The sequence below is a fragment of the Clavelina lepadiformis genome, chromosome 7 (assembly GCF_947623445.1).
Source record: "Clavelina lepadiformis chromosome 7, kaClaLepa1.1, whole genome shotgun sequence".
Lineage (NCBI taxonomy): Eukaryota > Metazoa > Chordata > Ascidiacea > Aplousobranchia > Clavelinidae > Clavelina > Clavelina lepadiformis.
The window spans coordinates 14,187,106-14,295,484 of record NC_135246.1 but is presented as its reverse complement, the minus strand read 5'-3'; the positions used below and the strand labels follow the sequence as shown (position 1 = coordinate 14,295,484).

General features: G+C 35.5%; 15 protein-coding genes and 1 long non-coding RNA gene across 26 annotated transcripts; 9 read left to right on the top strand and 7 right to left on the bottom strand.

Annotated features, from left to right (window-relative positions):
- The first annotated feature begins 3,739 nt into the window (after window positions 1–3,739).
- Window positions 3,740–9,978, top strand: LOC143464548 (DBH-like monooxygenase protein 1 homolog). Its single transcript, XM_076962383.1, has 15 exons — window positions 3,740–3,921; window positions 4,186–4,296; window positions 4,892–5,044; window positions 5,186–5,279; window positions 5,363–5,544; window positions 5,685–5,762; window positions 5,890–5,994; window positions 6,295–6,394; window positions 6,607–6,776; window positions 6,849–6,943; window positions 7,128–7,284; window positions 7,440–7,582; window positions 8,657–8,762; window positions 9,093–9,191; window positions 9,569–9,978. The coding sequence occupies exons 1-15, from the start codon at window positions 3,757–3,759 to the stop codon at window positions 9,686–9,688; spliced, it is 1,878 nt and encodes a 625-aa protein (XP_076818498.1). The 5' UTR covers window positions 3,740–3,756; the 3' UTR covers window positions 9,689–9,978.
- Window positions 9,979–10,176: 198 nt separating this feature from the next.
- On the top strand, window positions 10,177–15,738 carry LOC143464547 (DBH-like monooxygenase protein 1 homolog). Its single transcript, XM_076962382.1, has 15 exons — window positions 10,177–10,541; window positions 11,376–11,486; window positions 11,663–11,815; window positions 11,964–12,057; window positions 12,132–12,313; window positions 12,476–12,553; window positions 12,749–12,856; window positions 12,964–13,063; window positions 13,153–13,322; window positions 13,575–13,669; window positions 13,804–13,960; window positions 14,101–14,243; window positions 14,437–14,542; window positions 14,776–14,874; window positions 15,030–15,738. Exons 1-15 carry the CDS (start codon window positions 10,377–10,379, stop codon window positions 15,147–15,149), a joined length of 1,881 nt encoding a protein of 626 aa, XP_076818497.1. The 5' UTR covers window positions 10,177–10,376; the 3' UTR covers window positions 15,150–15,738.
- A 185-nt stretch (window positions 15,739–15,923) lies between these two features.
- On the top strand, window positions 15,924–21,234 carry LOC143464546 (DBH-like monooxygenase protein 1 homolog). 2 transcript variants are annotated; one of them, XR_013118514.1, is made up of 15 exons: window positions 15,924–16,252; window positions 17,124–17,234; window positions 17,467–17,619; window positions 17,759–17,852; window positions 18,049–18,236; window positions 18,344–18,421; window positions 18,564–18,668; window positions 18,879–18,978; window positions 19,187–19,356; window positions 19,513–19,607; window positions 19,928–20,084; window positions 20,182–20,324; window positions 20,456–20,562; window positions 20,650–20,745; window positions 20,828–20,873. XR_013118514.1 is itself a non-coding variant. In XM_076962381.1 (15 exons), the coding sequence occupies exons 1-15, from the start codon at window positions 16,079–16,081 to the stop codon at window positions 20,957–20,959; spliced, it is 1,887 nt and encodes a 628-aa protein (XP_076818496.1). In that variant the 5' UTR covers window positions 15,927–16,078; the 3' UTR covers window positions 20,960–21,234. The 2 variants fall into 2 exon arrangements, 1 of the variants encoding a protein (XP_076818496.1); XM_076962381.1 differs by having other exon boundaries at window positions 15,927–16,252; window positions 20,472–20,562; window positions 20,828–21,234.
- LOC143464549 (leucine zipper transcription factor-like protein 1) lies at window positions 21,089–26,337 on the bottom strand. Of its 2 annotated transcripts, none has more exons than XM_076962385.1 (8): window positions 26,156–26,337; window positions 24,108–24,232; window positions 23,821–24,015; window positions 23,492–23,621; window positions 23,261–23,404; window positions 22,433–22,576; window positions 22,221–22,348; window positions 21,089–21,579 (listed from the first exon to the last, which is right to left on the bottom strand). In XM_076962385.1, exons 1-8 carry the CDS (start codon window positions 26,156–26,158, stop codon window positions 21,561–21,563), a joined length of 888 nt encoding a protein of 295 aa, XP_076818500.1. In that variant the 5' UTR covers window positions 26,159–26,337; the 3' UTR covers window positions 21,089–21,560. The 2 variants fall into 2 exon arrangements, with proteins under 2 accessions (XP_076818500.1, XP_076818499.1); XM_076962384.1 differs by lacking the exon at window positions 26,156–26,337 and adding an exon at window positions 25,906–26,095.
- A 2,520-nt stretch (window positions 26,338–28,857) lies between these two features.
- LOC143465599 (stAR-related lipid transfer protein 3-like) lies at window positions 28,858–33,853 on the top strand. The gene is made up of 12 exons (XM_076963983.1): window positions 28,858–29,174; window positions 29,557–29,680; window positions 29,779–29,859; window positions 30,069–30,206; window positions 30,405–30,534; window positions 30,643–30,783; window positions 30,879–31,069; window positions 31,277–31,378; window positions 31,594–31,653; window positions 31,774–31,961; window positions 32,173–32,266; window positions 32,416–33,853. The coding sequence occupies exons 1-12, from the start codon at window positions 28,975–28,977 to the stop codon at window positions 32,509–32,511; spliced, it is 1,545 nt and encodes a 514-aa protein (XP_076820098.1). The 5' UTR covers window positions 28,858–28,974; the 3' UTR covers window positions 32,512–33,853.
- A 3,687-nt stretch (window positions 33,854–37,540) lies between these two features.
- On the top strand, window positions 37,541–42,455 carry LOC143466254 (acyl-CoA-binding domain-containing protein 5-like). 2 transcript variants are annotated; one of them, XM_076964908.1, is made up of 11 exons: window positions 37,541–39,316; window positions 39,463–39,656; window positions 40,101–40,136; window positions 40,615–40,732; window positions 40,805–40,879; window positions 40,996–41,133; window positions 41,327–41,476; window positions 41,554–41,679; window positions 41,794–41,918; window positions 41,998–42,102; window positions 42,183–42,455. In XM_076964908.1, exons 1-11 carry the CDS (start codon window positions 39,253–39,255, stop codon window positions 42,348–42,350), a joined length of 1,299 nt encoding a protein of 432 aa, XP_076821023.1. In that variant the 5' UTR covers window positions 37,541–39,252; the 3' UTR covers window positions 42,351–42,455. The 2 variants fall into 2 exon arrangements, with proteins under 2 accessions (XP_076821023.1, XP_076821024.1); XM_076964909.1 differs by lacking the exon at window positions 40,101–40,136 and having other exon boundaries at window positions 37,546–39,316.
- On the bottom strand, window positions 42,099–44,216 carry LOC143466253 (tubulin delta chain-like). The gene is made up of 6 exons (XM_076964906.1): window positions 44,002–44,216; window positions 43,579–43,901; window positions 43,102–43,425; window positions 42,833–43,031; window positions 42,677–42,765; window positions 42,099–42,580 (listed from the first exon to the last, which is right to left on the bottom strand). The coding sequence occupies exons 1-6, from the start codon at window positions 44,197–44,199 to the stop codon at window positions 42,385–42,387; spliced, it is 1,329 nt and encodes a 442-aa protein (XP_076821021.1). The 5' UTR covers window positions 44,200–44,216; the 3' UTR covers window positions 42,099–42,384.
- Window positions 44,217–44,869: 653 nt separating this feature from the next.
- On the bottom strand, window positions 44,870–46,882 carry LOC143466256 (uncharacterized). Of its 2 annotated transcripts, none has more exons than XM_076964912.1 (5): window positions 46,031–46,882; window positions 45,739–45,823; window positions 45,511–45,598; window positions 45,190–45,280; window positions 44,870–45,072 (listed from the first exon to the last, which is right to left on the bottom strand). In XM_076964912.1, exons 1-5 carry the CDS (start codon window positions 46,137–46,139, stop codon window positions 44,870–44,872), a joined length of 576 nt encoding a protein of 191 aa, XP_076821027.1. In that variant the 5' UTR covers window positions 46,140–46,882. The 2 variants fall into 2 exon arrangements, with proteins under 2 accessions (XP_076821027.1, XP_076821028.1); XM_076964913.1 differs by having other exon boundaries at window positions 46,049–46,882.
- A 2,684-nt stretch (window positions 46,883–49,566) lies between these two features.
- Window positions 49,567–52,659, top strand: LOC143465857 (solute carrier family 25 member 44-like). Its single transcript, XM_076964366.1, has 6 exons — window positions 49,567–50,140; window positions 50,297–50,407; window positions 51,401–51,481; window positions 51,677–51,804; window positions 51,900–52,230; window positions 52,361–52,659. The coding sequence occupies exons 1-6, from the start codon at window positions 50,003–50,005 to the stop codon at window positions 52,601–52,603; spliced, it is 1,032 nt and encodes a 343-aa protein (XP_076820481.1). The 5' UTR covers window positions 49,567–50,002; the 3' UTR covers window positions 52,604–52,659.
- A 5,392-nt stretch (window positions 52,660–58,051) lies between these two features.
- LOC143465415 (neuropeptides B/W receptor type 1-like) lies at window positions 58,052–62,528 on the top strand. 5 transcript variants are annotated; one of them, XM_076963673.1, is made up of 11 exons: window positions 58,052–58,205; window positions 58,425–58,534; window positions 58,748–58,888; window positions 59,023–59,177; window positions 59,331–59,397; window positions 59,510–59,621; window positions 60,001–60,109; window positions 60,541–60,659; window positions 60,972–61,148; window positions 61,322–61,411; window positions 62,317–62,528. In XM_076963673.1, exons 1-11 carry the CDS (start codon window positions 58,074–58,076, stop codon window positions 62,389–62,391), a joined length of 1,287 nt encoding a protein of 428 aa, XP_076819788.1. In that variant the 5' UTR covers window positions 58,052–58,073; the 3' UTR covers window positions 62,392–62,528. The 5 variants fall into 5 exon arrangements, with proteins under 5 accessions (XP_076819788.1, XP_076819790.1, XP_076819787.1 ...); XM_076963675.1 differs by having other exon boundaries at window positions 59,023–59,195; window positions 60,001–60,094; window positions 61,032–61,148; XM_076963672.1 differs by having other exon boundaries at window positions 59,023–59,195; window positions 60,001–60,094.
- Window positions 62,529–64,331: 1,803 nt separating this feature from the next.
- LOC143465416 (large ribosomal subunit protein uL24-like) lies at window positions 64,332–66,789 on the bottom strand. 2 transcript variants are annotated; one of them, XM_076963676.1, is made up of 4 exons: window positions 66,714–66,789; window positions 66,266–66,433; window positions 65,019–65,159; window positions 64,332–64,479 (listed from the first exon to the last, which is right to left on the bottom strand). In XM_076963676.1, the coding sequence occupies exons 1-4, from the start codon at window positions 66,768–66,770 to the stop codon at window positions 64,354–64,356; spliced, it is 492 nt and encodes a 163-aa protein (XP_076819791.1). In that variant the 5' UTR covers window positions 66,771–66,789; the 3' UTR covers window positions 64,332–64,353. The 2 variants fall into 2 exon arrangements, with proteins under 2 accessions (XP_076819791.1, XP_076819792.1); XM_076963677.1 differs by having other exon boundaries at window positions 66,646–66,756.
- A 2,621-nt stretch (window positions 66,790–69,410) lies between these two features.
- On the top strand, window positions 69,411–75,354 carry LOC143466255 (clathrin light chain-like). Of its 2 annotated transcripts, none has more exons than XM_076964911.1 (5): window positions 69,411–69,582; window positions 69,830–69,922; window positions 70,058–70,273; window positions 73,584–73,695; window positions 73,966–74,020. In XM_076964911.1, the coding sequence occupies exons 1-5, from the start codon at window positions 69,468–69,470 to the stop codon at window positions 74,003–74,005; spliced, it is 576 nt and encodes a 191-aa protein (XP_076821026.1). In that variant the 5' UTR covers window positions 69,411–69,467; the 3' UTR covers window positions 74,006–74,020. The 2 variants fall into 2 exon arrangements, with proteins under 2 accessions (XP_076821026.1, XP_076821025.1); XM_076964910.1 differs by lacking the exon at window positions 73,966–74,020 and adding an exon at window positions 74,717–75,354 and having other exon boundaries at window positions 69,414–69,582.
- Window positions 75,355–75,453: 99 nt separating this feature from the next.
- Window positions 75,454–83,273, bottom strand: LOC143466252 (uncharacterized). The gene is made up of 12 exons (XM_076964905.1): window positions 83,003–83,273; window positions 82,637–82,865; window positions 82,417–82,563; window positions 81,909–82,313; window positions 81,652–81,741; window positions 81,333–81,476; window positions 81,119–81,245; window positions 77,992–78,051; window positions 77,637–77,796; window positions 77,208–77,412; window positions 76,914–77,096; window positions 75,454–76,795 (listed from the first exon to the last, which is right to left on the bottom strand). The coding sequence occupies exons 1-12, from the start codon at window positions 83,134–83,136 to the stop codon at window positions 76,505–76,507; spliced, it is 2,175 nt and encodes a 724-aa protein (XP_076821020.1). The 5' UTR covers window positions 83,137–83,273; the 3' UTR covers window positions 75,454–76,504.
- Window positions 83,274–84,795: 1,522 nt separating this feature from the next.
- LOC143466051 (uncharacterized) lies at window positions 84,796–86,247 on the bottom strand. Its single transcript, XM_076964639.1, has 2 exons — window positions 86,095–86,247; window positions 84,796–85,822 (listed from the first exon to the last, which is right to left on the bottom strand). Exon 2 carries the CDS (start codon window positions 85,367–85,369, stop codon window positions 84,878–84,880), a length of 492 nt encoding a protein of 163 aa, XP_076820754.1. The 5' UTR covers window positions 85,370–85,822; window positions 86,095–86,247; the 3' UTR covers window positions 84,796–84,877.
- A 2,958-nt stretch (window positions 86,248–89,205) lies between these two features.
- On the top strand, window positions 89,206–100,343 carry LOC143465032 (uncharacterized). The gene is made up of 11 exons (XM_076963151.1): window positions 89,206–90,274; window positions 91,075–91,146; window positions 91,241–91,464; window positions 91,599–91,763; window positions 91,950–92,162; window positions 92,940–93,011; window positions 96,022–96,077; window positions 96,233–96,424; window positions 96,501–96,584; window positions 96,663–96,849; window positions 100,102–100,343. The coding sequence occupies exons 3-11, from the start codon at window positions 91,269–91,271 to the stop codon at window positions 100,227–100,229; spliced, it is 1,293 nt and encodes a 430-aa protein (XP_076819266.1). The 5' UTR covers window positions 89,206–90,274; window positions 91,075–91,146; window positions 91,241–91,268; the 3' UTR covers window positions 100,230–100,343.
- An 82-nt stretch (window positions 100,344–100,425) lies between these two features.
- Window positions 100,426–108,022, bottom strand: LOC143465033 (uncharacterized). The gene is made up of 3 exons (XR_013118578.1): window positions 107,725–108,022; window positions 104,646–104,805; window positions 100,426–101,643 (listed from the first exon to the last, which is right to left on the bottom strand). It is a non-coding gene; the product is annotated as an uncharacterized LOC143465033 (long non-coding RNA).
- Window positions 108,023–108,379: the final 357 nt, after the last annotated feature.

Here is a 108,379-nt window from a genome sequence, read left to right as displayed (position 1 = left end):
GCAACATTAAGCAGTACCAGCCTATGCCAAACACAAATTCTAACTTTTTGCGAGAACCTGATACCTTGGCAACTACTTTTCCAGGATTTTTAACGGAAAGTATTAGAGACACGCAACATTTTGTCTTGAAGTGTTTATTCGCAAAACAAGTTAACAGCTAGAAACAGGGTACTTTAAAAGAAATTTTTCCGTTCGCTTTTGACTGAAGACTAAATAGCACTAATTTAAAGCATGGCAACTGCACCCTCAAGACTTATGAAGAATGTGCTTCCTGCTCCCGAGTGTTTGACATTTACCTCTGGAAAACGGAGCCCACACGTTCTGTGTTTTGTCTACCGGGCTGCAAAATGCACCTGGTGCATCATTTTGCACCAGTGCATTTCGTGTGATGCTTATGTTGAAGGCCAATTTGGCATACATTACAAATACAGCAGAAATGTTATGCCAACTGTGGTTTCAAAAAAAGGAGACACGATGCCCTTTTTCATCTTGTGTTAATTGTCATAATTAGCCAATATTCCTACGGAATTTTTGTGCAGATCTAATGATTATGATATTTTGTTATTGTTTTTTTACGCCGTGTGTTTACGAACAAATGCTGTACTATATTTTGGTCATGTACACGCAACCCATTTCTATTACTTCCAAGTAATATCAACCGTTCAAACAGATGATGCTCTCTCTCAACGATCAGTCAAGTTTATGCAGTAATATCGAATGCATCTCTGATATGTGCTCTGAAAGCAATATTCCTTTCGTTGTGAATCAATAATAATATAACTATATTTAAGAATACAGTCAGTTTGGTTATCAGACTGTGATGCTCAACTAGTCTATCAGTGGTTTACGAACATGCATATCAACAGAGTCAGCTAAATGAATTATCAAATAATCAATAATTAATTACAAATAAGAATCCTAGTTGGTACACTGGTGACCACGGCGTGATTTCAACATGCAACACGAGATTTTTTGACCAAGCAGTATTGCACACCAGGAGCAAAGCGATCTCTCAAAAAAGATGAGACACTAATTTTCTATTGCAAAAGGCCGTACCTTGCCTACCAAAAACGCCGCAAAGGCTTAAGCGACAAGTCGCAGTGCACACCGGCTGCTTCCTTGCATACCGGAATTTTGCTTCTGCACTCCCAAGATCTGGCGAAAACTGCCATACTCTGCAGTCCGGCACTGAAGACTAAATTTTTTGTTTATTTGTTACCATATAAATTGGCGTTCAAACAACCAGTTTTTCTCTAATTGTTTATTATAACTTGCGTGAAGATAAAAAAGTTTGGACTGCACGTTGAAGAATCTCGTGGGCGCAGGTCTTACATTTCCCACTAGGTATGGCTGTACTGTAATTTTATGCCTAACATAAAAGCATTGAACAGCAAAAAACTTATAAGCGCATCGGTCAAATAATTTCAAGGTGTAGGCCTATTCAACAACTAATTTGAAGTGCGTTAACAGATTTCTCCCATGTTCAGGCCTGAGATGCAAACCTAATGCGCAGCTCGACCAACCAGGTTTCAATCTTTAGTCGCCTTTGACTTGGCGTTTTATCAAAACGTGGCAGTTGGCATGTGTATTTCGTCAAACTTTTGCCTAAAGGAGTTTAAAAAAATCAGACATACGTAAAATATCCAGACGACCTCATAACTCTTCGTCAGAAAAATTCCATTTGGACATTTCCAATTTAAAAAGTTTTGTTTTGATATAGGCCTACCAAAAATTCTCCATGTATGTGTTATGTTATCCGCGTAATGTATCATCTATGTGTTCCGCAGCTCTTAAAAGTGTTACGCCAAGCAAATCATTTCTGTTGTTCACTATTACAGTTATTTTGTATACCAGCAACTGAAATACTGTAATACTACTGGGTCGTGTAACTGTTTATCTGTTATATTTTATCTAACTATTTAGTTATCAACTATTTCTCCAGGACTTTTGGGGGCTAGGACTTCTATCCTAATCACCCCTTAAATACGTCCTCGGTTTCTCGGTGTTCCGCGAAGAAAAACAATTAGACTTGGTGTTTCGAGGCTAAAAATGTTTGCTGAATCGTAACCAAATCATTAAACTTTAGTTCAAGTGAAGTCAAGTCATTTACATTACAAGACTCAAGTGATGTCGAGTCATTTTGAAATAGAGATTCGAGTCAAGTTAATCAATATTTAAAACAAAGCCATACTGACAGCAAAATATCATTTCTATCAAAAAATATATTTTAAATTTTTTTTTAAATTCGCGTCGTTTTGCTGAACAGTACGCGTTCGTAGGCAAATAATTTCTTTTTAGGTGACACTTCAAACTGTTTTTGAAATTCTCGTGCTTGTGCTTCCAGCCTAATAATCTTTTTCACGTCTTCAAAAACCACTTTCAAACACCTTGAAATGGAATGTAATCTTATATTTACAATCACGTATACGTATTACTTACAATATTTACTTATACGTACAAAAGCTGCCAAATCATAATGTAGCATTGTAGCCGACACATTTAAAACGCCGTTTACAGTTTGTAAGGCCGTATACAACCATTTTGAAACGCCATACACCCGCTTGACATATGTTTTCCTGAACAAGTTATAGCTGATAAGTCGTCGCAAGCTAGGAAATGCGTTAAACGAATAATAAAGTAAATGTAAAATGGATTAGGACCTAAAAATAGTTGGGTTTGTGAAGGGGGGCATGGTCTAATGCTCTCCAAGTACGCTACTGGAAAAGAAATACCTAAAATGAAATTTATTGTGTCGACCGCAAGGTTGTTACTATGTTTTAAGCCTAATCGCATGGTGACAGAAAAGATATAACTTACAACATATAGGTTATGTCTTTTTAGTTTCTGAGCTACTGAAAATCTTTGACGAATACGACATCTTTTAATTTTCAAATGTGGTAGGTCTACATGTAGGCTATATTCAGTGATGCATACTGTTACAACGACTGATTATGAAAACACGTAAAACTGTTAAACCATTTAATTCATGAATAAAACACGATTGCAAAGGTTAAAAAATGTAACCGGAATGAAAGTATAGGACGGGAAGATTAGGATAGAGAAATAATCACATCCTGTTAGGACTAACTTATTTATTATGTGCATGTCGTAGTGTCATTGCTTAGGCCTGTAAGTTTATTCAGAACATTAGTTAATTACTTATATCAATTAAACTTTTTTAATTTAAATTGCCATCAGTAGGCCAGCATAAAGCACACTAGTCTATAATTTGGCTTTATAGAGAATGTACAAATTTTCAGTCACATCTTTATGTAGCCTACTGCAGTCGTAAATTCAGTTTCTGTTTTTGTTTCAAATCAAATGTGGTCATTTTATCCCTTTGGGCAACGATTCTGAGTATTGCTTACGTTTCAACGAGAAGAAAATCGCCCAAAGCTCTGTATTTTGATTATGCAACAAAAAACATAAGCCGCGAGGCCAAACATTTCATAAACTCGATCGTCATGTCTACAAAGGAACAGAGTTATTTACGACAAGATTAGGGCAGAAAAAAACACCCTAACACTAATACTTTCATTTTACTGCAGCAATGTTAGCTACATAGCTTACGTGTAATGTTTTGTGAAGTTTGGTAACCAGTCAAGCTCAAATTTCTTTATGTTTAAGTCGTAGCTTGTACAAAGCAATGAATAAACAATATTAATTGCAATGGTAAAATCCATCAAAAATACTTTCCTTCTTTTGATGTTTGTTTGTTTGTTTGTTTGTTTGTAGGAGTAAAGTAAGAAGAATAGAATGAAGATATTACTTAAATTCTTAATAACTTTTAACTTGCAAATATTTGCTGTAAACGCGCAAGTAATAGAGCCCAGCGAGGAGTTTCCATATGACGAATATTTGGATCCGATACAACAATTTAGAATGTTCTGGAAAGTTGATGAACCTTTTATAACATTCGAGGTTAGTAAAGTCATTGTTCATCAGAGAGAAGACGTGAAAAGTATTTTCCGACATACTTTAAACAAGCTTTTACAATAAGTTTAAACAAGCTTTTTCGAGAGCAAACCGTATACCGGTAAACTACTACAGTATTGTACTTATAATAATATGGTTGCAACACGAAAGCATTTTTCATACCAAATGTTAATTGTTAACTTAGCATGTAGTGCATAGTATAGCTCAGCTGTGCATAAGCTTTACCTAAGGTTTTTCTTTTGTTTGTAGCTGCACGTTCAAACAACAGGTTGGGTTGGAATAGGGATTTCTCCGGACGGAAGAATGGCCAACTCGGACATCGTTGTGGGATGGGTGAAGGATGGAAGAGCACACTTGACGGTGATTATATAGGAGTATTATTAGGCCTATTTGAGAAAATATTCAAGAAGTGAAATTTCAAAATAAACTATAGTCACAACAGAGTTGTAAACGGGCCTTACATAAATATTGTTAACTAGAGCTCGAAAATTTCTTTGAAGCCCAAATTAAGTCCGAAAGTTAATTTTACTGAATGGTCAACGTCATAATTTGATGCCGTTCTCAGACTGTTATCTTTTTCTAAGTTTTACGATTTGCTCTCAGCGGGAGGTTTTTAGCACTCTTCACGCATGCGCATTCGTGTAAAAAGTGAAATTACGAAGCAAATGTGGCAGAGTGTTTGTATTAATTTAAGCCCGAATCTGGTCCGGTTTTTTTTAAAGTTAAACCCGCGCGAACCCGACCCAAAAAGCCCGACCGGACTCAGAGTCACAAAAATATGTGACTATAGAATCATACTGTGACAGCACTTAGGTATTTAAATGAATCTATAGCTTCCTCCGGAGTTATAGGTCTAAGCCCACTGCACGAGTTTTTAAAGCTTTAAACTGCACAAACTATGCAGCAGTTTTAAAAGTTTACGGTACAAGTAGTTAGATCACTGTTTACCATTTAGGATAGGTTCAGCCCACCTTACGGAGGTTATCCGCCAACGGACCGTGAAGAAAACGTCGAGCTACTGGCTGGCAGGGAATGCGATGGATTTACCATAATAAAGTTTCGACGACAGCTTGCTGCATGCGAGGACTACCACGACCGGCCAATAACGGTGAAATAATATACTCTGGCGACGACGAGTCATCCTCGATTCTTATTGAACATTTATTCCTTACCTATTTTATCATGGAATGACACGGAAAGTGCCAGGGCAAGGCACGTAGCCTACTCCATATTTTTACTTCTGTTTCAGGAAGCAACAGTCAGAATGTTGTATGCCTTTGGAGTTAACGATCCTCATCTTTCTGATTTATTCTTCACCGACAAACATCGATTTGAGAACAGAGGTTAGCCTTACTTGTTCTGATGAATCTGGTGTTCAGGCGACGATTTATATATAAAAACATGAAAATTCATACACTTGTAACAGGTTCCAAAAGTGTCCTTCTTTTGGCAAAACAACCAGTCCAACCCCGTGAAGTTCAGGAAGATCCATCACTGGAAACATTGGAGTTGCGAAATGATGGAATAGAGTTTCCTGTCGATCAAACATATTATAAATGTAGACTTTTTCAGTTGCCTTCGTTTCCTTCAAAGCGTCACATCATAAAGGTAAAGTCTGGCATTTAAAATGTTTAAAAAATCCGTCGGAAGTTTTGTTGGACGTTTATGTACATTCTAATTAGCAGGTATACTTTAATTAAGTTATTATAAATAGATTGTCGTGAAAATTAAAATATTTTTTTCTGTAGATGGAACCGTTGATTAATCCTGAAAATCTCTTCAATGTTCACCACATGATTCTTTATCTTTGCCCAGAAGTTTTGCGGGTAATTTTAATTTTGTAGACTTTTGTAGCCTTTCAAATGATTGTAGATCTCTTCTTACCCGACAAACTCCTTTCAACGTCTTGCTTTTGTCAAGAAAGGGTTTTTTAAGTATAAATATATTGTTAAGAATCCGGCAAACATTGGAAGAAGTTGTTCTTGTTACTCGGAAGATGCTTTTCCTGACATCTTCAACTGTATCACCCTCCTGTATGGATGGGCGGTGGGAAGTGGAGTAAGTACCAAAAAAGAATGATTAAGCGTTTACTCACTATTAAAAAAGCAAAAAAGTGCCGACGCCACGCTACGCCGCCGTCTGAATGAAAGATAAAAGGATTTTACCATGCTAGGCTGCTAAAGTTCAAAATCACTCGAGCATAGCAATAGCATGACGTATAGGTATTGGGCACGCCTTTCTTTGTCTTTTAAATGGTGATCAAAAAGCTCTACCAAAAAGACTCGAAATGCTTAAAGTAAGTTTTGCAATTAAACAAAATTTAGGCAGAATAAGCAAAAATGTCTCCATCCGTTTCAGCCCGTGTTTCTTCCCGACGACGTTGGGTTTCCGGTCGGGGTACCCGGAGAGTCGACTTTTGTTTTGTTAGAAACTCATTACGACAATCCTTCCCAGCAAGGTACTTTTATCATTTTAATACCTTGGAAGTTTCCTTTTCACCATACAAGGTTTCATACCTTGGAGGGAGAAAGTTTTAATTCTACCGTGACGGTGATAAAAATTGTAAACAATTCTTTGGGGTGAAATTTACCCCACTTCTGATTTATACGTTGACTGTTCATGAAGAACTAATACAGTTTTCTTGTAGTTAAGTAAATCTTATTGTTGCAGTAATTCTTGACACTTCCGGAGTAAAGTTTACTTACACAACAAAATTAAGAAAATACGACGCTGGAATATCACAAATTGGCAATGTTTTTGTCGGCTTGGAACTTGTGATTCCCCCAAATACGGATTCCTTTAAAATTTACGGACAGTGTCATTCTTCATGCATTGAATCGGTAATAAATTTACTTCATGTTGAACGTCAGGCATGAAATGGCTCAATATTCAATGGTACTTTTTGTATAAAGGTTATGAATGAGACTGGAGTAGACCAAATCAATATCACGGCTGTAATGTTACATTCTCATTTGGCTGGAAGAAAAATGAAGCTACGTCATATAAGGTTGGTGACTGGTAATTTAAAGTTGAATATATGGCCTTTAAGTATATACTGTTTATGCCTATATACTGTACTAAGTACAGTGTACTTATTATATCATCTTTACAGTAGTATTTGGCAGTTTGTACAATGGATGTGTTGTATTATTAACTTAAAGTCGCATTTAAAAAAATATTTCTATTACTAGAAATGGTACAGAATTACCTCCCATCACAAATGACCAATCTTACGATTTTAACTTCCAAGAAACAAGGGTTATTTCTCCTGAGCGAGTCGTAAGGAAAGGAGACGCACTTCAGCTTGTCTGTGATTATTCGAGTCGTGGTAGAGAGGGTTTAATCAAGGTGTTTTAGTTGCAAGCTATACTTGAATTTTTTGCTTTGAATCTTTAAAGACGTATACAACGAACACCAAGTTGACACGGTTGTTGTTACGTGCAGTTTTCCCCACCATCAACAGTTATTAACTAATTCCACTTTTATTTTGTCTTTATTTCCAGGGAGGTTATCGAACCACAGAAGAAATGTGTTTGGCCTTTGTTTTGTATTATCCTCGTATTTCTCTGGGAACCTGTGTGTCAGGGCCGGTGAGAGGTTCGAGTGTACGCTTCCTGGGAGGAATCTTAGGGTATACCAATGTTCAGTAAGTATACACTATATTGGCACCAGAGATGAGGTACTTTATTCGAATAAATGCAAGATTTACCGTTAGTAATCAGTTGATTATTCGATTTTTAGGGTAGCAAAGTGAAAAATAATCTATTTATTTCTAATAATTCTGCTGTTATCTCAAATTGTAATCGATTTTCAAGTCATATATAACGATTAACTTTCAACCCACCTAGAATTTAATCGTTAACTGCTTGGCAGTTTGGCGCGGTCAAAAATCAATAATGTTATTTTTCAACACTTTATAGACCGCAAACCAATCACGCATCTTTCATTGTAGCGACTAATGCCATTAACGCATCATAATAACGTAAATCTAGAACAACTTCCACCACATAATTGCGAAATATAACGGCAAAACTATTTAGACTGGTTCGGTTTACGGACGTTCATTTATATTCTACAAAATATTTAAGATTTCCTGCGCAGAGTTTTTTAGGTTTGAAATATGTAAAACCTGTCGCAGTCACTCAAAACTTAGTAATATATTTCATGTTATTTCAAAGCTAATGTAACAATTTTCTAAGTTGTTTTGGATTTTTAAATATCGCTTTACTAGTTTACTCTATTGATTGTTCGATTAACGTTCTTGAAGTAATCATCCAAGCTCTGAAAAGTGTATGAAACGTAATCGATCTAATCGTCCAAAACATGCAGTTTATTCTCTTTAATTGACCAAAATCTTAGAAGACTTAGAAAAATCGATTCTTTAATCGAATATTGCCTGGTTTTGGGCGTAATTGTCCGATTTATTTGTCACATTATTCAAAAAAAGCAATTACAAATCGGATAAAACCATTTATGTTAACGTTTACTCGATTACTTGGTATAGACGTAATGTCGTAATCAATCCGAACTTTGATTGGCACTTCTATGTACAGCTTTAGCAATGGTGGTTAATTCGGCTCAACATTAAGGCCCTGAAAATAGATGTTATTGCAAAAATATCATGCTTTAACAATGCAAATTACAATAGTTTTTATCTTGCATGCCCATCTAAATGTCAGTATAGTGTTTATAATTATATAGACTTAGTGTTTTAATGCAGGCCGACAAGTCCAATACGTAACGCGTTTGAAATTGGATTTGATAAATTTGTTATCACTGAACCTCAGGAAAAGGCAAACACAACTTTGGATGTGGCAATCAATAACGTAAGGTCATTTATTTAAATCTATTAATTTATGACGTCTTTTTGGTTTTCACGTCCAATTTTAGTAAATTTAACGTTTTATTGGTGTGCATATAGTAAAACACCGTTAAGTCACACTTGCTTAGCACAAAAGTTCCGATAAAAATACCCCGGTAAAATGCCAATTGTAATATCACTCGTAGGCTACCAATTTCGGATAACTCAAATTTCGATAACCAAAAAGGAGTTTTTGATTTCCTTCAGACTCGATTTAACAGGTTTCACTAAATTTCATTGTTTATAGTACTTTGTTCTATGTTGGTTAATAGCCATAATGAATATAATTATTCAGTATCCTTGGACCAAACAATTGGCAGACGGACTGAGCGCTGCACTGGAGAACAGTCCACAGCAACAGATTTGTGATAGCCATGGACTTCTAAGTGGACGAGTGAGTACAAAGGAAATAAACTACGAGACTTATCAACTTAATTTAAATGGGAAATGCAACCTTATGACATGCGAAAATGCATTGGAACAGTAGTACAGTAACCATATTAATCATTGGAAAACAACTGTCTTACCTGCACCGTAAACGATATACAAACTGATACCGACAGTTACTAATTTCGAATACCGCTTTTTGATTTGTTACAAACACACCTCAAAGCTGCCGTCGTGAAAAATTTAATTTCTTGTCCTTCACAACTAAAACACAAGGTTGCAAAGTAGGCTACCAGTAGAAACCAAAGCAATTTTTATCATAAAATTTTGACATTTTTGCTGTGATGTTTTTTGTTTCAATTGATTTCTGTTGTTGTGTTACAGCAAACATACAATACCGGTCCAATTACAATTGATGAACCGTTTTCAACTAGCGAAAATTCGTGTGTGGCGCCGTCCAGCGGTTTTGCAACAGAGCTTTCAGAACAAATCTGTAGTCCATGAAATTTATTTACGAAGATGGTTATCTATATGCACCAACCAACACAAGAAGTTGAGAAACATAAACATCAAGAAATACTGATTCTATCCAACAATCCTCTGGTTTTCTTTATGAAAATTATGGCGTTAATAAATTTACTTGTTGTTTAACTTGTATATCTCTATGTTGTAAATGATATAAAAAACATGTTAATTTCTGTTAGTGTAATTAAATGGCAAGGATTATGAAAATTTTTTTGTATTTAGGGCTAATTTTTGAGCAGCTGGTTATTAAATTGAAAAACTGAAGACATTTTAATTTTCTCTTATTTGTTCTCAAAAGTCACCACAAAGACAAGAATACACAAAATTTATGAAATTTTATATTTAGACATGGAATTATTTCTACCACTAATTGTATAATCGTTTTGACAAACAAACGCGCAAAAGTTTTGGCCGCGGGACAATAGCAATTCATGTGCTGACGTCAAAATAACGGGTTATATTTAAGATAAAGTAATGCTGTTAATATGCATTTCAGAGTTTAAACCGTGGCCACAAGAATGACTTGCGGTTTTTTTCAATAGTTCGAACAAACGCCGCAAAAAATATCTGCATTGAATATAATGTTTCTGATATAACTTGCAGAATCAATAGGCATTGCAATTAAAACGTGAAGAACTGTATAGGTTCTGCAGATAGGAAGTCTGAAATGAAGCTACTTCTATTTGTTTTGGTAATATTTACTCTGAAAAAGTACGCAGCCTTCGCTCAAGAAATAGAGCCTAGTGAGGATTTTCAATATGTTGAATATTTGGATCCAAAGAGACAGTTTAGAATGTTCTGGAAAATTAACAATCCACACATAACGTTTGAGGTAATCATGCTGCAAGAATAAGATAGAAATATTAATTGTTATTTTTGAAGTATCTATGTATATTTTTCGCTTTATGATTTATTTTGGTATTTAATATTTGTATTGTAACATAAAAGACTTTATCTGTACTGTATACACATAAAATATATAATTTACAAAGCTAGTGTTAGTGGCAACACGTAGAGTTAAGCAGAAATACAAGCATATGTCGATGATGCGATTTTTCTTTCAGTGTAGACTATTTGCGTTAAGCCATCACGTTGTAGTTATTCTAAGAACGTTTAATTAAGCCGATACTTGTCTTACATAACGGATCTGACGGATTCAAAATAAGCCGAGCGTCATTTCTGACCTTTTAATTTAAATCCCTGCTTAGAAAAAGAGAAAATCAAAACGTAGTTTGATTTTTAAAATGCTTCAGGCTTTTGCTAATTGTCCGCTTTCTATAAATGTTAATCGTTTGGTCATGATCCGGGAATTTTATTGTTAATATATGATTTATTGGGATTTGTTAGCGTTGATTAATTTTATGTCACCGAGAGTTTGCTGCCAGATTTCGGTTGTTTAAACCAAAACAAAACTGTGGTTAAATAAGTGAAGATTTTTTAGATTAAACTTTCAAAAAGCAAATTTGGATGTGACTTAAATGAAAAAAAAAACAACAGAAACGTTGCACAATCAGAAACGATAAAGGCTTTCAGAACATACTAACTCTTTTATTCATGTCGTACACGAGTGAATAGTGAACAAGTAATTTCTATTTTTCACGAGGCTACAAGTAATTTTAAACTATCGCCCAAGAAGCATAAAATTATATCTTTGCTATGGTTGCAGCTTCACGTTCAAACAACCGGTTGGATTGGAATTGGGATTTCCCCGAATGGGAAAATGGCTAATTCAGACATTGTCGTGGGATGGGTAAAAGATGGAAGGGTTCATTTGACTGTAAGTACACTTGCTTATAAGCAATGGGTAATACCATGACAAAACAAGTTTTTAGGTCAAGGTACATATATAAATTGAACTTTATATGAAAAATACAAATTATGTACTGCTTGTTTGTAGATATGAGTATTGAGTAGGCCTATTATTTTTTATATATTATATGCTACATTATACAGGATAGGTTCAGCCCACCTTACGGAGGTTATCCGCCGATGGACCGTGAAGAAAACGTCGAGCTACTGGCTGGCAGAGAATGTGATGGATTTACCATAATAAAGTTTCGACGACAGCTTGCTGCATGCGAGGACTACCACGACCGGCCTATAACGGTGAAATAATGTAGCCTACTCTATTGTTTTTACATGTAGGTTTGATTTTCGGTATTACTTACAACCTTAATGAAGCTCATAGTAGGGTAATATAGTTAGTAATTTCAATGTATTGATTACTATCATAATCAACAACTTGCTATTCCAGGATGCAACAATGAGAATGTTGTATGCTTTTGGAGTTAACGATCCTCGACTTTCAGATCTGTTCTTCACTGATAAACATCGATTTGAGAACAGAGGTTGGGCTGATTCGTTTAGCTGAAACTGGTGTTTACAGGAAAATTTAGGAAAAAATGCTTAACACTTGTAACAGGTTCCAAAAGTGTCCTTCTTTTGGCAAAACAACCTGCCCAACCCCGTGAAGTTCAGGAGGATCCATCACTAGAAACATTGGAGTTGCGAAATGATGGAATAGAGTTTCCTGTCGATTCAACATATTATAAATGTAGACTTCTTCAACTACCTATATTTCCATCCAAACGTCATATAATAAAGGTGAACAATTGTTTTTACTGATTTACTAAGGAACTAGAAATTTTGTGAGTGGGTTTCTCAAAGGTTAAGTAGTTTTTGACATATTAAGTTAGCTTTTCTTTCAGTCTTGGGCCAAGACTCTTGGCCATACCTTAAGTAAACATTCCTAATGATTATATGCAGATGGAAGCGATAATAGATCAAGAAAATCTTCTTAACGTTCATCATATGCTTCTCTATTATTGTCCTCCAGTTTTGAAGGTAATTAATATCTTGCTGGGTTACACGCAATATACCTGAAAAACGCTATCGTTTCAAACATATCAGAGATCACAAGCAAAGGACAAAATCACATTTCCAATTCTACAACTTAGTTCGCGGAATAAAGTCGCACAAAGCCACTTATACCAAACACTTCCTCTTTATCCGCTTGTACTAAAACGTCATTTTTGTTAGAATACAAACAACGTCGGGAGAAGTGCATCGTGTTACCTCGATGATGCTCTTCCTGAAGCTAGCCGTTGTCAGCCCCAGCTTATGTACGGGTGGGCTGTCGGAAGTGGTGTAAGTATACAATACAGAAATAAAATTGACTTGATTTGCATCACACAGTTAAAAAGACAGTTTGAATATGTAAGAGATTGAATGGGTCATATAGTTCACTTTTTTAGCCTACCTTCCTTCCTGACAAAGTTGGTTTGCCGATAGGTGTCCCCGGAGAGCCTACCTTTATCCTGTTGGAAACTCATTACGACAATCCTGCACAACGGGGTGATTGCAAACAATATATTCGTGCTATACGTAAAGATAACCATACGTATGCAAATGCACACATGCTGTAACTATACGTTTTTTTTTAGTTATACGTGACACTTCCGGAGTGAAGTTCACCTACACGTCCAAGTTAAGAGTGTATGACGCAGGCATAGCACAAGTTGGCAGCACTTTTATTGGTTTGGAGCTAGTGGTTCCTCCAAATATGGAATCTTTTCAAATATCCGGAGATTGTGATAATTCGTGTCTTGATTTGGTAACAAACTTAACTCTCAAAGTTTTTATTTAAATATATTTACTCTTCGAGTATTAGTACTTCTATAGTACTTGGATATTAAATTGCTTGTTTAAGTAATATACTTTCAACGGCTTTGGTGCGAAATTAAACTGTAAAAGCTATTTCCTTATATTTTGTACGAATAGAAAATGTAACATTTAAGCAGGTTTTATACTTTATGATGCTGGTTGCTCGTTGGTTGCACAATTTTTTTGCTCTGTATTGCATCAGACTTTAGATCAGGCTGGTATAGATCATATTAATCTTACGTCAGTCCTCCTTCATTCCCATTTAGCAGGAAGAAAAATGAAACTACGTCATGTAAGGTAACAAGTGGATAGAAAAATTGTCGAGTATATAGTTTAATCTACTATACAAAGTGTTGACAAGAATAGACTATTTAAAGCAAGTAATTTCGTAAATGTTCCTGCCTAACTTTCTACAAAACCGTCATTGTCAGAAATGGTACGGAATTGCCTCCAATCGCAGATGACCAGTCCTATGATTTTGACTTTCAAGAAACTCGGACTATTTCTCCAGAGAGAGTTGTACAGAAAGGAGACGCGCTTCAGCTTGTCTGCGATTATTCGAGTCGTGGCAGACAGGGTTTTATAAAAGTAGGTTTTTAAGATCAGTTTTGTAGATGAATCAATCATACTAAAATGACCAACAATTGTTTGCAATGGTCTTCTTTTACTATCAGCATATATATACAAGATTTGAAACAACTTTACCATTTCAAAATATTTGTTTGCAGGGAGGCTTTCGGACAACGGATGAAATGTGTTTAAGCTTTGTATTGTATTATCCACGAATCGCGCTTGACTTTTGCGCTTCGGGACCAGCAAGGGGCTCAAGTTTACGCTTGCTTGGGGGAATTTTGGGTTACAGAAATGTGCAGTGAGTAACATTATAACATAATAACATTCTTCTTGGGTTTCGCTGCGAGGAGCGTTCTTAAAAAGATACAATTGCGGAAATCAAACTTAGGTCGTATGAGCTTAATGTAACTTACTACACCTACCGTCACATAAAGAATTCAATTTTTTTTAATTTTGAGCTGGATGTTATACGCTGCAGTTACATTATTTAGACCAATAAGCACCATAGCCAACGTGTTTGACATTGGATTTGATAAATTTATCATCACCGAACCTCGTGCCAGAGCAAATACAACTTTGGATGCAGCAATCAATAGTGTAAGATTATATACAGTTTGTCTACAATTTCCGCATCTATATATACTGTACGTAGTACTTATGTCATTTTGCAGTATAGCCCAAACAACAAGATTCCATAAATTATTTTGTAGCTTACAAAAGCGATTTTTACTCGCTTTTTATATAGTTAGGCCTACATCCTTTAGTTTAGTCACTTCGCCTGATTAGCTGCATTATATTAATCATTTTGGTTATTCAACGTATCTACGCAGTATCCATGGACAAAACAAGTGGCAGATGGCTTAAGCGCAGCGTTACGGGGCGGTCCACAAGATCGAATCTGCAGCGGTATGGCACAGCAAACTAGCTCGGTATGTTGAAACTTAATAAAATAGTATGCTAAAATGGAACCTGTATTGCAAAGGCATTGAGACGGTCAAAATTTCGAATCCGTCAGTAGAAGTACAAATTTGCATGCGTTTGAGTTGTTACCAGTGAACTAACTATAACTTTGCAATTTTTACAGCCACGTTACACAACTGACCCATTAAAAATTGATGAGGCTTATCTACCAGATGAAAATTTCTGTGTAGCTCCATTTAGCGGTTTTGCCAAAGATCGTGAAGGAGAAACTTGTGATCCATAAAAATGATAACATTATTGCAGCTTACGCCGAAAGACTCCAAAGAAGCAAGTTATTTTAGTTTGAAATTACAGTGTACTGTAATCAGTTTTTTTATTCACTTCTATATATTTCTTTTCTTATAGAACGCATATTATACGCGTGCAATGTGTATCCTCCTTTTTTTCAAAAGCATTTTGTCTGTTGTTACAGAGATACATATGCCTTTGCAGCAATGATATAAAGTTTTTGAACTAAGCTACATCTGGCACTGACTTTTTAGCACTCAGCTATGCAGCATTAGTGATTATGTCAAAGATGGATGACACATAATACCGGACCGTGCGTAAAAATCCTATAAATTGTATGATTGCTGTTTTTATTTTAGCAAGGCATTTTGAGTCGGAACATTAAACTGTAAACACATCCGTGTGATACATTAGATTTACAGCACGCCTATATACAAACGTTCTTAAAAACGCTGAATGCAATGTTTTATCTGTTTACGTTCGTCGAAGCGCTTGCGATCATAAAAGTATATATTTTTGTGCATGAGTAATTAATCGGATCAAATGTGTTAAACTTTGCAATAAAATGTGATCTCCAACGCTCACGTCAGTCAGAATATTGTTATCTGCAAAAATTGGATGCTACAACTAGCAATGAAAATTTTACTATCGACAATTTTTTTATTATTTTTAAAATCTTGTGAAAAAATGTAGCCTAAGGGGAAATATGCGCCCTTCTTCTGATTTAATCTGATGTCAACATATCTTAATAAGTTAAAAAGTCGATCTGTTATCGATATTTTAACTAAAACGTAGCCAGGACCTTGCATATTTTGCCTATGCTAACACAAATTGTGTTTTGTAGCTCATTATTTATAGAATTGCAAACGTATAATTTTAAGATTTTTGAAGTAGTTAAAAAGCCTAGCAATTGCAGAAAGGGTCATGTTTTTAAAAAAATGGCCTATCACGGTCATCTGTTGGTGCGTACTAACCACCATGGTCCGTGCGCTAGTGGACGTGGAACCAAGCAACTATTACGATCAGAATGAATACTTGGATTACGAGAAACATTTTAGAGTTTTCTGGAAGGTCAATGACACTCACATCGAGATGGAGGTTAGGATAAGTCGATCATCTATAGTTAGCATATAAACACGGTTACTAAATCGCAACGACACGAATACAGCTAGTTTTCCAAGATAGTGCTTCAAAATTAAAGAAAAGTAACCAGCTTTTTTTTAAATGTGTGGTCAAAGCTATCAACTTTTTAAATACCAGTTTCTAAGAAAAAGAAACGCCTAGAACACGCCCACGACCAAAGATTCCCAAATACAATCAGCGCGCAGAACGAAATCTTAACGTATTTTCATATCACAAACAAACTGTATTTGTCCAGTTTTTGTAATAAAAAACTTTGTTATAGGTTAAGATAAGTCACCACTAAGTCCTTTAACTTTTAGTTTGAATCAAACTACCATACTTTATACATGCAGCAATTTTCATTTATGAAGTTACGTAATGGAACAGATTAAATGGCTTTGGGTTGTATTTGATCAGACAGATAACAAATTTTGTCAGATTGTGTTTATAACTTGCCAAAAGGTCATCTCCAGTGCACCAAAGATTGCTAAGTCCATGATATTTTAAGTAACTGCTTTCACAGTGTTCAAAGGTAGAGTCTGACATCACGCAGTTTCTAGCTTAGTAGAATATAAACCCCAAAATTACTACAGTAAAAATTAATAAAACCACAGCGTTTGCCTATACGTGAAAACTTATTTACTAAACAGTCTTTGATGCAGGACGGCGGCAGTTTGAAAACAAAAGCAACTTTATTGTAGCTTCAGGGCAAAACACTGCAGGCAAAGACGGAAAGACAAAATCAGACAGAAAACTCTGGCCTATAACAACTTTAAAGAAAACTTTACGTTATGGTTAACTTCAGATAAACACCACATGCGACCTACGTATTTTTACCAAAACTTAGATCCATGCCATCACCACAGGATGGGTAGGAATCGGGTTTTCCCCTTTTGGAGGAATGGAGGGCGCCGACATTATTGTTGGTTGGGTCAGAAATGGTCAAGCTCATATAACCGTAAGTAAAAAAATACGTAACTATAGTGTACAGAGACGTTTTATTGTGTAATTATAACAAATAAAGCGAAAGTTAAAAAAGAATCATTTTGCCTTTGAAAGGCATCTATACCAATTAGGTTACAACATAAACTTCTGGTGGTCAAAACAACAGAACTCATACGGGCACAAACTCTTGTTATGTCATGTCACAACTCTTATCATTTGTCATTGTTGCTATACTTCACATATAGGACAGATATGGGCCGTGGTATGGCGGATACCCACCGACTGACAGGGAAGAAAATGTGGAACTTCTTGGGGGAAGTGAATGCGACGGAGTGACGATGATTAAATTTCGAAGACAACTTGCTGCTTGTGAAAAATACCACGACAGACCAATCACAGTACAAGCTCAAAAAATCTATTGCATAAAAACTAAAAAAGAAACCTTGTTCATTTCCTAACACTTTTTTAAAAAAATGTTAAGTAACATGCGTAGCCTATGCTTAGATATGAACTTAACTTGAGCATTGGAAATTACAGAAAGGCACTGTCCGGATCATTTATGCTTACGGTGTCCACGACCCGGTTCTGAATGACTTATTCTTCACAGATAAACATCGTTTTAATCACCGAGGTATATGTATTAATTGCTATGGCAAATTTTAATTTAGTCTGGGGGGCAAGAATAACTCAGTTCTATGGCAAGACGACTGTATAGCTAACATCAGAATAATAAATGTGGACCACAACATCAGAAATGACTCGGAAATTTTTAAAATGAAATTCGACACGATGCTTTACATCTAAAAAATTCTTCTGCACACGTAAAGGTACAAAGAGTGTTTTGCTTTTGGGGAGAAAAACGCGTGACAAGGAGCAATTGTTAGTGCAAGAAGCACCTGATCTGCAAACCTTTGACATCGTTAACGACGGAAAATCGTTCGAAACTAAATCAACGTACTATAAATGCAGATTGTTACGTTTACCGGATTTAAAAGAAAAACATCACATTATTAAGGTGACTTAAAAGCAGTTGTAAGTTATAGGCTATAATATATAGCCTATAGTAGATATATACAGTATATAAAACATATTCATAAACGTAGAAATTAAAATATCACTTAGATTGAGCCAGTTATTGAAGAAAAAAATCGACGCTTTGTCCACCATTTGGTCATCCAGCAGTGCCCATACTCGTTGCAGGTAACTTTTAAAAGTGACTCAAACAGGAATTTTATTTGGCACTTATTCGTCTACACGAGCTGTTATTAACGAGTAGAATTTTCGCCTGAAGGTATAGCAGTCGTATAATTGGTAAATTTCGTAACATTTTGATGTTTCTTAGAAATCTGATCACGATGGAGAGAGCAGGGAATGTTACACTGCTAATAGTTTGCCGGAAACTCGAGGATGTCTTTTTATCACTTATGGATGGGGGGTTGGTGGAGGGGTAAGCAAATTTACTGCAATTAAAAGTATTAAAAAATAAACTGGTAATGAAGAACCATTTTAATGTTTATTTATAGTTAAGTTACAATAATCTCAGGCGGGTTTCAGTCAGTGATTTTGATTTTAAAACGTTTGTTCTAAACCATACCGAGATATTAGATCGTTCTTATTAGACCATTAATATGACCACATAAAATTTGCCTGGATTTAGTCAACCAGTCTACCAAAAAATGCTGGAATTCCAATTGGCGTTCCTGGTGAAGCACAATATGTCATTCTCGAAACTCACTACGACAATCCAACAAACGAAGGTAATTTTAAAGTTATAGTAAGGAACCAAGCTTAAGGTGGTCATGCTTATTAGAACGTTCCTTACGTTGAAATAACTTGCAGTACAAAACATAAGATTTTTTCACATGTCCTTCCATTACATTTTGTATTAAACAGAGACCAGCATTTATTTTCATTTCATAATATTTTTCATTACACAATGTAGCAACAGTCTTTTTAAATGTTTAGTAATTCGAGATTCGTCTGGGGTTAGGTTTACCTACACCTCCGATCTTCGTGAAAATGATGCGGGTTTTATATCCATGGGGCATACGGTAAGCGGAAATGGATTGCTGGTGCCACCAAATACCGATTCTTATCTGGTTTATGGAGAATGCGGCGCGGAGTGCCTAGGAGGGGTAAGCAAGCTCAGGACTTGTCAAACTACTTCTCAATATCTTTGACAATTTATACCATACTCATGTGAGTGCAGTCATTATAGACGAAGAGTAGGCTACATAGCAATAAACTAAATTACATTAATATGAAATGAAATGTTTTTTCATATGCTACAGGCGATGGAAGTAGCAGAAGTGGATTCAATAAACATATTTTCAGCCTTCTTGCATTCTCACGTAGCTGGAAGAGCAATTACGTTGCGACAAATCCGGTAGCAAGATTAAAATGTTGCTTGTAAACTTTCTCATTGTTACGGACTGTTGCATTTCGTATGATAAGAATATTTAGCCCATATGGTGAATAAATGACGTATGATATGTGTATTGTTATCCGAGACAATCTTGTAGTATATTTCAATCAACCTTATTGTAAATTCTGCAAGAAAATGAGATTTATACATGCAGAAAAGGAAACATAGTTCGATCTTCACTCTATGCGCTATTTAAGGCTGACATAAAGGTATCAAAGCCTATAAGTTCATTATTCATATAAAAAGCCATATTACTCTTTATAATGATAGTGTTAACCTAGAAATACAACGGAACTACCTCCGCCATCAATGGATCAAACTTACGACTTCAACTTCCAGGAGACTAGAGCTGTTATTCCGGAGCGCACAGTGCGTAAGGGAGATTGGATGCAAATCATCTGCGACTATTCCACGCGAGGAAAAAAAACACTCACAGAGGTTGATTTGAAAGAGTGAATGAAACAGCGAAATTAGTAATTACAACTACAAATAGCCAATTTACAATGAATTCACAAACCAATTTACTTGACAACAGAGTGGACTTGCAACTACAGAAGAAATGTGTTTGGCTTTCGTAATGTACTATCCAAAGATTCCGTTGAATCACTGCACATCTGTCCCCGTTACTGGAGCAGCCGAAGATATTCTCGGTCCAATGTTGGGATTTTTAAAAACAAAGTTAGTATAAAATTTGTTTAATTTAAAGCTATAACCGAAACCTTGAGCCAAAAGGTGCATCGACAAAATTTTTTGAAGTTTTGAGTTAGTTGCCTATCAGAATGTGTATGTGTTGCCGGTCTGATACTTAGATTGAAACATCTTCAGAAAACTACGTCGGAACGGTCAATTCAGGGATATTGTAATAACAGACCCAAAAGAAAAACTCAACGTAACTCTCGAGCAAGAAATTAATAATGTAAGTTCAAGACCCTTTTTTATAACGTAAGCAAAAATCTTTGGTTACTTTTTGTTTCTAGTATAAATAGTAGATGCTTGTTTACAGCATTTGTGGACCAAAGCAGAAACTGAAAAATTAAGTTATGCTTTCCACCAATCACCACGATCTTCGTTTTGTATGGGTCCTCAACCAAAAATACCGGCAAGTTTACTACTATGTTTAAGAAAATAATGAAAAAATGAAAAATATATCAACTCAACGACAATACTGATGTGTTATTCAGCTCTTCTCCCAAATCCAGCCAGCAGTCATAGAGAAACCTTATCTGGAAAAATCTACCAACTGTGTTGCGCCGTCTAGCGGTTTTTCCAACGCTCTGATTGCAAACTCTTGTCCTGTTGACATGAACTTTTAAGAGTCTCCGCTTTTGGGCGTGACACAGCGTATTTAACATAAGAAAGACAATATTACACGAATATTACACAATATTACACGAACCTTTTTCATATTTATCTGTGTTTCCTAGTTGTTTTTACCACACCAGTTATAGGAAGGTTGTTCTTATTTACATCAGCAAGTAGTATTAAAGCATCAAAACACAGGACTACAAAATATATACTTATAAAACATTATTCATGTGTAACAATGTGTAAAGTGAAAAATGGCCAATAAACAATTGCTATTTACTAATAGTTAATGAAAAATACTAAGAGCCAACATTTTTGTACCAAATTCATATTACATTACTGAACTAAGTTATAGCAATAATAATACTCAATAATAGCGAGTTAATACATAAGAAAAATAACTTGAACGTGCATGGATGTACATCAAACATTGTTATCCTAACTTGCAACATGAATGAAAAATTTTATTGCAAAGGCAGCCTTACGAGACTGCGTGCCCCACGAAGCTAAAAAATGGCGTTGACCTCAACTAATTTTTTAAGCAGGGGGACGGGAAAAATAATTTAGACGTGTAACATTTATCGCAAAAATTGCATAGTTTGATTGTGATTAATCCATTTCTTCATACCTGTGGGTAACAAAATGAACAAATATTATTATTTATTTTGGGATTGTAATGTTTAGATCCCAATATTTTTTCAAATAAAAGAATAACCTCTAACCCAGGCATGCACAACTCAAAATAGTACACGGGCCGTTTTAGGGAAAAAAAATTTTCGCGGGCCGCGTGCTAACATTGTTGTAACTAACGTGTAGCCTACTTTATATAATGTGACCGATTAACCGTCGAATAAGAGATATTATTGAGAAGATGGTTACTGTCAAGAGTCGGTTGCCTCTCGCACTACAGTATGTAGTTGTTTTTAACGCTTATCGGCGGTAAAGCATCGGATTCGTTGATTATGTAACTGTAACCGTGGAGAAAATGCCTGAATGAGCGAAATCACGGAATATCTCGTGGGCCGCACGAAAAGGTTTCGCGGGCCGCATGCGGCCCGCGGGCCGTATGTTGTGCATGCCTGCTCTAACCTATTCAGTATTCATACCGGTAATACAAAAAATTTATTACTTAATAAAAAGAAACAAAGAATATGCTACTTAAAAAGTGACTTTTAATTTATTTCTTGCACGATGTCGTACGTATGGTATATGCTCACGAGTGTAACACGAGTTCTGTTTGTAGCAAAGTGCATGATATCAAAAACTTACTTGCCCAACCGTTTCCTTAAGTCTTTGATCTGCTCATTCTTTTTACTAAGCATGTCTCGCAGGTTTTTGTACGCACCAGTCTCCCGGAATTTTTTATCAAGTTCTCTTTCAGTTAGTTCTAATTGCTCCTAAAAAGCAATAAAAATTTTTAGTAAACTTATTATGGTATCATCTACATCAAAGTGTTAAGAATTTATACCTGGACCGCTTACCTGGACCTTTAAAAGCTCATGCTTTGTGGTGGTAAAATCTGAGTACATTTTATCACTTTCTTTTCCTTTTTGCTCAACTGTTGAGTCAAGCTCTGTGCGCAAGCCTTTAAGCTGGCCTTCCAGTTTCCTAACTTCTGACTGGTCCTAGAAGGCAAAATAGCAAACAAATGTAAAATCTCTGAAAAATATGATTACAAAAAAGGAAACTGGAAACTCTTATTTGCCATCTCTTATCTCTTTTATTAAAAAAGGAAGTGTTTCAATAAAGGAAATGTGGTTACATCAAAAAGCTCACAATAAAATACAAGAAAAATTTATTAACTCAGAGCAGAACCCAATAATTTTTTTAAAGTTATCCAATTTTTTTCACCTAGTTATGGTAAAATCAGTAAATAACTATGTATGAGACTGATCCTTGGCACTGCCCTGACATGTTTTTGGAACCCATTAGAGCTTAGGAGACAGTGAACCGTGTAAAATTCACATGCACTGAAGTAGAGCTATTCATAAGTAGAGTAGGTTTTTGACTTTTTTACGGTAGCAATTCCAGGTACTCGCCCAGGGCAAAAAAACATTCTTAAGTTTGTGAAAAATTTAAGTTTATTAGATTCAAGTATTTGAGTTATGAATAATTTATCACATGTTATAAGTAAGCGGTTAACTGCATACAGTCAAGATAGTTCAAGTTATGAAAACATATAGACAAGTCAAAGGGAGTTGAGTGAATTAGCTTACACTGTAAGGTTAAGTTTATAGATTATAGAAGTTTATAGTTTTAGAGATTTCAAATCATTCCACTATTAATGGAAATATGCAAACAATACGTACAGCCCCTGCGACAGGTTTTGCTCCAAGCTCTTTAACTTGTTTACGTAATGCTTCATTCTCTTTAAGACATGATGTCACATTGTTCTCTACAGTTTTGCTTCTCTCAGTCAGTTTTTCATTGTCAGTCTGTAGTCTTTGAATCTCCTATATTTAACAGATGTAAAAAAAAAACTCCTGTTCTATGGAACTTTATGGTAGCCATATACTGAAAACAAATTATATATTACACACCTTTTGAAGCAATGCTATACCACCAGTTTCATTAAGTGGTTGAAGATTTTGCTTCAATAAGTCAAGATGTGTTGTACTAGTCAGGCTTATTTCTCTTTCCTCAAAATCAGCAATTTGCTCCAACAGTTCCCTGTAATGTGCCACATGAAAACCATGCTTAACAATTGAAATAGGTGAAAAACAATAATGTAAACAAACTGAACCTCTGGTCTGCTACCATAAAAATTAAAAATATAAAACAATTGACAAAAGACCTTCAGCCAAATCTATGTGGAAAGAAAAGTGACATAAGAGATTCAGAGTGAGGAAAGCATGGTGTGAAAAATCACCTGTTTTCCAACTCAGAGATATCTGCAGAGAGCTTTAGATGCCATTTTTCTGCTTGAGTTAGCAACTGTCGCAACAAGAGCACACTTGTGTGCGTTGAGTTCAATAATTCTGTTTCAACTTCACCCCTTACGGTACTCAGCAATCCAGCCAACATTTCAGAAACTTCATCAAGAGTGTAGGTATCCTCATACAATCTGCAGAATGTTTGATGGTAATGTATCACTCATGTTGGAGCCTTTGCAATGGGAAGCAATAATGCTGCCTAACACTAAACTTGATTTCATACCTGCTTTCTTTCAGATCCTGAAAACAATGGTCAACTGCTTTTAATCTCTGAGCTCTCTTGTAACGACAAAAACGCATGAAATTGACAGCTTGCAGCACATGATGATCATTCAATCCCAACTCCGCCTAAAATAAAGAAAAATATAATCGACAATCAGTCATCATGTTACAAGAAATCAATCAACAAATGCATAATGACAACCCGGAATTTAGGAAATACTATAAAATCTACTTAAAACTTCTATAAAATTACTTCAAAACAATGTTTAACTATTCCAATCAAACACAAACTTCATTTGGCTTGCCTAAAAGCCAGTATGTAGCACACACATGTAAAAGCCCCAAGCTGAAAGTTATCATAGTTTCCATAAGCCTAATACATTGATATACATATGCCACACTATCAGCCTGAAAACGTCTGGATTAATACTGGAGCACAAAAGTTACCAAGGTAGGCGCACAATACAAGAGCATAGTTAATTATGTAACACTTCTAGTCAAAACTGGGAACTTATTAGTTTGCTCAATCACTTAATTAAATCTCAGGTCTGTTGACTTATTCAAGCACTTTTGACTCACTCAACATCACTCGATCTGCATGTTCTGAAACACAACCAAATAAAAACTATTTCTATTTCTGACCTAAGTTAATAAACTACTAATAAAACTGGTTTGTATAATAGTTAACAACCATGACCAGTAATTTTAAGCAGGGTAGGCAAGATTATATACTAAGCGTGTGGTATATGTACAGGATCAAATATACAAATGAAATGAAAAGTTATGATGTCATCACTCCTCCCAGTTGGGTCTAGATACAAATATGCAACTGTGCAGCGTAGTGGTGCTTAATCGCATTAGCAAAAAAGGAGGTGGTATATATGACCATTATGTTTTCAAAATTTTAAAGTTTTGCCGTCCACGATTAAACAACTGCTTTGTAGAAAATAAATGTTTAAAAAATAGAATGGTAGTGTTTTTACACCAGTCCCTGTTTTGTGGCATAATTTATGGCAATAACCGGCGATGCTTTGTCAGATTTCTGTGTAACAATACAAGCTGTCCATACAAAATGATATTCTATAGGCCTGCATAACACTGAAGCAAAAGCATGAACGAAACACAAGTGCATCGTGCACACCAGATTTTAGATTTACAAGAAAAACTTCAAGGTTTTGGAAGTCGATCAACAATTAATTAGTAAATATACAAAGAATTTTGAAACTAGTTTACACAATCATGAAAGTGTTTTGGTTAGAACTGAGTATGTACAGCTCATCAAACCAGACTGGCAGGAGCACCAGATGAAGAGTGACCACTCTAAAAAAAGAAGACACTGCTAATTTCTCTATTTTTTAGTATAAAAGGCCTTGTCTACCAAAGATTCCAAAAGTGCTTGGGCCATGAGGTGCGGTGCACACCGGCTGCTTCCTCGAACACCAGAAATTTGCTTCTGCGCCCTGACTTCCTGGCAAAAACTGCCATAGGCTAGTCCGATCGTCAAGGACTGCAAAGCGTTCTATTGTGGCAAGCATGCTGATTTTTGAAACACCAATTGATTTATAAAAACAAACAAGACCATTTTGAGAGGTTTGAATGCCGCTAATATTAAGTACAAAATAATATGCAAGGTTGGGCACACCGTCACATAACCAGATAACGCCAAGTCTTTTCCTATGGACGCATGGTTTTTGTCAAAAACTGTTGAACTGCGGTAATTTACACTTTGGAGTCTGGCCTATTCAGCTTGGGGCTTGGTACTGTAATATACATCCCATAGTAGAAAGAGTGGCACATACATGCACGAGATTCATCAACGAGCACGTCAAACTTTATTATGTTCACGCCAATTTAGAATAAATAAACAAAGAATTTGGGCTTCAATGCACGCTCTCACGCCAAAATTTGCGTCGAACGTCACTTGTCGAAAACTGCGGCACTTTCCTGTCCGATTCGGGCATCTCAGTTAGGCCACAGAGTTATTTTCCCCACATTAGTTGAAGCCTAATGCATTGCAAATTTAGGATATATACCGCACGGCACACTTACCATTTCTGCCACAATATTCCAACCTCAAGTACTGTACTTAGACGACAACCTTCTGGCTTCTGACGTTTCAGGAATGTAACCGCATTACAAGTCCCGCATCAACAGCTTTATTGTTGCTAGCACAACGCCACCTAGTAGAAAACGATTCTTCACAGGTAGATCGCAGTGAAACAAGTTTAACACCAGCTACTAAACGAAACATGTTTGTTTTATAGATGAACGTAAAGTTTTATTTTGTGGCGCTTATCGCGACCACTAGGTATGTAACAGCTGAACAAGAATATTTTACTGAATTAACGCATGTATCCACAGGAGAACAGGTTTTCGCACTATAACCATGGTCTTTATATGCCTAGTTTTTACGTATGGTATTTAAAGACTAAGGTATTATTGTCAATTCACTTTTTTTGGTCAAATATCTGTGCTACGACATTGACACTGGTACTAAAATTTTGATAACACACTTAAATAACTGCAAATGAGATAAGTACGTTGTTAACATTTCTGTTAACCGAAACGACACTTCTTTGTGGCATATTTTCAAAATGAAGCTGTGGAGTGCTTTGCATATAATGATATAAACGAGCTGATCCGTTTATCAGATTAGTTCTCTCATAGTACAATTTAAAGATGTCTCTAAATCAGCTGTTTTAGTCAAGCAGTCACGTTTCAGTTGGCTTCACAATTGGGTGGTGGGCTGGTGGCGTGATGTATTAATCGCATGATTTGTTACGGGAGTAAGCTAAGACCTGTTGGAGCGTATCGCGATGTAGCACTTTTTTTAACGTTCGCAGACTTGTAGGCCTTGTTGTGTTTGTTAGGCTATATAACCGTTTCAAGAATTCAGTGAGAGCTGAAATCAAGCTCAGTCATTTCCATGGCGTCTTGAAAATAGCCGGTGATGCCGATTTTGGGTATAAAGCGTTCATCATGCACGTTTTTGTCCTGGCTATTCCAGGACTCAAGCTCGGTTTTCATGAAATTCAGGAGCGCAGTTTATTATAGGCCTTTATTTATTATCTAGGATTCTAGGAGCAATGATCCCTACTTCTCGCCTATATAGACCCCAGGTTTTATAGCAGCCAAGTTCTATACCGGGGTTTGGTATGGTATTGGTTACATTCTAGCAGTCAGTGAAGTAGCCTACTATCATTGTGGATTGATTTAACGTGTCTAGTGCAAAAGTGCACAACCAGATGACGTCACAATTTGAGTAGCTGGGGTGCTGTATGCAAAGGCAAACTGTGGTTGAGCACTCGGTGGTTTTAGCTACGAACAGCAGTGCACACTGGAATTTTGCTTCTACAACCCTAAGATCTCGTCGAAACTGCCATACTCTGCAGTCCGAGCATTAGTCTATTTGTGCAATTAATTTTTATGCCCCATGCGTTTAGCAAACTCTCCAGTCTGGTTTACTGCCATAAAATTGCTTCTATTCTCTAAAGTTTAGTTTAAATCATAGATGCCCAAAGTTTTAAGTGCATGGGCCATATTACACTATTCTTGTGCATGCCTTAGCGGGCCACAGTTATACTTAAATTTCTTATCTCAAAAGTTCGGAATAAAAGCCTTGACTTATCAATCAATGGCTGTGGGATCATTTATTTTTTGCCATTAGATTAATGAAGTGGTCTATTATAAAAAAAATTATTTTCCTGGTTTTTGACATCTCAAACTGGGAAACCTTAGGATTGAACTAATCGCCAACCATTTTCACACAGTTAGATTCAATAACATGAACCCTAATTGTGAGACTGGTTGAGGGCTGCAAAAACTTTTTTTGCACTTTAGACAGCCCTAGCTTTGGTTTAGATCTTTCTATAACCCTTGCTTATTAATCTAATTGCACCTTTATTGATCATATGACAGGCTTGTAGCCATAAAAGTAACTTTTTCTAACCTGACTAAAGTCAAGTCCATTTAAAATGTGACTCGAATCATGTCAGGTCAATGTCTTTACTTACAAAAAAATTTCGGACTTCACACTTTCGTTAAATTGGCTATTGGAATGTAATTGTTGTCTCAAAATTGGTATGGCTGCTACTTTCTTTCAGAGAAGTGTATTTTTGAAGAAAAATACACAATTTCTTACCTAAAGCTCTATTGTTTGCCGTCACAACTGTCATCTTAAAAGCAACTGTAATCATTTTTGGACATTGACTCAAGGCAAGTCATTTAGGATATATTACTCAAGTCAAGTCTAAGAAAAATGTTACTTAATTCAAATCTATGACTCCAAGGTTCATTACAACATTGTCCTATACTGCCATTTTTTTTATTTATATGACTTGATGAAACTACTGGTGTTTCATTGCAACACTAAAAAGCATGTGATTTGACAATAGTTTGCTTTCATTGCTGCCTAGCACATGCTGAGTATTTGATGTTCTTCTTTTACTTAAAATACGCTCATTACATGGCATATTTTACACAATAGGACTACCTACTGTGTGACATTCAACCACACAGTTTATTAGGGGATCCATGGATAGTCACGCTCAGTTTGTTAATGGTTAGAGATGCTTTGTTTACTTATATTTAAGAACTCTTGTTAGGCCTACTTATATTTGAACAATACACTGGAAAAATTAGTTATTATGTGACATTTATATTCTTATAATCCAGTTATGTTCAATCAAGAGAAAATAATTCAATTGTGTGCCTTTAAATGTGTATACGCTATTTACTATTTGCACAGTTTATTTTTAGGTTACAAAGAGCTTGTATGTGCTTGGACATATGTAGGAACAAGCCTGAATATATCTTATTGTAATATATTTTCTCTCTTGTTGCTACCTTATCAAATAACATCTTAGAAAATGATGGACTCAGAAGATGATTCTGCACCTCTATTACAAACCAACAGTATCAGTCAGTCAAGTTCACGGTCCAGTGTACTTGAAGTTGGTCTTGAGGAACAACCAAATCAGCAAGCGACATATTTTCAACGGCCAAATGGTGGATCTATTCACTCACCGGCCGGAATATTTCCAAATCAATGGCAAACTCAAACACAAAGGCAAGTATTAGTTTAGTACCTATATGTCTTCAGTTCCTTACCATATTAAAAAGTGGATAGAGTTAAAAGGTTTTTAAATACCACAAGCTTGCTAAAACCAATAAGTTTGCTGAAAACTGGCTTACGGTATCTCAGGACATTTTGTTGGGACCAATTAAGTTAATTCGTATTTAAGTTGGTTTTAATGAGAGTAGATTTAATAACCTTCTGTATTTTACTTATGCTTTTTTCTACACATTTCTATTTGTGTTATACCACAATATTGCTTGATGATAAAATGTTTTTTTAATTACTGGTTTTGATAATAATGATCATTGCCAATTGCATAAGCCACTAGCTAGTAGCTGCCGTTATCATCAACTAATATCGTTGTTATTGCTAGGAGCAATTCTTCTCTCATCACGTTGGCTGCGGATAAAAAGATGTCAGATCCTAGACGCACATTCTGTCTCTTTGTAACATTTGATTTTTTAATCACAGTCATTTTATGGTTGATAGAATGTGGGGTAAGTTGCAATTAACTTTTAAATTACATAAAATAAATTTTCTAATTGGAATGTTGGTCATAGCTGGGTTGAAATCTTTTAACTGTTTTATTTTTCAGACTCAAGATGACTACTTCTTTAATCAGTTAACAGATCAATTTGTGCATTATGGAATTCATTCTTCCTTAGCTGATGTTGTGGTAAATATTGTTAAAAACATTGTTTAATACCTGTATGTAAGTTTTGTAGTGGTTTTAAAACAAATTATATACAAAATTTCTTTTCTGTCAGTTCGTAATTCTGCCGTTTTGATATACCAGTATATGTTCTCTATTTAAAACAATAAATCTGTTTAAGACTATATATATATATATATATATATATTAGTATGGCTGCTTCATTTTTATAGGTACTTGCATTGGCACGCTTCATTTTTCTTCAACTTACCTATGCACTTTTTCGAGTACGCCATTGGTGGCCTGTTGCTATCAGTACTGCAATAAGCAATGCTTGCCTTATTCTAAAAATATTTGCAGTTTTTACTGCTGTAAGTTTTTGAAAAGTTTTTATTACCTAGTTTACAAAATTACAAAATTATGCATTATGTCATCAGATGTATTGGTATTTTTACTTTGATATTGGACATTTTGATCCTTTGTAGATTTGTGTAATATTTTTAGTTTTTTTGCGATTGAATATGTCTGCAAATTAATCCATAAGAATTATTGAAATCATGTGAATTTAGAAACCCGAACCCGAACGATTAAACCTTGCAACCACAGTTCTACTACTTCTTGTTGATTTTGTATTAACCTGGATTGAGGTTTGGTTTATTGACTTTAAAGTGATTCCAGCAGAGTTGAAAATGGCTCAAAGTAAGTTATACTCTTATTATCTTGATGCATAAATCACTGGTCTGAATTCACCATTATGAGACTTTTATATTGCTTATGGCTTGTGTACATATGATACTGTTTTTGCAGAAACTGTTCAGGCTTTTATGCAGCAGTCCTATCAAGTAGGTATGTCTTCTGAGCATAGCATGCGTGGAAGATTTCCACATTATGGAGCCATGTCAACATCTGAGGGGGCCGGTTATTATTCGCCTGCTGCAAGTGCGCCCCGTGAGTACCTTTGCAAAGAGTTTGGCACTAATACAATACCTAATTTGAATTACATACGGGCATTCCTCTTTATACTTTTATTTGCTTCGAAACAGCTTCAGAAGGCGGTCGCACTGGTGTGGAATCAATGTATTATTCAATCAGTGGTTACCAAAGATCCAGCTCCCATTTTTCACAACAGTTGTCAGCACAGGATTCTAACCTTGTAAACTTTGGAAAGGATGCTTTAAGCAAGCTTTGGAGTTTTTATCAATGCGACAGTATTTGGAACCAGGAAAAAGCTTTGGTTAGTGAACAGTTAAGCAAAATTCTTAAAGTCCCAGTTTGATGTCAATTGTTTGTTCAGTCAACTTGTTGCAACATAATGGTTTAATCCCTGTCAGTTTAATCCCTGATATTGCTTTTGGCAAAAAGTTTTCTCTTTATACGATACCGATCTCAGCTATGGTTTACATTTCATTTGCAACATTATTATCCTCATTTTTTTACTTAGCCAAATGGTGACACTGTGTATAGCACAGAAAACAAAGAATATGGAAAAACTTTCAGAATAGATGCAAACATTGCCGGACTTTCTCCAGATGTTATTTATCGGGTAGGCTTATTGTTGCACAAATAATAATTGTTCAAATAGAAACAGTTAAAAAGTAACCTGATATATAATTTGAATTTATTTTAAGCTTAGCTTTCAAAGGCTCATTGTGTCAATTGGTACTTCCTGCTTACATGGCTTGTATATCTAGGCTACATTTTGATTTACATTTGTGCATACGTAAATGTATTCAGTAGTTGTGTTGTAATTTTTGTTAGGAAATTATTTTGAAGGCAGAAGAAATGCCCGTTTGGAATAAAAGCATTGCAGATGTTAAGGTGGGCAATAGTTATCAACTCATTTATTTTATTTGAAATCTATTGAACTGGTTTAATTTACAAATCTATAATTTTGACCATTAACCATTACATATGTTTCATCATTGGGTTTTTGTTAAGGTGCTACGCAAAATTGGCGAGCAAACATTCATTACACTCGAGGTGTCCAGTCCTGCTGCTATGGGACTCATAGCAAGCCGAGAATTCATAACGGTCCGTCGTATTGAGAAGTGTGGTGACTGCTATGTCAGTGCTGGTATCAGTACTGACCAATGTGACGACATCATACCAAAATCAAATTATGTAAGGTAAGAAACGTTGATTTTGAGGTGTGTTTGTTTTATGCATTGTTTTTTTAATTTGTTTTACATAGTTGTGGCTCACTGTGGTAAGGGCAGCATACAATGGTACGAAATCCTAGATGGTGCAAATAACATTTTTTGATAAGATGATTGCCAGCTAAAATTGTGCTGTGCTTAAAAAATGTGCTTTAAAACAAACGTTTTAATTCTTTTCCAGGGGAATTAATGGTCCTACTGGTTTTATAGTCGGGCCAGGTAAAGACGACCCTGATTGCACCAGTTTTACATGGATACTAAACACTGATTTAAAGGTACCAGGTTTCAGCTGCGTGTGATAGTGATGTAAACAACATTCTATTCCCTTGTTAAAACCCACGTTATCGTAGCTAACACTCAAAACGTGACAAAGCATGACTCTTGTCATATGACTTGGTTAATTATCCACCTTGTGTTGTTCTAGGGGAACTTATCTCGCTCGTTGGTGAACAGGAACCTTACTGCCACTATGTTCGGTTTTGTAAGCGCCATGAAACTTCGTCTGCAAGTGCCGTGTTAAAAAAGTTTTGACCTTTGTACCTGCGCAATTTGTCAACGCAGATGAATAAGACCCTAGGCTTATGCAGTTGGTGGTTTTGCATTTCGCCTCATCAACTTTCCCACGTATTATGAACTGTATTGAAATTTTTATGTGAAGCTACTATTTTTTGTAGACTTAATTTACTATACACTTTATTGTCTGCTTTTTAAAAAGTGCTAGCCATTTTACTTTAAAGCACTGTAGTAAAGTTTTAGTTATGTGTACATAACTTATCCGCGCATACGCAGTTAAATTTATAGTTAACATGCAAGCTTATCTGCTTTCAGTGGCAGTGTGTTATTTATAGTTTTTTTTTTTTGCCGTGGTTATTCACCATACAAGATGTTTTATTGCATGCCCTAAACGCTTTTGTTGTTGCGTGCATTGTATTCGCTGTATTTAAACAGTTTTACTTATCTCTGCTACCATTTGGTGCAAATATTATGACAAGTGTATTTTAGTGCAATATTCTTTAAGTGTTTAGGAGTATTGTGGATGAAGAATTAGCTTCCATTATGAACTATGTTTGACTTTGATTTTGCAATTTGGGAAAATTTGAACACTTTGAACAATTTGAAAATTTTGCAAAATCATAGTTACCTAAAAAATTTAATTCTTCGTTACTAATACTAATGATATTAGATCACATGACTTAAAACACTTCTGCTTTTTGTTATAGATATTTTCTTTTTTTATTGCATCTCGCAGATATTGCGCTTTGGCGTCGTTAACCGTTTACTTTTCTGATAAATACCCTATACGACGGTTTACCTACAAGCTGTTGTGTTGGCTTTCCTGTAAATTCTTGACGATAGTTGGACCTTGAAACATGATGATGCAACTAATTTAGCAAGCATTCTTTCATTTCACAAGTTATCGTCACGTTCTTGCGCTATGCTATCTTGCTTATCGCGTATAAATTATCGCATCTTTTAAACCTGGCAGGTAAATATCGCGTAATAGACGCAAAGTTTGAAAAATTATCCATTGTGGTTTCGTATGATGTGGTAAATTGTCATGTTAAAGCGTTTATAGCGCAGCCCGAAAAGAATTTGTGCTGTGGCGCCTCTTTTCCTGAAAATATGTTATTCGAAGTCCTTAAAAATTATCAACCTGTGTTTGTAATTCAGCGAAGAAAATTATTTTAGCTTTTATCTGAAAAGCTGCTTATTATGATTTTAGCTAAAAAGTATCCGATTTTTATCCGGTTAAAATCATGTTCATTTGCTGTTTTAAAAAGGTGTAATTGTAATCACCTCACTGTTGTCGATGGCTTTTGTGGACTTTGCCGCGGAATAAATTTTTTACTAAAGATAGGTAATGTTCCTGTTGTCTTTTTGCGTTGAACTAGATCAGGGGTCGGCAACCTGCGGCTCTGGAGCCGCATGCGGCTCTTTCATCCTTCTGATGCGGCTCTTATTTATTTTATTGCTCCAGTAGAAACAAACAGAAAGACAATCGCGTCTTTGTCTCACTGAGCACATTATAGTAATCACATTAATTAAATCTTACTGAATTAACTGCTTTTATAAATGCGACACATGACAGTTTTGTTACAGAGTGTCGTTTTCGTTTTATTGTGAAAATAGTTTTGCGGCTCCCAGTGATTTTATTTTGTGGAATATCGGTTAAAATGGCTCTTTAAGTGCAAAAGGTTGCCGACCCCTGAACTAGATATTAAAATTTTGATAGATTTTTGAACTAGGATATCGCAAAAGTAAGATTGTATCACAGCAGGAATCGCTGAAAAACTCAGTATAAGACATGAAACCAATCGATTCAAACGAGCTGATTTCAACCATTCTACCGAGGAAGCTCTGATCTGTGCTTTCAACGAAATCGCAAAGGCGCTCGACAATGGATCGTTATGATGCTTGATCTTTCAGCTGCTTTTGACGTGGTTGATCATGAGATACTGTTGCGGCGCCTGGAATGCACGTATGCCGTTGTATAGTTTCTCTAGCAACGCCTTTGATTGGTTCTGCTCACATGTAACTGATCGAAATCAGCGGGTCTGCGTGGGAAATGATATTTCTCATGAAGTTTCCGTCGAACAAGAGGTCGACAGCATCGCTAGATCGTGCTACTTCCACGTTGGAAACATTGGAAGGATTCGTCGTTATCCCTCATTGAAATCTTGCTAGACGCTTGTTCATGCTTTGGTTATATCACGATTTGACCAATGCTATGCTCTTCTCCATGGTGTGTTCCACAACATCTGGTATCCCGATCGCAACGTGTACAGAAGGCCTACTGCCGCATTATTTAGGCCTATTTGTCGATTAGCCAACAGCCAACAATATACAAAAAAAAATTTTGAAAGTTTTATCATCCTTTTATTTAAGCTACCAATTCATATTAAAAATTTCTAGGAGTGTGAAATTGATGGAATATTTACCTTTACAAAGTAAAGGTGTACCGATTCCTGTTTTTTATATTCAGCCCGAAATGGAATTTTTGGAAAAATTAACTTAATTACTTCGGCCGATTCTTACATTCTAGTTTGATAACTTGGAAATATTGTAAAAGTAAACAACAATGTGTCTAGGCGCATATAAACCATAGCTTATGTAATTAACATCCGTCTTTCTCACATTGACATGCCCGCTTGGCGGCTTCTGTCATTCCTTTCGTCGTGCGAGATGAACGGTGAAGTTTGAAGACATTTTACGTGTATTCTTCAATACTAACGACTCTTATCTCAATGCGTTATTATTAGTTGTCGTAGGAATGACTTGCATATGGTCAGATAAACTCATATTAATTTTCCATCCGTTATATTGTTTCGACCGTCGGAGCCATATGCTCAACATTTTAAACTTGGACAATGCGATTCCTTTATCTTCAATTATCTGTTTTAACAAAAATAGGTGCGTCTCGGGATAGAGATACGCTCCTTTTAAATAAGTCGAAGACATAGCGTTTATAGCAAAAAGTCGTTGTAAAGTCAGTTATTGACACGACTTCCAGGCCAGGGTAAATGTTAAAGTTACGTAAGAATAAAATTTGCAGCCAAATGCGGGCATCGTAATGTAATTAAAACAATCACTGTGACGGTTACGTCACAGCTGACATAACTGTAGCCTGTGTACACTGTAGCCTACTTAGGTGCGAATTGCGACAAAACGTTACGCAAATGAAATACTTAATAGATTTCTTGTTATGTGCAACAACTACCCTTTCTGTCATTTTTATATTTTTCTGGAATTATTGGAAGTGTAATACCAACGCTAACCACAACATCAACCGCGCAACCAAAATGAGTAACCTACCAGTCAACAATGCTGTACGCTTATAAGGCAACCAAAAAGTCAAGAATGTTAGCATGAGTGCATGCCACTGATGACATAACCACATGCCTAAGATGACGCAGGTGTTTCTGAGACATGTCACTAGTTACGCTAGGTATTCGTGGATAGAGATGGGCAGTCGGTACTTTGAAAGTACCGACGGTAACGGTACCGGCACTTGGAAAAAATGCACCGACATTTACGATATTCGGTACTATTTCAGAAAAGTAGTTCCGTACTTTGCCAGTACTCGGTACCGGTACTTTTTGTACAGCGTATCCTGTTGCAAGTGCTATTTTTGCCAATATTATAACGCCGGTAAAGGTTACTTCAGGTCAAAAAATATGTGAACTCACTCTTTACAACTTTATTGGATATTTTTAGATAAAAAAAGAAGAAAAGCGCTGAAATTGACAGTAAGTGTTAATTGAAATGAAATTTTAAAAAACATACTTCTCAAAAGCTTGAATTAATCATTTTAAAAGTACCGAGTACCGGGACCGACTTATATTTCTTAGAAAAAAGTACCGACGGTACCGGTATCGGTACTGAAAAAGCACCGCAGTACAGTAATTCGTTACTATAGTACCGCGATATTGCCCACCTCTGTTCGTGGGACATGTTACGGATAACGCTAGGAACATGTCCTGAGGGAGTTGGTAAGCTATCACTGATGTTGTTGCAGGACTGCAAAAGTAAAGGAGATCCAAGTATGCTATACTTCATGGAGTTTTAGGGTCTTACACAAGCAAATAACGTCACCATTTGAGTAGCTGGGATCTAGTACGCAAATGCATCTTGTGGTTGTGCACTTCTGCAGTAGACGACTTATGGGTTATATTGTTGGTGTGTTTGTATGTGCTTTTTTACTACCGGTATTGTTTATGTCATCACGTAGCAGAGGTGGAAAGACTCGAGTCAGGTGTTTGGAAAGACTTCATTTGTGTTTTATTTTCTGAAAGGCTCGACTTGACTTGTGTAAATCCGGTTTGTATTTCGTGGCAGCTGCACACACGAGATATATTTTAAATTGTTATAGAATCGGTTTTATATTTGTGAAAGAGTTAATTCAAAAATCATTATGCAATACATTCTATTGAATGTGCAAAAACGTCAGACATAGATAAAATCAGATTTCGTGCTTATATTTATGCTACAAGTATTCAGAAAGCCGTTTATTGTTTATCTAAAAGGAAAAAAAAAATTGTAAATAGTGACTAGGCATTTGTTAAGACTTGGACTTGTTCAACATTACTAACTTAACTGTTTTTGGCAGCAATCTAATTCACTGAATTTTCCTTTTGCCAGCCTCCTTGCTACAGGTCAACATCTGTGTAAAGTGACATTTAAAAACTTCATGGATTGACCAGGTCTAAGTTGACTAGGGTTGTCCAAACTTTTTTCACTGAGGGCCATGTACTAAAAAGTTGACCGGTGTCTGGGCCACTCACTGTGTGTGAAGATCGCTGCTTGCCTACAACGCACAAAATATCATAAAGACCATGAACAAAGGCATTGGCGGCAAAAATCATTTCTAATTGAAAATGCAAAATAATAGGCTGAGAAAAATACCATCCAAAGTAATAAAAAGTCAGAGAACTGTAGCGACTTGCTTGCCCTACAACTCTAATAGGTACCACAAACGCAAAGTTTACGTCGCCCAGCGCTGTCAGTCATTCTGGTTCTCAGTATATTTGATTAAGAATTATATAACAATGAAGATTTTTGATTTATGTACGTGCATTTGAAAATTTCCTTTGGTTCTGGCATATTCGTAGTGCCTGTAACAGCACTTAACTGTGCAGTGTATAGGCACTACAGGGTCTCGTTACAGGTGGGACCATAAGAAACTACAGCATTGTAAAGTTCTTGTGATACATAATTTTTAAATTGCTACGCAATATCTGCTCAATAACGTACCTTAACTTAGGTCACCTTACAATTAACAAATACAAGTTAATAATTGCCACTAAATGCTTCGAAAAATAATTTGCATCTGAATAGTTTAAAGTTGAACAGTTTTTTGTAAACCATATTAAAATAAAATTTGTTAGCATTAAACTTCCAATGTTTGTTTCGTATATTTTTATCTTTGGTACGAAGTTACGTGTGAGCTAGATGATGGCCGCGGGCCAATAATAAACAGATACTGGGCCGCAGTTGGCCCGCGGGCCGTATTTTGGACACCTCTGGCATAGACTAAGGAGCTTGCTGTTATGTTAGCACAAGTCCTACTCATGGTTACGAATTAATATAGCATGACCAAAACATCGATTAATTTATAAAGCAAAATGTAAAGCTAAGCAATGGTACAAGCACAAAGCAAACAAAGTTTGTTTGTCCTGTCGCATTGTGCCAACTAATACAGCATATTGTTTGCTTAATGATAGATACAAGTATTGTGCATAAGCATTTGAGGGCTTTAGCTTGTGAAAGACAATGATTATCTTGTTTACAGTAGTTACTAGCACACATAGCACTGTTTACTGGTTGTATGAGGATGTGATATGAAAAAACTGTTGCAATTTTCAAGTATATGAAGCATATATGTCCAGTGGAGTTTTATCAAAGCTATCTAGTGACCGAGGGAATTTTCGATTTATTACAAGGTGCTTGAAGCTGGTAATATTGCCCAGAACTATCTGTAACTGGGCAACTGTACCTGCATTTTGCAAACACCATCATACCAATAAAACTTCAAAACCTAGTTATTTGCATGACAGTACAGGTGCGGACACTTCATGACATGCTTAGTATTTCTTTAGACTAATTTTAAGATAATGAGTGCCAGGGCTACAGAAGTAGTTTGAGTCAACTGAACTTCTAAGTTGAAGAGATTTTGAGCTTCAACTAATGATTAACTTTTTGTGATTAACTGTTATTAGTCTGCCGAAGGCCGTTGCAGTTATTGATCTTTTGCTGTATGTGTGTTAAATATGAGCCGAAAGATATTATTCTTGCTTAAGTTCTTTATATTTATATGCTTTCATACTCCACTTGTATATATATTAGTAAGCATAAGACTTATAAGTAGTATTTCTGCTCTGAGATAAAGTATTGGTATTCCGGTGATATAACATTAATTATAGTATCTCTTCATCATAAGGCAATCGGAAACTATTTTAACAACATTTTTTTTTTGTGTATGAGTGTAGTAGTAAAATGGACACCTGAGATTTTTGTATCCAAGCCCTGGTTTATAGTAATTTTGAACAAGGTTTACTGGAACTTAAACTAATGCATGGGTGCAGCTGTTTTGGTCATTTGCGTTTGATATGAGAAATGGCTTTCGTCAATATCATGTCATTAATCACTGCTTTAAACAGGTTTATCAAAATACACCAGAACAGCCGTGCCATGTAGGAAAGTTAAAAATTTAGCAACTAATCTGTGGTTTTAGTGTGCAAACCTATCCTTCAAACAGTAAACAATGGCAGATATGGAAACCAAATTTCAAGCAGCAGTCAGTGTCATACAAAGTTTACCCAAAAGTGGTGAGTCTTATTACCGGTATATATAAAATTATTTTTTCATAGATGAATTGGTTAGTCTGTAGTTGGTCGGTGATTTTAACTTAACTGCACCAACAAGCCATTTATGTATTTGCAAATTAAGATTTAATTTATAGTTTGCCTTTTAGGTTCTTACAAGCCCTCACCTGAGATGATGCTCTTGTTTTATTCCTACTACAAACAAGCAACAGAGGGCAAGTGTAATCGTACAAAACCATGGTCTTTTGATGTCATTAACAAGGCTAAGTGGGATGCTTGGAATAAACTGGGCAACATGTCAAAACAAAATGCAATGGAAAATTATGTTATAGAGCTTACTAAGGTACAGATCTTAAGTTAATTATTATATTATGCTGTTTATACTTTAATCTTTATGTACACCCTATGATAGTGATGTGAAATAAAATTTAGGTTAAAATTTGGTATCATCGATACCTTAATTGTTACTCACAGATTAAACCAACTGCAAAAATGACTAACACGTAATTGCTTATATGACATGTGGCCACTGTACAATATATGATAATTTTTCTTTGGATTTAACTAGTAACAAAACAAGCTTATGATATGTCTGACATTTTTAAAACTCCATATCGATACTGCATCAACTAGTCATTGGTAGTTTTGATTGATTCCTTTCCTGGTGCAGCTGGAGAATGTAAGGAGATATCTAAAGTTGTAAAATTAAAGCTCAGTCATGGGGAAAAAGTTAAGGTTTGCTTTGTGATTTATTGCTATTGGTAACTGAAAATTGCTTGTTGTGAAGGTTATGGAAAACTTTCCTGTGCCAAGTGACAATCAAGTTAGTTAAAAAACTAACATTATACAATTTAGAAATAGCAATTTGTGCACATACAATTAAAAGTTTTGCTCTGATGTCTTTGATAAATCAAGATGCTGTTGAATATTTTAATCAATTACTTGAACTATGTCCCAATCTAATTTGCATGCAGTAACCTAATTGGTTCTCGATGCCAATTGCCAATAGTGTTGTAGTGTGCTTTCTTTTAATCGCAAACAGTTTGGGTTTGTATGATAAAGAAGCGTTTATAATTACTCAAATGTAACCAGATTAGTGTATTGTGGAAGTGCTCTTTTTGTGCGGAAATGGTGGTTAACCATGCTAATGGATTAATTATCCCTACTACCATTTTTTACAAATGCAATGTGTTGGCACATTGTTGTAAATCTGTTGTTGAAACTGGATAACCACTTGCGATTATAAAATGCAGACAGTGAGATGGGTATAATCCTATTAAACCATGTTGTATTTTTCACAGATAATAGAAGCTCTGCCTGCAACTGACAAGGCGGCAGATTTTGTACAGACTCTGGGAAATTTTTATGAGATTATTGATGCAAAGAGTGTTCATTTAAAGCAACTGAAAAAAATGTCCAGTAAGTTAGAAGTTTGACTGGCTGATGTGTTCTACCATTTTGTGCTTCAAATGATCAAATTATACTATGCAGACGGAATATCTAGTGAAGGCAATTCAGGATTTCCTAATGGAAGCCATCTCTCATGCCCTCAACCGGCTGGATATGGTACATTGTTGTGTTTTTGACAATTATATTAAAATGGGTTTACTACTAGTGGAAATGGCTTAGAGATACCAAATAATCTTAATAATACATCTGAATATACACATTTTATAAATTAGCCACACCAATTGCAAATGGTTTTCATGAAGAACCAACTTTGACAAATGACTCAGCAAAACCGGGCAATGACAATAACTGTTCTGAAAATAGCAAAGGGGTTTCAAAATCACAGCTTGAACCATCAGATGATGTAGAAGGTAAACCACAGTGATTCACTACAAAACCTGGCTTGAAAAGTTAGCTACTGTTTTACGAATCTGATCCGAATTGTTATTTAATGTTATTTGAATGAAATTAGCCAGAAGTTATAGCTTTGGTTCTGTTCATTTCACAAAATTTTGACTGCTGCTTTTACATTTCATTTCTATTTAAATTGATTAATTTTAAAAGCTGATCACATTGCAAGTGAAAGTGATGATGAATTTTGCGACACATCTGCTGATGTTAACACCATCATTGGTCAAACTAATGAACTTAATGGCAGTCTGACTTCTTCTGTCAGTACTTCAAGCTTAACCGAAAGTCCTAAAAGTACAGCAAGTAAGTCGGCTGCAAGATATCTGACATCTGTGACGTATTGAAACCATCTTAAACCAAACAACAACTTAAATTTTCAGGTAATCTTAATGTGGTACAAACAAAATTATTTCCTTCACAACAAACACCACTTGCAAGAGGTGGGGAGAAGGGCACTCACGGCATTGACGATGTACAAGCCAACAATATGCATCTGAACATCCAGGGTACTAGTTTTAGCACAAAGTGTACCAAAAGTGTTTGTTGGTGTCGTTATAAGAAAACATTATTTTTTAGTTGTTGGTTTCCCTGTTGTGCTATTAGACATGTTTAATTTTTAGTCCCACCAGATTCCCAACCCAGAGCGAACCCAGTTGATACCCTGATGACTGGGGATCCCCTCATGTACAGTTCAGGAGCTGCGGGTGACGGTAATCCGCCAAATGAAGCAGACAAATATTTCGCAGTAAGACTCATGAAATTTGTTGCCATTTGTTGATTGTTGAAGTGAAATCATTAGTGAATTATGTTTGTGTTTGCATCAGATTCAGGAAAGAATAGCCATTGTTTTACTGCAACTTCAACGGGATATGCACAGTGTTTTGAACAGGCTCACTACCCTAGAAACTATAACCATAGCCAGAAACCAAGTGAGCTATGCTGTATTACCTTCAAAACTTAACCTTGGAAAATGTAAAAACCTGTTTGAACAAAAGTTATATTTTGATAGGAATCACAGTATAGCACACACCATTATACGCATAAAAGAGATTCAAAGACACATTCGTGGTGGATATTTGAAGACCTGAGCCCTCGAACAACAGTGTTCATCCTTATTTGGCCATTTCTTGCACGGTGGTTGATTTCATTTTGGAGAAAGTCCAGGTCACGTCGTTAAAATATGCAATCAGATAATTTTGTGCAATGTGAAATTATGTTTCTTTGTATTCCTTAATTATTGTTTCAATTGTTGTGAAAGCTGCAATAAAGTCATTTTCCTCGGTACCATGCCTGTTGTACCAATGCAGATAAGCTTTGTTATTGAACATGAGTTTGGATTTTTCAAGAACTCGTTGGCAGTAGTCAGCACTAGCAGTGACATTTGCACAGACAGTTAAAGATTTTGATCTGGAAGTTAAAATCGTAAACTGATAGCAGTAGGTTTTTGAAATTCAATAAAATTCTACGCACAAATTTCTTAGTATTCACAAAACTTTTCATTACCTTCTCTTTCCCTTTGCTGGTATCTTTTTAGCTTCATCAATCCACACATCCAATGGATATGGGTTCCAATCAACACATGAGTACGTTTGCTGAAGTCACAAATTATGAGTATGACTTTACTTTAAAAAAATCAAAATGACAGCAACAACAGAACACCTTTAGTTGAGTTGCAAGATGGTGAAGATTTGGTGAGAATTCTTTTTCAACTCCTCTGCAAACACACACTGCTGAAACGCAAGAAGACTTGCTCGCTGACGCATGAATTTCAGTTCTTAAACGTCCAGTTAATGTTTTCAGCAATTTATTCCAAATGAGAGGGGCTGGAGTTTTACTAAACTGAGCATCATCCACATACCTGGAATAGAGAATAGTAGGTAAAAGTGTTTGTAAGAAATGAATTAATTTTATAATGACCATTTGCCTACCTTGGTTGAATCAACTTTCTGGCAGGCAAGGGGGCAACAGAACGAATTAACTCCCATGGTTCGATGCCAATGGAAAGCCCACCAACTTTTGGTGTGAGGGAGCTTACAGGGGAATAAATAGACAAAATTGTGTCTGCTATTAAATTGTTCATGTCCTTTAATGAAACAGTTGTGCAATGTTTTGCCAGCGTGTCCAAAATGTGATCATTTTCAAACAACACTATTCCATCTGCGTTTTCTTGTAACTTGGATAAGCTTAGGATCTGGTTATAATGCTGGGTCGGTGATTCCCCAGTGGAGTGAGGGTTGATAACGTTCCATAATCTGAACAAGTGGGGCTGTTAGTAACATTAAACAGATGCAAGCAAATGTTATATTCTCCACCATAGACAAGCTTAAGCAATGTACAATTATATTAAAAAAATACAAATACTACTGGTAGGTGCAGGAAGCTCTTTTAACTAACTAAGACTATACCTATATGCAGTTGGATATAAATCACACAATTCTGAACATAATCTTGAACCCCAACCAGACCCTGTACCACCTCCCAATCCATGAAAGCCAATGAAACCAGAAAAACTGTCACATGATTCGATCTTTACTCTTATTGCCTCCATACAAACATCCAACATTGAGGAATCAAAGTCAACTAAGTACTGTCCATAGCCCGCCTTTATTTTAGGTAGGTCTTTTCCAAATGTATGTTGTGCAAGACCATGGTAACCCACTGACCAGTTTGCTCCACATCCTTTGCGACATCGTATTGAGTTGCTTAGAACATCAACACTTGGTTTGTGCTGAAAATATTAAAACAAAGATAAACTTAGACAAAAGCGTGTGACAAGAAAAAAATTGCATTAGTAAAATATATATCTTTGCATTGATTTATTGCATTACCTTTATCTTTTTCATCTCATGTGAAAATTTTTGTATAACTTTCCGTTCTCCATCTATGAATAGGCAGCGTGGACTCTCCCCCGACCACAAAACCTGTTTTAAATCAACATCTTCTTGTGCCCTTAAAATTGCTTTAGTCCAGAGTTCCTGCCCAATTTGAATGCCACATTGGCCCACATGCAAATACACAGCTGACATAGCATTACAGTTGAAACCTATTTGTCTAATTATGCAAAAATGTGTTATAAATATGTTAAGTTGAAAATAAAACGAACATTTTGGGATAAATTGTATGTATACTCCATTTGCTAAAATTCACAAATTCAAAATATTAATACTGTATTTCTGACAAATTGTTTTGACATGCAGAAAAATGGTACACTTTGCAATATATGAGTGGTTCTAAAAGTTTTTAGCTTGAGCCTTTGAAGCATGCTAACAAAATTTAGCAAGCAAGCAATGAACCACACAAAAATCAAATCATGAGCCAGTGTGGTAACAGTTTAATACTAGTTTTAGTACAGTGCTATGCTTCACTGATGTCACTAAAGCATAGGCAGGTATGTGTGTGGCGTACGTTATAGCAGGCTAGTCCTAAAGGTCTGATACTTGCATGTTTAAGAAAGTAAATAGTTATCGTAAGTCTCAAGGTAAGTTAGTGAACCAAGGCAAACAGTTTGAAAACCATTGCCATAGATGTTACTATCTTAAATTTAATGTTTTCTAAATCTGGCTGTTGTTGCCACAGTCACTTTCATGAGAAGTATTTGATACAGCAAATAGTCAGGTATGCACAAATGCACTGCTAATACACATTGCAGAATGCAGATATGAAATGCCATCACACTTCAAATTGTTTGAGACAACATCAAGGCTTTTTTTGTGTATTCTCCAAACTCTGAACCCGTTTAATATTCTTCAGAGCCCTTTTAGAAGGAATCAAAGAGTTCGTTAAACCAGGACGTTTCTTTTTTGACTTAATGTTCTGTGATTCTGAAAACTTTATATTCAGCTGATCAGAAATTGTCTCCACACCTTCAGCAGTGTTCTTCTCAGTAGAAATTTTCTTTTCTACAAAAAAATAGTCTTTGGCAGGTTGCATTGTGTGTAAATAATTTTGTTGCACACATGACAACAATTTGTTATGTAGAATAGGAAGGTGGAATAATGTTTCACTTTGAATAGTACCATCAATGAAGTTACTTCTCAAATCACTGTCATGAAACATGTTGCAATTCTTTCCAAATCTACACTTTCCTCTTCGAAACATCCAGCACACCTGTAAAGTATGTTTATTTAAACCTGGCAATGACAACTTTCATGTGAACGGTTGGACATGTTTTGTATTTTTATGTAAAACATTAATTTAAATTAGTATTAACACTCATTATGTTGTTTTATACCACAATAATGCAATCTCTGCATGTTGCATGAAAGACACATCTCAAAACTCAGCAAATATACTGTGTACAGCTACCATTTCAAAATATTTATCTGTCATCTGCTTACTTGTTTTCCATTAACCTGTGATAGGTTTTGCTTGTTTTCAACCATCTTCACATGTTTTTCTAAAACTGCTTCATTTTTATAAGTTTCACTGGTGATAAAAGTAAACAGATGTTGAGTTATTGTTATATAATATTATAATGTTATGTACTGTAGCAGCATAACTTACATGAATTGTCTTGTCACCAAATATTATTGCACCAATTGTTACATGTTTGAACTTAAAGATACCTCTCATAAATATTTTTGAAAACAGAAGATGGTAAGGGAGTTTGTAAAACTGAATCTGCTGATGGCAAATGGGTTTTCTGCGACCCTAAAAGTCAATTAATGCAATCATGAGATTAACTAATTACAATATTCATTATATTATTGTTTTTCATCAACCTACTTTTCTTACAGTTGAGTATTAACATTTTAAAATAATAATTTTATGTATTTACTTCATTTATACTGCATATAGGGCAAGCTATATGTTGACTTGCTATTTTAATGATTATATTTTATGAATGTGAATCCTTACTAAGTTGCTTTTCTTCACCTTCACTTTTATCGTCATTGTCAGTAGAATCATCAGACGAATTGTATCCAGTTAAAAGATCCATGGGATGTATAACAAGATCAGTTTGCATAAACAAAAATTGGAACTGCACGTGTTGTAAAGCGTACACATTGATTTTCTGATTACTTTTTCAATGGAAATTAACACACTAACTCGTCTACTTTCAATAATACCATACCTACTATAACATATATTTTAGTATACTACACATCAGTGTTGTAATGACTCGAGTTACTTTTTTAAATGATTTGATTTGAGTCTAGAGAAACTAACTTGATGCAAGTCATTGAATCTTAGTTATTAATTTATTTACCAACTAAATTACATACTTTATTCATTATTTTTGCTGAATATGATGTTTCAAGTGAAAATTTCGCTTTCCGCATTTGTTTAATGTGTGGTACGAGCATTTTTACATCTATCGTGTTTTGGATGCTGTCACTAGTTCCATAAAAGGAATAAATGTTTAATGCTGCGCTCAACCCTTGGGTTTTATTCATAATCTAGTTCAATGTAGTTTTAACGAGTAAAAATGTGTTTTGTCACACTTCTGAAAACCTTCAAAAGCTTATCAGAAGTTGAGTCGGGGTCATTACTGTTCTAAAGATCTTGTTAGCGGATGTTGTAGAGGTATTTTAAATTGGGTACCGGTAATTACTGTGAAAAATACATGATAGAGAGCAATATTGCCTACTCCTCTGCACGAAGCAAACAGCATGACTTGATCTGACTTGCATCATTTTTTAGCTAGACTTGACTTGACTCGAGTCTTAAAAAATGACTTGGTTACCATATTGCTACATATACAGTACGTTTTAGTATACTATGATAATAATTAATACAAATATGCCATTTTCGTGTTGCTATCGTCGTAGGGGAATCACCCGTAACTGGATCATAAATATCTTATTAAAAATAAATCTATGTCTATGAACCAGATAGACATCTTTAAATTTTTCATTTACAAAAAATTAGTATCGTTTTCGGTGTTTGACATTCAGTTCGAATCGTGAAGTTGAGTAAGGATCGATGTTGTAGCCGGTGATAAGCAAATTAGCTTATAGCTGTAACGTGTTAACAATAAGAAATGAGGAACAGAAACTGCAATGCGCTATTGTGTGGTTTAGAAGTGAAATAACAGGCTACCGGTATGGCTGGAATGCTGGATGATATATGGATTCCAATATCTGCATGTATGTAAATTTGAATAAGGTTGTTACACTATAGGCTAGTACCGATAACTTAGGCAGTAGCGGATAACTGGTGTCTAGGCGTAGCAACAACTAGAAAGCACCGGTAAATCCTATTTTTTGTCGAGAAAGTGTGCGTACGAAGACACATGACGGCATACACTATAAAGCTTATTGTTTTGTTTTTATTATATTATTTAGCCTATTATTATCGTATTTTTTACAACTTTGCACTCAAACAAGTTGAAATAACAACTTTTCCTTGTTTGAATTTGCCTAAAGAGTAAAAAGTTTTTGCGTACATGTCAATTAATCTCATGTGTGTGCTTGTTCCACACTTTCCTCTATATATGGAGACATATGAGTTTAGTCTTTGCCCTATACCAGGGGTGTCCAACCCGTGGCCCGCGGGCCACATTTGGCCCGCGCGGTATATTTCGAAATGACTTATATTATCAACTGAATCACCTACGTATTTTATGGCGAACTTACATTCCGAGAAATTGGCACTTTTTGTTTGTTAACTCGCTTCCACTTGCTACATCGTCCATCTCACCAAATATTGCCAAACTTGTTAGAGAAAAACAGTGCCAAACTTCACATTGAAATGTCGACGTGTAGTAAAAAATTTGTTGACTTTACTATATCTTGGTATGTTTATTATTCTTATAATTGTAAAAGAGGATAATACGTATTTCTAAGATTAGAATTTTGGTGCGTGAGTTTTAATTAGAAATTAGCAGTAAACACTCAAGTGGCCCACGCAGTCATTCGTAAATCGCATGAGGCCCTTTGCCCAAAAAGGTTGAACACCCCTGCCCTATACCTACGGTCTACAGACTGTATAGAGTTTAGAGTATAGACTTATTTTTTATCTTCCATATTATTATATTATATCAGGCCTATACCTGTATACGTACTGCAGAAGTCAAGTCTGAATAAACATATGTACCAGTGCCATACCATGTACAGCGGGAAGTGGAGTTGGCGAACTTTGTCCATTGAAGAGTTATGCTAGCTGCAAAAATAGTTTATGCCAATATCAATGTTATACAAAAAATTTGCATGTGGCAAGCTCTCCCGCCTTAAAAATTGTGTTTAGTTTTCCACCGTAGATCTTTGGAGGACAGACTCTAGGATCCAGTCTGATACCAGTACCAGTATAAAGCTTGTTACCATATATAGTTTTTCTTTGATTATTCGTACCTCATTTAATCAGCATTTGATCTGATCTCCTGAAGTGGTTTTATGACCTAACAATGCAATAAAACTAACAAAGTATGAAGTCTCAGTGCAGCTATAGCTGTAAAGTGTGTCTGATATAGCATGTTTTGTTAACGCTATAGTACTTGTAGTTTATCATTAAAAACTAAATCCTATGCTGAATGTAAAATTTTTGAGATGGCCTCATATTCAAAAGGCACTGTGAATATAAGGCTATCGTAAAAGAAATACGTAAAAAAATATTTTATCTTTTAAATATAAGAATTCAATTATCTATTTTTTGTTTGTCCAAAAATTTTCAAAAACATTGTCCAAACTAGACCGGATAATCAAGAAAGCACTATAATTTTTGGAGCAAAACCCTGGAGATCAGGAACAGTGTTCCCTCTAAGAAAATTTTACGCTGAGCAAATATTTGATTTAGTGAGCATGAGCATTTTAATGCTGAGTTAAAATGAATTACCAACTTTGTGAACCGAGTTTGGGAACCACTGGTCTAGAAGAAGTTTAATAAAAAGCGAACAAATTACACATTTACTTCAAATAGTTTCTTCGTGGTTTTGCCTTTTGTTTTGCGATTTGCCTTTTCCAAAATCACTATTAGGTGCCACTCGCCCACTCCATGACAAATTTTGCAGATTATCATGTTGGTTGACGGAGAATAGTCACAGATTTTGGACAGTTTAGCGGTTTGCTGTTTTAGCGTATGATTTCCGGTATCATCATTGTAATTTAGTGTCACACACTCTACTGCTGTATTTAAGAAAATGTAATTACTGTAAATAGTAAAACTAATCTTCAGAGTCGAAACTGGAAAATAGGTTATCTTTTGCACGCTAAGGAATAAAGTTAGTTGCATCCACGAGTGTGGAGTGTTTGTGAAGCAAAGACAAAGGATTGTGATGGAACAAAAGGGTAGTGTATGCTCATGTGCATCAGCACACGGTATGAATGCGATAAGCGTACTGTCCAAAAATAATGTTGGAGATTATTTTACTTTTAAATTTGGAAATTGCAAGTGCGCAAGAATGAGATTTTACTGCGCAAATAGTCTGGTGGTACTGCGCATTTGCTCAGTTGCGCACCTTAGAGGGAACACTGATCAGGAAGGTAGGCTTTGATTTTTAAACTAATTAGTTCCAGTATTATTAGGGTTTTGCTTTGGGAGCTTTAACTTTGCTTTAAGACAATGGTTCATTTTCTTTTAGTCGAAAATAATGCATAATAGTCACATGACGTATTTTAGCACTTGTGTAGACCTACTATACCTCATGTTATCCCATTTCTATGTCAGAATTTGGTTGTGAATTGACGCACTACACCTTTAATTGTATCATTATTTGTCACACTTTAACCATAATTTTGTGAAACTGTCAAGACAACATTAATATACAATCTGTCTAAATTTCAATATGTTTTTAACAGAGGCTTTCATTCTTCCATAGTATTTTTAATTGGATTAATAATAACAAAGGTTTACAAGTGAATATTTCTGAGTTTAACAAAAGGACCTATCGGTATGAAAGAAGGGCGTAACATTCAAATTATTGAGTGGCAAGATTTGGACAAGAAAAAATTCTATGGCTTTGGGCTTGTGTTTAGTGGCCTGCTGCGTTTTACTATATACCCAACAAACCTGGTTAAAACTAGGTTACAAGTAAGTTAATCGACATGTAGGCTATATGTTAAACTTAGTCTAACTTTAAGTTGTCGTAAACGTGTTAAAGTTTTAAAAATTATTAATTTGTTTATAATTACCAAAAAAAAATTTTATGAAAATGGACCAATTTAACTTTTTCTTTAATTTTTCTAGGCCCAGGAAGGTAAAACTGCATACAGGGGCTTGTTTGATGCATTTAAACAAATTGCACGAACTGAAGGTTTGAGAGGATTTTATAAAGGATTTCCAATTAGTCTGTTACAGGTATGGTGATAGTTTTTTTAAAATGTATTCAGGTATTTTTCTTTATGCTATTACGCAGCAACAACAGTTAATGTGTTGCTATTCCTGGTAACCAGTGAGTTTTTAGGCTAAGTTGCACTCACTTCGTGGAGTCTATTGTGTCGATATGCCAACGTTTTCACCCTTCCAAATTCTATGCTGGGTGTTTAAGTGGTAGACAAGACTACTAATCTGATAAAGATTTCATAACGTTCTTTAACAATAATGTGCTCATTTATTTGCAAAGCTCTCCAGATTTCCCTTTTGAAAGTCTTGCACAAGGTTATTTCAAACAATGTAATTTGAAACACTAAGTAGAATTGTGTGAGACGCTTCTAATACGGTACTTTTTAGCATCATCTGGTGCGCCCTCTAATTCTAAAACTAAGGGTAGCTACTGTTCTTTTTTAAAATCATTTTATAAGGCTTCCTGTCATGTGCATCCTTTCTTTAGGGATATAGATAGTTGGGTAGTTATTAAATTTAATATTTTTTTAGGTTCGTTCATTCCATTAGCTAATGGCACTATTGCTTTACTGTGATGTATTAACTTTTGTATGCAAATGTCTATTTTTTAATGTGTCAAGTTTTATTTTTAAACATTTAATTAATCTTGTCAAAAGATGCACTTTTTGTATGTCATTCGCTAACACTCGGTTGATTGACAATTATACCTAAGTGCCCAGCTGTCAATTAAATGAATTGTCACATTAACAAATAGTGAAGCTGTCAGCTTACCCTTGACTCTATTATGCTTTTCATGTGGTGACCTTTTGATGTCTTTTGTTATAATATTTTTAGCATGGATACATGAACATAAAGGGTTTAATAGTCAATTTTTTCTATGTTGTCTGGAGAATTTTTTTTTCAAATCTCTAACAGTGATGTTTATTACGTTTCATGTACCGGTATATTACTAGGCCGTTTTAACTATATCTTGCATCAAAATGAAGCATGCTTCCATTGTGTCTACAGGTAGTTGCTGGGCAGTTTTATATAACTACATATGAATTAAGCAAACAAACGCTATTTAGTAATCAAAGCATATCTATGCAGGTATTTATACAGTATTATCTTATGTATTGTTGTGCAAGATTATATAGATACTATATGTTCATCAGAACAGTTTTTCCAACATTACTACCATGTGAATGCTCATATAATTTACTAAACTATCATCTTCTGCTCAATTTGTGTGCCATGTAAAATGTTTTCTGTTGAAGAAAATGTGATCTTATATTTTGTTTGCAGCATCTATTGGGTGGTTTTTTAGCTTCTTCAGTTTCACAGACCATTATGGTACCAGTGGATGTGATATCCCAACATCAGCAAGTTTCTGGTGCTGGACATAAAATGTCTGCTATTGACATAAAATCAAAGTAAGTTGCTTAATACTAGAAACCACCTTACATACCGTTCTATACAGTTTCCTTTCATTTTAGTTTATCATATCATTCATACGTCTACCCAACAGAAAGCCATCAGCAGCTCCAATTGGACCGTCAAAAAAGACTGGCAATGTTGTTGGACAAGCTTTTCGTATCGGAAGCCATATTTTTAAAACAGAGGGTTTTCGTGGACTCTATAGGGGTTATCTTTTATCCCTACTAACTTATGGAAGCAATAGTGCACTCTACTGGTCATTTTATTATCTATATTCTGAATTGATTGAGGAACTGTTACCTCAGAGTAAAAGTTCTCTGCGTGAGCCTTTCAGAATCGTTTTGTCTGGTTTGTTCAGTTCAGCTACTGCGGTGATACTAACTAATCCGTTTGATGTAGTTAGAACACGTTACCAACTGCAAGTAAGTTTTGATTACTTAATTATGACAAGTATATTTCTCTACATGCTATGCCAGTACATTAAAAGTTGTAAACATTATGCACAGTCTGCAATTACCTTGTAAAATCTACAAGCCTTGTTGTTACTTACAGGTGAAAAACCAAGGTGAATGTACAAGCTCATGGAAGACATACAAGTCATTGATTGCAAAAGAAGGATACTGGGGCTTGTCAAGAGGTTTAACTGCCAGAATTACCTCATCATCTTTTAATTCCGCAGTTATTATACTAATGTATGAGTATTTGAAGAAAGTCAGCGTTAAGCCAAATCATGTCCCACACGAAACGCAAATCTCTGGTAATGTTGATGTCAATATTGCAGTTGCCGCTAATTAATCAATGCAATCATCTTTTTTATTTTTTCATTCTCTATTTTAGTGATGTTTTCACTTGCTTTTGATTTTCGTATTAAGAGCACTCTCTTTTATACCAATTTATTCACTTATGATTTTAATGTGCATACCAGTTGATTTACTTATGATCTTTTAATACAATTTATTTATTTATATGCCAGGGCACAGTTATTACATTTGGTCTGTTGCAATACAAGGTTTGAACCACTGGAATACTTGAAAAATGAACAAAACGTTTTTTGTTTTTTTGGTCTTTTTTAAATTAAATTTTCATAGATAATGATTTAGTACATCACAATAAATTTTTGGTTTCTAAATTCTGGCTTTTTGCATTGAAATCTGAGATCAGTTTCTGTTTTGTGGTGAAAGATTTAATGTGAACCTTCTTGTGTTGTTGTTTTCTGAATTGTACTTGTGTGTGTAGCGTGTGTATTGACGCCATTGACATTTTTTTAGGATACATGTCAGTATAACTTGTTTTGTGTTTTGGATATTATATATAAATTACGTTGAGGAAATAGTTGACCGTACCTGCCAGCTAAGTCGGCCTTCCTTTCTTCAACGGATGCTTACAGGCAAATCTAACAATGGTCATATTTCATTTCGTTGTGTTTGATTGAATGCTTTGCACTTCTTGGACGCTTGTTGTGCTACTGCTCTTAGGGAGCACGACATATGGCCGCGGGAAAGTGGCCGCGAACAAACTCACCGGGGTCAACTGAACGTGACGTAAATTGACCGCAGACAAACTGACTGTGACATAAACTGGCCGGCGATCAAATTAACCGTCGATAAATTGGCCGGCGATCAAATTAACCGGCGACAAATTGGCCGTCAAAAGGTCAAAATTTTAAACTCGGTAGTATATGATATGTAAAGTAAATATTTGTTTGTAACTATTTCCTTTGTTTTTAACAAAATTGTTTTTTATTTCAATACATATTGAAACGTTTATTGAAATAAACAGAAGTGACTAGATAGTGAATTAGAATTTTGACCTTTTGACGGCCAATTTGTCGTCGGTTAATTTGATCGCCGGCCAATTTATCGACGGTTAATTTGATCGCCGGCCAGTTTATGTCACAGTCAGTTTGTCTGCGGTCAATTTACGTCACGTTCAGTTGACCCTGGTGAGTTTGTTCGCGGCCACTTTCCCGCGACCATATGTCGTGGAACCCTGCTCTTATATGAGCTTACGAGTATGACTGAGTGGCGCATCAGCTTTTCTGGTAAATGTTGAATGTTGTTTTTGCCAATAGTTTTTTTGTATCATGTGTGCAGTGTAATAGGGAGCAATTCCTGTTGTCTTTATTGGTTGTAAAACCGCACACTGTGATAACGTACATGTGTTTAGTGGCCTTGGTAAACAAATACAATTATTTATGAAACTCCAGTTTCCTTACGAGGTGTTGCAAAATATAAAGTTTTAAGTCAATGCTTTATCAAAAAAAACGAATTAAAGCTCGACGCAGTTTAGTTCATCAGTTGCGATATCTTGCACCAAACATACCTTTTAGAAACTGATATTGATACTTGATGATTCGTGGTAAAACTTAAGATTTTTTCGCACTCTTATTAGCCAGGCGCCTTTTCTGACATAGCGTTTAAAGCATCAAATTAAATAACAACGTGTGCATCATTTTTTGCGATGTAATACAAAATTAAACACCACCAAGGTACCAGTTAACACAAATTTTGCAACGTTGTAATGTCGAATATCTGGAGTAAGCGGATTCTAGGCTTTCCAAATTTGGCAGTGAAACTGACAAGGCGTCTACTTTAACAAAAATCCTTTAAGTTAAACTTTTTTGAACAAATGTTTAGCCTAAATTAAAATGAAAACTGTAGCGATCTTCAAATGGAGAATTTGATTAAACTTGATAAATCTCAACTTGCATTCTCAAGGTGTGATGCCTTTAACTTGAATGGAAAAGAATCGCTTAACTTTCAATTAATGGCAACCAGCAGTATATCATTTCGGCTTATTATAAAATGCTTGGTTTTTTATTGTATTGTATTTGCAATATCACTTTTGTTTTCAATAACAATCGTGTACGTGCAACCGTGTAAAGCATACTTCTTCAGTGTATAGGCTACACAAGATATATAAGAAATTCTTTCATTCTGCGTATTTCTATGCCGCACATTCTTTTTCTTAATCTTATTGGTACGTGTTGTGCTAACCCAAATTTCCTGTTCGATCTAATTTCCTGTTTGTCCTCCAGAAACGGTTTATGGGTATAATGTACTTTATTATTATCACCACTGAAATATAATTTATATAACATCAAAAAACGTTAGATTATGTTTGAATAAAATCAGTCATTGCTACATTTTCCTTAGCATATATCGGCTATATTCCCAATTTTTCTTATAGTCATAGTCATAACATACTAACTTAATTAAGGGCTAAGGCCCAAGTAACAATCGGAACTTCATGTTATTTATGACAAGAACTTTAATCTACGCGGCCATTCGTAACTTAGGTGTTGCCTACATTAAAGTGTATAGTAAACTAGGACAATTTCGCCAGCAAGTACAATGCAAATAAAGCTTTACGTTCAAAGAATTTATCACATCTTTTTGGATAATTATACGCATATGCACAAGTAATGCATTCAGCTTCAAAATCATCACATCCTTTTTTGAAACAAGGATACTTCTGCCGCAGTTTATCAGAAAACACAGTATTCCTCTTTGGCATAAATGCTCAGCTTTATCTAGCTTTTATGGTTGTCTAAATTAAAACAATGATAAGAAAACTGATTAGACTTCATGCTGTCGCCGAAAAGTAATTATACTTGACTTTTGCCTCATGTCGAAGATAGCCTACATAAAAATGTAATTCTGTTGAAAATATAAGCAAGAAAATGCAAAATGCAAAAAAGGAGGATATTTGGGCATTTTTCAGTGGCCTCGGAGGACAATTTATTTTTCTTTAGAAAAGTGGACAAATCCTCCTAAAAGAGGACATATGGTAGCCCTATAATAAACTACCATAGCCAAAAAAGATCATGTTGGCGGCGCAACGGGCGGCATAAAACTATGACAAAAGTATCTTAATCAATTAAATTATCAAACAAGGGTATCATACACTGTAAAATTTACAAATTAATATATGTCGCCCAACCTAATTTTAAGTTTTCCCACATAAGTTTTACTGAGATTCTAATGTTTTAATTAACTGGGAAGCATCCAATATAAGTTGACAAAATTTTCAGTAGGCGTACGTCATTGCCTTGTGCACTACATTCTTCAATGCTAACAAAGGTATACAGTGTAATTCATTACCAATTTGCTTTACTTCTTAATAAATTTGATCTAATTCTCAGGTTGATGTTACTGTATTCCAACCATTTCCAGTGTTTGCCCATTTTGAAGTGTATTTTTTTGAAAAATACTTACATGCAATGTTCCAATTATAAGTTACCATTAGGTCTATATCAGATTCTTGTGACGGCCAAGCTATGCCCAACAAAGCATTTTCATTGAACGCTGTCAATATTTTTCTTTAACTGTAGTTATCGTTTTTATAAATGCAATGTAGCAAGAATAATTAAAATTTTAAATCCGGCAATACAATCAAAGCTTTTTTGATGTATCCATTATGCTAGGGTTTGAGAAATGAACAGCATCAATAATGCACATCGTTAATTTCAGATAATGGCACCTGACATCTCACGACATAACGGTAGCCTATAGGGAGAAAAAGGAGATAACCACAACTCTGTGATGATGTATATAGCCAATTTCTTAACAGAGCTTCGGAAATTAAGTCTTTCGAGGTTTCTCAAAAGATTCTTCTTCCTGCCAGTAAAAATAGGTTTAGGTCTACTTGTAAATAAAAGCCAACTTAAGATTCCAGACTTAAAACCTTGGCTATAGCAGCTAAAAATGTCAAAATGTCTTCTACATAAAGCAGACATAAAGTTGACAAGAAAATTTACATGCGAAACGACAATTCGATGTGCTTGGATACTAAGGAATTTATGGTCACTTCCCTTACAGGTTTTTTCAAACTCATCGATTTTATCAGCAGTTGGGAGTCGAATATTGAGATCGTTTTATGCTTATTGTATTTAAAAGTGCATGGTATATTAGAAATGCAGGATAGAAATAAAAATGTATTAGTTTGTTGATTGCTTTTTTAGATAAAAATAAATTACTGCGCATAGAACTATAACTAAGGTAGGCTTTACTTTAAAAAAATTCCATACAAGCCAAGCAGTAGATGTGTATGAATGTATTTCCAAGTGAAACAGAAAAGTGACTTTGTGCAGTGAGAAAGCTCTTATACTGTTTATTCCTTTACGTGAAAATACTCGAAATCTATTCTATTGTGATTAAATTATAGGCGGGACCGCAGACGTATACACGGGAATAGAAACACCAGAAACACGCTATCTCAAAAATTTATTGATTATACAGATATTTTGGGATAATTCTATACAGTGTAAAAAATGCTTAACTATTAAATGAAGGTTATTTTTACGTGACTTAGTTTGTTATTGTGTTAGTAGATTTAAGATATAATCCATCCAATAATAATATAATTATTATAATATAATTATTATTATTCAAGAAACTGTGCGGTAATAACATAATGGAGTTAGATGTCTTTTGTAAAAAACATTGAACATTGCGTGATGAGTCTATTATTTGATCGGAGTGTGTAATTTTAATGTGTGAATAAATCTTCCATTTTAAAATCATCTGTTGACGGGTGACTTATGGTAGTTGAATGACGACGTCAAAAATTGACAAATGAATTTTATGAAAATTCTTGAAAGTTAATGGCAAAAGGAAATTTATAAATATCTATAATTTATTTATATCCCGTCATGCGGAAAATAAAGCTTCATACACAGTACCCAACTTCAACCACGCACAGAAATTTCAAACAGCAACTTCATGAAAGGGAGGTCTCTGAGAGGGTTAACTTTTATAAATATTTGCTCGACAGTTTGCTTCAGGCATGGACGATTTTTTGTTCAGCAGTGACAGACTATGCACTTTTACTTGGCGACTTTAATTTTTGTTGAAAATTTCATTTTGGAAACTGTATATCAATGTAATCAATCGAACAAATATTAAATACAAAGGATATACCAAATACTACTTTTGCTGAAAAAATGGCCATTCGTTTTATAAACTAATATAAACTCTCATTTTGTATGAAGTTTAAACTTCATTGTTAAACGTTTTCCAGCGATTATCAACTTTCAAATATACAGGGGGAAGCCTATATATGTCAAGAAGAAATCACTTTGGTTTGGTCCTGTTTTACTACCGTGTGACTCTTTCATCTCCGTAAAAAATTAACTTATAGATTTTTAATTTTTATCATTTTGCATCTTCTCAGGATGAGCTTAGTTTTATTATGATACTATTATATTAGTTACATATTTACTATAATTTTATTATGTTAGTATTACCCAAAAATAAAATTGAAAATGCCGAATATCACTAAACAAATTGACTTGGTAAATTCTTTTAAAACTATTGTAATGCCAAGCATATACAGCGTCGTATGCGTGACTGGTTTGGTGGGAAACAGCCTTGTGATGTATATTTTGTGTAAAAAGGTGTGTAAAATAAATGCACTTATTTATAAATGACTTTAGAAATACAATATTTATTTTTCTTATAAATATATCTTTTGAAGAACGTTAAAATTTAAATACAATTGTAATGGGTAGCGCAGGCGGATGCCGAATGAACATTCTTTTATCGTATCAATATTTAACTTCCCAAGAATTTTTTGTCAAATTTTTTTCTGGAAGCCTCGGTCTTATTTTTGACAGGTTCAACCCAGGAGCATTACCGACATATACTTGATAAACCTGACTCTGGCGGATTTTTTATTTCTGGCGATGCTCCCTTTCTGGATTATCGATCTTGCGCTTAGCGGCAGGTACTCTAAGATTTCAATCAAGTTATTTACATTTGACATCCGTTATCCGTTATCAAGTGCAAACAAACAAAAATTTAAAACCTATTTTGCAAACAAAGCAACTAGGGAATTTTATTTATTTTAGGCAACTGGAATTAAACTGCACGCATAGAAACATGTATAAAGAAATTCTTAAAAATGATAATTAGTGTAAAAACTTAATCAACATGTTAGGTGGATATTTGGAAGCATACTTTGCAAATTAACTAGTGCAAGTACGTTAACCCATATGTATGCCAGTGTGTTTTTCTTAACTGCAATGTCTGTGGATCGTCTTTTAGCAGTTGTATTCTTCACAAAATCTGGAAAGTACAGGTATATATGCTTTTTTGTTCGGTAAAACATCCTCTGGATATTATTATTATTTCAAAATTTTATTCGAATAGCTGCAAGCTTAAATTGCATACACAGTAAACAAAAATAGCAATTAATATTTCAATGTTCTACAGAAGTCGAAAGATTGCTACCAAAGGCGCAGTTGTCGTATGGATTTTGGCAGCATTGTTAAGCACCTATTGTCTTAAGTTTAGATCGTTGACATTGCGCAACCAAACTGGCTTTCTACTCAACAACCAAACTGGCTTTCTACTCAGCAATCAAACAGGTAACTTACCAGCTACAGGTTCTGTATATCTGTAGCCTACACACTTCTGCTACATAATTTATTGCAAAGCAATTAATCGGGATTCGTGAGAAATATTGTTAATTTTTATCTTATAAATATTAATGTATATGTATATATGTAATATATATATAGGGTATTTCAGTTGCCAGTGGGAGTTTGAAGGAAATGCGTTTTGGTTTACAATGCACTTTATCAGCAGGTACGAAAGCTTTGTTATAACTTATAGCTTCTATAAGTAATGAACTAAATTTCGAATTAAACCTTTATTATACTGACAGTAAATACCGACATTTAAGGTTCTGACTTTGCAGAACTGTTATTGGTTTCACTTTGCCTTTCGTTACTATTGCCACCAGTTACACAATTATAGCAATTTTTCTAAAGAACAGAAAAACTAGAGGAAACTTGACCAGCAGAAGACAAGTAAAAAATATAGTTATAAAACCTTCATCTTTGGAACTACTGTATTAAAAAATATACCTATATATATATATATATACATAAGAGTAAACATATTATTAGTACTGTGTGTATACAGCTGTAATGATGTTAGTTTTTCAATAAGATTTTGCTGTCCAAAAACAAAATATTCCCAAGTATACGGGTTCTTCAAAAAAAGAGTATATAGTGATGACCACTACAAATAATTTTAATACTTTTTCCTCTTTTGAATTGAAGATTAACTAAAGTTATTGGCGTTGTACGAATTTATTTTGTGCAGGTTGAAGTTTTTAAATGGTTTTTATTTATAGCAATATACTATATTATCTATATTGGTGGTTATTTGCTCATTGTTTTATAGGATCGGGCAACGGTGTTGGTACTTATTGTGATTGCAGTATTTCTTTTATGTTGGCTTCCAAATCAAATTTCGAACACTATTTATTCCTTACAAGGTTTGGATCTTATAGGTACATGGTAATAAATAAATGTAAATATCTTAAAAGCAATGAATATATTCCACTTTGTTAAAGTTAGTTTCGAGATGAAAAGTACAAAGTTTTTCAAACGTTAACTCATGTATAATATGTTACAATATGTTTGCAGCAGTCCTTACAAGTTTTATAGGATATTGAAATGTAACTGAAAAGTATAATGTTTGCAACTGGAACAAAACTTAAAATAATTACCTTGCTCGAACTTTTATGTTAAAATCAATGTATCCTGAACTTAGCACGTGGGTAAAATCGATACGGCAATTTTTTACTATTGGTTAAAATTTTGGACCAAATTATAACAATTTCATTTGTTATAACTTTGGACCTACTTCTAGTGAATCTTTGTATACATAAAGCGTTATATGAAAGCGTACATGTGTTGCATAATAATTCATTCTTTTCAGCTATGCCCCACAGCTACTTACAACATTGCATTCACCTGATGAGCACCTGCCTCGCATGGACTCATAGTTGCTTGAATCCTTTTCTTTATGTTTTCATACAACAGGACGTTAAAATTAAGGTAAAGAAACAAACACGTCTCATTAGAAAAAACAGATAGTCAGCGCAGTAGCTTTAATAGACGATATATATATTGTTAAAATGAACTTCCTTAAACACACGGTGGTTTGTTCGTGAAATATCAACATAAACAAGCTCTCATTATGTCAAATTATTTATGCAATGTTAAAAAACAAAGTGTAATTGTATAGTTTCAACTTCCAACACATTATGGTTTGAACATTCGTCTCAAATGTACGCTTTAATCACATAACACGTTTGGCATGTCCCCTGTGTAAACCGTTCTTTATCCTATGCTGTTATATTTTTTAAGACCTCTTATGATGACATTGTTTCGCTCCTTTATTCTAAAAAGCAATTCTCTGTCATAAAGCTGTCTCAGATTTGTCAGTCCATGAAACCAAGATGTCATCAAGGTCATAATGCTTCGGAAAGCCCAGAAATCCAATGCGTCAATGTTCAAAGGGCATCGAATTTTTACACAAAAGCGGCAAGCAAGAATACAATTTAGTTATTTTAGTAAATTATTTACTTGTACCAATGTATACGGAAATTTTTAACCACGTACTGAATTTAGCTATATCACGCTTTTTTGTAACATTGTTTAAAATTTTATATTTGCAACGTATTTCTATAAGTAGTAAACTTTAATATTGTCCGCAGAATCAACAAACAAATAAGGAAAAACAAAGAAAATGTAAATCTTTATGTTCCAAGGAAAGTGATGAACAAACAACTGTCAACTGTAACCAGGTAACAAATAAATTTAAACATCTATTCTAACTAATCACTATAGTTTTTAAATTTTATTTGGTAATTTGTAAACCAGATTGATGGGAAGCTTTGCGTTTAAGAGCTTTTGCCATATCCGAAATTGGCTCTGTGAAAGTCAGTGTATGTTGACAAAACATACTCAAGCTTTTTAGTGCGCTCATCCACAGCAAAACCTCTACCGAAGGGCGACAGAATATCTGGTAGAATGGTAGATAGCATTCAGTTCACAATGACAGCAACATAATAGGCGATACGGGCATGTTCCCAATATTTTTTAATCTTCGTTCACGCCGCCGTGTTGCAGGTCTAAAGATTGATATAATATCGTGGTATAACCTTTGATTGTTCATGTTTTACACAGCACATGTCTGTAACTATAAGATCGGTGTAATTTGAACTAAAATATTTGTGCCGATCCTTGCTAAAATACATGGGAGTTTGACTATACCGGCAAACGTTGGATCAGATATGTTACGAATAAATAATAATCAAAATACTCAATTTAGCCTACTCCGCCAGCAGTCCCTCGTTTAATTCTTCTATACTGTGCATTACCTTGACCATTTTTAAATTTTACGTAATATCAACTTAATTTAACACCGTTACTATCATTATCGTTACTGGTAGAAACAGTGGCAAAAGTAATTACCGGTATGTGTAATAATTGTTCCTTATCTAGAGAGCCTTGAACTATTATTATTTTAAATCACGTTAAATATCATTTCATTCTTGAAATTCTCTTGAGAACAGCCAGCGCCCAGCATTTAACATTTGATGTAACTTAATTTTATTAACAATGACATTTTCTATTTGAGTTGCATCCCTGCATGTTCGGGAATACTTCATTGACATAATTTAAAAGGTAATTTTGATTTTTATTGCAGGTTGAATACAAAAATACTTTTGCCGTCAGCGAAGTACAGCAGCAGATACAACTAGAAAAGAAAAATGATGGATAAAGCTAATCAGTACACTGTACACTATAAAACGACTATGATATTTCACTGAAATCTGTTGCAGATGTCTCAAATGATCACAATGCATTTGATCAGTTTCCATAACTCATTATATGTAAAGTAAAACATCTTAACCATTACAGTACGTTTTTTTTCACACAGGAAATTATATCATGCTTGCATGGTTAAAATGAGGCTTTGTGCAGTATAGCGTCAATCAATAGTTAACTATATCGGATTTAACCCTATCTAAACCGGGTACGCGACATTGATATTTTAACTATGTGTGGCCGACACTGCACACAAATTTTCAATGGTTAATTACTCGAAAACTATACGGCGTAAATTGATCAGATTTTTACAGGTTAGTAGCAATAACATCTGGCTTCCTGTATACATTATAATTGTAAAACTAAACATAGTGCATTTAGCGTAAATTAAGTATTTCTACAAGTGATACATTTGTAGAAGTTTTTCTTGTTACGCCGCGCCCCCGCTGTGCGGAAAACCAGCTGACCGCGAGAAAAGAACACAAGAGAACAGTTAGTCGAGTTAGTTGTGCGTGAATGAGTAAACGAAAACGATACGCTTCAATGCGGAGAGAAATCAAAATTATGAAAATGTGACAATATTTCAAAATTCACAAAATCAAACTTTATAAAACAAGTATGGACAGATAGCTCAACATTTTTTAGGAAAAGTCACCAAATTCCATATTTTTACAGCAAAAATTGGAACTGTACGCCACGTTTTTCTGTGACTGTGTGCAGGGTCGGCCACACATAGTGCAGATAGGGTTGCTAATGTGTTTTAATACATAGTTTATCTTTTAGTTTTGTTGTTTGTTTACCCACTCAGATAAAACAAAACGAGAGAACGGAAACGTCCAACACGAAACACTAATTTCAAATCAACTAAAAATTTTCTGGAAATTTTTCACGTAATACGCATGTTTATGACAGAAACCTTCATCACATCAGCTATTTCCTTAGCTCATTACTGTGTTTTTCAACGCTGGTAGAAGGAAAAATTCCAATAAGCATTGATCTATTTCTTATAATCTAACTTATATGAAAATAAAAATCAGACAGGATTTGTCATACTGTATGTATAAAATACGAACTTCGTAAGTTAAGATGTGAGACTACCTTTTCAATATTTAAACCGTCGTTTCGCCAGCATCATGGTAGTTTACGTGCTTTGTTCGGGAGTTGCAGAACTTACAAACATGAGAAAACATTTCCTTTCTGGTTGTTATTTGAGCAATTTTACGCTGGGTGAGCGGAGGATTTTAGACCAACTATCGGCTTTCCTACATACTTTGAGAAAGGTTCCACCATTGTTTGTGTCCAGGCAAGCAACTGTGTCAAACGCTGATTAATTGAATGTAGAACGCTATTTTAATTCTGCTCTGTCAGCAGCAGGTGACATAATCTGGCAATAGAGTTATTGCCACTGACTCTTGGAGAACTGCATGTGAGAATGAGTTTACTATGCAAATTGGAATTACTGCTTAACGGTTAGTTTTAGTACTGTATATTCCTCTCGGGTTCGCGAAGACAACTTTCAACCTCAATACTACAGAATTGAAGACAGTTTACACAGTCCAAGAAAGTTTGCCACTTCTCAAACACGCGAGACACACTGCCTATTGCTACAAGCTACTAATCGTTCGCAATGTAAAACAATTCGTATCCGACAGTAACCTTCCACGATATGAATGCTATATAAACGCAGCCTAGCCCAATTCTTCGGTGTTACCGAGATGTACAGCGTAATAGTTAAGCAGGACAGCGACGCCGAAAGTGTTTCAAAGGCAAATCCACGGGGGAAAAGTTTCTGCCAGTTTTACATCCTTCACACAATTAACAGCTCAACATGCTTCTTCGCAACCGACTGAGATGTCATATGCTTCGACCGAAAAAAGCAGATTACGAAACGAATGCGGAATACTTGTTTTATTTTTTATGATTCCATAGCGATACTTTCTTCAGTGTGTTTTCCCTTGTCAAGATCAACACGTTTCGACCGAGACTTGTGTTCCAAAATGCGTTTTCGGTCTTTATCCAGCTTCAATTTAGAAATGACAACCTGAAAAACATAACAAAAAGAAATAACCTAAGGGATGTCGTATTTAGGTAGTGACCTGATAAAGTAACTTCAAAAAACGTTCATGCTTCACTTTACGCTATTTTCGTAAAATGTAATTGTAGTCGTTCAGTTTTTTGTGAATTAATCCATAAAATCCATTATGATCGAAAAAGTCTTGCACATGAGAGTATGGGAATGTTTCACAAACTGAGTACTCAAGCATAGCTGCGTTCTTATTGCAGATGCTGCAGTTTTCCATAAAGTAAAAAAACTTTGACCAGATTAGAATTGTACATTTCACAATGTTTTTCTAACAATTGTCAAAATACTAGGAATAGAAATGAGTGTTGGGTATTGTCACCACAGATGCCCGTATCGAAAAGTGTAGAAACAGTGACCATCTAAAGAAAACTACCTTCATTATGCCTTAACTTACCACGATGGATAACACTCAACAGTAACATGGAAAACTACTATTTGATTCTATTCCTGCAATAAAACAAGGTTTTGTTAATACAGCATTTAAAAGCACCACTTACTTTGCTGGGATGAATTCCAACATGAACAGTAGCTCCGTTGGCCTTTTCACGTTGAATTCGTTCAACGTGAACCACATATTTCTTACGATAAACTTGGATCACTTTGCCAACTTGTTGTCCTTTGAAGTGACCGCGCACTATCTATAAACAGAATTTGACACAATTAATCCACTACAGTTTCTGGAGTATTGTCAGGTATAACTTTTAAGGTGTGATTTATTGTTTCGTTCACAAAACAAAGATCCTTATTCTCAATACAACAGACCCAGTTAAATGAGTTACAAAGTTGTTTTATTTGTCTCTTATCTGATTCCACGACAACTATAATTAAACAGTAGTCGTATACATTATGCATATTCAATACGAAAAGGTAACAGCATGACAGGTCATAACCTATGTACGTCTGAGTCTGACACTACAGCAATTTCAGACTAGGTAATCTGAGGAAAAACAAATTATGAAAAAGCAACATAACGTGAAGATGAGTGCTGTGTTTAACCATACTTTTTATCTATTAGAGCATTTGAGCTGAGATATGAAACATCGTTAGGTTTTCATGCTGGTTGGACAATTACTAATGATGACGTTGTGGAATATCCAGCATGCTACAGCAGACCAGGGGTATATAACCTTTAATGCTTGCGAGTAAATGTATAAACTTTCAAGACTTGTTTGCAGAAGGGGGAATCTCACATGCAACCGGCATAAAAGTCTATGCTTTAGACCACTGCACAGTTCACAACTATTATAATCGGGCAATTTTCCATGTGTTTGTACCTTGCTATACGAAGTAAGAAATGAGATTTGTATAATAGCAGACTAAATTATTTTGGACCTCGCCGGTTTATACAAAACAAAACATGTTTAGCTTGTTGACTGGTGTTTAAATCAAGTAATAGGATAACTGCTGTCAGAGCTTTCGCATGCTCTTAACACAGCATGACATACCATTTAACAAGAGAGTTGCCAAAACTGTCTGGATTGAACAATTGTAAGAAATTAAGTTTCACAAAACTGGTAAGCCCTAGCTAAGAATTGGTAAAGGAGGCACAAGAAACTCCCCCCTGCGGGTTTTTAGTGAATATCTAACAACTATTAGACCAGAATATTAAGTTCAGAAGTTTATATTGAAGCAAGCTACTGTCATTTTCCATCAGATTAACCAACTGTACATTACAATTTGACAAGCACATATGACTGTATGGCATCAATGCAAGCTTTAAACAGTATGGCAATAAACAACATACCTGAACCTCATCATCCTTACGTATGGGCATACTTCGCACACCATACTTTTGCTTCAGGTCCTTTGACAAAGGAGCACTCATAAACTTCCGACGAACATGAGAAGGTGCATTAAAATAGGCCTTCCTGTTCTTTCTTCTAGACGAAGTCTTCAGTTTATTGAACTTCATCTAATAAAACAATCCTCTTTTAAATGCATTTCTCTTTCAATAAGCATATTAAGTTCTACAAATATTGGTCCAATAAGTTGCAATAAGATTTAGTACAACCAAAAGAAATTTAAAAATAAAGGTATAACTGAACAGTTTTGTGGACCACTTATTCAATATTTATTACCAGAACTTCACTAAACAATAATTTGCAACAATACGTTTGTACTAGCCTTCTAAATATTAACAAAGCGCTTAAAAAGTTCAGATTTTCTTGGATAATAACTTGTTACTCCTCTACCTTGCAGATCCACACGAAAAGGACTGTTATGGTGAGACATCCGGGAACGTGGCACATTCTGCTGACTCATGGTTGGTGAAACAGCAGAATATGCGGTCAATATTACAAGAAGCAAATGAAAAAAAACATGCACAAAGACCTAGTTTTCGGAATATTTTTATTTTTGGAGTAATTTTACTTGAATAATTCAAGTAATCAATTTTCATATAAATGTTTTTATTTAAATCTATAAAAAAAAATTCAGTTAATGTCTCCCGACGTTTTGAAAAATAATATAGGTGAACTCCCTTATCTAACTTATTTGTACCAGTATGCACCTTACACGATTTGGAATTTCACGTCAAATTTTATAGTTACTTATTAAGCTGTGATTTGGTACAGGCACGAATATCTGACTGTTGCAGGAGCCAGCAGAGAGTGTGTATTGAATTAAAACCAGTAGTAACGGTATGCTTGGTTAAATTTTCTAAACTCCATATTTTAAATTGATTATAGGCACATCGTGCGTTCGTTCAAACGCATTTGCTGGTTTATTTTTTCACTGATTATTATAACTTGTATATCCAGTTACTGTATTATGGGTAAGGTTACTAACAGACGTGCAGACCAAGCTTAAATTGTACAAGTGTGTTAGTATAGGCATAGTAATGGCATAAACTGGAAACTTATGCTATAATTAACACTAAAAGCATCTTTTGACCAAATTTGTGACGAAAGCAGTATAGAGGCCCGAAAATTAAATCTTTTTTGTGACCACACTAACACAGAATCTGAAATTGAGTAAAAGTATGTAGCCTAGGCTATATGATATATAAAAAGTTGCCAGCATCTATTTCACTGGTTGCCGGTTACCCGGTCTGCTGAGCACATTTTGAATAAGATCTTGCGCCAAACAACCAAAAAGTGCGGTGCACAAAAATGCTTAAGACGCAATGGAAGTGCGCACTTAGGTACACAGTTTGACTCATATTAACTTTAAATCAATTGTAAATTTGAGAGTGCACAGAATTTCTGTCCAAGTAATAAAGTGCAAAATTACGCACCTTGAGTCCGGCGCTGAAGCTCATGAAAACCATGAGCATTGATTGCACCTATGCCAAGCTCTGCAGTCTGGCCAGTTACTGAATTTTGAAAAATCTGCTGCGGTAAACAGCTAGCCCAGAGGTTATTAAAACTTTTTGAGATGCGCCCCACCTTATTACAAATTCAAAAAACATTAAACAAAACAAAAATTTATTTGCATATAACTTTCATCAATGGGAAGGATGTAGCTGCATTTTGGAAGCCAAATATTGGTTGCGAAAGCATGTTTAGTCATAGCTCATAGAGAGTTTGTCATTTCTCGCACCCCCTTATGAACCAAAGGTGGTGCGCATCCCAGATTAAAAATCACTGGGTTAGCAGGTTAATTGGTATTTTCTTACTTCGGTAAACGGCAGCCGTTAAAGGTTTCACTGATTTCACCGTTTACCGAAGTAGGAAAATACAAATATGAAAAACGGCAATTACGCTAGTCCAGTAGTCAGTGACTTGAAATATATGCTAATTTTCAACTTAAAACCACGTACTAATTTTCCAAAATGTAAGTTAACGTAAAACTAATCCCCTCCGACTCAAAACCTCACTTCTCATGATTGAATGGTTGCTAGGCTGCAAATTGAAAGAACTTAGGTTTTTTTTCAACTGAAAGTCACATTTTTTCCAAAGTTTAAAGTAATTTGAAATTAAACCCCTCCGAACCAAACTCTCACCTCTCATGACTAAATTAGAACAAGAATAATTTTTAGCAAAAAAGAAAAAGGCAAGCAATAACAAGATTCGAACCCAAGACCTCCAGCATACGTTCCATCGTGAACCATTACGCCACCGCTTTGCTTTCTTTTCACCATCTAAATTGAGAGACCTATCAGCGAAAATCTGCCGGTCACAGTATTATGATTTAGCAAATTTTGTCAAATGAAATAGTCACTTTGTAAAAAATAATAAGCCATAACCAGAAAAAAGTTTAATAATTTAAATCACAAGTTGGTTTAAGTTTGCTGTAACTTAAAAATAGATCATATAACCAGCAGAATGTAGTGTAGTCTTTGTTTCATCTTTGTGTTTTGTAAAATCCAGAAGCTGAATTTATGATAAACTTAGTATTTTACGGGATTAAAAGTATGACAACTTTTGATGAGAAATTGATGTTGTTAGAAACACAATTTTTAATGATGGCATGCATGCACTAAAACTTTATTCTTTGTGACTTTTAAATTGGCCTGAGTCAAAAAAATGCTTTATTATATGTTGGTTTGAGGTGTAAATGATAATAAACTCTAGGAATCTTGTGCTTGTTTCATAATTTCCTCTATTTGTCTATAATCTTTAATTAAATTATTGCAAAGATCGTTGTGATGCATTTCATAGTTGGTCACTTTTTTCTTGCAGTTGCCCTCCATTTGCTTCAGTTATTAAATTAAAGGCAAAACTTATGTTCATGTTCTATCAAATAAGGTTATGACCAAAATAAATGGATGATAATTGTTAAGTGAGCAATATGTCACAATTTTATTTTTTCAAAAGTTCAACTAACCTACACCATAGTCAAACCAATCTACAATATGATATTCAAGACAGCGAACACTTTCAGTATGAATATGATAGAACATTGCTTTTAAGTGTTAGCTCTGTGTTATTCTACCAATCTCAATTCTGTTTTCTATGTAAGTTACATATTTTATGTCACTGCTTAGACAAGTGAATTAATTCATAATGGCTGATTTATTTGGAGATGATTTTGAAGCAACTGAACAGCCTCCTCCTCTGCCCCAACAAGAAGAGGATCCAGCTGCTGCGTTTCTAGCACAGCAAGAGAATGAAATAGCTGGTAAGGTTATAAAAACCTAAGCATATATTTTCTCAATGGACCTGTGTCTATAAAGTGTACATTGTGATTAAAACTTAATGTGTAAGTTCATAGTTTGTTTTAAAGAGCCTGTTTTGACAACGCATGCAGTAGTATAGTCTATTTTGCAGTAGGTGAAATATAACTTTCCATTTTGTAAGTTTTTCCAAACTGAGTTAAACTCACAATGGTGACATTGTTGGGTGTTATTTATTTTCATATTTGCAAGGTCTTGAAAATGATGTGCTTGCTTTTGAAAGCAATGAACAACCAGCAGTGAATGGATTTGATGTTACCGGAGATGCTCCCCCTCCAGCTGGTGGTAATTCATTTCAGTAATTTTATGTTAAAATTTTGGGCAACCCAATTTATATCATACTTTGAAAAATTTAGATTGCCTTGATATACATGCAGGTTGCCAATTTTCTGATTTCTTTGACTATTGCTTTTTGCCTAGATGACTTCTTCAATGTGCAAGACATGGGTGCTGCTGAGCCACCACCTATGACAAACGGTGATGAGTTTGTCGGTGGGGAAATGGAAGAACATATGGATCCATCACAGGCGTATGCCGCAATTGCAGCAGCAGATGCTCGGTTAGAACAACTTCGATCAGAACCAGAGAAGATTCGAATCTGGAGAGAAGAAAACACTAAATTGTTGGCAGAGAAAGGTTAGTTGTAACTTGTTTATAGTATATTATATTAATTCTCATAGTAACAAAATTTTGCGGAAGTTTTAGTTGCATAAAAATGTTTATGTATGGTGTTTTGCTACTCGAAACTAATCACAAAAATACAAATATTTCTCCTGAAGTGTCCTAACTTTTGAAGAAATATCGCTTTTTCTGATTTTACTCAAATTTTTCAGTATTAATCAGCATAATTTTGTATAAGACTCACAAACACGCTAACACAAAAAAGTATTGTGCATAATATAGCCTACTCATGCATTATATAAGGATATAAATTGCAAACATTCCAAAAAACTTCAGAAGTGGTTTTGTTTGCGTGATTTGCGTCTATGAACTGAGAAATCTTCTCGTATTATGGACCACAAATAATCCCCCATCATGTTGCAACTCCACCTTCCTTGGTATCTTCTTTCCATATCAGAAATGTCCTGGTAAAATCTTTCACCTTGTTCTTCGCTTACAATTACATCACCCATATTTGGACTAAAAAAATCAAGGTGAGAGTGCAGGTAATGCATTTTCAATAGGGATGTGCCGCGAGGAAGATTATTCGGGTTCGTGCGAACCCAAATATCATGAAGGTCGACACGAACGAATCCCGAATCTATTCGTATTAGAACCAAACAATAAAATTTCATCCAAAAGTTGTCAAGTCTTGCTTGTAACATGATGTAATCGAAAAACAAATCGCTTTCCTTTGAAAAATAGTGTTTAAAAAACGATTGAAAAAGCAAATTCATTAGGAAAACGACCTTCATTGTAAGTACTGCTGACTCTAGTTTAGCTTTGTCGGGAAACTAGATCATAATTTTTAACAAAAGTAAGTAAATTTATAAGTAATATTGTATTCGGGTTCGCCATTGTTGGTATTCGTGTTCGCCCGAATCTTCCATAAAGGCGATATTCGGCGAATCTATTCGGGTTTGGGTTCGTCTCGGCCCATCCCTAATTTTCAAGGACATACGACATCCCAATTTTTCGTATTCCTCCATCAGATTGTTCACCAAAACTTTATAGTCATCGCTTCGTTTATTACCAAGAAAAGAATTAACTACTTCTCGAAATGCCTTCCATGCTCCTGCTTCTCTCGTAGTCATTTTATTTTCAAGTTCTTTACACTGGAGCATAAGTCGAACCTGCGGCCCAGAAAAAATTCCAGCCTTCTTCTTAGCTTCTGATAAAAAACGAAACAGGGCAGAGATTTGCTGAAAACCATCTTCATCTTTATTCATGGCCTTGACAAATTGCTTGACAAGGCCAAGCTTGATGTGCAAAGGAGGCATTAAAATTTTTTCCGAATCCACCAAAGGATCGTGCTTCACATCTTGTGTGCCAGGAACAAAAAACGTTCTCTCTGGCCAATCTTTTCGAGAGTAGCGTTCAGTGTCAGCTCGGAAGTCCCATAAACAAAGAAAACAAGAATGTTTTGTATAACCTCCTCGCAATCCTTTCAAGAACCCGATCATTTTGAAATCTCCACAAAGGTGCCAGTTGTATCTGACATAGGTAAGGAGGAACTTTACATTTTTGTAATCTTCTCTCATTTGGACGGAATGGCCAACGGGTATGGATGGATACTGGTTTCCATTATGAAGGAGGACACATTTCAAACTTCGGGAAGAACTGTCTATAAATAGGCGCCACTCCTTTGGGTCATGAGCAATTCCCATTTCTTCAAAAAGGTTATTAACATTACTGCAGAAGCAAAGAGAGCCTGCCACAGAAAAATACCTTGAAAATCTTTCATGCCTTTTTCTCGACGAAGAACATCGACATGATTAATCTAACAAGATCCATTGTTTCAACCTTGAAGTCGGAAGTTCGGCATTTGACGTGAGCCCCATGTCTCTAACTAAATCATTTAATTCTTGTTGACTTGGAAAGTGTGGTTCTGAATTCAAGGTGCCCAGTGTTTATCTTGGTCACCAATTTTCATTCCAAAATAAAGTTCAAAAGTGTAAGAAAACTTTGCTTGTACCTTTATTTTGTATTTCACTTGTTCTAAACTAATGTATAGACCACAGACATAGCAAAAACAATCAGCAGACAGTTTAGGTACATTTACGTGATGATAACATTCCTTAATTTATCCAGAATCACGCTACCTGTAATTAACCTGGTAAGATACCAGTAGCAATAAAATCGCCAATAAGGCAACCCTGGTATACTGACTCACTGAGACTATGCCAAGAATGATCATTGTTACTATACAAGCTACAATTATGAAGTTAAAATGTTGGGCCATTGTGACGTCACACTGCACCAATTTTATAACAAATTTACAATCAGAGTTGAAACAAAACAAGCTGAAAGTTTAAAAAGCTTAAAATAACATTTTTATCCAACACTTGTGACAAAAAATTGCCAGAAATATGTTTTACTCAGCAATATGTTTTAGAAAATACAGTGAGACCTCGTTAATCCGGACCCCGATGAACCGGAATCACCGCTATCCGACACAAAACTGCCGGGAATCGATTTCTTCCTATGCATTTTACCCCTTTAATCCGGAAACCCCGCTGTCCGACTCCGACACAAAAGTTTTGGAACAAACGTGCTAAATCAATAGCAATAAAATCCGATAAACCGGATTATTAACAGTTAAGCGAAAATGATTCACGATTGTCCTAATACAGTATGTAGTTAGTTGACGAAACAATAGCCGATTATCTACGCATAATAACGTTGCGGTCTTTATTGATTCAAAAGTACAGTACTGTACAGCATTGCGCTTTGTAAAAAAATTTAGCTGTGCTATTCAGTATGCCTTAGTCATACTATGAAATACTGTGCAGTATTTTAGAAACGAAAAAATAAATTGTTCATCAACAGTAACAAACAACGCTTCCGCGGTCGCAAAAAAATACGTACAGTACATCGGTTGAGTGCGGCAATCTATTGAAGACATACTGCTGCAACTCAATCGTGCTATCAGTTTTTGATATCGCATTGCGCAAAGATTAGAAACGAATAGAAAAGAAAGTTCAAGACTGCTGGTCCCGCCGGAATGCTTCGCCATGCAAGAGCGGTTGTCAAACCGATTTGCGGCTGCATGTTCGTTACTTCTGGCTTAGAGCATTCGTGTTTAATACGGTGGTTCTGGGGTTCGACACTGGGTCGGATCATACAAAAAATATAATTTTATTTTAGTTGCTGTCCAGGTTTAACGAGGTCTCACTGTATTAAAAAATCGTCACAACTAAATTTTTGTTAAATGGTGAATTCACTTCACTATTTTGTGAAAGGAGCCAGAACTTGGATTATTATGTTTTTGATTGATTTGTGCTAGACCGCGAGGCTGAGCGAAAGCAGCAAGAATTACTTGCTCAAGCACAAAAAGAGCTGGAAGACTGGGATCGCAACAGGCAAGAGCAAGTGGAAAAAACTAAGGAAAGCAATAGGTAACGGAAAAAACTATTTATTTATAAAATCTACATGTTTTACACAAAAAATGACCAATTTAAATATATCATTTGGTTTTGATTTGCATTGTTTATGTACATTAATTTTTTGACTGTTCTTTTTCCAATAAGCGATTGCAACGTTAGTTGCTTTTGCAAAAAAAAGTTCAAGGACCCATGATCTTTTGTGTGTTTGAGCTCGAGTTTATTTATTTGCTTTTCCATAATTTATGTATGTATCTATTATGTTTGAAAATATTTCAAATATAGACTAGCCAATGAAGCTTTTCTTCGTGAGAGGTATGCATAGCATTGATGTTAGTTTCGCTTAAAGTATTTGTAGTACTTAGTTGACCTGTCGTGGTTGTAGAACATTTTACCAAATAAATGGTGAAAATGGAGTTTGGTAAATATTGGTTTGCTTCATATGAATTAACTGATGAAAAGTTGGCTTTACCAATGAATGGAGTAAAAAATGTCAGCACCCGATGCTTTTCATGCGTTCTTTATTATTAACTCAGACTATGAAACTAATTAGTAGTGTAAGTGTATCAGATAATAAAGTTCAAATTTATATAGCCATTCCCATACTGCATGCTTGCATAGGAATGTAGATAGAACTTTTTAAAAATGTAGCATGTAATTGACCGTTTTATCAATATGATAGAGATATATTACAACAGCATTTTCCACTATAAAACAGATTCAAACCATAGCTAAATTTAGCGCAATTGCAGAGGTTGATATTATTGTGTGAGTGCATGTACTTTGGCTTACACACATCAAAATCCATTTCTTGGGAAATATGAGATACAATTAGTATGAAAGTTTTCTGTAGACAAAAATAATTTATGTGTATGTTTCACTTATGCAGGCTTTTGTAGGTTGACTTGATTAATTTGAAAATACTGTATGAATGGAAAGCAAATAGCAATGCTGTCAAGGAAGTTTCGTTGCACCTTAGTTGTTAATTAATTCTGTACTAAATGTTGTGCTGTACTTACTTGTGACCTTTTTTTAGAACTGCTGAGAAACAGTTCGTCCAGGAACGTGACCAGTCTACACCTGGTACAGAATGGGAAAGAGTGTCAAAGTTGTGCGATTTCAATCCAAAAGTATCAAAAGGAAACAAGGATGTGTCGCGCATGCGATCCAGTTTATTGCACTTGAAACAAAACCCACGTCCTGTCAATGTGACGATGGAAGCAGCCAGCAATTGATTTTGCACCTTCAGCAATTTAAAAAATTATTGAAGAACCATAATATAGTGCTGACCGTGACTCAATGATTGTTATAACTGCAATCAAACCTATAACATAATTGTGTTATTTTGTCTTTGATTGCTGCATTTGTATTACTTAGACTAAATGGTTGTCTCACACTTACCCAAAATGTACAGTGACATATATTTATGTGAAATGTTCTTTATGCTATTTTAGTTTTATGTATGTTGTCCTTCTGTGGGTCATACAAGGAATGTTGTGCAATGTCGTCCTATTCCATAAGTTACCAACTTTATGTTCCCCCAGCCGTGTTTATTATGTCACTAGTACACTGGTATATGATGCTTGTAATCATAGTTTGAAATCACACTATGTCATGCTGTATTGCATAATTTTGTAGCTTCATCTGTAGAATACATAAATATCACTTGTCTGACTCTGACTTGAAGGAAAATAGAAAGGGATTACACTCGCACAGCCAGTGATGACGCCAGATGTAGTCTGAGGTGAATTACTTTATAAAAATCTGCAAAAATATTCACAACCTGTTGCATTATGTTCAGGGTAAAATACAACCAATAACAGGTTGAAGCCAATAATGTATGGTAAAAATTGCTGAAACAAATAAAGATTGTTCTGATATACCACAGCAAGAATCAAAGAAGTTGGTATTAATTATCAGTACAGTGTTACCTCACAGTGGCAAGTGCATCGATGTCTTGTACAACAAAATTACAATGCTACAACATCACTTATCACCACAGAATTAAAAAAGTAGAAAAATAGAACATTTGTTAACAGTGGCCATCTACATTATATTAACCAACAATATATGGAAGCACCTCAAAAAAGAAAGAATGCTGTTTACACATTTGAGCTGCTGTTCATCATATCCAATGATAAAAATGCATCAATTAAATTATTTACAACCTTAGTTGAAAAGCTAAATACATACATTTCGAATGGTTACTCAGTCGGGTTGACTAAGTTGCAAATATCCTAATATAATAGCACTGTGGTAAAAATATCAATGGAAAGACTCAATTGGCAAAACTACTTACTACGCTTGGCAATGTTCTGGTCAACCCATTTTGGTAATACACAACAAGTCACAATATAAGGAAATCAACATAAATAATACAGCGATAAAAATACACAATGATGTCAGAAACACAGAGGTACAAACATTATCTCCAGATATTGGTGGTCGTAATTGTAATTCATGAATAGTGTCAAAGAAACTAGCACAGAAATCAGTTAAAGCCTTTATTAATCACTTTATATTTAGAAAACCCAGCATAATTACACAAAAACCTGGCAGGGTCTAGCAATGCTGAAATGCAGTTGAATGACAGATTACATCATTACAAGCAGGCAAATCACAAAACTTGAAACTTTGCCGGGCAATTGGTATAACTCATTACAAAAACGATTAACGGAAGCACTGGTGCAAGTTTTCAATACTTCAGATGCACAATACGAAATCTCATGTTAATAAACGGAACAATATAGATTATGAGGCAACAAAAAGTGAACCACGTTAAAAACTACCAATAAAATAATTACGAAGGACAAGAATTCAACGGCTAGACACCAGTTACTACAATACCCTTGGCAACACATTTGGCTGATTGTTTCTCCAGGAGTGAAGGCCACAGATAAGAGACAATTTGATCAGATGCACGATCTGAAGTGTGGAACCGGTCGTGCTTCTGAGTGTCAAAGGTAGAGGCATCATACTCCAGGAAAAGAGGTGGCCTTTGGACTGCTATCGACCATGACAGATTGATGCATTCTTTCACATAGGAACGAAGCGCAGTGGACTGTGTTAAGCGTGGCTTGTCATACAGCGCGTCACAAATTTGGTTGAAAACATCCTGCAAAAACAATTCCATGAAATTTTATAAAACTTAGGCACCATTGCAAATTTACCAAGTCTATGCTGCTCTTCTGAAATAATGCAACAATACATTTTCCAATAAAAATGTGGATTACCTCAACATTTTTTGAAGTGTCATATTGTTGAGTTGTTTTCTTTAGATAGTTGCTGAAGGCAGTTTCTACTTCTCGTACAGCTGCATCATGCTTAGCGTTACCACCCATTCTTGAAGCACACATGATGTTATGTAAATTATGATGGACATGATCCAGTGTATCCGTACATGATCGAAAACTCAACTACAAAAAACAATTATATTCAGTAAAATAAACAGGCAAAATACCTGAGCGTTGAATTACAAACTACATCCTACAACACCGTCAAGCTTCATATATTCTATAAAAACATACCACCATGACTGAGAAGAGAAGTTTAGACTTTATATCATCATCTGTTCGACACACTTCATCAAGAGCATCAAGTGCCTGAAGTCGCCCGTCACTGTAGAGGTTACGAAAGGCACGGGCCAGCTCACTAGGACGAGCTTGACCTGAGCTTAAATCTTCAAATTTTCCACTTCCACCATCAAATGAGCGTTGAGCTTGTCTTGATAGTCTAATTACGACACATATGAAGAACGTTACAAGCTAGTGCAGGTAAATTTCAATCACCTAGATTTCACCTACAACAGGAAGTAACTCACACCAAATTTTCTATATTTCCAATTTTACTACAGAAGTAAAAGAGTAACATACATACAGTATATATGCACGTATATATTCTTGAAATTATGGTCTACAGGTATCTACAATAATCAAAGAAGCATTACTACACCAAACCTTTCAACTAATTCTTTTTCTCTAACTCGAAGACGATCGATTGATTTTTGAGCTCGATGAAGCTCATGGCGAAGCTTATCACATTCACGTTGCAACAAAGCAACTGCTTCATACGACGGAGCATTGTTACGGGGTTTTAACGTATGGTTTGATGCCGAATCTGTAAAATGCAATATATCTTCTAAGAGACAGTGATACGCACGATATATCGAAAAAGAGGTAAATATTAAAGGGTTTCAAGGTGTTCTTAAAAGCACATACAACACAATCTCCTTTAACAAAAAAGAAAACTGCACTTGACCATGAATCAAAAGCATGAAGAAATACAGAACATTAAATGGTGATAATTGTTTACCTGACGAAGCATCAACATTGTTTTGATGGATTCGGTCATTTGCAACTTCATCAAATGAACCTAAAAACAATAAATATAATATACGCAAAACATTATCATGTGGCGCCTATGACATATTGTAGAAAAGAATATTGTGTCAATACCAGGGCCTTTTGGAGTTTGTTGTTTTGTGTTTATATTATTTGAATTCTTAAGAGCTCTTGAAGTTTGAATGTTACAGATATTGATACTTCATACCCAGATAACAGGCTTTTGCCTTCTTATGTTAGTCGAAGTTAATCTTTTATTCTTATTGTTTGTCTCACTCAAACACTTGAATGTCTCATGTAAAGCAACCTTTAAGACAGTGCAGTGTCATCACATTTGGTTGGATTGCTACCATAAATGAAAGCACTTTAGTATACAGTAAATTGTCATGAAGTGAATTACTAAACAGACTATTTATCACAAATTGAATTGACAGGGCATATTTAATCAAAAATACAAAATCAAATACAAAAATAGAATTCTTATGTTTGGAAACACTGCAACTAACAGGAATTTCACATGAAAAATACAAAACTCTTAAATATTAAAAGTCAGTTTTCGAGTTTATAACAAAAAGTCAATTGTCATTTTGTTGACACACCGGTAAAACCACATCCTGGTCTAAGCACCTAAAGCTAGGACACCTGGATTAACAAAGCAAATGTGGAGACCATGTGTAGCTAAATTACCACTTACTCTTAAAACAGTAATTGGTACAACAAAACATTTACTCTAAATCTCTATGAATAGGAACAAAGCTTAAAAAAGGAGTATTGTCTGTGTAGTTATGATGTGACAAAGATAAAAACTTTTCTACATCACTGATGACAGAAGGGATGGATTTATAAACTACTCCATGTACTATAAAGGTTCAATGGTCATGTGCATTTCCCAAAGAAAATATTTTGGAAGTTAAAAGTTTATGACGTTTCACTTACGTATTAACTCAGTGATTGACACGATCTAGACAACAGCGCACCAATATGACACATATTAAACACTTCTTGTTTGCTTAGACATGGAATACGTCAAACATTAAAATGGTTTAAGATGTTTGCTCAGTAGACTTACAAATATATTTGCTATGTTAATTTCCAATGAAACAAATTTGAGGATAAAAATAACCCGTCACATTTATTTTTCTGGTGAGCAATCCTTCCTTTCTTGTAAAGTTGTATGTGTGGTTGATTTATAACTATTAAGCGTAGTAAGTCAAATAAAGGAGTCTGAAAAATGTTTTGCTCTTAGCTTAGATCGGACACAGGTGAACTGATCAGAGCAACCAATTTTCAATAAATCAAGTTTTGAAGTGTCTGTAAAGTGGTATTTATACAGCCAAATAAATGGTTGTATGGATTTCCCTAAGAGGTTTCTTAAAAACATAAAAAACTTAAAAATGCTATTCCTACATTCCAGTTTTCTAAGGAATACTAAACACCATACAAGGATTATTTGAATCGAGGTGCTTATATCTCCACATTGCAATATGTTTTGCATGATTTTGTTATTGTTTTTGTCGCTATAACGAGGATTTTTATCCTGAATGGCTGCAAAATGTGCATACATGGATAATCTATATTGCTACGTCATACTTTATGTGAGTTAAATAAAGCTTTGGCATACTTGTACTTTATGAGTGGTTCAATAAAACTGTCTTCAGAAACCAATCGACTGAACTTCCAGGAAACCACTAATTCTAGAAGTTGTAAATTTTAATGTAGGAGAAAGGAGGTATCACAACAATAAGTAATGTCTTGGCTAGTGTACATTACATGTGTTGATTATTGGCACGCATACTTATCATCCAAAGTTTCATCATGTCATATATCTGACATTAAGGTAACATTATTACAGTGCTGTTGGAATCTTACAAGTGAAATTGTTAAGATTGTTTGTCTTATTATATTTTCTGACAAAAGACATACATTTGAGATTATATACTTCATTTAAAATGTTTGTTTAAGTTTATGTCAAATTCTCTGGGCACTAAACTTCATTACATAGTAGGTTGTCATAACAAATCTTACGCTGGAAATGTTATGATAAGACACATTATTTTGTGATAATGGATAGATGGTTCGTCATAATTTCAGCTGTTAAGCCATTACCTTTATGGAAAGATATTTCAAATATTCTGCATTTTTGTAGTCAATATTATATATCGCTATTATCAATATAATACTATGAAGTTTTATTTTTGTCTCAGTTTTGCCTCAATGATTTAATTTTTAGAAAGAACAAACACCGCTTATTAACACGATCAAATATATTATTGTTGAAACAAAGAGATTTTACAGATTAATTGAAGATCACATTACTTGTCTAACAAAAGCATTGTTGTAGCTACGCACGCGATATATTTTAATTTGTTGTCACCTAAGTGTGGCATTCTGGCGTCCATTTAAACTTGTCAGGCCCAGGGTGGCAGATCAAATGACAAAATTCCTTTCGTAGCTAGATCAGTGAGAGACACTTCTTACATGGAAAGGTCAAATATGGTGACCTCACAGTTAAAACTACTTGTCTTCACCATATTATCTGCCCTATTCCCACAGACCACGACCTCAGTGATAATGATATTACGTGCAAAATGAAGGGTGCGTAGATTTCCCATAAAGTTACTAGAGTTTCAGCATCAAACAACATCTACAGACATCATGTTTATGCAAAAAAAGACAAAGTTGTTGTTCAAAAGACAAACAAAGAAGTTTAGCCATGGAAGTGTACTTAAAGCAAACATTACAAAGCCCAAATTTTCACAAGTGAAATAAAATAAATTTAGTTTCTCTAAGCGCGACTTCACAATGAACCACTACAACTATTCGCTCAAGTACCATTATCCTGTATTAGAATCAATTAACTGGTAATTTTCTGGTAGCGCAAAACCAAGAGTGTTGCCAAAGCCAAATGTTAACCACTCCCATATGCACTTGAACCAGTTTATCCATTTACAACCAAAAAATATTTCTGTCATACCCAACTAGGTAAATCGCTAATTCAAAAAGAATATTCCAAAGCGAAACAGTATTTTGTAAGGCATATATATTTAATAGTATTTAAAAATTAATTTATCTATTTTGCAGCAAAAAATAAACCATACCGTTGTGACTTCTTGATGCTTGAGAAGAAGCCTTTGATTTTGTTGGGCTCACGCTGGATTCAGTGTCACTTCGAAAACCACTTGTTGATAAAGTTTCAGGAGTTCCAGGGTCATCAGGTACAAATTCCTAATTGAAAATCACATACCTTTTGTCAGATAACTTCACCAGTAAAACTTAACATTTTAACTATTTATCAGTAAGAAATCTACTAACTTTCAAAACATTAATAACGGCGTTAAATGCTTTTGAATAATGATTTAAAGCAGGAGCAAGTTTGGCATCAGCAGGCACAGTTATAATTTCTTTGCGTAATTGTGAAAATGTCAAAAGAAGGTCTTTGTCACATTCTATGCGATCCTGAAACAGAAAAATGGCATGAATATGTTAGAAAATTGTATACATTTTCACAAGACATGGACAGACTGTATGCTGAAATTTTTATTACCTCAAGTGTTGTTTGTATTTCCCAAAATCTGTTAGGACTAGTCATACAAATGATAAAAGCATAAAATTTTCAAAGTAGAAAGCTCACCTGCAGTACTGACACAATATGGGGAAGTTGCGCATAATTCATTGTTGGCTCGATTACATTTAAAACAGCTTTGTTCTTGTAAAGACGTTCCTAATGGTTAAAACAAATTGATTACTAAACAAGATTTTTTATGTTTTTCCATACCAACAAAAATTAGATGCTACAGAAGATGCAAATGGATACCAGTGAGTTCACAAACTTGACATAAACTCTGGATGGTTGGATACAGACTGTTTTGTTGCATTAATTAATTTTACCTGTATATTTGCTGATGTGTATTGCATCATCCTTTGATGATTGCAATCTGAAGGTCTTTCTAGTGTGTTTGAATTCCTTTCACCTTTGTTAGAGTCAAATGAAAAAACAGCACCCTTTCTTGTTGGTGATTGTGAAGAGCAATTTGAGTCACGACGAGATAAAGATCGAGTCGTTTGCAATAACTTTTGCATGGATAATTTACAATTTGCTATCATTCTGTCTAATTCAACTCTAAGTGCAGAAGACATGGGCATTAACTCTGTGTTAATTTCTTCGACTCCTATTGCTGACGTTTCAACTTCTACTAAGCCATGCTCCCCAAGGCCCTCCAAGGCTCGTTCAAGACATCGTCGTCGATGACGCAACATCTTCAATATCCCAACACCATCCACGTAACCTGCGACCTACAATAGATGAGAGATTTCATATGCTACCAAGTCTTTTATCTCATAATTTTAAACTCTCATGAAACAACACGTATACAATAGCCTATTAAAAAATGCAAACCTTTAACAAATTTTTGCACTGTCCTTCCATGATATCCCACTGTTTCAGTTTAGGCATGTCACTGGACATGCTGCGAGCATACAACTTCACAATTTGTGTGATAAGACTTCCTAATGATAATTTATCACTTGGGAAATGATTTGGATCCTGCAAACAAAATATGATTTTCCAATTGATTGCACAAAAATATAAAAGTATATGTACTATATAAAAAGCCAACCTCTGTAAATACTCGAGAATACAACGAATTGATGATGCAAAGAGTGTGAGGTATTCCTTCAATGAACATTTCTATAGGGAATTCAGGGTAAACTTTGTTCAAAGTTGCAGTTGACAAATTCTTGATAAGGGATGCAACTTCTTCATTTTGATTCTTCTCGTAAAGAAGCGCAATTTTGCGCAGTGCGTATCCCGGTTCGTAATCTTGCACTTTTAAACTTGGATTTTGCCTAAACAGGTTTATATTGGTAAGCACCTTTCGCCTTCAAATCTATTTAAGTTAAGGAGACAGGTTCAACTCGGAAAAATAGCAAAACATGAAAATGAGAAATAATAAGAAAACGTGCAGAAATTCTAATCTACTTACACTGAAGGCCGATCATGAACAGTTGAGACTTCATTCCATTTTAACTTTGAACTCGATCTTGATTTATCTCTTCGAATTCGTGATGGTGGACGAACATTGTTTGCATCAGTAACTCCATTCATAGTGTCCTTCATTAATGCCTCAGTTGTAGTCAATGAAAATCAGATAAAATGTAATTCATAACAAGATGCAAACAACCTGATTTCTTTCATGGAAATTTAATTTTACTGCTAGTGAATTAAGCTTATGAAGAATGTGATGTGTGAGTTCTATATCTGCATGAGGTAAAATGCAAACTTTAAAAAATGTTTAGTGACAATATTTTTTTGTTAGATAACACCATAGCACTAAAATGTCAGTTTTGTTACTGACACTCAGGATATAGGCTATACTGCTTTCTAGGTAAAGCTGAAAACAACTTCAATAAGCCGGCAGGTAACATAAACCTGGTTCTATTTTAAAAAAGCGTAGCCGCAGTCCCAGCAGGAAAGTATATTCAAACCTTTGTTTATCTATTATAAATTAGCGACCAAACAACTAACTTGCCCTGTTTGTTTATTATAAATCCGCATGAAAATAAAAAAGTTCAGCATACAGATTGATGAGTCTCTTGCGTGTAAGAGTTACAATTTTGATTTGGTTTTGGAGAATATATCTTGTTGTATTATGCCATAACAAGGTTAGCACCATTCTTTTCACTCTTTACAGTTTGCCAGTCGAGGTACCATACAGTATAATTTGGCAAATGACTGACATTATAAATGCAAAATAATAATAAACAGCTACCGTATATACAAGTTCATCAGGTGACCTCAAAATGTTTTGGTAGATCTTCCAAGCTAGGCTACTGAAAAAAACTATAGGCTGAGCTGATACAGTACTCTTGGTAACGTAAGCTAGAGTTGACTGGCCTGATTTAACAAGAATTACGGTAGCCTATATAGGCTAACCTCATCGTGATATGATTCGATAATAATTACATTTAAACCACTTAAAAAGAATTAAAATGCAATAATTTATGTTATAGGCACAATTACTCGCGGGTGAAATGGCGCTGTCATTTTTGAACACACTTTTAGTAACTGCTGACATAACACTCGACTTGAATTTTATGCCAGAACAGCGCGTAGCGTCGCTAGTCGTCAAGTGTAGACTTGGGACTTTACCGACACCATGTGACCAGAACAGCGCTTCATAAAAGGTGAGCAACGATCGACTTAAACTGAGTCTCCAAACGGAGTCGAATCTGAACTTTTAAATCGGTTCGAGCAAATATTTTTAAGAAACGGAACCAGAAAAAGAAATCAATATGAAAGCATGTTTGATCCAGTAACTGTAACCTATCCGTGAATGTGGTACGCGTATGGCCGTCGTTGTACTGTATATTGTATAATCCCAATAATCTGATTCCTTGGAAGGGGCTGTTCCCCAGTATTACAGACGAGTAAACTAAAATCCAACCATAGTTTATGTGGCGAAGCAAGACTGTGTTTTTACCAAACGCGGATCGTTATAAATAGGCTTAGGCAATCTGCAAGTAGGGGAGGGTGGGGTAAAGCGGACCACCTAAGGCTTAATCGTTACAATTCACTGATTTCCCAAAAACATTTGACTTGTTTGTTTTGAGAGTTAACTCTAAGGTATTTCGCTAATTTTTGAAGTGCCCTTTTATTGATTGCTTGCTTTCTTACATAAAATTTTTTTGATTTAAAAGCACCTCCAATAGTCTACTTTACCCCACATGTATGGGGTAAAGTGGTCCACCGTAAGTTTTGAGTAAACAAGGCAATTTGTTCCACATCACAATCAATTTATTTACAAATTGTCATCATAAGCGAAGTAGTTATGAAAGTAATCGCAGTTCACCATCAATTTTTAAAAACATAATTCACAAATAAAGTTGTCATCCTCTACATTACACCCAGAGCAGGCTTCATGCGCCCATCGCATGCATTTGGAGCACTGGATCCAACCATCATTCTCGGATGATTTGGAATACATTTCGTTGTAGTAAAAGCATTCTGCATCTACGTTGTTATCACTTTCATCGACTGTGTCCTTCTGCTGCATTGATGACCTGGAAACCTTAGCTTTCTTCATAGAACGCTTTTTCGATGAACTTGTTTTACTGCTGTTGCCAGATACCGCGGATTGGCTACGATTCGTTGCAGCCAACTGCTTCTTGTATGGTGAACTGGTTAAAATAGCAGTTGCACCTCTCTTAGACTTCCTCTTTTGGCGAGTGTGAGCTGCTTTCGGCATAGGAAGCAGTTCAACAGGACTTATAATTGTGAAACTGGAATTTGCATCTTCAGGAGAGGACGGTTGGGCTACATCTATTGGCTGTGCAGGTAACGATTCAGGCATCTCGGGGAGACCAGCCGCATCTAAGCCAATATTTCTGCCATCACACAAGTCAATGCTAGTTGAACTAACATTAACGGAGTAAGATTCGGTGTTGGTTGGAACAGGATCAATAGGAATATCAGTAACATCCGATGGAGCAAAGTCAGCCTCTCCAAAAACGTCAGGATTGTAAGGTACGATTCCACATTTCTTGAAACCGCTGATGAAACCACTAACTCTTTTTCTTGGGCTTCGGAAAATGTGTAATGAAACCTTCCAAGTCCCTTTTTGCTCCCAGTAGTATTAATATTATCTCCTTGGACCCTTCTTATGAGTGTCGTTTTGGGAACTCCATACTCTTTGCTTGCTTTATGGTAGCCCATTCTCTTTTCATTTACTGCCCGAATGGCGATAGTCATAGCCTCTTCGGTCCAAGATTTTTGAGTTGATGTCCTTTGGCGGTTACGAGGCATTCTACAAAACAGGATTACAAGATAAACATCACCTAATTCGGTCATGAAACTATAAACAAGAAAAAGTTAACGACAGGGTAAAGTGGACCACCACTGGTCCACTTTACCCCCACCCCTTGGTTACTATTATTTTGACTGTTGGCCAAATTTTGGCTAGTCAGTAAGCGGAATGAACCTATGTAATGCGTACGTGATGCAGTAAAACTCCTTTCTACCATTCAACCAAACTTCTACCTTATGCATGTAAAATAAAATCTAAGTTACAAGACATACCTTTCAATAGATCAGAGAGTACAAAAAAACAATTCCGTGCCTTTTGTTGCCTTCTTTTCCACGTAACCTCGAATAATGGCGTGTGCAACCACGTTATGTCATGCTTCACTAAACTTAGTGGTATCCACGCGGTTAAAAAACTTTATTAAGAAAATAAGAGGGGTGTGCCACTTTACCCCTTTGGTTCGCTTTACCCCACCTTCCCCTACGAAACATGCAAAAACGCGCATACCAAAACTACGTAATTTGATTATGATAGTAATATACCAATAAAAATTTCCAGCATATGGTAAATTCCACATCACTCCCCCGCCAGATAAGAGCTAAGGAGACAAAACGCGCGACGAAGCATGATATCGTTAATTGAATAAATAAACAATAAACTGCGAAAAACCATGGTCTAAAGTCTAAACATTACAAGCATAAAAACGCTTTACTTGCGAACAAAGAAATCGATTAGCGCCTTTATCCCTATCGACAACATTATGCGAAGTGCCACAAAAAGCATTGGTTGTATCGTCGGTGAAGATGACACAGGCGTGTCTTCAACCCGAGTTTGTGTAGATCTCGTGTGCACTGCATGGCTGAAAAACGTCTGCGTGAACGTTGTCGTTGTTTGTCGTGCGGGTTTATGTCGGTATTGACGTTGCTGACTAACAAGGTTGACCTTTGTTGACCTAACAAGTTTTCGCGTCGGGCTGATGCTGACGAGGTTGTGTTGATTGACTATTGCGGGTGGGTTTGTAGACAGAGGTGGGCAGTCGATACTTTGAAAGTATACCGTCCGTAACGTTACCGGTACTTGGCAAAAAATGTAACGAAGGTTTCGTTATTCGGTACTATTTAAAAAAAGTAATTCGATACTTTGTTGGGTTGGTTTGTAGCCAAAGGTTGGCAGTCGATACTTTGAAAGTATTATGACAAATTCTAGTTTGTTTTGTTTGTGTATTACTTGTGTGAACTATTACACAACAACCATATCTGTCATAATAACCGCGTGCACTGGCGGCTATTGTTACAATATGAGCGAGGACGATTGATGGTTGATAACTTGTTTTACTTCTGCTTCGATGATATGAGTTCTCATTTCTCAAACGGCGTGACTATGCTGTTAGTTGCTTAATTCTTTCTATGAAAATTACTAAATTATAAAGTTCCCATTTTATTTATTAATTATCAGCCACAAAGGCTTTCACCTTCGGGCAAAGCTTACTGAATGTTACATTGCGCAGTAGTAACCCGTGCAATCGATAACATAAATAAGGAAGATTGCAAACAACACAAGAGTATATATAGGGCACACCAGTTCAAGCGAGGTAATTTATCTGACGTCATTGCGCAGTTTTAACAAGTGAGTGAGAAAAGTTAAAAGGGAGGGTTGCAAACATTACATCAGTTTTTATATGGCATACCAATTCAAGCGATGTAATTTATCTGACGTCATTAAGAGAATTCAAGTCCGGTCAACAACTGAATCACAAGATTCAGTAACGGTACCGGTACTTCGCAAAAAATGTAACGAAGGTTCCGGTGTTCGGTACTATTTTAAAAGAGTAATTCGATACTTTGTCGGTACTCGGTACCGGAACTTTTTATGTAAAAGATGCTACTGCAAATGCAATGTTTGGCGCAATTATGCCCCCGGTAAAGGTTACTCCAGGTCAAAACATATGTGACGTTAATCGCTTGCAATTTTACCTGACATTTCTAGATTAAAAAAGATCAACAGATGCTAAAATTAGTATTAAGAATTAATTAACATGTATTTTTGAAAGCATACTTATTAAAAGTTTGAAATTATCACTTGAAAAGTACCGCGAGTATGGGGAGTGGGGACCGACTGAATTTCTTGAAAAAAGTATTTCCGTACAAAGATTCGGTAGGCTACTTTTTTTTCAAAAGTAAGGACGGTACCGGTATCGGAACTGAAAAAGTACCGCGGTGCAGTAATTCAGTACTATAGTACCGCGGTACTGCCCACCCATGTTTGTAGCCTACCACTTGCAGGACTTCCTGCGTTTCATATCCGACTTTCCAAATGTTCAATGGTAATTGCCAAGTTTTGACATACGTTGAAGCTTGTAAATGGTGGGAGAGTTGTCATATGAAATCATGTTAATTTCAAATGTTTCTTCATTCTAACCTTTTGCCTGCCCAAAGAAATGAGCCGAGTCGATCGTAGACGGTTGACTACGACATGGTTTGCGCATCCTGTGCAATCTCTGATTAGTATAGCATTGATTGCGCGACACTTATTTCTCCAAGCAAACACAGCATTGGGTTAAAACTTTGATAAACACCTGTAGGTATGAGACTTGTTCCTGCAGAACTTGAATGACTGAACAGCTGATGCGCAGGTCGCAAGGATAAACGAAAAAGTAAAGTAAGCTAAAATGCTCCAAAAAATACATAAAATTCTTTTACATTAATTCGGGATAGGCTACTGTGTGTGGCCTTGAACGCTCCAATCCCAAACCAAAACTGAATCCCTAAAACGAAAAAATTATTGAAAATGTGTTTCTGATTGTTAGTAGGCTTACTGCGTCTACTTTCAAATGTAAAAAAGAATTTTTAAACCTAGAAATATTCAGCCCTGAAAAAATTTCTTCACTTAAAGTAATGTCACTTTGACAATCCACATGAAGCGATTAAAAAAGGAAGTTGCAATAAGTCACTTGAACCTAGACATGAGACATTGCAAACCCAATGACCGGGGTAGCACTGGTTAAATAAAATTTTGTGCAGAACCTGAACCGGCTATTTAATATGTTTCAATTGTCAAGATTTGTGTGACGTGTCAAAGAAATTTCACCAATAGAAATACTTCATATAATGCAAACAATTTTTAATTCAATTTAAAATACTATATTTGACAAAATTAGTATTACGTACTAACACTTCCAAATTTCAAACTAAATATAATTTAATTTAATTTAGAAGAAAAGGAAACATTTACACAACCCAATATTTTTTCACATATAGCCTACTGACAAGTTTGTTTTGTGATGTTGTTGGATAATGAAAAATCATCACACTAATGCCAATTCTGGAGATTTTTGTTGTCTGCCTGAAAGAAAAAAAAAAATTTTCGCAAAAGACAGACTTAGAACATTGGGGTCACAGGTATACGGTTCGAGTTAGGTAATCGCAAGCGCCACCCCTCCATGCCGTAATAACCATATAGTATGGAAAGAACACCGGACATGTCCGGTGCACAAACTTAGGTTAGCTATCTGGTTCATAAAATCGGTTAAAAAAGCTACTTTGTAAGAAGTAATTCCGTAATCAGCAAAATCTGATGCACATTCGCGGATATCGGTGTACCAGAGTGGCAGTTGCACGCACGAGATTAATCAACATGCAGGCGAAATAGTTTAGTCATCATGCCGATTTATAGTAAAAGAACAAATAATAACTGGTTGTTTAAGAATGGAGGCTTCAGAGCACGCCATTATGCGGAAATTGGCGCCTTTGCCCGCTCGATTTCTCATCGAAAACTGCCGTACTTCCCTGTCGGCCCGTTGCAAACTTTTTGTAGCCTATTGGTGCTCACCAGTCTTTGAAAATTACGCTGTCTGGTGCTCAAAAAACTTACATTTCATACTAAGCACAACCATTGTAATGCTGTAATCTTGGGCCAGAAAAAGTTTACTTTTTTGGATGAGAAACCACCGTGCAATCAAGATGAAACAATAGCCATTACACGTGCAATTCTGCAATTAATTTTTATCCTTCGAGCACTTAGAAAACTTACCAATCTGGGTCTTTGGCAGGCCTGCATAACTTAAAACACAAATGGGCCACAACAAAACGTGGTGTTTTCGCCACCACATTTTTTGAAATGCAGTCCGCAGACAGAATTTTAAAATAAGCAATTTTAGCTGAAGTTTAACCAGCTATTTCTCCAGTTTTGTTTTTCTGATTTTGATAGTCTTTATATCAAAAAATTGTACTGCTTTTTACTTTTTCACTTGAAATCTTCGTCTTCTTGTTTATATCACTACTGTGGCGTTTTGGATAAGATTTAGTAACCAGGAGTACCGCAATGAGTTAAAATTGCGTTCCACGCAACAGTTTGGCAACAAGCACACAGCATGCACAATTGCGGGAAACATGTATAATGTGCTCATTAATAGTGAATGCTGATCTCAACCCCGGAGGACTAAGTTCCTTATTCAAGGTGGGATAAAAGTTATTCATTATTTATAATGTGGAAATCGATTACAAATGATACCCTACAAATCAAATAATTGCTGCAATTGCATGTGGATGATATTCCAAGATAACCATTATAAACATAGGCACAACTTAGTCAGGGTAAAAGTTAGGAGAAATCTTTAAAAAACATTTATCAATCTCCAGTTTTTCTCACAAACAAGTTGTGAATAAATGAAAGGTCCAAGAAAAAAATTACAAAAATCTCAGTTATACTAATAAGAGATGATACGTCTTGCCTGTTTCCACTATCTAGGCCATAGGTGTCAAACTCCCGGCCCGCGGGCCACATCCGGCCCGCTTTACAATAAAACTTGGCCCGCAATGCTATTTTATACATTGAACTATTTCCGGCCCGCGAGATCATTGTGCAGTAAAACTTACTTTTTTCAAGCAAGAAATAAGATTATAACAAATCGCACAATACAGCAGCACAACAGTTGCCTCATCATACGATAGAATAAATCGATTTATTCCCAGCCAAAACCGTCAAAAAAAACAAAAATTTGGTGCTGTTTCGCTGACTGTTCCAATTCATATACTCGTGTCACGAAACGTTCAATCAAGTTTTATCCTTACGGCCCGCGGCGTTCAATAAGTTTTGAGTGTTGGCCCCTGGTGCGATTGAGTTTGACACCCCTGATCTAGGCTGACACTCAGGGTGACGAGTATGTCAGTGCAGTTGTATAGTAAGTCAGTAAGCTAGTTTTTAGTTTGTCTGTGAAACTGCATTTCTTTTTGCACAACGTTTGTTAACCTTGCTAGAAGTCTTACATGATTCCAGACAACACTTAGTAAGATTGACTGTAGACTGTGGAGTTACTATTGAGTGTTCAGGTATGCTGAATTTAAAATTTTCGACAACTACTATACAGATGTTTTGTTCCGCTATGGAAATACTGAAATAAACATTTTTTCTGCTGTGTCATAGGAGTTGAACCAGAGGGAAGGTACTACAGATGACTGCAAAGAAAAAAAAACAAGCAGCTGCAAAACCTAGCAAAGTTAACACACATAAAGGAAAGATACCCAGACTAACTGAATCAGAAATCAAATTGCAAAGAATAAATGAATTGCAGTCTTTAATTAAAGACTATAAGAAAGAACAGAAACAAGAGTTTGTTCGGCAACAAAAAATAACATTACCTCTAAAACGTAAACACAGTTTATTTTCAAATAAGGTCTTTTAAATATGGGTTTCTAAGAGATTGTTTGAATGCAAAGCTGCCTCTTTAAATTTCTAAACCAATATTTATCTTAATTGTTGCCAATTTTGCATATCAACTCAGGCATAAACAGTCTTCCCGTGGTATACCAACATGTACCTCTTGTACGAACGATATTTCCTGAATCCCAAAGTGTCAATTTTGGCTTTGAGCGTCCTTTACCTGACGTTCCCAATGGAACAATAATTTTAGATGAATACCCAGATGATATTTTAGAGGACATGAAAAGTAAATGTTTTAAAATAGATGTTTTTATGAAAATGTGTAAGTTTTGTTTGCATTAAAGGCTATCCTATACTACACTGGGCTTGCCAATGTATAAAATCAGGACATCAAAAACTGCCAGTGTGTAGCCTATAGCAGCGAAGTTTTTGTACTGCTTTCTAACTATTTCTTTGTACTTTTTCCTTTAAGGCCAGTTCGCTCCGTCCACTCCCACACGCAAACTATCCTTTTTAGATGAGGGACTTGATGAAATTGACATGCATCTTTTGAATGATGTAAAAACAACTGATCCAGACCAATTTTTAAAGCATCGTGTTGGGTCACAAAATATGGAAGAAATTTTGAAAAATTTAAATCCGTTTAAAGACAAAGATTATGTGCAACCATATTCAACTTACAAAGGTTTGCAAGTATCATTGCTTGTAATGGTTTAATCAAAATATTGAAGAGGCTGCTACGTATGACCATTCTGGTACAGTTCTAAATTTTTTCAAAAAAAGATACTTGTTAATTATGTCCAAAATTGAGATATTCAAATTGCTTTTTTTCTTTTATTTCATATTTTTTCTTCTGCCAAAAACTTAGTCATTTTTTCTTATATTTACGCATTATCATTTAGTTTCAAGTTAATTGCATCCTTGATTTGCCATGCCTGCATGTTTTCTAACTACATGTGCATGATTTTGCATGCATGCTGTGTACCATATCACAGTTGATATTAATCCATAACACAGTAAATTGTGTTCTTTTTTGTGAATTGTACCTTTGTGTTGATTGAGGTTGTTTGCTTAAAACATGCAGTTTATCGGCATATGACCAAAACATCCTTTTTGGTCTGTTTGTGGCTAATCATGTTGACCCAGTGGTAGGATTCAGGCGTTTCGCACCGGTTCTTGGATTTTTAATGACCTCCGCGAACCGGTTGTTAACAAGCATATGTATAGGCCTATGTGTATATCGGCCCCGGGTCAATATGGCATGCTGCTATACAACCGAATGTTAAAATATTTGAATCCCACCACTGTGTTGACCCATTTTTTGTCATAGTAAATTCAAGGATTATCACTAAAAATTCTTCAGTGCCAGGTGGTCATACTGCGTATCAGAAAAATTTAACAGCTTATATTTGATATTTTGAACAAAAATGTTGGTTTTACGAATTTTTGTTTTGTATTGCAGCTTTCCGGCGAAGACTTTTACTTTGTTTGATTGTTCCACTACTAATAGCAGCAACTGCTGTGGTAGTGGTAGGTGAGTTTTTTCACTAGTTTACATAATACCAACTTAAAATCATTTAATTGCTTAAAGACTTTGCATTTACTGACTTAGCAACCAGACACTGGTTTTTTACTGCTTCCACTTTTTGAGATTTTTATGAACTGGCATTTATTTTCAAAACAATTTATTAGTTAAAATGTCATGCTTTTTTAAAATATTTTTATATACTGTCTGCATTCATTTGAAAAAAGGAGTGTTAAATATTATAGACACAGTGAAATGAGCAAAAACATTCAACTGGTATTGTATTTTACAGTTCATAGAAACATTTAATCCAAAGTTCTTTTTCTTTAGCTTGTTAATGATAATTTTAATCATATTTTTGTTAACTTAATTGTTCGTTGAGTCAACATTCAAGATGGTTAATACATCTGTGAGTCATTTTAGTAAAGTCGAAAAGGCCAGATTAGGAGCATATTTCAGTAAGAAAGTGAAAGTGGGCTTTGTCAAATAAACTGAGGGAACATGAGACTGTCAGTCCACAACTATAGCTCTTATGGAGAGAAGATAAGTTCTAATTTTGAGGAAAAGCTGTGAAAATAATGTATTTAATTTTTAAAATAATGATAGGGATGGGGACAAAGCCTTGTTATATGTAAGATACTGATTTTAGCGTGGCGTGAAAACGTGGCACAAAGCGATTAAATTAAAGTGGTGGAACTGTGGGCCATTTTTGAGAAAGCAACAGTCAGAAGTGGGAAGAATTGCTGTGGGAATCATTACATAAGGCTATGGAACAGAAGGAAGGAACAGAAGAATGTGCTGTGCTTGAATTGGGTGAAAAGTTGTGATGGCTTCATTGCACTTTCAGAAAGTGAAGTGAAGGGAAATGCCGTGAACACTTGCGTTGCATACTTTTTGGAATGGAAAAAATCTAAATGTATGGGATGGAAGTGTGTCAACATCAGAGGTGGAAGAACCTGTGGGAAAGATTGTGTACATCGCAGTGAAGAGATGCCCAATAAAATTAAAGCAAGGAAATCAAAGCACTGGCCTGAACGAGGTAACAACCAATTAGAGTGAAGATACTGATGAATGTCTGCAATCGTTTTTTTCTAAACCGGATAGACACCAGAAAGCCGTTAATTGAGTTAAGTTGTCCCAACCTACGAAGACAAAAGTGACAGGATGGAATAAGTTTCTTTAAGAGGCGTAAAATTATTGGAATATGAAATGAAAGTGATGCAAAGTGTTCTGGATAAATGATTCAAACAACTGGTTAAGATTTGAGCTGCAGCTATGAGAGCCACAAGAGTTAATATTTTCATAACATTCCAATTTACTGATCCAGGCTAAGTTTCGAAGTAAAACCTAGGAGATGTTTAAGTTAGGTATGGTGTACATTGCTAATACTTTTCTCTTCTCAACCAATAGTAAATAAATGTCTTGCCTTGTAGCCACATTTGTTTGAAAGACCAAATCTGTTTTAACGATTTTCTGTTGTTCTACTATTCCACAAGAAGATAAAGTAACGGGGCATTGCACATTCACTTTCCTGTGAAAGCAAAGCCATCAGTTTAAGGTTCTCACGAAATGGTCTTCAGTGCTTAATGCAATAGACAAGCAGTATTTTTAGAATTGTGCTGGAAGGCCAACAATACATCTTAAGATTCACATAGAGATGTTTATTGAAAGCTATCCGTTGTCTTACAGTGCTGTTATACTTGAATTTAATTTGCCTGTACATGTTGATAACAAGGAAAGGAAGGTCAATGCAGTGAATTGTGACTACAATTCTTACCACTACAGTGGACAAACAAGTTTTAATCTCTTATCAAATACGCAACAGATAAAGTTTTGAGATTGGGTAGTGTTGCACCATTGCTGGAATTTGTTTGGGTGTGTTAGGTTTTCAATTTTTGACCGCCACTCCAGCTTGAGATATCTATGCCTGGAATGTTATCAACTGCTAATTACAGGAAAGATATATACGTAGTTTGTTATATGGTCTCATATTGACACAAGTTTGCTGCAAAACATTGGTTGTTTACTGATACTGATACAGTTTACATATCACAGTATACACAACACAACGGTAGAATTTATTTTTTGTGGTTTTCTATCGTCACAGGTCTAACGGCAGGCAAGTCTAATCGCTACAAAATAGTAATATTTTTGTTTCGTTTTTCCTGCTGAGTATTCTTCAACGTAACAAAAGAAGGGGCATTGATTGTTGTTTAAGCATGCTCATTTTAAAACTAGATCTCTGGGCCAAAATTAATATTAATTTGGTAGTAAAATGATGGTTTGGTATTGTATCACAATGTTAATCCTCAGATTGCCAAAAGTTTTTCCACGACACTCGGCGATCATTTATTACCGTTGGTCCCCGGTTACCGAGTTTATCTTTGTGCAGGTTTCGCTTGATACGCATTTTGTTTTTTATACTGTATTGCCCGAATTTGAAACTATTCGTTAGAACCACTGAATACGAGCAAGCATCGTTAATAGCTTACTCAATGGTATTGTGATCGTAACGCAATTGGAAATGGAAATCGGTTTGCATTTCTCTAGCCAGGCTCTGGCCACTCCGCTACCGAGCCGACAAAACGCTATAGGTTCACAATGATGCAGTCTCGTGTTCGATACGCAGCGGTTTTTCTTGGCAAAGCTTGCTTTTATTTTCAGCAGTCATGCATGGTGAACCTTCCACCATGGAGAAAATCTGAAAACAAATTAAACTTAAACAAAAAATACAACAGTGGGAAGATGCTCAAATACAAGCTTGTGGTAACCTTGACACGAACGATAAGGAATCATCGCCAATTTAAAGTCGTGTAAATACTTTCCCCAGTCCGAGGATTTAAGTATTTTTCACGATACTATAATTGCAGACAGAACAGTTAGTTTTCTACTGGCTGCAAGTCTTTTTGATTTTTAACTTACGCAGTAAAATGTAGTGCCGACGTCTTTGTACAGTAGATGCTTAATCGAGGCAGGTTATTGCATTTTTCATGTTTTTTTTCCTGTTTTTACACCACAGGAGTTACTACTCAAGTTACAACACCACCCGCAGCCGACCCTGATCCTGATCCTGTAGTGAGTATCAACTTCACTGATTACGTATGGTTGGCGCCTTGTATCGTAGGGAATTGTAGACTAGTAGTTATGTCATTGTATTACCGTCTTTAATGGATACTGGTTGTTTTTTTGTTTATTTTTTACCTCCTATTATTTAAAAGTATTTCATATAGTCTCCACCAGTAGACCCAAACAAAGGACCAGTTCATTACGTTCCGCCTGCAAAGTCGTTGTTGGGAACTACATTCCTACTAAATGGGCCCATGTATTGTGACCCCTATCTTCCTGGATACAGAATCCCTGACGTTTTACCACCTTCTGGCAGCGTGGCATATGATAGAATACACGTGCTTTTTACCGTTGCCGTAAGTGCGGTTTTATTTTTGTTCACGTTCGTTTATGAATGAATGATTTTGACGTAATGACAGTTCTTTTTTTTAGATCCGGAAAGTTATGATTAGTATGGGTTTTAAACTTGGCAACTCATACGCGCTGAGTATGGTAAGAGGTGAAGATGAACTGAAGGTCAGTGACGTGCAAGGGGTGAAATTTTCCAGTTTTCTAGTAATATCTTTTGCTAATTCAAAACCTGCTCTTTTGCAGTTACATATGGTCCTCTTTGCCGCCCCGTTTGAATCTGTTCCGTTGTTTGAATGGCTTGGCATGAAATTCGACGTCTCATTGGAAATTTGCAAAAAGCAAATTTATATTTTTCTACAGCATGTGCTATTTCCTGAGCTTGCGAAGTGGCAAAAATTAGTTTGTCGAGTAAAGGAGGATGACTTGAAAGGTATCTTCTTTCTTCGATTTTGAACTTTTTAGCGTTGGTTTAAGTAACTTGTGATCACGGATCTGCTAAGTAATATAATTTAATCAAAGATAGAAGAGAGTGGATTAATTTAAGGGAAATTATCATGGATGCTGTAGTTTTTCCGAGATTTCTTCCATGTTTTGTACATGAGCACCTTACATTGTTTTACTTAGCCTACATACAGAGGTAAAATTGTATTCGCAATCCTTTTTAAGAAAAGTTTTCATGTTTAAAATATTATCCGAAAAGGTTCTGTTCCTCATTGTTAATAGCCTGTAAAAGACCCGTTGGGTGCTCTTTAACCCGTTAATGAAAACTTTATATTAATAGTATCAATGAAAACAAATGATGGCGTAAAAAAGGCCTATAGCCCTATACCAATGGTCGGCAAACTTTCATTACGATAGCCCAAATTTTCACTTCATTAATAAATAAAGGCCCAGCATCAAATATGAAATACACATAATGCAGTAAATATTACTTGCCAACTATTAATATCAATTTGCTTTTCTTTTTTTCGTAGCAGACATTATTGTTAAAGCTATTAGCATAACTTCAATTAACTTTTAATCTAGTTACAATCTTTCCACCGGTTTCAGCGATATGCGGAACCTGCAATTAACAGACAGTTAGCAAATGAAAATACACTCACATCACTAATGTTAAGTTGTATTGCGGCCTAGAAACTAAAACATGCATTGGATTGTGCGAGCGTAGGTTGAAGTTCCACTACCTGATTATAGCAGTCAGTTCTCACTGCCCTTAATTTAACATGTTGATTATGAAATATGAAATTTATATTCAGATATCACATTTTGTTGGAAATTATCGTTTCATCGAAACTGATAAGATGAAGCTTGAACCTCTGTAGATAACTTTTCCCTGACTGAAGTGTGAATTAGATAACCTTCAAACACTCACTGTGAATTATTCAACTATTGTCCAAGTCACAAGTGGTAAAGATGGCGGACTAGATAGCTAGGGTAGTGAAGGGTTAGCGTTATAAACAGGGTTGCCATCAGTCTCAACTCAAAAATAAGGACGACTAGAAAACGAACGAGGAATACCACCTTAAACAGTGTACAACAAGAGAAAGCAACCAATGTTCCTAAAAAAAAAAAAAAAAAAACAAGACACTATCTGCATGTTCATAATTTTGGTATCTCTTTGGTACAAAATGCCCAAAATAAGGACAAAACTGCCCACCTCCGCCCTAAAAATAAGGACATTTCTTAGAAATAAGGACGGTATGGCAACCCTGGTTATAAATGAATATGACTTGCATTCTCAATATGACGTGACAATTAACGCTGTGAGTGGGTAGTTGTGAGTGGGTAGTTACTGGTTGTGTTTTCCAGACGTTTGCCGCTATGGCCGTAGTTAACCTTTAGTTAAGACGGAAAAACATCAAGAAGTGGATTGTTAGCGATTCAAGTTAACCAGGCTAATAGAAAGGCTCTGAAACTATCACTCAGCCCACATTTACTTGGTTACAGGATACAATATGCGGCCTATTATATTTTGGTTAAAGGCTCACATTTGCACCACGGCCCACAGTTTGCCAACCACTGGCTGATACAAACATCAAGAGTGTGAAATGATAGAAAGATTGTAAAATATTCTACATTGAATTTGAAACACTATAACATGTTGATTTGGTCATGGTTAATGTCGCGACAATAATCACTCAGTGTGGAAATCAAATTTTTATTATCGACAGTGTTGTTTTATGCCTTTTGCATGTTGGCAAGATTTTCGTTGGTTTTTATTTAGCAATCGATATCGTTTTGTTACCACCGATTAGACTACTTTATATAAATTGATGTTTCCATGGTGACGGAGACACCGTTACTTTTTATTTTCGCCTCACTCGTATTAGGTTTCGAGATATGTAGCAATTATATGTAACATAATTTCAACCAGTGAAACGTGACTTTCGAATCTTACACTTGGCGAACCAGCTAAATCATTTTCAGTGGGCAACCCATCTGTTACGGACCACAGTTTTATCGGCTTTTAGTTTACCCATATTTTCTGAGCTGATTGTACACTATAAAACACTACACTCTATTTTCTAAGTTGAATATTGAGAGGAAAATGTAGCAAAAATCTTTATGTTGCTATGGCTTCTCTAGTGCCCCTACGAAAGACTTTAAACTTTTTAAACGACAAAGCGGGAATAAAATGTGTGCTAGCCTATCATTCATATTTCCCATGAGCATTATCGTTTATTAATAGATAGCACGTGATTGGTATGAATGTGATATCAAACCTTGTTTAGAAAGTCAGTGCCTTTGAATTAAAAACAGGTTCAAAACAAACTAGGCCTATCTTACAGCCTGTTGATCCCCATAAAACACAGTATCAGAACAGGCTTGTGTTTTCTCATCGAATCGCTCAAGTTCGATTACCAACTTCCCATTTGTAAAACGAAAATAGGTTTTTCATCGCAATCCATGCATTGAGCACAATTCTAGCACAATACGCCTGCTTAATGTTAATCTTCTTGCCGAATATGAAGTATGATTTCGAACCGCATTTTGAACTCCATTCATCCAATTACGATTTTGAGTTGATGGTTTACTATAAAATACTATACTCCAGCGTGGGACCCAATCGGCTGAAGCGTCTTGACTGAAAGCAGTGTCCTCGCTCCATAGTTATATCACCACAGTTACAGTATGATGTTAAAAAATACATTAAAGCACCCTAACGATTACATCAGTGCTTCTCAACCTTTTTTTGCGGCGACTCAAATATTAAACGTAAATTAATAGCGATACTGAGGCGACCCAAATTTTTTACCCAAAAATTGGGTATTTACAAATATTTAGCCTTGACTCGAAAGTAGCTAATCTAAAGTCTTACAGCAAATAATCATCACCATGCTTCTTCACTTGTGTATCCACAACAATGCAGTATGACGTCAACAAACAGTCAATATGCAATGAATAAAGTAAGGTACTCAGTTATCGAACGGCTTTGTGGACTAGTTTAATTGGCGACGGCGACCCAAAACAACCAAATAGCGACCCAGGGGGTTGAGAAGCACTGGATTACATAGTACATGTTGTAGTCAGTTTATTTTATTATATTTAGTTGATCAGTTATTTATAACTTTACTTTTGGCCCAAAACAACAACGAACATATTATGCAATAGAATATAGATTATAAATATGTATTCATCACATTGTATAAATAATAATAATATCAAATACAATATTTTACAGGCGATTATTCCGCTATGTTATTAATGGGCCAGTTGTTCAGCACCCATTACTACACTCCTGCAACTCCTAACATTCCTAGCTCCTACAAAGGCATAATCGGGGAAAAGCTGAAGGAACTAAGCCCTTGAGGATACAACTTTCTTTCTGAAGATAAACCTGACGATTTACCACCAAATCGCAAAGAATAAAAACCTGTGCCATGATGTTAAGAATTAAATTAGTTTACGTTGGTGAAAACTGTGCGTGGCTTGCTTAGTCTTGTATAAAAGTAAGAGTTTTGAGTTTAGTCAACCCACATTAGCTTGCCTGTGAACTTCAATAGGCAATACTTTTTAAGTGTAGGCTTATATTTGCTTGAATTGGAAGGTTTGCAAACCACATTCCAAGAGTGTTTGGTCACTTCACCAGCTCAGCAACACTGTAAGAGACAGGATATGGACTAACATTATAAAAATACAAAACAACAAAAAATCGAAAAATGCTGTGTAATTTTTTCACTCATCATAAATAGTGAAATGAAATATCGGGTGAGTTAAGATAATAAGTTTTGTTTGAAGCACGTTTTAAGGTCGATAAAGTACGAACAACGATAATTAACAAACGTCAAGAATTTTTAGTAAACTCGAAACGCTATTCCGACCAAAATCGTTGGTGAAGTTCGTAAGTGGGCTGTAGAGAGTTCACTACAGTTTGATCCTATGTACCTAAATTCTTTAGAATGATTTTGATTTTACGGCGGTATTTGGAATTGTCATTTAAGAATTATGGGTTATTGTCAATATAAAAATTAATAGGGTGTAAACAGGTATTTGTAACAAACAACAACAAAACAATTTTTTGAGTGCTGGTTAGGTGCAGGAATGGTCATTTATGTACTTTCGTAAGAATGCCGTAGCAGAACTTTGCATTTCTTTTGCCACCACCAAAACAATTATGGCCTCTAAGCTGTTTTTACTGCGAACTCATTTGATTGCAGATTCTTGAAGGTTACTACTTAAAAAGTTATGACAAAGCAAACAAACAATTTCACACATATTGCCCGGCCATCAGTACGGGTTGTATAAATATACATAACGATACAAGGGAAAATGTTGTACAATGTGCCTTGTAACCTGAAAGTAAAAGCCTTCCGCCGATCACAAAATAGTGCTTGACGGACCGATTGAGTACTACAAAAGTATTTATGGTAAAAAGCTTAACAACCAACAACGCTTATATGTGACGCGGTTAGGCAGTTTGGCTTTTGTGTTTAACAGATAGCATATTTTATACATGCGTTCGCTTTATTTGCGTGGTCATAGTATATGCTGGCTTCTTCGGCTGTTTTTCCAAATGCCTATATTCTAAAATATTTTCTATTTTTCATCTATTCACGATTCTAAATTTAAAAATCATCTATTTTGATAAGAAAACATGAACAAGTCGTAAAAAAATTGTCGATTAAACTTAGCCTATTCAAATAGATTAACTCTAGTGATGATATTCTCGGGTCGAAGTTGGATTGATATTTGAAATGCGGTGGTCGCCGTGGTTTCTCCATATCTGCAATAACAGTGATAAATAAGTGACGCTTCACCCATTTTTCGGCAAATCTGTTTGCACAATAGAATACTGTTGAAGGTTATCAGTTTAAGTATATACGTTTTGCAAAACCAAAACAAGACAATTTGAGAACTGATCAGGTCCAAAAATCCCAATCTACTTTTCTTAACTGAACACTTTTTTGATTGACTGGTTTGTTCTGTGGTTTGTAGGCTATTATTATGCACTGGAAAAAAGTTAAGTTATGAAAAAAAAATATCATGACCAATACAACCCATCATGGTCATTTCAGTTTCCTGATAGAGTAATGTTTTAACTTTTTGAAATGCAAATATTGTAGTACGAAAGAGTAGTTAAACAAATAATGAAACAACGCCTATCCAAGCTCTTTTATGCAGGTCATGACAAAACCTTGTATGCAGTGCAAACGCTTCAATAAGGAAATTTTCAATAAGATTGTTGTTAATCTAACCTAGTATTCGGCGAACAAACATTGCGCAGTTACCAAGCCTTGCTGATTGTAGTTTGCAACATAAACTTACTTGCAAAGTTGTAAGATGGGTAAAACGTCACACTATACAGTAGGAGGAGCAACAATTTACTGATTGCAAATTTGTTTGGAAGTATCCGTTATGGTAAGAAATTTCGTCCTTTGGTTAAGCGGTTTCTGTTCTGAAAACAGCGTTTTTATAAAGCCTTTTATTTTGCTGGTTTCGTTTGGCGATCGCATTTACAGCATCATGTTGTGCAATGGATCATGCTTTTGGCAAGTGGTTTGATATATTTTTGTGCTTTGAGTAGTGTTTTCTATAGGCCGCGTGACATACTTACAATCAGCTTGAAGTCAAGTAGATCAATATGTTAAGGCAATTATCGAACTGATTGACCAAACCTTGATTGTTTGTGAATTAAGTTTTGGATTGGTTTTGACCTATTTGTTGTTGGTTAAATGATTTCCTTGTGGGCTGCAACATAAATGCGATTAGTCACGTTGTTTGTCTTGCTGCATTGCTTTTCTGCTCTGACCCATATACTGTATCGCACGAACTTCGTGGTCAAATTCCAACTCCACGTAATCAATGTTATGTTGACTCATTTCTTGCGCAACTTTAGCATTTGGAAAATGTTCTTTGTTCGCTACCACGCGATTATTCAATGTTGATTCGGCGCTAATTTCAAACCAAATTTTAATTTAGAAAGTACTAGAAACTCATCTATCGAAAAAGACTAAACTTTTGCGCAACCGTTCGAAAAGTATTAAATGGGAACGATGTGCTTATTATTTATTTATTGCCCGTACTTACAATATGCTTCGATCTCAGGCGAATCGACTCCCGCAGTGTGTATGAGCTAAACCAAGATAGAATGTTTAATACACTGTTTCATCGTATATGATTGCATGCTTTATGGCTGAGTGATTAGCCAGTTGTATGAAGAAAAAAGATGGTTCCTATTGAAACCTGTTTTGATGCTGCATTAGACCACCACGTAATGTAATAAAATCATTCAATCGCTAGTCATGATTTAAAGCAGGGGTGTCCAACCTTTTTGGACAAAAGGCCACATGCGATTTACGAATGATTTCGCAGGCCACTTGAGTGTTTACTGCTAATTTCTTATTAAAACCCTCACACCAAAATTCTAATTTTAGAAGTAAATTGTGATGCAATAAAATTAACTTGAACAGTTGTGCACCCCTGCACTAGAGAATATAGTATATTATCTATCTATTGCTCTAATTAAATTATCTATATATAATCTATTATCTCTACTATCTATTGCTCTATACTAATAGTATAGAGCAGCCGTTCCCAAACTGGGGTCCGTAAAGCAGTTTCAGAGGGTCTGCAATGAGAATTAGTCTTTAAAGCTTTAAAGCAGTTTCAGAGGGTGGATGTAGTACACGACATGAGAGTTGCGCTATCCAAAACCGAACCAAACACCGATGAGTTAATTGCAGCAAAACAAGTGCACCCATCCCATTAAACGCTTAACGTATTTGTTAGTTTTTATTTTTTTTCCTTGGTGTTGTTTTTGCATTTTTCCTATAGCATTCTTTGATTTTTATAGGGCCGCGAAATATCAAACTAATTGCAAAGGGTCCACCAGGCAAAATTTTTAGAAAAGTTTGGGAACCGATGGTATAAATAGAGCAATAGACAAAGAAAGCAAGTAATAAATGCCAATTTCTCGGAATGCAAGTTCGCCTTAAATTACGTGGCGATTCAGTTGATAATATAAGTCAGGGGTGGCCATACCTGCTTCATGCTCGAGCCGCATATAACAAATTCCAGTTTTAAAAGAGCAACAACACAAACACAATAAAAAACACGAATTTATTCACTCACAACGAAGTGTAGCTATTGATTAACATTAGTGCTGCGTGGTGATACTATGAGTCTCCACCTGGGCTTCACCAACTCTTTTTGCATTTATTAGTATAACCGTAACCAAGACTTAAAACTAGGTCAGCCCTGACGTACAGCTTCAATCTGACAGTTTACTTAACTACAGTGTTCAAGTTAGCACACTTCTGTACAATAATGTACTTTTTGGGGTGTAATTTGATTATTACTAACGATGAGTCCGTTGTTACTACGTGTGATAGAACGCATTGTTTCATAATCTGATCAAACAACTCGTCTAGACCGGGAAAATGCATGTCTAATTCATCAATGCTAATTCATTAAAGAGCCGCAGTTTGGCCACCCCTGATATAAGTCATTTCAAAAATACCGCGCGCGGGCCACAGGTTGGACACCGCTGATTTAAAGCGATAAATTTCTAAGCGATTGTGTGTATAAGTGTAATTAGCGGGGTCACATTTTTATGTCAGCAACACAATAGTGTCATCACCGAAACAAGTTCAAAATGGCTTGAATAATTCCGTTAAAGCAGTCGTATATCTTTTCCATACGCTGTGCTTACAACTACGCTGTTAGTATTATTGCATTCGGAAATGGTCATATTCCAAAAAGTCTTGATTTTGCTCCAGTGCTAACCTTATGGTCCCTAGATGAAATCATTCCGGTCGTCCTAATTGGCAACCTTCTGAACAGTTCTAGGTCACGGCCTCTACGGGTGATGTGATGACGATGAGGTCGTTTATTGTCTTTGATGATGCAGCTGTTGTGAGTTGAAGTTTTTAAAAACCGCGCTCACCTATATAGTAGTTACATATTACAGCTTTCATTTGTGCATTCTCATTTTTGCTATACACCTTTGCAAAACTGTTGGAATTGGGTCGATTCGTTATAGTTTGAACATAGCTAAACAAAACTCCAAACATTTATACTCAGTAGAGAAACAAATAAAGACTTGTTGTTTATTTCTTACAAAGAAATAATGAGATAGTAAATTTCGTCTTAGCTTGTATACAAGTTACTACTACTATAGCATTGAATTTAATTTTTTTTAAACTGAACCACACTTTTTGTCATGAGCTATAGCCTACCAAGAAAACTCACAGTTTGCGTGGACCGAGCGTCATAGGTATAAGTCATCAAAAAAATTGTCGTAGCTTCGTGTATGGTTAATGTAGGCATGCCAATTTTACCTACCACATGCGTCCCCGGATGAAGCAATACAAAATGACTTTTGGGGTCTTTGAAAGTAGCTTCCGGTATTGTGAAATGAAAAAAAATTCAACAGCTTTTGGTCTATCGAAATTTACCATCACGGTTGATCGTGTTGTCAAATTTTTAGCGCACTTTTGATCGTCATTTCTTCAACACCATTAACGTGAATATCGTCAACAATGCGTTTGTACATGTAGGCAACGTTAATGTAACCTGAACACAACGCAACACTGAACAAAATAAGTAATTACATGATATCGGCTTGTCTTTACATCTGTTTATCTGACACCAAAACCACCGAGTTTTCCTTACACAACGTTCTTTGTCATTTTAACATCCATGTGAATAGCAGCAACGTTGCATCCTGTTTAGCTGCATTCCACACGCCTTCGATAAAATTAATATATGGCTTGAGGTTTTGTATTATACCTTTTCCAAGGAGCGCTGCGGGCTATCTTCGAAAAAATAAGATGTTTTTCTTTCCACGGCAGCTAGTTTTGTCAACTTTGTTTTTGTTTCGATAACTCTTAACACTATTGTTTTAGGTCACAATTTAAATGTTGTTGCAACGGCCACCATCAAGCAACAAAGGTAAAATAATCCTAACTTAAAATTATAGGGAACATTTAATTAAATGATTCTGCTTGTTTTCAAACTTGTATTTCATTTTCAAACTTGCAAAAGAGCTGGGTTTCAACAGCGCATTGTAATCGTTCATTTTGTAAATCTGGGAGTACTTTTTAGTTATGCCATGTTAATGTTATTATTATCATTACGGGGCATTTTACTTTACAACGTTTTCTTTTGTCATTTCTTTCTCGAACTGGTCTTGGAGAACTACCAGTTCCTTGTAATATCTAGGGATTTTCTCTCTTTTATTATGATTTTAAGTACAGTGCTTTAAGGGTGTGGCCTTATATTATGGTTGGTTGCGCACAATGCGCTTTGTATAGTTAAACAATTACGTTGCAAGGTAACCTTAACAATTTTTGTTGCGACATTTTTCGCATCGTTTTTATGTTTGACGAGCCCTAAAGTACTTTTTGTCTTCGTTGTTTTAATTGGCATAATTACACATTACAAATATAGCTTAACTCTTTCAAAATAGCACTTGAAAGCTTACATGCTGTTTGACCTTGAACCCGTAAGCTTTGTATATGACCTTTTATGTGCTGTTCAACGCAGCTAACGCAGCTTGCTCTCAAAATAGATGCGTGCATTGCTTCGTCACGACAGTTTGTGCGAGAGACACCAGCGGCGATTCGTTTTGAATTTCTTTCTTGCGGTTCGTGCGGGGGTATAACAAAGCAAAAGGAACACCGGCTTAGTTATCAAACTACATCACGTGAGCGTCAAAAGAGAAGTATTACAACGTGGAAGGAAAAAAGCGCATCAGAATAACCAGGAACGAACTAGAATAATAAAGAGAGAAAATAACTCATCGGTTGCTCTGCTGGGTTGGGTTGTTAACAGCTTCGCTTTGGAAAAGAAAACGCGAAGAAAACAGATAGGGTAAACAGAAATTGGCGGGATTTAACATATGCCTGGTTGGATAGGAAAGACATTCCTTGCCCCCACAAAATATAATCACAATAACCGTTAAAGATTTTCTACTCTTTTGGAAAATGGGGCACATAACCTTACCTTACTGAAGGTGGTTAACATGCTGAAAATCAGACATGCAGGGATTTCTGAGCCCTTTGAAAACTAATACGCTGTTATTTCGTCTGTAAATACTTTCTGCTTATCAGTACTCGGCACTGATAAACTTCAGAGAAACTTTCTTTTTGTCCACGTGAAATATGCACAGTAAAAACAAACATTAACCTTGCTTCGGTTTGAACTTTAAAGAATGAAAACTAAAATTGTCAGTGTTGCTCAATTACGTTTTGACTAAAGTGTTGCCTTCGCGTTGTTACTGATTTGAGGAGAGCGCTGCAAAGGCATTCACATTCGAGTGGTGCGCCCATGCCATTTTGCCATGGCGAGTGATTTTTTATTTTCAACTCATAACAAACGTAAACTTTTCGCCACACATACAACGCCAGCCGTTATTACTACTTATAAATGAAGTACATTTATGTATAACCTACTTTGTGATTCCTGGTTAAAAGTGAACCATACGAAGTTGACTTTTAATGATTTCAGCAAAATCCGAAAATATTGCGAACCTCATTCAAAAGCTTGTTTGCTTTTATAATTTGACGGATGACCGATCTAAAAGTACTGCTTGCCTAGCAAGCTTGGAAAGAAATGTAGCCTATTAACTTAGCCTTAGAACATGTGGTCGTCTTTAGATTTTATGCCATTCATGCATTATTGATACTGCGGCACACGCCTCTTAATGGTGACTTGTTTAAAATGTGCTTCCTTGAGTGAAAAAGTCCTTTCTAGAGTTTTGAGCTAAGTAAGAAGAAAGGTTTGAGAAAATTTGCTGTTTACACTTACTGTTGTTTACAACTAATAGTTTAAAATAATTTATAAATAAAGATGCAACACTCACTCAGTCACTCCACGCAACCCCAGCGCTGCTACAAGATTAGATTAGAAATACTTTTTGAACTTGGTTTGATAAAATAGCAAGGTGTTTTTCTCAAACATCGAATCAGCTCTACTTTGTTTCGCACTGAAGTGCTTCCAAGTGGATGTGTTCTTAAAACTATACAGGATAGCAGTGGCGTATATTATGTTATGCGGCGTCATTGTAAGAAGAAATAAGCTGTATGTACTGCGCAGCGTTTTGCCGTAAGTTTATTTATTGAAACCACTCAGTCGGCTTATACCGGATATTTCGTCATGCGATGACGTCAATAAAGGTGATGTTTATGCTCATGACAGAATGTCTATGCTAAGTATGCTGCATCGCTTTGACTTTTAAATTTTTTTCATTCTGTTGCGCAACCATGTGCAAAGACATAAACGCGGCATAAATCAGGGAAGTTTGCTTTTTGTATCACTGCCATTTAAACATCTTGACGATTTCAGATTCCTAATTTACAAATAAACTTGTGCACAACTACTAAATCTTACGATCATTTTTTTGTTTGGCCAACAGACGAAGTATACGCCTATAAACAGTATAGAATAGTGTCATTTCACGCCTTTGACAGGAGTGATTTAGCCTGATATTAAAAGTTTTATAGATCTAGATCCCCCTG

Bases quoted from the DNA above. Each gene is read 5' to 3' on its own strand.
- LOC143464548 (XM_076962383.1), top strand. From the start codon at position 3,757: ATGAAGATATTACTTAAATTCTTAATAACTTTTAACTTGCAAATATTT. The intron at 5,045-5,185 runs GTGAAATAATAT...CTTCTGTTTCAG, and splicing joins ACCACGACCGGCCAATAACG to GAAGCAACAGTCAGAATGTT. The intron at 7,285-7,439 runs GTGTTTTAGTTG...CTTTATTTCCAG, and splicing joins GTAGAGAGGGTTTAATCAAG to GGAGGTTATCGAACCACAGA.
- LOC143464547 (XM_076962382.1), top strand. From the start codon at position 10,377: ATGAAGCTACTTCTATTTGTTTTGGTAATATTTACTCTGAAAAAGTAC. The intron at 10,542-11,375 runs GTAATCATGCTG...CTATGGTTGCAG, and splicing joins ATCCACACATAACGTTTGAG to CTTCACGTTCAAACAACCGG. The intron at 12,857-12,963 runs GTAAGTATACAA...TCACTTTTTTAG, and splicing joins GGTGGGCTGTCGGAAGTGGT to CCTACCTTCCTTCCTGACAA.
- LOC143464546 (XM_076962381.1), top strand. From the start codon at position 16,079: ATGTTTTTAAAAAAATGGCCTATCACGGTCATCTGTTGGTGCGTACTA. The intron at 18,237-18,343 runs GTGACTTAAAAG...AATATCACTTAG, and splicing joins AAAAACATCACATTATTAAG to ATTGAGCCAGTTATTGAAGA. The intron at 19,608-19,927 runs GTAGCAAGATTA...GTGTTAACCTAG, and splicing joins ATTACGTTGCGACAAATCCG to AAATACAACGGAACTACCTC.
- LOC143464549 (XM_076962384.1), bottom strand. The intron at 24,016-24,107 runs GTATGAAATCAA...AACATTCTGCAG, and splicing joins CAGGATCTGAAAGAAAGCAG to ATTGTATGAGGATACCTACA. The intron at 22,577-23,260 runs GTACGTATTGTT...TTTGCCTTCTAG, and splicing joins CAAAACCTGTCGCAGGGGCT to GACCAGTCAGAAGTTAGGAA.
- LOC143465599 (XM_076963983.1), top strand. From the start codon at position 28,975: ATGATGGACTCAGAAGATGATTCTGCACCTCTATTACAAACCAACAGT. The intron at 30,784-30,878 runs GTGAGTACCTTT...GCTTCGAAACAG, and splicing joins GCCTGCTGCAAGTGCGCCCC to CTTCAGAAGGCGGTCGCACT. The intron at 31,654-31,773 runs GTGGGCAATAGT...GTTTTTGTTAAG, and splicing joins AAAGCATTGCAGATGTTAAG to GTGCTACGCAAAATTGGCGA.
- LOC143466254 (XM_076964908.1), top strand. From the start codon at position 39,253: ATGGCAGATATGGAAACCAAATTTCAAGCAGCAGTCAGTGTCATACAA. The intron at 39,317-39,462 runs GTGAGTCTTATT...TTTGCCTTTTAG, and splicing joins ACAAAGTTTACCCAAAAGTG to GTTCTTACAAGCCCTCACCT. The intron at 40,137-40,614 runs GTTAGTTAAAAA...TATTTTTCACAG, and splicing joins CTGTGCCAAGTGACAATCAA to ATAATAGAAGCTCTGCCTGC.
- LOC143466253 (XM_076964906.1), bottom strand. From the start codon at position 44,199: ATGTCAGCTGTGTATTTGCATGTGGGCCAATGTGGCATTCAAATTGGG. The intron at 43,032-43,101 runs GTAGGCAAATGG...TCTCTATTCCAG, and splicing joins AGAAAGTTGATTCAACCAAG to GTATGTGGATGATGCTCAGT. The intron at 42,766-42,832 runs GTGTTCTGTTGT...TTGTGACTTCAG, and splicing joins ATCTTGCAACTCAACTAAAG to CAAACGTACTCATGTGTTGA.
- LOC143466256 (XM_076964912.1), bottom strand. From the start codon at position 46,139: ATGCAAACTGATCTTGTTATACATCCCATGGATCTTTTAACTGGATAC. The intron at 45,824-46,030 runs GTAAGGATTCAC...ATTGACTTTTAG, and splicing joins AGGTGAAGAAAAGCAACTTA to GGTCGCAGAAAACCCATTTG. The intron at 45,073-45,189 runs GTACTATTCAAA...ATTTTTTTGTAG, and splicing joins GAGAAGTAACTTCATTGATG to AAAAGAAAATTTCTACTGAG.
- LOC143465857 (XM_076964366.1), top strand. From the start codon at position 50,003: ATGAAAGAAGGGCGTAACATTCAAATTATTGAGTGGCAAGATTTGGAC. The intron at 50,408-51,400 runs GTATGGTGATAG...TTGTGTCTACAG, and splicing joins TTCCAATTAGTCTGTTACAG to GTAGTTGCTGGGCAGTTTTA. The intron at 51,805-51,899 runs GTAAGTTGCTTA...TCTACCCAACAG, and splicing joins GCTATTGACATAAAATCAAA to AAAGCCATCAGCAGCTCCAA.
- LOC143465415 (XM_076963670.1), top strand. From the start codon at position 58,074: ATGCCGAATATCACTAAACAAATTGACTTGGTAAATTCTTTTAAAACT. The intron at 59,196-59,330 runs GTTCTGTATATC...ATATATATATAG, and splicing joins AGGTAACTTACCAGCTACAG to GGTATTTCAGTTGCCAGTGG. The intron at 61,149-61,321 runs GCAAGCAAGAAT...TATTGTCCGCAG, and splicing joins CGAATTTTTACACAAAAGCG to AATCAACAAACAAATAAGGA.
- LOC143465416 (XM_076963676.1), bottom strand. From the start codon at position 66,770: ATGTGCCACGTTCCCGGATGTCTCACCATAACAGTCCTTTTCGTGTGG. The intron at 65,160-66,265 runs GTATGTTGTTTA...TTCTGTTTATAG, and splicing joins GTAAGGATGATGAGGTTCAG to ATAGTGCGCGGTCACTTCAA. The intron at 64,480-65,018 runs GTAAGTGGTGCT...TATGTTTTTCAG, and splicing joins TTGGAATTCATCCCAGCAAA to GTTGTCATTTCTAAATTGAA.
- LOC143466255 (XM_076964910.1), top strand. From the start codon at position 69,468: ATGGCTGATTTATTTGGAGATGATTTTGAAGCAACTGAACAGCCTCCT. The intron at 69,583-69,829 runs GTAAGGTTATAA...CATATTTGCAAG, and splicing joins GCAAGAGAATGAAATAGCTG to GTCTTGAAAATGATGTGCTT. The intron at 73,696-74,716 runs GTAACGGAAAAA...ACCTTTTTTTAG, and splicing joins AAAACTAAGGAAAGCAATAG to AACTGCTGAGAAACAGTTCG.
- LOC143466252 (XM_076964905.1), bottom strand. From the start codon at position 83,136: ATGAAGGACACTATGAATGGAGTTACTGATGCAAACAATGTTCGTCCA. The intron at 82,314-82,416 runs GTTTGCATTTTT...CATCTATTGTAG, and splicing joins AGTGCAAAAATTTGTTAAAG to GTCGCAGGTTACGTGGATGG. The intron at 77,413-77,636 runs GTTTGGTGTAGT...TGTCGTAATTAG, and splicing joins GAAAAAGAATTAGTTGAAAG to ACTATCAAGACAAGCTCAAC.
- LOC143466051 (XM_076964639.1), bottom strand. From the start codon at position 85,369: ATGCCTGAATCGTTACCTGCACAGCCAATAGATGTAGCCCAACCGTCC.
- LOC143465032 (XM_076963151.1), top strand. From the start codon at position 91,269: ATGACTGCAAAGAAAAAAAAACAAGCAGCTGCAAAACCTAGCAAAGTT. The intron at 91,465-91,598 runs GTAAACACAGTT...ATATCAACTCAG, and splicing joins AATAACATTACCTCTAAAAC to GCATAAACAGTCTTCCCGTG. The intron at 96,078-96,232 runs GTGAGTATCAAC...TATTTCATATAG, and splicing joins ACCCTGATCCTGATCCTGTA to TCTCCACCAGTAGACCCAAA.